This window comes from Oryza sativa, chromosome 8, assembly GCF_034140825.1.
Source record: "Oryza sativa Japonica Group chromosome 8, ASM3414082v1".
Classification (NCBI taxonomy): Eukaryota; Viridiplantae; Streptophyta; class Magnoliopsida; order Poales; family Poaceae; genus Oryza; species Oryza sativa.
In genome coordinates, this window is record NC_089042.1 from 20,431,417 (window position 1) to 20,575,595 (window position 144,179).

Below are 144,179 nucleotides of genomic sequence, written 5' to 3' on the forward strand. Positions count from 1 at the left end.
AGCGTACTACTCGAATTTCTTTGGGTAGCCAAATAGGACGTAATGTTGAGGCGTATGTCGATGACTTGGTTGTAAAAACGTGCAACCAAGAAACTTTACTTTCAGATCTAGCGGAAACTTTTGAGAATCTCCGCTCCGCCCGCATAAAACTGAACCCCGATAAGTGTGTGTTTGGTGTACCTGCGGGCAAGCTTCTCGGGTTCTTGGTCTCTGCCCGAGGCATTGAGGCCAACCCCGAGAAGATTCGAGCTATCGAGCGGATGCGCCCCCCCAGCAAACTTAGGGACGTGCAATGCGTCACCGGTTGCATGGCCGCCCTAAGTCGTTTCATATCAAGGCTGGGAGAGAAGGCGCTACCCTTGTTTAAGCTCCTCAAGCGCTCGGGGCCGTTCACTTGGACGGAGGAAGCTGAACATGCCCTTACTCAGTTAAAGGCATATCTCAGCTCTCCCCCGGTTCTAGTCGCCCCGGAGCCAAATGAGCCCCTGCTACTTTATTTAGCAGCGACCCCCCAAGTAGTTAGTGCAGCGTTGGTTGTGGAGCGCGATGAGGACAATCCTCATTCTGCGCACCCCCACTCTGTGCCGACTTGGCCCGGGAGCAGGCAGGGAGGAGAGGCCCCCGAGTCGAACGGTGGCCTAAGGCCCCCGACGACCGGAGTCGGCCCTCCGCCCGCTTGTCAGACGGTGTCGGGTGCCCCCGACCCTCAGGAAGGCCCCGAGGCCACTGCGGGGAGGCCGCACCTATCACCCTCTGACCCCGAGGCTAACCCTGTACCGATTCGACCCGGGAGAGAGCAGGGAGAAGAGGCCCCCGAGCCGAACGGTGGCCTAAGGCCCCTGACGACCGGAGTTGGCCCTTTGCCCGCTTGTCCGATGACACCAGGAGCCCCCAACCCCCAGGACGGTCCCGAGGCCACTGTGGGAAGGCCGCTCCTGTCGTCTTCCGACCCCGAGGTCATCGGCACAGAAGACGGGTGCGCCCCGAGGGGCCACTCGGACGAAGAACGCCCCGGGGGTGCGGCCCCTAGCGAAGAAGATCGGCCTCGCCGAAAGGTGCAGCGGCCTGTCTACTTTGTTAGTGAGGCCCTCCGGGACGCCAAGACCCGATACCCACAGGCCCAGAAGATGCTTTACGCTATTCTGATGGCCTCGAGGAAACTGCGCCATTATTTCCAGGCGCATCGGGTCGCTGTGGTTACGTCTTACCCCCTCGGTCAAATCTTGCATAATCGAGAGGGTACAGGACGAGTGGTAAAATGGGCAATCGAGCTTTCCGAGTTCGATCTGCACTTTGAACCACGCCACGCTATCAAGAGCCAGGCCCTCGCCGATTTTGTGGCAGAGTGGACCCCGGCTCCAGAGACCGTCTCAATACCCGAGGCCAGCACGAACCCCTCACAGCTGCCTCAAACCGCCCACTGGGTGATGCAGTTTGACGGTTCTCTGTCTCTTCAGGGCGCCGGTGCAGGGGTCACGTTGACCTCTCCGAACGGAGACGTCCTCAGATATTTGGTCCGTCTCGACTTCCGAGCGACTAACAATATGGCAGAGTACGAGGGACTCCTTGCCGGACTCAGAGTGGCGGCTGGACTGGGGATCCGCCGCCTCTTGGTATTAGGCGACTCCCAGCTAGTCGTTAACCAGGTCTGTAAGGAGTACCGGTGCTCTGACCCACAGATGGACGCCTACGTACGCCAAGTGCGGCGTATGGAGCGCCATTTCGACGGGATAGAGCTTCGGCATGTACCCAGAAGGGACAACATGATAGCCGACGAACTCTCAAGGCTCGCGTCCTCGCGAGCCCAGACCCCACCGGGCGCCTTTGAAGAAAGGCTTACCCAGCCGTCGGCGCGACCCGACCCCTCAGGGGAGACGGATGCGCCTGACCGGCACCCGAGGCCCGTCGGAGTCCAGGCCTCGGGACCCGAAGAGAGCGTTCCAAGCTCCCTTAGATTGATTGCTTGGATCTCTGAGATCCAAACATACCTCACAGATAAGACTCTACCTGAGGACCGCGAAGGGAGTGAACGCGTACAACGCATTTCCAAACGCTATGTGCTGATAGAAGGGACCCTCTATCGGCGCGCGGCTAACGGAATCCTCCTGAAGTGCATTCCTCAGGAACAAGGCGTTGAGCTTCTTGTTGACATCCATGAGGGCGAGTGCGGAGCCCATTCCGCCTCGCGCACCCTGGTTGGCAAGGCCTTTCGTCAAGGATTTTATTGGCCGACAGCTCTCAATGACGCAGTCGATCTGGTCCGGCGATGCAGAGCGTGTCAGTTCCACGCCAAGCAAATCCATCAGCCGGCCCAGGCCCTGCAGATCATACCACTGTCGTGGCCATTTGCTGTCTGGGGGCTTGATATCCTGGGACCGTTCAAACGGGCCCCAGGCGGGTTTGAGTATCTGTATGTTGCGATCGACAAGTTCACTAAGTGGCCCGAGGCTTATCCGGTTGTCAAGATCGATAAGCACTCTGCTCTTAAATTCATTAAGGGTATCACGGCCCGTTTTGGAGTACCTAACCGTATTATTACGGATAATGGCACCCAATTCACTAGTGAACTCTTCGGCGACTACTGTGAAGACATGGGCATCAAGCTCTGCTTCGCCTCACCTGCCCACCCCAGAAGCAATGGCCAAGTGGAGCGCGCCAATGCAGAAATCCTCAAAGGCCTTAAAACCAAGACCTTCAATATTCTCAAGAAGCACGGCGATTCATGGATCGAGGAGTTGCCAGCGGTGCTCTGGGCGAACCGAACCACACCAAGCCGAGCGACCGGGGAAACGCCTTTCTTCCTCGTCTACGGCGCAGAAGCGGTTCTCCCATCTGAGCTCACCCTGAGGTCTCCTCGGGCCACCATGTACTGCGAGGCTGATCAAGATCAGCTTCGTAGAGATGACCTCGACTACTTGGAAGAGCGAAGGCGGCGCGCGGCCCTCCGAGCTGCGCGCTACCAGCAGAGCCTGCGGCGCTACCATCAGCGCCACGTCCGGGCCCGATCACTCTGCGTCGACGACCTCGTCCTACGCCGCGTCCAAACGCGTGCTGGATTGAGCAAACTCTCACCAATGTGGGAGGGTCCGTATCGAGTGATCGGTGTCCCCCGGCCGGGCTCGGTACGGCTGGCCACGGGCGACGGCACGGAGCTGCCAAACCCGTGGAACATCGAACACCTTCGTCGCTTCTACCCCTGAAGGGGGGGGGTCGGGTGTCAGGTTTCGGCTCGGGCTAACCCCGCACCCCCCCTCGGGTGTGCAGGGTTAGCCGGGGGCTACCACACATGCACATATATTCCTTTCAGCATTTCAATAAAAGCAGTTTCAATTTCCTAAAGGTTGTGTCTGTGCCGTTTTTTTTTCCTTTTGAAGAATCTTGACTTGAAATAATGTCACTCGTACTCAACCTTGCCCTCGGGGGCTCGGTTCGGTCGGCTAAAATCGCCAAACGGGGCCCAGAACCGAGCCGTGCCCCGGGGCGTGGTGAACTCCGGGGGGGAATCGGCAAAAACCCACAATCGGGTCACCCATACCCCTCGGTCACCACGTTCCCGGCCTGGCCAGTCTCGACATGTGGATCTCCCCAGGCACTAGCCCCGACCCGAGCCATTCGAGGACCGGGACTTGGGCGCGAGCCCTTATTTCAAGCTAAGGCGCAAAAGGACCATGGCACAGATCATCCTCAACTCATATATATAGCAAAATAAAACTAACACAAAAATTTTTCATCATTTCTCATTGCAGATTAAGTTAGATTGTACAAAAAAGAGGCATGAAGGCCTTAGAAGAAAGAACAAGAAAAAAGTTAAGAGTGGCGGGGGCCTGGGGGCTCATTCATATGCGCCCGGGTCGCCGGCCTCGTCGCCACCGCCGTCCTCGCTGCTGGTGTCGCCTTCCTCGTCGGAGCTGGGGGCGAACGCGAGCCGAGGGGCCGAGCCCTCGAAGCCATTGACGATGTGGTCAGCAGCATCCCCGACCCGCACGCGCGCCTCGTCCTCGGTCCCGGGAGGGAACTCCTCCAGCGCCATCCATGGGGAGAAGTTGGGATCCCGGGCCTGGTAACTTGCCAGCACGAGTTCGACCGCCCCCCGGGCGAGGTCCCTCGAGGATGCCTTAATGGTCTTCTCAAGCTCCTCGGGGAGTCGTTCGAGAACCCAGGCCATCCTGTTGAGGTGCGGAGCGAGGCCTTCCAGATTGGTGGGGGGCACCGTCGTCTGGCCTCCCCAGAGGCCTGCTTGCCGACCGGCGCGCTTCATGCGGGAGACCGCGTCCCAAAGCATGCCGGGCCCAATCTCGCCCGCCAAGCGAAGGGCCTCGGCCTCCCCAGTGGAGGAGTCCAGCGCGCGCTGCATGTCAGCGACGGTGTGTTCGGCAGCCGCGAGGCGAGCGGCTAAGTCGCTTTCGCCCGCAGCCGCCCCACCGATGCGCGCCCCCGCGGCCAGCTCTTTCTCCCGTGCCTCGAGGTTGGCAGCCCGCTGCTCCAGCGCGGCTCTCTCGGCACGGACGCTTTCAAGGTTGCGGCGCGCCTGCTCCTCTTGCGCCGCCTCGCGGAGGGAGAGGCTGTCCGCCAGCCGTCGCGTCGTGGCCTCGGCCTCCTCGAGAGCCCGCTCCCGCTCGGCGAGTGCATCCTCGCGAAGGCGGAGCGCGGACTCCTCCTCGGCGCAGGCGGCCTCGTGCGCCACCAGCGTCGCCTCCCGGAGAGCAGTGGCGGCCTCGCGGTCCATCAAGCCCCTCTCCACGGCGCCGGCATGTTCTTCCAGCGCCATGGCACGGGCCTCAAGGGCCTCCTCGCGCCGCCGGGACGCCGCTTCGGCTTCCGTTGCCCGCCGCTCTCGGGCGGCGGCGGAGTCGAGAACCCCTTGGGCGGCGTCGAGCTTGCTCTTCAGCTCCGCCTCCCAGCTTGCGTGCTGAAGACGGAGGGTGTCTTGCGCCTCGACCATCGCGGTGGTGGCGACGAGGGCGGCCTCTCGCTCCTCCTCCACCTCTCGGGCGATCTCCGCCAGCGCCGCCTTGCGGGCTTCGAGCTCCGAGATGTGGCGGCGATGGGCCTTACGGCCCACCTCCACCATGGCGTCCACCGAGCGCCGCCCCTCCTCGACGCGCGCCCATGCGGCCTCGAGCTCCGCTCGTTCTGCACGCAGGGCCTCCACCTGGGTGTTGAACCCATCCAGCACCGCGGTGTTTGCGGCGGCCAAGGCCTGCATAATGGGCTCGGCGCTCACCGGGGCGACGGAAGATGAGGAAAAAAGCCGCCTTGGAGAAAAGGCGACGCGGCTTGGCCCCCCGGAGGATACGCTGAGCTCGGGGATGTCCCCCGGGCCCGTTCGGTCCTGGGCGTCGCCCGGTGAGGTAGGCCCAGGCGATGCGCCCGCGGCCTCGTCGCGAGCCGCCTCGGAGGATGTCGCCTGAGGGCCGCCCGAGGGAGTGGGCCCAAGTGACGCTGTCGCCTCAGCCTGGCGAGCCCGGGCGGCCTCCTCCCGAGCAGCTTCCTCCGCTTGGCGAACCCGGGCGGCCTCCCGGGCGGCCTCTTCAGCTTCCCGAAGGCGGGCTGCGGCTTCACGCCGGTCAGACTCCCGCCTTCGCTCCTCTGCGGCCGCTGGATCTTCGGCCTCGGACTGGCCGGACTTGGGGTGGCGGGAGGAATGCGACGGGACATCGCTGAAGCAGAAGAAAAAACCAGAAGGCGAACAAAATGAGCAAGAAAAAACTTCTTTTTGGAGAAAGATGGTTGCAATGAGAGTGAGACGAACCTGCGAGGGGGTCGGTTGAATGACCACCTTGGAGGGGAAATTAAGTTTCCCCGGGCTGGTTCCGTCTCCCCCATCTTGCGGAGGCGCTTCTTCTTGCGCTCCCCCTCGGGCTGTGACGTCGGCGCGGCCCCCTCCGGGCGCCGACCGCTGGTACGCACCGCCCCGCCCCCTCGGGGAGGAGATGGGGGAGGTGTTCCTCCCAGCTTCCTCTTCCCCGGGGCGTCGGCAGGACGGCTGCTCCCCGAGCCCCCGACGCGGGGCCCAGAAGCACGACCCCCTCCTGGGGCAGATCGTTTCCCCCGGCGGCTCTCGCCCGCGCCATCGTGGCCCTTAGGGGCTCTCTCCTCTGAGGCCCCAACCCCCAGCATAATGGATAGAATGGAGACGCGGTCGGGATCGATGCAGAGGGGGAGGATCTCCTGAGGAAGGCGAGACGCCTCCGCGGAGCTAAGATTAAGCACCCTTTGGACTACGATCTTGAAGTCCTCAGGAGCCCAATCCCATCTGGTTCCCTGATGGGTCCGCATGTAATCTTCAGGCCCAGTGTACTCCCAGGCGCTCCGGGCGCGCCGTTGGAGCGGCGCAATCCGGCGACGGAGGTAATCGCCGTACACCATGGCCCCGGTGAGCCCCTGGGATCGCAGGCCCGCCAGGCGGTCGAGGACGGCGTCGTACTCCTCCCCCAGATCTGCCGGCGCCCGCCAGCTGGAGACCTGCGCCGGGGGCTGGCTTGGAAGGCGGAGGCGCGCTTCGTCGGCGAGGGGGGTGTAGAACCAGTCGCTCTTCCAGTCGTCCCACTTCTTGCGGAGGACGCAGGGGATGTAGCGGTTCAACACCGGCCCCCGCGGCTGGAAGTAGCAGCCGCCAACCACCGATGGCGGTGACACCGACTGCACGGTGAAGAACCACCGGAACAGCTGAAGAGAGGGGCGCACCCCAATGAACATCTCGCACAGGTGTGCGAAGATGGCCAATGTCATCACCGCATTGGGGGTGAGGTGCGCCATCTGGAGATCGTAGAACTCCAGGACATCCATGAAGAAATGAGAAAATGGCGGGACCAGCCCAGCCATTGCGAAGGGGAGGAAGAAGATGGACCGCCCCGGGTAGTCTGGTGCCGGGCGCCCCTCGCCCAGCATCACTATCTCCCGACCGGTGGTGGACTCCGGCATGAAGCGGCGCGGCAGTCCGGCGTGCCTCTCATTCACGATGCGGGAAGGCGGCAGTACACTGCCGTCGAGCAGAGCAGAGCCCCGTGCCATGGCGGTGGAGGAAGAGATGATTGGGAACGAGCGCGTGTGGCGAAAGTAGGGCGTGGCAGAGAAAGAGTTAGAGCTCAGGCAGCGAAGGCAAGAGGAACAATGGCGAAAGGAAGGGAGCAAATCCTTTTCTCGATGCTTTTATACCCTTGCCATCGCTGGGCCTGGCTCCTCGTTTCTCGCGCCCACTACCTCGCTCCCTCGTATCTCGCTATCTCGCTCCCTCGTTTCCCGTGCCCACGCTTCCACTAATCCCATTCGCCCGCTTACGGCGCTTGAAGTGGATGTGCAGTTGTGGCAATCGAAACGGATTGTATCGTGCGCGCGTTAATTACGCTCGCCAACCGAAGCGGCGTTACCGTATCTCCGGGCGAGACAAATCTGCTCACCCAGATTCGCGCGCTGCTCAAGTGGTGTGGCAGTCTTGAATAGACCGCCCATTATGGACAACCAAAGTTACCAATACCAATGTGCGTGAATTGAGACCGTTGGGTATTTTGCCCAACTACGGAAACCGGTCCCACCTGTCACAGGGTGGCGTCACACCTGACCGCTTCCCTTGGGAAGGGAAATTGCTCTGGCATAACGCCGGGGGCTACTGTCGGTGATATGGGACCGGGAGTATCATGACCAGAGGCTTGAGGCAGACGCAACCGCCCACGTGGCCTGGCACCTTCGGGGACGTCGGGCCCGAGGGTGAGGTGTCCGCCCTCCTCCTGATTTCCCCCGAGGGGGGGTCGGGTTGCGCTTGCCCCGGCCCCGAGGGCCGAGGCACCCCGACCCCTTAAGGAAGTCTGCGCGACATATATGGGATAAGTGAGCACAGCTGTGCTCACCTAACAGCATTTATTGCAGTCTGGTCAAGCGTGTCACGCTGCATGCAGCGCAGTATGGCGCGTTCCTTTATCCGGTCTGTGACCAGTCACAGACCGGTCAGATCACGGGTTAGGTGGCGACTGGCGGTCTGACGCACGCCTTGCCCCGTCCCGTCAAGACGAAAGCCTCTAGGCACTCGTCTCAAGCCGGAGTTAAGCGCGTTATCTATTAGAGATGACACGTTAGCCCCGGACGATATATGCCAGGCTTCATCCTAACCATTACAGGCGAGATGTTGAGTGAAGAAGGGCAAACATGCACGTTGCCAAGATTACACGCGGTGGACAAGAATGACCGATTTGTGACCGGTCTGACACTGATCATATCGTCAGCGCACAGCCATGCTCCCACGACGCGCTCACCCCCGGCGGAAGTGGAGGTAGGCGTGGGCTGTCCCATCGGAGCGTCATTCGGACAGCAACCGTGCTGATCTCCGCCCGTTCAAGAGAAAAAGAACAGTCCAGTTTGGAAAGAGAAGGGTGCATGTGGTATCCCCTTGAAGTATAAAAGGAGGACCTTGCCCATAGAGAAGGGGCTTTTTGATTCTTTTCCAGATTGTGAGCTTAGAACGGGGGAGAAGTCAGCTCACACTTGTAGCCCATTCATACACAGATCCACCAAAACACAGGAGTAGGGTATTACGCTTCTCAGCGGCCCGAACCTGTATAGATCGCCGGTGTCTCGTGTTTCTGGCTGGCAGACGATCTTTCCACATACAGAGAGAGAGCGAGAGCTTGAGATTTCACCCTAAGCCCCCGGCCGAACTGGCAAAGGGGGGCCTGCGCGGTCTCCCGGTGAGGAGCCACCAGCTCCGTCACCATTCAAGATGGGCATTCGAATGTGCCATAGTACAGCATGAATGGATGGAATCAATTTCTGATACTTCTTCCGTTCCAATATAAGTATGCAACCTAGTACGGATGAAACATACTACCTCCATATTTTAATGTATGACGCCGTTTGTCGGTGACACAGGGCCGGGGGTATCGTGACTAGAGGATTGGGTTGCCGCGGTCGCCCACGTGGCCTGACCCCCTCGGGGGGGTCGGGCCCGAGGGTAACGTGGCCACCCCTCCCTCTGTCTCCCCGAGGGGTCGGGCCGCTCCCGTTTCGGCCCCGAGGGCTGGGGCGCCCCGACCCCCTCTGGTGTTGGCGCCACGTGTGTGGGTTAGGTGAGCACAGCGGCGCTCACCTAACCGCATTTATAGCGGGATAGACGAACGCGCCACGCCGCATTTAATGCGGCGCAGCGCATGCTTATCCGGTCCGTGACCAGTCGCGGTATGTGACTGGTCACAGACCGGTCAGATCGCGGGTTAGGTGGCAACAGGCGGCCTGTCGCACGCCTCGCCCCGTCCCGTCGGAATGATGAGAGCTTCCTGGCTCTCGTCCCTAGCCGGAGCCGGCGTGCTAACTCCTGGAGTTGGTATGTCAGTCCCGGTCAGATCCATTCCAGACTTCGGCGCAAGCATGGCAAGGAAGTCGCTGGCCATTGAATGAAAGTTGAAACGGGCGTCCACCGAGAGAGCTGATGAGCGGAGCAGAAGATGTGCGCTGTGCTTGTCAGAGGTCACTTCCGGCTGTAGACTAGCCCTCTTTGTAAAAAGTGTGTTTCCTTTCTTAGGCAGCTAGAGGCCCATGTGGTGACCCCTGACTAGATAAAAAGGAGGCCCAGGCCTAAGAGAGAGGGGGTTTTTTGGGGGGACTCTGGGAGATTGCAGAGCCTGAACTCTCTCTCGTTCTCGAGCTCTGTATTCCTTCACACACAGATCCACCAGAACACAGGAGTAGGGTGTTACGCTTCTCAGCGGCCCGAACCTGTCTACGTCGCCCGTGTCTTGCGCGCTTCCTCTCTCGCTGACATTCCTCAGATCGAGGGCGAAGAATCTCACTTAGCGCCCCCGGCCGAACTGGCAAAGGGGGGCCTGCGCGGTCTCCCGGTGAGGAGCCCCACGCTCCGTCACCATTGATTTTTTGTCCAACGTTTGACCATTCATTTTATTAAAACAAATTTATGTAATTATCATTTATTTTATTATGACTTGATTCGTCATCAATTATTCTTTAAGCATGACATAAATATTTTCATATTTGCTCAAAAATTTTGAATAAAACGAATGGTCAAACATTGGTCGAAAAGTCAACGGCGTAATACATTAAAATATTAAAATATGGAGGGATTATTATGCAACTATATTGGAACAGGGGTGCAAACCATATTGGGATGAAGGGAGTATATATCATTCTGTGTGAAAATGCATGAAATCTGCAAACCATTTTTCTTTCAATCAACAAGATTCTTATCGATCGAGTACTACGTGCGTAAGGTACGTACATTTTGCTGAAGTACTCTCGTGGAAGAGCTAGCTAGCTCACTTTTCATGCAACAATTCATTAACGGCCATATTACAGTGGTCAACAATTCATTAACATGCCTTGCAGAGGCTTACTCCAAGTTGCTCTGCATAGGAAGGCCAATAATTTCTTTGGTACCTAAAGTGGTGGCGTGAGGTACATTACATTGTCGACAAATCGTAAATACGTACGTAACCCACTATCTTAAATAAGTAAATTTTGTCCTAAATAGTACTATGAGTTCCAGGCAATGGTGCCGTCTTATGTGATGGTCATACAGGACACACTAACTATCTCGATCTTATCTTATCCTATATGGCTAGATAACGTCGCACATTTCAATTTTGGAACAATAACTGATAAATCTTAAAAAATATTTGCAATTTAATTAGGTGGTCGAACCAAATATATATATACACGGTCGTACCTCACAAACTAGACACAAGTCGAGTGTTTCTTTCGCAAAATACATTTGCATATACTGTATATATGCGACTCAAACTAGGGATGATAATTTTGGGCATGGGTCCGGGTATCCGTGGATACCTGACCCAATGGGCACGGATGTGAGTGTGATTTTTACCTATGGGTAACCCATGCCCAACCCACCGATACATATGTATTAGTTAATTTCGACTTATCTCTTAATTCTTATACCCCTTTCTCTTGGTTCTTTTTTTATATAAGTTGTGATGTAATTCAAATTATAGTTGATAACTGATAATTTGGTAAATTATTAATTTTACTTCTCTTTGTTAAATTATCTATCTTTCGAGTTATTATTCATGTGAGATCCATTGGATACCCACCGAGCATTCCCGTGCCCGTCGGGTATGGGTACGTGCACAAAGTTTTGACAGCTAACCCTAGTGGGTAGGGTTCAGGAGGGCGACGACAGGCATGCGGTCGGGCATTGTTTTGCTCTACCCGTGTCCGACCCGACCTGTTGCTATCCCTGACTCAAACCTGGAACTCCCTCATCACACGTCATCTTGCCATCTTATGTATACGTCATCTTGCCATCTTATGTATAGAGCAATGTTAGCATGAAATAATTTATTTTGCTTCCGCGATCTTTTTGTCCGAAACTCTTTTTGTCCGAAACTTGTGACAATAGGGAGGCATCTAAATGACTTTAAAAAAAATGGTAAATATAATAATTATAAATTTTATCTCCATCAAAATTAAGATAAATACTTGAAGGCAAATTCTACTACATGATAGAGTGACTTCACGGTTTAGTTGTAGGACACCATACGAAGTGACTTCTTGTGGGAATCCGGAAGACACTACGTAAGTGTGAAAATTAGCTAATGGATAGCATGCTGATTAAGATATTCATTTCTGGTTAAATAAGGGAAAGAAAGCTGCACGAAAGTTTGGAGATACCCTTGGGCCACTTGTCAATTCTCCCATCATCACATATCTAGTTTAATTATAGTTTGGCATTAGTAGAGAAATAACTTTTGCATATGGTCAAAAGGCATTTTCACAGGTGGACGCTTGACTCCCTTGCCCCAGATGTATATGAAATTTAAAATTTTTCCAGGCAGGCAGCCACGCACCACATGCGAAAACAGGATTTTCATATATGAAGCATTAACCCACCCATATGCAATATCTAAATTAGGAAAAAAAAACCAAAATCCAAAAAACCCAAAACCCTAGCTCCCATTCCCATCCCTCTTAGCTCACTGCCGCCCACCGTCGCCATCGCCCCTTCCGGGGCCGAGGGCAGCGCTGCCGGATTATGTAGCCACACTGTACCACCACAATTACTGAGGATTTTTCCGAAAGAAAAAAAATGAATAGAAGATGCTCTCTAAGGGGTTAAAAAAATGAATAACCGATTTAATTAATTACCATCGATATATCAGCAATAATAGTCGCAGCTTTGACCAGTAACTGGAGCTCATTCATATGGAAACCCACGAATGCTAAATTAAGTTACATAGACATGACTTAATTCCCACTAAATCAAGGATGTTTCCTTGCTAATGGAAATGATCGAGTAGCTGACTTTGCTATACATTGACCAATAATCACAGCTCCAACTTGAAAAGGCTAATGCATGGTACAGTGTTTCTTGAGGAGAAATGAACAGTTGCCGACTTGCCATCAATTGATCAATAACCACGACATTCAACTGAGTTGAAAAGACTAAATTAAGTTATATATACCAATAATCAAAATTGAATTGAATGCATTATTCTAGGAGAAATGGATGATTGTATATTTACACAAATTATTGTATGGAAATTGTTAGTTTTCTAGTGACCGTGATGATGAGCTGGATTTCCTCAAATCTTAGCCACCTGAATCTAATGCCCAGGGAGTCATCTTTAAGCTTCGGATGGGAAGGAGACGAAATGGAGGAGAGTAATACAAGTCACCAGCGACGACTTCCTAGTAGCAACAACAGTGCCGGAAGTATATATATGGTAGAGAACTTACAGTTTAGGGTTTCGGGGTGTTTTTGCCGCCCAAGGGGAGGGGACACTAGAATGGATACCCTCATCTCAATCAGACGGTAAGCCCCATCTCAATCGGGCATGGCGTCCGTCACAGGTTAGAAATCACTGATGTGAAGAGCTATCTCAATCGGACAAACGGCCGTCACGGATGATTCTATCTCAATCGGGCCCTAAGTAAAGCCCGTCACCGATAGCTTTGACCCAGACGACCAGTCAAACTATAGCCCGTCACAGATGACCTATCTTAATCGGGCCACAGACGACCAGTCAAACTATAGCCCGTCACAGATGACCTATCTCAATCGGACCACAACTAGCGCCCGTCAGTCATCTGTGACGGGCATAAATTTTGTTTTTTTGGCTAGCCCTCACTCGTGTGCACCCACTTCCCAGTCGGTCACCCATCCCGAAATTGCTCCAGACCAAGCACACTTAACATCAAAGTTCTTTGGAGATTGGCTTCTGGAAGTGTAGTTGTAACATGTTAGTATGAGTATTCTATTAATCCTATTATGCCCTAGGCCAGGATGTCAAATTGGGGTTATTAAATGATTTCAAATGGAAAAGTCACCAAAACCAAAGTTGTAGAACTCATCGAGGTGCAAAATTTTTATTTTTGTCATTTCTCCATCTGACTCTATTTAAACAATTTGAAATTTGAAATTCAAAGTTTGAAAAGTTCAAATAGAATTTTAGATCAGTGAACGACTCCAACTGAAAAAGTCATCAACAACAAAATTGTATAACTCATCAAAATCTATAACTTTTATTTTGGCCATTTTTCTATATAACATTTTTTGAACCGTTTGAATTTGAATTTGAAAATATGACAACTTCAAACAACATTTTCAAATACTAAATGATATCAACTGAAAAAGTCATCAACAACAAAGTTGAATAACTCATCAAGATCTAAAACTTTTATTTTGGTCATTTCTTCATACGACAAAGTGATAGTAACATTGTTCACAAAATTGACATATCTCTTATCTGGTTTTATAAACTATAACACATATATGTAAAATTTGTGAATAATATTAATAACGTTTCGTCGGATGAAGAAATAACAAAAATAAAAGTTTTAGACCTTGATGAGTTATTCAACTTTGTTGTTGATGACTTTTTCAGTTGATATCATTTAGTATTTAAAAATGTTGTTTGAAGTTGTCATATTTTTAAATTCAAATTGAAACTGTTCAAAAAAAAGTTATATTGAAAAATGACCAAACTAAAATTTGTAAATATTGATAAGTTATACAACTTTGTTGTTGACATTTTTTCCATTTGAAATCATTTACTACCCGTAAAATTATTTTGACTTATAAAATGAATTATTATACGGCACTAAATTATTTTGCTATAGTCAACTTACAAATATAAACATTTCATATGAAAATAGAAAATAGTCATCGGTGACGGGTTTTAGTTAATGCCCGATAGAGATTAAGTATATAGCCCATCACTGATGAGTCATCTGTGACGGGCCTAGTTGTTATCTCAAACGGGCCTCAAGTTGGTGCACGTCACAGATGATGGTCATTGTGACGGGCCACAACTTGAGGCCCGTTTGAGATATGGAATGTTATCTCAATCGGGTCTAAAGTTGTGGTCCGTCACTGATAGGTGTCATCCGTGATGGGCTTAAGTTTTATGCCCATCTAACATGTCTATGCGACCATATCTCAATCGGACACTTTTCGGCCCGATTGAGATGACTTCCTTGTGACGGCCCGCTATTTCTAAGCATATTAGAGCCCGTCACAGATAGAAGGATCTGTACTAGTGGGAGGAGAATTTCTCTAGGCTTAGATCGATGTCCGTTAGTCGTATTCCTTATGTATCTATTATGTTATAAAGATAACTAGCTCTTCAATGATATGAGCCACAAATTAAGTTCACCCGAGAGACTAGAAAATCTCATATTAATTAACTTAAGAATGATTTTTTTTACCATTAAATCATAGTGGGCCTAAATTATTGAGGTGTAGATTGGTCGATAATTGTATACCATCCAACAATTTTATTTTTAAATATATCGTAGACACAAATTACCACTGTACGCATAGAAACATAAAGAGCCTTCTATTTTTAAAATATATAATATTGTGTACAAATTAAATTGTATGCATGGACAAAAAATTAAGACTCCAACACTATTCAGTTTCATATAAAAACCATAATTGTATTTATAGAAAAAAAGGATTATGAATAAAATCCAATTTCTACCTTTTATCAAGCTCTGCTAATCCTATCTTCCTATATAGTTGGCACCCACTAAAAGGCATTTACTCCTATAAAACAAACCATGCAAGAAGCCACATCATCAATAATTCTAAGCCATCGGATCGTATCCTATCTTATTATAAAATTATCCTACACTAACTCCTTAAACTTAACATGCAAAGATGCCACATCATCATCGCCACATCACCATCCACTAATTAACAAGATGCCACATATCATCCACTAACAATCATCACATTTAAACATCATGCAAGCATACTATATCTTTATAGTTTTTATAATTTAAGAGCTTTTCAAATACAAACATATGAAATTATCATCCAACATAATTCACATAATGTTTCAATGTATATTTTTATTATGTTTTATGATATCCTATATACTTATATAGTTCATCCTCACTTAGTTAGTGCTTAAATGATTAATCTATAGTCCAAATTATCTTTCTCCTTTTTTCCTCTAATTAAGTCATATCACATCAATTGTTTTTAGCCTTTAGATGATTAATCTACGGTCCAAACTATCTCCCTACTTTTCTTCTTCCATAAAGTCATACCACCTTACTTTTTACGTTTGAATCATCATTCTACATACTATTTATATTTAAATTATCATAAACCACATTAATTTACTTAATCTGATGTTATCTAGCTATCTTACACGTTATTTTTTTTATTGTTATCGTACTAAATTCCCGCAGCAATGCACGGGGTTTCACCTAGTTAGTACATAGTTATCAGCCGTTGGATAAAGAAGCTACTCATCCATCTAATTTAATCATTGATTACTTATCCAGTCACCTCCCTTTAGCTCATAATCGCGCGTGACATTGTTATCCATTTTGCGCATAATACTATGTTTTCCCCTCCCAAGTCCTCCGAGATAATGCAAATTAACTTATCTTTTTTTAATACAACTCAAATTATTGTATAAGATGTGAGTTTTGTTTTGTTATAAATAATTGGATAACATAAGGTAATTAGACATCATTAACCTAAACCTATTTTTGAAACAACCTTGAGATAAAGCAAAGAGGTGCAGACTACTCTAATTATGACGATATCCAAATTGTGCATGAAAATAACTTTCGTGCATCATAAAAAAACACAATGACATTTAAAAAAATAAAACATGAATTGCATTGTAATAGCAGAGGCGGCTATATATGAAGCCATATTATCATTTATTTTGTATATATACAGAGTTACATCTAATCATTTAAAACATTGATTTTATTTGACGATAAAACTAGCAAATCCCACGGCAAGGCGCGGGGTGCCAACTAGTTATTGTATATAATTAAACAATTAATGGTTGCGGCTTTCGGCAGGCACACAACAGGCCAACTGGGGAGGGCTACTTGAGGTGATGAATGATCTTAGCTACAAATGCACTTACCATCATTCCTATTTGGTTTAGGACTGCAAGCATCAATCATTTATGTATTTTTATTCGAAACAAAAACCATTTCATAATCTTCAAGAGAGATGTAATGGATTAATACGATTGATGCAAAACAAACTGATTTCAAAGATTGCTACCTTAAGAAATAGCCTGTGAAAAACGTATTTTAATGTGCATCCAGCTTCTTAATCCGCATGTGTAAAAAATTTTCACGGGCATTTTGTTTGGTCGTTCTGTAAAAATATCTGAACTCTCAACTAGAATTGAAGCAGATCAGAAAGCGCTCATACAAACAGGTTAATTATCAGCCGTCTGTAAAAAATAATTACCAGCAGATAAGAAAGCGCTCATCCACGGCAGATTGATCCACTGCCTCGCAAACTTCGGTCGTCGGGATCGAAGAAGACGAGGGAGAGAGGGAGGAGAAGCGGCGGGATCCGCGAGTAGACCGCAGCCACCAACGTCCCCATCGCTGCAGTCACGCCACGCCATCACCGTAGCCGTAGCCATAGCCGTTACCGAGGGCGGCGGATCCAGCACTCCCGAGGGCGGCGCCACCGGATCCGCTGCCCGCCGTCGCCGCTCAGTCCCACCGCCACCACCTGCCGCTTCCGAGGTCGAGGGCGGCGGATCCGCAAGCTGCCGCCACTAGCTCCAGAGGTCGGTGGCGGGTGCATCCGCCCGCTGCCCGCCACCGCCCACTGCCGCCCGCCGCCGCCGCTCCCGAGGTTGGGGTCGGTGGATCCGCGCGTCGATGTCGCCACCGAGGACGGAGGCGGCGCAGTGGGGGGAGAGAGGCGGCGCGGTGGGGGGGGGGGAGAGAGAAGGTACGGATGATTGGAAAGCGGAGGCAGCGCGGTGGGGAGAGAGGCGGCGGCAGCGCAGTGAATGGGAGCGAGGCGACGTGCCTGGTCTAGGGTTAGGGTCTAGGCGCGGTGAATTGAAGTGCGAGGCGAGGCTTTTTTCCGTGGATATTTTCCAGCATTTTTCTTTTCGTTTGTAGGTACAAAACATTGCTGACAGATAATCAATCACTAAGTTTTGCTGACATATAATTGGTTTCTACTTATAATATTGCTGACAGATATTTTGATCAAAAAATATTTAGATTTGCTGACATATAACATGTCATATTACATAGTATTGCCAACATATAATTTACCAAAAACCTTTACTACCAAATAGTCTAACAATAATTTTTTATTTTTACCGGCAATATAATTTACCAAAAACCTTTACTACCAAATAGTCTAACAATAATTGTTTATTTTTACCGACAGATGTCCGTTGGCAATCTTGTGTCATGGTGTAGTGTAGCTAGTTGTATACATACAATGCTTTACTTTGCTATATATCGATCGATCAACAGTTGCGGCTTAACACATTCAAGCATCCAGGCACACGCACGTACGTACTATACACACGGACACACCTCTGTCTAGCACTGGGCACACATATCTGAAGATAACTGAGAAAAACCAATTAAATTAAGTACACCTAGTTCTGTCTATCTTAACGCCGTGTACGTACGTATCTGCTTAATTATAATAAGAGATTAAGAGTGATCAGAGACGCAACCAGTAAGTACGTTGTGCCGCTTGTGCTCCATCCATGCTGTACGTACGCATAGCACGTACAATAATAGTTCCAACTTGACATGCATGAACGAACACGTAGCTAGCTACCTTGCTGGCCCCTGTATAAATACCCCTATATACCCTAGCTCTACCAGCCAGCCAAACAGTAGCAACATGAGTTCAGCTCGCCGCCTCCTCCTCCTCGCCGGCGCCGCTGCCGCCATCGCACTCCTGCTCTCGGCCACTGCCCCGGTGGCCGGAGCCGAGGACGACGGCTACAGCTACATCCCTGGCTCGCCCAGGGGGCCGCAGAACTGGGGCAGCCTGAAACCGGAATGGGCCACCTGCAGCAGCGGTAAGATGCAGTCGCCAATCAACCTCGGCCTCCTCGACCTCACCTTGGCTCCCGGCCTCGGCAACCTCAACTACACCTACAAGAACGCCAACGCCTCCGTCGTCAACCGTGGCCACGACATCATGGTTAGGTTTGACGGCGACGCTGGTAGCCTAAAGATAAATGGCACGGCGTACCAGCTCCGGCAAATGCACTGGCATACGCCGTCGGAGCACACCATCGATGGCCGGAGGTATGACATGGAGCTACATATGGTGCACCTCAATGCCCAGAACCAGGCCGCCGTCATTGGCATCCTCTACACCATCGGCACCACCCCGGACGAGTTTCTGCAAAAGGTCTGTTAAATACATAATTCACATAGTTTGCACACATGGCTAATGCTTCTAAGAAAAATCAAAATCTGTAACTTTTTACAGTAACAACTAAACTAGCAATATATATTTTTATTGTCAAGCTAGTATTTGTTGTTATTAGGTTCATATTTGAAGAACTACACATGATGTTGAATAATTCACCGTTATTGATGATATACTAATTGTTTTAACTTATTAGAGACGACATAGAAAACTAATATGTCTTATATTGTAGAACAAAGGAAGCACTGATAATATCATCAATGGTTTGTCATGTCTATTTTAATGTGATAGTTTGGAGCAACTGATGACCAAGATAGATATATTGTTTCTTTAACCATCACAAACAGATTATTACACATGTATATTCTTGCTATGCTGAACTTCTTGTTGCATGCAGATGGAGCCTTATATAATTGCGATATCAAACCAAGAAGGTAAAGAGAAGATGGTCGTTGGTGGGGCGGATCCAAATGTAGCCAAGGGAAAGGATACCGTGTACTATCGCTACATGGGCTCCTTTACCACACCACCTTGCACGGAGGGGGTCATCTGGACCGTTGTCAGGAAGGTACGTATGTATATCATAAGTAGGTTAATTTCACATTTTAAAACTATTTTGTTGTTTCTTTTTGTCAAGAATTAATCTTTAAACAGGATACTATAAGTTACCATATTTAGTTTCTTAGTGACGACTTACTAAAATCTTAAATATAGGAGAAATACTAAATATCTAATAGTATTCTAAATAAATAGTGTTTATGGTAAGGTCTACGAGCACAAATAAGTAATAAATTGGTATCCAAGGAACAACCTACTCAACGGTAGCTTCTACCTGTCTAGCTCTCAGCGAGTACAACTTTCAAGCTCTCAGCAAGGAACAACCTACACAAGTTTTTTGGTTTCATCTGCCAAGGCCTAGCTTGTATAAATTTAACCCAGTTTCAATCTCTTGCCACCTTTAATCCTACATATCACCCTATTAAAGCTGTAAACAATCTATAACATGAAGCACTAGGAATGTGCTAAGGCGACCACATTCAGTTTTAGTTGGTGAGGGAAGTTCTTTTAGTTATGTACTTATGTTCCTATGCTATCTGTCTCTTTTCTTCTTCAGGTGCACACCGTGTCACTGTCCCAAATCACACTTCTCAAGGCAGCTGTGCTCATGGTAAGTGAAAAAGTCGTTCATGTTTAATACTCTCTTCGTCTCTAAATATTTGACGCCGTTGATTTTTTAAAACATGTTTGATTGTTCGTCCTATTCAAAAACTTTTGTAAAATATGTAAAATTATATGTATACATAAAAGTATATTTAACAATGAATCAAATGATAGGAAAATAATTATTAATTACTTAAATTTATTGAATAAGACGAACGGTCAAACATATTTAAAAAAGTCAATAACGTCAAATATTTAGGGACGGAGGGAGTATCTATTAATAGATGACAATGAACAATTATTTCGTTTGTTCTTACTTGATGATCTGCCTATGTGCATACATGCAGGGTAATGAGAACAACGCGAGACCCCTCCAGGATGTGAACAACAGGGAGATTGACCTGTTCTTTCCTCTTCCTCTGATCAATAACTGAACGACATGCTTGACCTACACAGTTGATTTACAACGTATCGCCTGACACACGCGCATGGAGAATCATCAAACATATATGTACTTATAAATATATAGTATTACTCATGTTTGTGTAAATCTCATCATCATGGTGTCACTTATATATATATATATATATATATATATATATATATATATATATGTATATATATATATATATATATATATATGTATATATATATATATATATATGTATGTATATATATATATATATATATATATATGTATATATATATATATATATATATATATATATGTATATATATATATATATATATATATATATATATATATATATATATATATATATCTGTGTGTGTAAGTCCATTGTTAGTCTTGATCACCTAGCTTCATAAAGAGAGGAGCATATATATGTCGTTCAATCATATTTGCATAGCATAATAATGCATGCATAGTTTTTATATGTATCTCTTTCCGGTGCTGCTATGTATCTCTATACGATTAAATAAAAATACCAATGTTTTATAATTATGTAAATCATCATATTCATCTTCATAGCATAAAAAGTATGTTGATAAGGATTTGGCCATGGCCCATGGAGTAGGCCAACTTAATATATAGTACTATCCAGCTGGAATTGTGCTATGGTAAACTTAAAATTAGAAAAATTATTTGTGTATACCTGATCGTATTGGCCATATCTTTTTTTTCAGGGAATGTCATATCCCTTTTTTATACATGATAACCTTATCTTTAATGAGTGGTTAAATTAACCATACTTCATGGTGTTTGGAGGAATGAGCTGTTAGAGATGTATAAACCCTGCCCCGTCAGTCATGTGTTTCCATAGCATAACATCTGGAATGATTTGTTATTGCGAGATATGGTGAATGGCATATGTAATGTGTCATTTATTATGAACCGTTTATAGATGAGTCTTCATCTATAATAGCTTATAAATATGACATGTTAGAGATGAGTTCTTCTCTCTAATTGGCCTGGTTTTTAACCGTTACATCGATGATTAATACCTGATCCGTTCAAATGTTAATGTCCAGCCCACATGGCCTTCTCTCTCTCTCTCTCTCTCTCTGGACTAGCTACATCTCAGCTAGCTATGGCCGCCGCCTTGCGTTGTGCTTAGTTACATTTCTAAGTGCACAATTGACTCCAATATTGTCCTCACTTTTTGTTGACTTTGTTCATGCCTACAACTTAACCCTTTTACCATGTGCGTGCTCTCTTATTGGTCTCACCCTTTGAATGTCCTATACGTGCCTTCCTAAAAGGTAAGCTTGTATGTAGGCCACCTTGTCCACAAGATCACTTAATTGATCCTAGTACAATTGTCTAGTATTTCTTATTACCTCTTATCTCTTTTGTCAATATCGTTGATCTTTCTAAATATTATGTTGCCATTCTTTCTAATGATCTTGATTTAGTTTATGAAAACACATAATTAGATTTTTCACTCAAAAATCTGGTTTCATAAAACTACAAGCTTATATAAAAAATGTCAATGTTATGGATTAGGTATATATCCTATACTTAGATTCGTAGCTACCATAAATACCGCATACCGAATATCAAACAGAAAAGTATATTTAAATATGGTATAAGAATGAAAACTCCTTCCATAGGAATAGAGGTTGTCGGAGTCTGATACGGAAAAGGCAAGGTCTTATCTACCTGCATTCTACAAGGGCTATCCGACTTTTACTTGGAGAGGAAGTTGCCTACATGCATAAATACAATGTTCCCTAGAAGAGGAGGGCATGGAATCACAAGCCATAGCTACAAGCCACAAAGCAGATCCGTCCAGAGAAAGTCAATAGCTAGCCCCTGACTATAAGTCATCGGATAGTTCTCGGCAAAGATCAATTGGTAGGCTAGATTAGCTAACTTACTCCACTATTGTTATATGTGAGAGACATTTCATAACTATACATATAAATTAGATTAGTGCTATTACCCATGTCGGGGGCCTGAACCAGTATAAAAATCTATTATCTTCCATCTTCTTTACCGCAATCTCGCGTATATCTACGTACCAACGATCCCCATACTCTATATTTAAATACCGCAGGCGGCTATAGCCCATCGACAAAAAAGTCAACCTCAAAGTCACATCTCAAACCATGAAAAGTCAAAACATTGCAAATTTTTTGGTATATTAGTCACATAGCCTAATTAATGTATTTTTGGAGTGAGTAATGATTACTTGCCACTGTTAGCAACTTAGCACCTTAATTATCTCCATGTACAATGATCAAATGGTTCGTGTATTTTCATGGTTAGCCTTACTATAACTTTTTCCTTCTGCCATCTAATTTTGACCGACACCGACGTATCCATATATGTGCATCCTATCTCTACTATTAGAAAAATTGAAGTTGTTTTTGCCGATATTTTGGTACGTCATCCGTGTATGAGTCGGTTTCTAAGTTCGTTTGCTTTTGGAAATACACATTCGTATTTGGGTCGGTTTTTAAGATCCTTCAATTTTTAGTAATACAGAAGGAATTATATAATATATCTGTCAAAAAAAACTCGCATGCTAACTAGATGATCGGACTTCTAACTATAGCTCATGATTTTTCTATATATATATATATATATATATATATATATATATATATATATATATATATATATATATATATATATATATATATATACACACATATACATATACACATATACATATACACATATACATAGATATACACATATACATATACACATATACATAGATATACACATATACATATACGTATATATGTATATGTATATATGTATATGTATATGTGTATATGTATATATGTATATGTATATGTGTATATGTATATGTATATGTATATATGTATATATATATATATATATCTATATGTGTATGTGTATATGTATATGTATGTGTATATGTATATATATATATGTATATATGTATGTATATGTATATGTATGTGTATATGTATATATATATATATATATATATATATATATATATATATATATATATATATATATATATATATATATCCAAGCGAACCCCCACAATGAATTTCATCTTAACAAGACTTCACCCGTTGCAACGCACGGGCATTTTTTCAGTATATTTAAATATATTAAATGTTGTATTGAAAACTAAAGTATATGGTTTGATATATGTTGTCTGGCCGCCAAGTGACAGGTAGCGAAGAATCCAACTAAGTTGAGTATTATCCTTGCATGTTACCGCTTCCTAACCTTTTTTTACATCCAAACATAACCTTTTTTTTGCTTGTTGTTATCAATACCCGTTACTTATATATTTTGTTAGATTTTTCTTCTTATATGTTTAGGAGAACTAGTAAAACTATATATGGTTCAATACCATTTCTTCATATGAAAAAAATATTAATATCATTTTCACATGATAGATCATAATATTTTTATTATTTACACCATTATACGCTCATTCTAGAGTTATGTCTAGTAAGAACCGTTTTTTTTGACAAATTGACCCTTTTCAAAAACTTATTTCGAAACTAACCCCTGCCAAAAACTTCAACCAAAACTAGGCCGTCGGCTCAGCGCCAAGCGCATTGGCGCTGAGGTTGGCCGTGTCAGCGCCAACGGGACTGGCGCTGACATTGTGCCACCGTGGCGGCCGGGCCGATTGTCACGCCCAGAAATTCCCGAATAGAATTCCAAGCAGAATGTGCATTAAAATCCCCGTCCAGGACCAGCCGGGGTACACAAACGACAATGTTGACATTCAGATCCACGTCTTACAAACGTCATAAAAGTCTTACAAAAATGCAGCGGAAAACAAAAGGTAACTGGAGCTAAGCCCTGACTAAACTGCAGCGGGAACACCACTCCACAGGCATCCTCGACGGCACGGACGAAGCCTACTCCTCGGGGAAACCTTCATCTGACACATACCCGTCCTCTGGGGTTGGGAAAAGTAGAGCAAGACTGAGTACTACCCACTGTACTCAGCAAGTCATACCGGAATAGGGGTATGATGCAGGGAATTAACAAAGAAGAGCTAGAGTGGTTCATTTGCATAAATACTGGCATTTATAAACAGGAATTGAATGCGAAAACGGTTGTAATAATTAAGCAGTATTAAACATCCGCTGTCCAACGCTAACCCACGTTGCGACAGGCCCAACCATCCACCTAAACTATCCAAATTCATCAGATTACACTAGGGTGAGACTAATCACGGTGAATCTGGTTGACCGCCCATAACCGCGGGCGCGGCTATTCGAATAGTTTTACTCTGATCAGAGGTGTACAACTGTACCCACAAGACACAGCCCCACGACACGTTTCCGTGCGCCGACATGCCACCACGACATACCGGAAAGAGGCCGTGACAGGACCATTCGCATAACCCCCTCTAACCAAGCACACCACACCTCAGGTTTCACCCCCACTCCTCGCAAGGCAGCGGGCAGTCCCCTCTCGTGCCTAGGTGAATCCGGAAGCCGCATAGGCCGTCGCAGGGCCCATCCAAACTCCATCACGCCCACCCTTGCCTGGATGCGTCGGCTAGAGGAAAGCTACACTACAAGCCCAGCCGTTGCCCACGCTGGCTTGTGGTAAGTACGATAAGTTCTTCCAGGGCATCCCGCGAACCGGTCCTTAACTGCCATGGGTGCGACCAGCAAAACCATGCACCCACAGCCCACCATGTGATTCATTTTAATTAACCAACACCAGAGCGGTGGTACTAATCCAACATTATCATATAAACCTATAGTCTAGGTTTTAAATGAGATCTCCCCATTGTGTGCTAGTTGAACTAAGCATGGCTAAGCAAACCCTAGTCCTAACTCTAATCATGTTATGACCCAAGCTAACAAAGGAGCATGGTATCAAAATAGCATGGCTGTAACAATAGGTAACCATCCCATAGTAATATTGCAAAACAAATGCGGTATTTGAAAGAAAACATTAGGACATTTGCAATATAGGATCAATATGATCAAGTGACAAGCATGACTTGCCTTGCTCTGCTGCTGGAGGGACCTCGGCGACTATCTCGAAGTACACCGGAGCGTCGGAGGGATCGGAATCTAACGACATACAAAGCAAACATTGCAAACAGGCTATAAGACTACTGAAACAGAGAACAAAACTATTTTTAATGGATTCTACACATTTTCCTTGATTTACTGAGACTTGAATGGGATTAAACGGAGCTCGGATGAATTAGTTATGAATTTTAGAAGATTCACTGTGTTTATTACTATAACCAAAAATCCTTAAATAATTTATTGCGCAATATTAACCAGGGCTGACGTCAGCACAGGTGGCGCGGCGCCGACATGCGGGGCCCACCGGTCAGCGACACGGGGAGGAGAGAGGAGGCGTCGGCACGCGGGACCCACAGGTCAGTGGCGCGGGAGAGGGAAAGGAAGGGGCGGCGGCACTCGGCGCGACCCGGCTCAAGACCGGCCGACCGGCCGCGGCGACGGCGACGGCGCGCGCGCGAACGGGTTGCCGGCGACGGCACCCGGCGGCGGAGGCGACGCAAAAGCGGCGGCAGCGGACGGCGGCAACGACCCAAAGCGACGGCGAGCGCGGGTGGCGGCGACGCACGGGGAAACGGGGAAGGAGAGGAGAGGAGATGCCTCACCGAGGGTGGCCGGCGCGGAGGAAGACGATGGCGAACGGCGACGGCAGGCCACGGGAGGCGACGGCGACCGGCGGACGAGCTTCGGCGTGCCCTAAGGAAGGAGAAGAGAGGGATTAGAGAGAGGGAGATGGACAACGGCGACCGGCATCCGAGGCCGAAAGCGGCGGTAGAGATGGTGCTCACCCGTGCGCGTGGGGATGAGGGCTCCGGCGACGAACCTCGACGGAGGAGGGGTGGACGAGGTGGACCTCGGCCGCGCGAAGCTAACGGCGACGACGGCGCAAGACGGCGGCGAGCCTAGCGGCGGCTAGCGGCGGCCGAAGTAGCAAAAACGGCGGCGGCGGGTGTTTGCACGGCGCGGGAGCGATGGGGAGCTCGGGAGAGGTCGGCGAAATGGGGAAAAAGCGAGAGGGGGTGCCGGCGATGCTTAAATAGGGGGAGAGGGAACCGGACGTGGCCGGGAGCGGCGGGAATCGCCGCCGACGCGGGGGAGTGGGGAGGAGAGAGAGGCGGGATTCGGTTTTCGAATCCCGGTCATCTCGGGCGCGGGCGCGAGCGGGAGAGAGAGGGGAATGGGCGCGGAGAGCGCGGCGCACGCGCGGACGTGGCCGACGTGGCCCGGGGAAGGCGGAGGCGTGGGCGCGGCGACGGTTGCGGGCGCGGCGGCGCGCCGGGATCGGCGGGAGGTGGGAAACGGGTCTGACAGGTGGGTCCCACCTGTCGGCGACCCCGGGAGGGAGGGAGGCGGGCGGCCGGCTGCCGGGCTGGGCCTCGGCCTGCGGCCGGCCCAACAGAGAGGGGGGGGAAGAAAAGGAGAAATGGGCCGACGGCCCATTTGACAAAAAGGAGGAAAAAGAGAGGAAAAAGAAAAAGAAAAAGGAAAAAGGATTTTCCCTGGAATAAAATATTGCTTGCTCAATTTTAATTGGTTAAAATTATTTCTAGAGCTCTGAAAATTCCACTAAAAATCCTGTTAATGAATTTTGACATGTAGAACTCAAGAAAAATTCTACATGTCAAGTCCGATTATTATTTGCATTACTTTCTTAGGGTTTTCTCCTGATTTTACCTGCATTTTCTTGGGGTCATTTGAAAATTACAATTTTGGCTTGGGAGGAAAACTTCGGGGTGTGACAAACCTACCCCCCTTAAACGGAATCTCGGCCCCGAGATTCAGAGGAGCTGGTGAAGAGGTGCGGATGGGCGGCTTTCAACTCATCTTCCCTTTCCCAGGTTGCTTCCTCTTCCGAATGATGACTCCACTGAACTCGGCAAAACCGGGTAACCTTGTTTCTGGTTCTCCTTTCGCTGGTATCAAGTATGCGAACCGGCTTCTCCACATAAGTTAGGTCCTCCTGGATATCAATGTGTTCCGAATCAGCCTGTTCTTCAGGTACCCTTAAACACTTCTTTAATTGAGACACGTGGAACACGTCATGGATGCCGATCATGTTGGATGGAAGTTCTAGCTGATAAGCAACTTCTCCCCTTCGTTCCAAGATTTTGTATGGTCCCACGAAGCGTGGTGCCAACTTGCCTTTCGTCTGAAAACGGTGTACTCCCCGGAGCGGAGTGACACGAAGATACACGTAATCTCCTGCCTCAAAAGTGAGCTCCCTTCGACGGTTATCCGCGTAGCTCTTCTGTCGAGACTGAGCAATCCTCAACCTTTCCCTGATGATTTGACTTTCTCTTCTGCTTCCGCTAATACTTCTGTTCCGAACAGTTGACGTTCGCCTGTCTGATCCCAGAAGAGAGGTGTGCGGCACTTCCGGCCGTATAAAGCTTCAAACGGTGCCATCTGTAGACTGGCCTGGTAGCTGTTGTTGTACGAGAATTCCGCATATGGCAAGCTTTTGTCCCAAGCTCCACCAAAATCAAGAGCGCAAGCTCTCAACATATCTTCCAAGATTTGATTGACTCGCTCGGTCTGACCATCAGTTTGCGGGTGATAAGCCGTGCTGAAGTTTAAACGGGTCCCCAATTCTTCCTGCAGTTTCTGCCAAAACTTTGAGGTGAACTGACTACCTCGGTCGGATACTATCTTCCTGGGTACCCCATGCAAACACATGATCTTTGCGAGGTACAATTCTGCCAATCTCTTTCCCGTATAGGTGGTATGTACTGGTATAAAGTGAGCCACCTTGGTGAGTCGATCCACGACTACCCAGATTGAATCGTGACCCGATGATGTCCGGGGCAGTCCTGTTATAAAGTCCATTCCAATCTCCTCCCATTTCCATTCCGGGATTTGAAGAGGTTGGAGTAAACCTGCTGGTCTTTGGTGCTCTGCCTTCACTCGTTGGCAAACATCGCAGAGTGCGACGAATTCAGCTATTTCTCTCCTCATGCTGACCCACCAAAATTTTTCTTTGAGGTCTTGATACATTTTAGTGCTGCCTGGATGAATGGAGTACTGGGTCTGATGAGCCTCGGTGAGTATCAGATCCTTCAGTTCCTTGTCGTCAGGTACACACAATCTTTCTCCCATCCAGATTGTGCCATGCTCATCTTCGTGGAAATCCCGGGCTTTTCCGACTCTCATATTCTTTTTCAGCTCTGCTATCTCAGAATCATTTACTTGAGCTGCTCTGACTTGATCCACGAGAGTGGGCCGTGCCTCCAGAGCGGCTACAAACCCGTGTTCAACAATTCCCATGTTGAGATGTTCAAACTCCTGCCGCAATTCCTCACACATGCCCTCGATGCATAGGGCAGTGCAGTAACTTTTCCGGCTTAAAGCGTCTGCCACCACATTGGCTTTACCCGGGTGGTAGTGAATACTCATGTCATAGTCTTTGATTAGTTCCAACCATCTTCGTTGTCGGAGATTTAGGTCCGGTTGGGTGAAGATGTATTTCAGACTCTTATGGTCCGTATATACTTCGCAGCGGTTGCCAATCAGATAGTGCCTCCAGATCTTCAAAGCATGAACCACTGCTGCCAATTCCAAGTCATGAGTTGGATAATTTCCTTCGTGTGGACGCAACTGCCGCGAGGCATATGCAACCACTCTGCCCTCTTGCATTAGGACACATCCAAGTCCGTGACGGGATGCATCACAATAGACTTGGAAGTCTTTCATCTGGTCGGGCAGGATCAAAACCGGTGCGGATACTAATTTCTTCTTGAGCTCCTCAAAGCTCTTATCGCACTCAGCTGTCCATTTAAACTTCTCATCCTTCTTAAGCAACTGAGTCATGGGTCGGGCGATCCTGGAGAAATTTTCGATGAATCGGCGGTAATAACCCGCAAGTCCAAGAAAACTCCGAATCTGCGACACGGTCTTAGGTGGGGTCCATTTGGTAACTGACTCCACGTTCGATGGGTCGACTGCCACACCCTGAGCTGTAATGACATGACCCAGAAATTTGACTTCCGTCAACCAGAAGTCACACTTGCTGAACTTGGCGTATAGCTGGTGCTCCTTCAACTTTTCGAGTACCAGACGGAGATGTTGCTCATGTTCTTCCTCGGATTTTGAGTAGATAAGTATGTCGTCGATGAATACCACAACAAACTTGTCCAGAAATTCCATGAACACTTTGTTCATCAGATTCATGAAGAATGCGGGTGCGTTGGTAAGTCCGAAAGACATAACCGTGCACTCATATAGCCCGTACCGAGTGGTGAAGGCCGTCTTCGGAATATCCTCTTCCCGGATTCTCAGCTGGTGGTAGCCTGATCGCAGGTCTATCTTAGAAAATACTTTAGCTCCTTTCAGTTGATCAAATAAATCGTCGATTCGCGGCAAAGGATATTTATTCTTGATTGTGACCTCGTTGAGTGCGCGATAATCAACGCACATCCTCTTCGTCTTATCCTTTTTCTCCACAAAAATGACCGGAGCGCCCCAAGGTGAAGTGCTTGGTCGTATGTACCCTTTCTGCAGCTGCTCATCAACTTGCTTCTTGACCTCTGCTAATTCGTTGGCCGCCATTCTGTATGGTCTCTTATAGATTGGAGCGGTTCCCGGTGCCAAGTCAATCCGGAATTCAATCTCTCTCTTGGGTGGCATGGTAGTGAGGTCTTCGGGGAACACTTCTGGATACTCGCAGACTATGGGTATATCTTCCAATTTCCTCAAGTTCTTCTCTACGGTGTCCACTGGAACTTCCATCTCGACCTGGTTCAAGGAGACCCCTTGCTTTGGTGAGACTAGAGATTTGTACACCACTGTTTCTCCCTTCTCGTTGGTCAAGGTGACTGTGCGATTCGCACAATCAATGACTCCCTTGAACTTAGTCAGCCAATCCATCCCAAGAATGACATCTAGGTCTTTGGATTCAAGAAGAATGAGGTTGGCTAGAAATGGTGATCTTTGGATTTCTATTAGCACTGAGGGGCTAAAACTGACTGAGGTTGAACTATTTCCCGGGGTATGAACCCTCATTGGTGTGCTAAGCTCTTCTTTCCTTAACCCATACCTCCCCACAAATTTCTTTGAAATGAAAGAATGCGTTGCACCAGAATCGAAAAGTACTGTTGCAGGGATTAAGTTAACAGGGAACGTACCCAGTACGACCTCCGGTGCTGTTTGTGCCTCCTCTGCAGACGCGTGGTTGACACGAGCCTGGATAAACCTTGGCCCGGCACGCCTGGGCTTCGGGCATTTGTCAGCGAAGTGACCAAGCTCGCCACAGTTGAAGCAGGACCCTGGTTTTGCTCCAGTCTCCTTCTTGGCTTGCGCGGGCTGGCCTGACTGTGCCGGTGCCATTGGTGGGCGTGGAGCTGTACCGCGGTTGGGCTGACTTCCATGGTGGTTCTGACTGCCACTAGTGCCCTGGTGGAAGTTGCTAGGGTTGAACGGGCGGTGCTGACGGACGATCATGGTGGTAGGTCCACCCTGCTGCCCGGGAGTGAAGCGCGGCCTCTGGTGACTTCCCTGAGGTGCCCTGAACTGAGCGGCCTTCCTCTTCCTGTCCATCTTGTTGCGTTGATCCTCCTGGCGGATTGCCTTGTCGACCAGCCTCTCAAAGTCAGCGTAGTCCCCAGATATCAGTTGGTTGGTCAGCTCATCATCCAAACCCGCCATGAACTTCTCCTGCTTCTCGGCGTCGGTGCGGACATCCTCTGGTGCATATCGCGCGAGGCGATTGAACTCGTGGAGGTACTCTGTCACAGTCCGGTTGCCCTGATGGAGCGCCCGGAATTCCCTCTTCTTTTGTGCCACGACCCCATCTGGCACCTGTGCCTTCCTGAAGCTACGGCAGAACTCTGCCCATGTGACTTCAGTACCCGGTGGGCGGGTGGCCATGTGGTTGTCCCACCAAGCTGACGCGGGACCCTGAAGCTGGTGTGTGGCGAAAGCGACCTTCTCCTGATCATTGCACTGCAGGAGATTCAGCTTCTTCTCTATGGCATGGAGCCAGTCGTTCGCCTCCATGGGGTTGGTGGTGCTGGAGAAGGTGGGTGGCCTGACGCGTAGAAACTCTGGCAACTTGGACTGAGGGGGAGGGGGACCAAACTGCTGGTGCTGCTGTTCGGCGTGCTGCATCATCCTTTGGTGCATCTGCTGGTGCTGCTGCTGCATCTGCTGCATCATGGCTGCCATCATCTGAGTCTGATGTGCCATAACTTGGGCAAGCGTCGGATTCTCGGGAAGTGGTGGCGGACCATTGCCAGAATCACTGTTGGGGTGCACACCATCCACGCGTTCTTCGCCGTTGCTGCCCTCGCCTGTCGTGCGGTTGCCAGTCCTGGTGTAGACCATCTGGAGGGAAAAGCAGATGGGGGAAAAGAAGAAAAACAGATGCTCAAGAACTAAGCTTTATTACAAAGGAATTAAAACTGCAATTGTTCTGATCTGAATTAAAAACACTTAAAAGAGCAAGCAAACATCCTTATTAAGACAGCCATATCATAGGCACATGATATCAACCGTCAACTGACCCCAAACAAGCAGCCTAAACACGCAAACTAACAACCAGAAGCTAGACCATCGATAAACTAGTGGGAAAAACGAGCCTAATGCTCGGAACGGCTCCTGCGGTCGGTGGAGTCGAAAGCGTCCTCCTGCTCGTCACCCGGTCCCTCTGAGCGACTCCTGGAGCCTGACAGATCAGTCTCGCCGCTGCCACTGGGAGTAGCAGACAGCCAACCTCCGGTACCACTGGCTGAACCTCTGGCGGCTGATGCTGGAGCGAAGGAGAGAGTGAACGCGGGAGCTGGAACTGGAGCTGCAGGAACTGCGGGCGGAACTGAAGGTGCTGCGGGAGCTGCTGGTGGAGGTGGGTTCCTGGGCGCAAGCTGGATGCGCACAGGTGCAGTCGTCGTCTTGCGGGGCGTGGTGCGGATCCGGACTCCTCCTGGCGCTGGAAGACCCTTTAGCTGAGCGTTCTCCTTCTTCAGGCGCGCTATCTCGTCCTTCAGAGCGACGATCCTCATGAGCTTCCCATCGTTCAAGGCCTTGGTCGCCTTGTGCAGGTCCGAGTGCATCCTGTCCAATCCCCTCATCACAGCACACATGTGACCAAAGGTGGTGTCGTTCTCGCCAGCTGTCGGACGGAAGGAGCTGACGCCATCACCATGGGCTCGACGGGGGTGGTAGCGGTACGCCGTGTCGTGGAAGATGTAGTCGTGGCGCTCCCGTAGTCTGGCCATCATCAAGTAGGCTGCCTCCTGACAAGCGTGATCTGCTGTGCCCCCTGACGCCTCAACCGCCATGTTAGCAAGGCAAGTCCCCACGTAGCCATGGACCTCCAAGCGGACACGGTGAGGAAGCTCGCCACTGAGCGGCGGAATGGTCGTGTACTCCGGCGCGTTGGGGTAGCCCACCACCAGTGTCATGCGTGCCAGCTCTGCCACAAAGTCGATCATGCCTTCTCCGCGGTGGTTGGGTGGGTGACCGGCCATCTAGAGAAGACAAAGGAGTAGGATCAATGCATGCTCAAATCCAAATTTAAATAAAGCAATTAAAGACTCAAATAAGAGAATCGAATAAGAGCGGAATTTTATGCATAGATCATTTTGCATGAGAGCGAATAAATAAGACATACTCACATAACGACAAAATAATGGGAAATTAGATACATATTTAATAATAACAAACAAAGCATAAATACCTTGCAACCCATGTTATAGAGCTAGGACCTAATGCATTTCACCCATCAAACCCCAACTGACTGACGAATAAATCCCAATAATTTTACTAAAACCCTAAACTGACTTGTTTTGAAAAAATCTCACTTAAACAAGCGACAAGATTTTTCCCTCGAACCACAAGAACAGATCCCAATTTTCCCGGAACAAATCCAATTGCAAAGAACATATGCAATGAAAAGGATTCAGAGGGCTCTTAGGTTTTTCCATTTGGCTTGTCCTACGGTCAAGGTCGGCTCTGATACCAACTTGTCACGCCCAGAAATTCCCGAATAGAATTCCAAGCAGAATGTGCATTAAAATCCCCGTCCAGGACCAGCCGGGGTACACAAACGACAATGTTGACATTCAGATCCACGTCTTACAAACGTCATAAAAGTCTTACAAAAATGCAGCGGAAAACAAAAGGTAACTGGAGCTAAGCCCTGACTAAACTGCAGCGGGAACACCACTCCACAGGCATCCTCGACGGCACGGACGAAGCCTACTCCTCGAGGAAACCTTCATCTGACACATACCCGTCCTCTGGGGTTGGGAAAAGTAGAGCAAGACTGAGTACTACCCACTGTACTCAGCAAGTCATACCGGAATAGGGGTATGATGCAGGGAATTAACAAAGAAGAGCTAGAGTGGTTCATTTGCATAAATACTGGCATTTATAAACAGGAATTGAATGCGAAAACGGTTGTAATAATTAAGCAGTATTAAACATCCGCTGTCCAACGCTAACCCACGTTGCGACAGGCCCAACCATCCACCTAAACTATCCAAATTCATCAGATTACACTAGGGTGAGACTAATCACGGTGAATCTGGTTGACCGCCCATAACCGCGGGCGCGGCTATTCGAATAGTTTTACTCTGATCAGAGGTGTACAACTGTACCCACAAGACACAGCCCCACGACACGTTTCCGTGCGCCGACATGCCACCACGACATACCGGAAAGAGGCCGTGACAGGACCATTCGCATAACCCCCTCTAACCAAGCACACCACACCTCAGGTTTCACCCCCACTCCTCGCAAGGCAGCGGGCAGTCCCCTCTCGTGCCTAGGTGAATCCGGAAGCCGCATAGGCCGTCGCAGGGCCCATCCAAACTCCATCACGCCCACCCTTGCCTGGATGCGTCGGCTAGAGGAAAGCTACACTACAAGCCCAGCCGTTGCCCACGCTGGCTTGTGGTAAGTACGATAAGTTCTTCCAGGGCATCCCGCGAACCGGTCCTTAACTGTCATGGGTGCGACCAGCAAAACCATGCACCCACAGCCCACCATGTGATTCATTTTAATTAACCAACACCAGAGCGGTGGTACTAATCCAACATTATCATATAAACCTATAGTCTAGGTTTTAAATGAGATCTCCCCATTGTGTGCTAGTTGAACTAAGCATGGCTAAGCAAACCCTAGTCCTAACTCTAATCATGTTATGACCCAAGCTAACAAAGGAGCATGGTATCAAAATAGCATGGCTGTAACAATAGGTAACCATCCCATAGTAATATTGCAAAACAAATGCGGTATTTGAAAGAAAACATTAGGACATTTGCAATATAGGATCAATATGATCAAGTGACAAGCATGACTTGCCTTGCTCTGCTGCTGGAGGGACCTCGGCGACTATCTCGAAGTACACCGGAGCGTCGGAGGGATCGGAATCTAACGACATACAAAGCAAACATTGCAAACAGGCTATAAGACTACTGAAACAGAGAACAAAACCATTTTTAATGGATTCTACACATTTTCCTTGATTTACTGAGACTTGAATGGGATTAAACGGAGCTCGGATGAATTAGTTATGAATTTTAGAAGATTCACTGTGTTTATTACTATAACCAAAAATCCTTAAATAATTTATTGCGCAATATTAACCAGGGCTGACGTCAGCACAGGTGGCGCGGCGCCGACATGCGGGGCCCACCGGTCAGCGACACGGGGAGGAGAGAGGAGGCGTTGGCACGCGGGACCCACAGGTCAGTGGCGCGGGAGAGGGAAAGGAAGGGGCGGCGGCACTCGGCGCGACCCGGCTCAAGACCGGCCGACCGGCCGCGGCGACGGCGACGGCGCGCGCGCGAACGGGTTGCCGGCGACGGCACCCGGCGGCGGAGGCGACGCAAAAGCGGCGGCAGCGGACGGCGGCAACGACCCAAAGCGACGGCGAGCGCGGGTGGCGGCGACGCACGGGGAAACGGGGAAGGAGAGGAGAGGAGATGCCTCACCGAGGGTGGCCGGCGCGGAGGAAGACGATGGCGAACGGCGACGGCAGGCCACGGGAGGCGACGGCGACCGGCGGACGAGCTTCGGCGTGCCCTAAGGAAGGAGAAGAGAGGGATTAGAGAGAGGGAGATGGACAACGGCGACCGGCATCCGAGGCCGAAAGCGGCGGTAGAGATGGTGCTCACCCGTGCGCGTGGGGATGAGGGCTCCGGCGACGAACCTCGACGGAGGAGGGGTGGACGAGGTGGACCTCGGCCGCGCGAAGCTAACGGCGACGACGGCGCAAGACGGCGGCGAGCCTAGCGGCGGCTAGCGGCGGCCGAAGTAGCAAAAACGGCGGCGGCGGGTGTTTGCACGGCGCGGGAGCGATGGGGAGCTCGGGAGAGGTCGGCGAAATGGGGAAAAAGCGAGAGGGGGTGCCGGCGATGCTTAAATAGGGGGAGAGGGAACCGGACGTGGCCGGGAGCGGCGGGAATCGCCGCCGACGCGGGGGAGTGGGGAGGAGAGAGAGGCGGGATTCGGTTTTCGAATCCCGGCCATCTCGGGAGCGGGCGCGAGCGGGAGAGAGAGGGGAATGGGCGCGGAGAGCGCGGCGCACGCGCGGACGTGGCCGACGTGGCCCGGGGAAGGCGGAGGCGTGGGCGCGGCGACGGTTGCGGGCGCGGCGGCGCGCCGGGATCGGCGGGAGGTGGGAGACGGGTCTGACAGGTGGGTCCCACCTGTCGGCGACCCCGGGAGGGAGGGAGGCGGGCGGCCGGCTGCCGGGCTGGGCCTCGGCCTGCGGCCGGCCCAACAGAGAGGGGGGGGGAAGAAAAGGAGAAATGGGCCGACGGCCCATTTGACAAAAAGGAGGAAAAAGAGAGGAAAAAGAAAAAGAAAAAGGAAAAAGGATTTTCCCTGGAATAAAATATTGCTTGCTCAATTTTAATTGGTTAAAATTATTTCTAGAGCTCTGAAAATTCCACTAAAAATCCTGTTAATGAATTTTGACATGTAGAACTCAAGAAAAATTCCACATGTCAAGTCCGATTATTATTTGCATTACTTTCTTAGGGTTTTCTCCTGATTTTACCTGCATTTTCTTGGGGTCATTTGAAAATTACAATTTTGGCTTGGGAGGAAAACTTCGGGGTGTGACACCGATCCCCTAGCTGACGTGGCAGCTACCTCAGCGCCAACTGCTTCGGCGCTGAGGTGCCCAACCTCAGAGCCAAGTAAGTTGGCGCTGACCTTGGCTACTTAGAGCCCGGCCGAGGCCGCCCCAGCTAGTTCTTCCTCCATTTTTTCCCCAGCCGCCCGCCTAGGGTTCGGTCGCCACCGCGTTCTCCTCGCCCAATCTCCCCCAAAAACCTCTCTAATCGAAGGTGATTTGTGCGGCATTGAGTTTGGGATCGGAAGAGAAGGTAAACCCCTCTATAAACCCTAAGTTCCCCAAAGTTTTATTGGATATTTTGCATTGTTTTGGTTGTAGACGTGGTTTGATAATAGTTGGCTAAGGATGGATTATTAGATGGATAATATGGGTGGGGATGAAGTGTGGAGGTGGCATATCTTTATCCATTTGGTTGTTATTGATACATTTCACAAAATATATTTGGGATGGATGTTTGGTGATGCACTAGGGTTTGATGGGAGATGGATGTGTGGTGATGGCCTAGGATGTGGGATGGATTTGTGGTGATTGAGAGGGTTTGAAAGGGGTTGATGTGTGGTGAAGGGTAGGTAATTTGTAGGAGTAGAGTTTTTTTTTATCAATAATGTGTAGTATTTGAGTAATGTACTTATTTATTGGAAAAATTAGACATGTTGTTAGCTTTTGAAGTATTGGTATTGCAATGGTAATTACATATTATTTTCAAGTAATTAATGTTTATGCATGGGTTAAAAATTGTAGATGGATAGATTGGTCCGGCTTCATTATGGTGGTTGTGTGGTAGATGAAAGTACACATGGAAGCCAATTTGAGGGAATGACAGTTAGACAATTAGTGTTTTTTGCGAAGCCTACCTTTGAGGAGTTAATGTCTCGCATCAAGCATGAATTGGATTGGAATGATGAGTCGGTTGGTATGCAAGGGAGATACGATGTGGGCGGCGGTGTCATGTCACATAAATTTATGTTAGACTTGAATGGAGAGATCGAATGGCAAACATATATAGATATAGTATTGGGGTCACATTTCAAATCTCTTGAGGTGTTTGCATGGAAGAAAGATGGTAGGATAGGGAAGAAAGAACTTATAGACCTTAATGAAAGTCCACTCATAGAATCATCCATTAGCTGTCACGAACTGTCGGAGAGGTGTAGTAGGAAGGAAGAATTGATTGAGGAAGACGTGGAGGGGGGCGAGGGAGTAAATGATATGGCGGATGTGGAGGTCAGGGAAGAGAATGACCCGGTAAAGGAGGAAGTACATGCAGAGGAGAATGTGCCGTTAAGGGAAGAAGTACATGCAGAGGACAATGTGCCGTTAAGGGAGGAAGTTAATGTGGAGGAGAATGTGCCGGTAAGAGAGGAAGGAGATGTTAAGGATGGTCGGGAGGTAGGAGATGATGTGGAGTTGCCTGAGGAAGAAGCGAATGCTAAGAATGTAAGTATGGGCCTAAGGGAGTTGGCTAGGCTGAAATTCTATACCCGAGAGGAGTGTGAGGAGGCTATGATACGCAGTGGATTGAACCCAGGCTGGTTGGAGTATGATACAGAGGATGAATTGGATGAGTCCGCTTCCGACTCCGATGATGATCGTCCAGTGCGTAAGATGTCAGAGCATGAAAGGACTGTGTTTGCGAAACTGGTGGGTAGAAACCCGGAAATAACATAATTCGAGGATCTTACCAGATCTGGGCTAGCAATTGCTGATGGGGATCCACAATATGACGGTGCCTTCGAACCAATGTGTGATGAACCAAGGAAGGGGTTGGAGTTTCGATCGATGGATGATCTGAAAATATGGCTACAGAGTTATTCTATCCGTGTCCACCGGCCGTACCATGTGAAGGAATCTAACGCGTCAGTAAAGTATACTGTGGCTTGTCTCGATCGCCATTGCAAATGGCAGATTAATGCAAGGAAGAGTGGAGGAGATAGGTGGCGGGTGACTAGGGTGGGCGAAGACCACACATGCTGTAGTGCGGAAGTAACCGGCAAGCATTTGCAACTTACTTCAAGGTTTATTGGAAACAGGTTACAGGCATTTGTGCGAGCTGAACCAACTTTATCTCCAGCAGCGATTGTCGAGGCAGTTGAGCAAATATGGCACTATCGGCCTACGTATGGCAAAGCATGGCGTGCTAAGCAAGTTGCTATGAAGGTCATTTGGGGAGATTGGGACGAGGCGTATGTTCGCTTGCCTACACTGATGCGTGCCATCAAAGCAAAGAACCCTACCATGCATTTCCGTGTTGAGGCTCATCCCGAGAAGTCCAGGATGGTGGATGGAGTACAGAGGCGAGTATTTGGACGTGCATATTGGATATTTGGCCAGTCCATAGAAGCATTCAAGCACTTGAGGCCGGTGCTAGCAATTGATGGCACTTTCTTAACCGGTAAATACCAAGGTACATTGCTCACGGCAATAGGGGTCGACGCCGGGTTACATCTTGTTCCCTTGGCGTTTGCTCTGGTAGAGAAGGAGAATACATCCAACTGGGAGTGGTTCATCAACATGTTGAGAAACAAGTTGATCGGTCCTAATAGAGAAGTGTGTATAATTTCTGATAGACACCCTGGCATTTTGAACTCCATCATCCACATCATGCCTCATCACCTAACCATTCACCACAGGTGGTGCATGAGGCACTTCTGTGCTAACTTCTACACAGCTGGAGCTACGACTGATCAGATGAAAGATCTTGAGCGCATATGTCAAATAAATGAGAAAGCATTGTTCCTAGATGAGATCAAACGCCTCATGGGTGTGGTCGGAGAGAGGCCAAAGAAGTGGCTAGAAGACCATATGCCACTTAAGGTCAAATGGGCAAGAGCATTTGATACCAACGGGCGTCGTCATAGCATCATGACTAGTAATATGGCCGAGAGTTTCAATAATGTATTGAGAGGCATTCGGAAACTGCCGGTTACAGCTATTGTGGCATACACATTTTCGAAGTGCAATAGTTGGTTTGTCGATAGACACAAAGAGGCAACTGTAGATATCCTGTGTGGAAAGAAGTGGCCCACAAAAGTTAAGGACATGTTGGAGGAGCAGCAAAGACGAACCTTGGGGCAAAGGGCAGCATGTTTTGATTTCCCTTCGATGAAGTATGAGGTCAGCGAGCAAGGCGGAGTCACGGCGGCTGGGGTTCAATGGGGTGGACGTCACTACGTCGTGGTTGCGAGAGATAACACATGTAGTTGTCAGTTCCCTCAGCTCCATCACTTGCCATGCTCCCACATGATAACCGTTTGTAAGTTGCGAGGTTTGGATGTGGAGGTGGCCCCCCGAATGTGTTATGAAGCTTCCAATAAGGCTGTGCAGGACTCGTACTCCCCTAGGTTTGAACCTTACCTAGATCCATCGCAGTGGCCAAGTTATGATGGAGAGTTCTTCGTGCCCGACTTGTCGTTACAGAACAACACACGAGGAAGAAGAAGGACAAGAAGGTTGAAGAACGATATGGACAAAGCATACAAAGGCTCAGCCAACCGACGGTCCCACATGATACTCGTACCCGTCTAGGTACCACGGTCGAGACGGGACCTGTTCGCGACAGAGTGGTTAGTTTCTAGCATTAATGTTGTATATTATTTCATTTCAATGCCATATATGTTGTGACTTACTTCATTTCAATCCTACAGGCTCGAGAGCTCTTGCGGACCGTCAACGACGCGGGAATGGCGCTAGGCACGGCTCCTGGCTCCGAAGGAGAGGGCGGCACCCTCCGCAACGCCCTACAGGTAATCGTTGGAAAGAGATGAAACTACGGTGTTTTCTTCCAAAAGCGATAACTTAACATGGATTATTTTTTATGCAGAGACTACGGCAGCGATGTCGGAAGTTGGCAGCAAGGCTCGGCTGCAGGTCGACTGATGTGGTCGAACATGCTCATGCCCACCAAGAGGGGGATGAAGAAGGGGAGGTGGGTGACGAGGAGGGCGAGCAAGACAAAGAGGCGGAGGAAGGAGATGAGGAGGAAGAAGGGGATGAGGACAGAGAAGAGGAGGCGGTTGAGCTCGGTCCCTCGCAGCTAGAGGACGCACCAGAGTCGTCACAGCCGGATATCTCGCAGCCCGGCCCGTCTCGACCACGACGCCGGCGGGCTCCTTCGCAGGACTGGAGGTACACCCCCGACATGCCTCATCCTCGCACTAGAGGTAGGAGGAGGTGAGTGCATGGTTCAATGGATGGATGGATAGATGGATGGACTTGATGCATGGTTCGATGGATGTATGGACTGGATGTATGGACTCGACTGGATGTATAGACGAGGATCGATGGGATGTTTTTATTTCTTATATGTATGGACTTCATATATGGATGTATTGATGGATTCTATGGATGTATGGAATGATGTTGGGATTGATGGATGGATGTATGTATTGTATGGTTCTCTGGATATATTACTGCCTGTAAATTTTTGTGATTTGATGTTTGCCTGTGTTGTGTGCAAAGTTTTGCTAAAGTTTAGCAGGGCTGGGACGTCAGCGCCATGCTAAATGGCGCTGACATGTCCAAACTCAGCGCCAGTGCACCTGGCGCTGAGGTCCCAGCCCAGCCATCCAGAAGGCTTGCTGGGCTGGGCCAAGGCCGAAACGGCCAAGTCCCACCTCAGCGCCAGGTGGGCTGGCGCTGAGTGTCCCACGGTCAGCGCCATTATGGCTGGCGCTGAGGTCCCAGCCCGCAAGCCATCCAGAAGGCTTGCTGGTCTGGGCCTTGGGGTTGCGGCCAAGTCCCACCTCAGCGCCAGTCCGGTTGGCGCTGAGGCAGCTGCCACGTCAGCTGGGGATCGGCCCGGCCGCCACGGTGGCACAATGTCAGAGCCAGTCCCGTTGGCGCTGACACGGCCAACGTCAGCGCCAATGTGTTTGGCGCTGAGGCGACGGCCTATTTTTGGTTGAAGTTTTTGGCAGGGGTTAGTTTCGAAATAAGTTTTCCAAAAGGGTCAATTTGTCAAAAAAAAGGGTAGTAAGAAGACCGACATACGAATGTACCAAGCATGTATGCATGGTCTGATCTCTCGTCTCTTCCTGTGTGCATTAGCATGCATGATCCATAACCTTTTTTCTATCAATAGGATGCATGCGGCTAAAAACCGCTAAGTACTCTTGTTGAATAGCTAGCTCACGTTTATGCAACTTCATTAACGATCGTGCAATAATGATCAGTTAAAACTTATTGTATTGCAAAGTACATGGCTTAGTCCAAATTGCTCGCGATGGATAGGCCAATATTTTCTATATATATATGGTACTTTTGAAGTGGTGGTGTGAGGTAAGTCGTCGCCTTTTTTTGAAAGTAAAGACTATGTACATTATTGAAAAGTCGTAAATATGTCATTTTTTAAAGCTATCATAATAAATAAATATAATTTATCGTAAATGCAGATGTTTAAGAATAGTGCCAATACATATTACCTTCGTATAACACTGTATTAGTGTATGGTTATAACTACCTCACTACACTGGTCAAGGTCACCTGTGACGGGCCCAAACCCTCACCTTTGACGGTTTTGGGCTTGGTCAATGATCAGTGGTCACTGGTAAGTCCAGTCACCTTTGACGGGTGGCCGGCCGTCAGTGGTGACATCCACCTCTGACGGGCAAGTTAATAGAAGGCCGTCAGAGGTGTTGGTCTAAGCTAGACTAGGGCTTGTTAGGACCCGTCACAGGTGTCTCATCTCTGACGAGCCCCTAAATAAAGGCCCGTCAGAGGTGATGATCTCCGGTATATAGTAGCCGTCACAGGGTGACCCACCTGTGACGGGCCCGAAAGTAAAAGCCCGTCACAGGTGGGTCACCTGTGACGGTCCGACGTTTGCGAGTCCGTCACAGGTGAGGTTACCTGTGACGGATGTTTCTTCCGAACCGTCACTGATGAGTTAATTCCAGAAAAAAAATAAATGCTAAATATTGGCTAGCCTCAGGAATTGCTAGCCATGCCCTCTGAAAAACAGAAACATCACAGGTGCCAGTCACCCCCCCTCCATATCACATATTCCCCAACTGCCCAACATCACAGATGCATCACATATCACAGATCCATCACAAAGCAACAATTTACAACATCACATATGCAACAATTTAATTTATTATAGCACACAATTCATACCCCATGAAAGTCCTCAAATGATTACCAAAATTTCTTTTATTCTGTTCGTTGTGAACCTCCACAACCTGTCAATAAGGGAAAAAAAAGGAGAAAACAGATGAATAGTACAATATAAATCGTAGTTGATCAAATGTGATGACAATTTAGTAAAGTACCATAAATATTGCACATATGAAAGTAAATTACATTGCACTCTATAAAAACATAATTTTTTACATCGCCAGAAATTATAAAAACATCTTTTTTACATCACAATAAATTATCTAGCCAAGTTCATGAGTCTATTTGGCATGAAAACGTCCTTTCTTGTTCATTATTTCTGCAAGAATAAAGGCACACAATTCGCCTCTGATAGCGGGGGGGTTGATGGGTGAGATCTTGAAGCCAGCTCTACCTTTCTGTTTAATAAATAAGAGGTTAATTAGCACGTTTTGAATAGCAATGTAGATATTGAAATGAGCTTATTCGCCATTAGCAACAACCTCAGGGTCGAAATCTTTCACCTCTCTTAGAAGTGTTGACATGTTGTGGCACACGTGGAAACCACATTGGTCTCCGATCTGTTGTGCGCATGCAAACTTGGTGTCATGATAAAGTTCGTTCTTGCCCTCCTTGTGCCTACCACCCTTTTCCACATATGGGCCCCAAGCCATATTTAAGGCCTTGGTGATTTCACTGAAATCATAATCTTTGGACTTATTGGAGTTAAGGTAGGTAACCCTACTCCACTTAGGTACGATGACTAGGAGAATCCAATGTCGCCTGCGCAGTGGTTATGTAGCGTTAGTACTAAGAACCTTAACTTCAAAAACAATATACACGAAGGGTATTGTCCTCTTACTCTTGGTTGTGTGCGCACATGATGTACTCCTTGTCTTGATGGGCCCATAAACACCGGTTGACATAGTCAACCACCTCAGTGGAGCTCTGTTGTAAATTAACCTCATTCACCATGGATGGATCAAGGAACCCAACCTGATTACCATGGCGACGACTCTCGATCCAACACAACCTTAAAATATTTACGTATTAGAACTAATTTAATTAGGAGATATAGTCCAGTCATATCACAAGTATAGAAGGTATGCACTTACAAGGAGTAGCATTTTAGAAGACCAGTGTCCAACTTCCGGATCCTGAAAAGGTCGAAGAGGTCATCAAAGCCTATAGTTATATAGGCAGGCGACGATAGGAACGGCTGGTGGTCGTGATGTCCAACTATGGATGACTCTCTCATTTTCCGCTTGGCATTGCTTAGCTCCATGTATTGCTTATGTAGCTCTCGGCAAGCAATACCCATCACAGCTAACACATTGTCCTCCACCAATGGCATGCCTAGCTCAAATTGGGATGGCGCCCTCACGACCTTCCCCGATTTGCTCACCGGCATCGACGTCGCAGCCTTGCCCCTTTTTGGCTCCGGCGCCAACTCCCCGACCTTCCCCTTGCCTCGTTCACGCTTCTGGCCCTTGACAAGTGGTGGGGAGCTATCGGCCTTTCTTGTGGTCTTTATTGGAGCCAAGCTTTGAGCTATATCTGCCAAGTCCATATCAGCTCCACCGGGAGAATGAGGTACTGACAATGCCGGTCCACGGGGAGCCTCAATTGATAGCTTAGACTTGGGAGGTGTAAGCTCCGTCGGTCGACTTGGACGAGGAGTCATCTTCACAACTATGTCTTCTTTAGGCCATTGTATGAACGTCTTGCGCGCATCGCCCAAAGTCATGATTTCATCATTTGGGGGCACGGGCAGCGGATAGCCTGACCAGGTGTCCTTTACTGTATCGATGGACACCTTGGCATACCCAGCTAGCAGGTCTGCGCCGTGGACCTTGTCAGTAACCGAGGGCTTGAAAGCCATGCCCTCAGCGACTTCAGGAGCGAAAGTTGGGTGGACTCTCGCTAGTAGGACACACTGTGCTGCGCCCTGCATAAGGTGAAAGTTTGAATTTAATATTGGAATGTGTAAATGTCTTTTATTAGATATGGATCGGATAACAACAATTACCTCGATGTGGTCCACTGCAGCTAGTGGTGCGATCGGGAGACCAGGGGCCGGCACCTCTGTGGATGCACAACTACTCCTATGCTGTGACGGACTCGCGTCGTGTTGTACACGAGGAGTTGGTTGCACAGCAGGTGTTGTGACTCGGGGTATATTCATGTCGGCGAGCACCTTGTTAACCCTTTCTTCCACCCTTGCATTCATGCTAGCTTCTAGTTCTTGAATGACCTCAACCTTAAGTTCGGCCTTCAAACGAGCGTCCCTCTCTTCCTTGGAGACTTTCCGTTTCCTGTATTGGGAGCTGTACTGAGGGAGTCCATGCTTCCAGGGCACATCGCTACCAATTCCCCGAGTTCGGCCAGGATGTTCTTTGGTTCCGAGCGCCTTTGTGAGGATGTCATCTTCGCGCCTCTTCGGCGCGGACTCAACCTCGCTTTGTGAAGCTTGTTCAGCAACCAAGCCCAACTAGAAAAGAAGATAGTCGTTTATACGAACTTGTACTTTATACGAACGGAAATTAGTTAGGTTAAGTAGTGAACTCACCAGTTCCTGATAGACGACGGCATCACTTTTGTTCTCAAATGTGACAGAGCCGTCCGGGTTGACCTTACCCCTTGCCCGCGCCCAGTTGCGAGCTCTTTGTTCAGGGATGTCTGAAAACGGGGCAGGGACATTCGCTGCTGCAGCGGCTGCATCTTCTTGGGCCCATATTGCCTCCTTGCCGATGTACCCTGCGGTGCCCAGCCGATGCGGGTGCTCATTCCGCTGTTGCAGTACGCGATGTGCCTCGCTGGATTCCCTAAACTCTTGGGTGGTCTTGAGAGAGCAGAATTCCTCCCACACCGCTTCGGTTATTTGAGGGTATTCATCGAACGGCGTATGATTGCCGGGCGGGTTGACATACTCGGTGAAGAGCTTCGACTTCCAATTCTTCCAAGCTTTGCCCATCTTTTGGAATGCCTTCCGCTTGAGCCTATCCTTTGCTTCGGCTGGAAATGTGAACCATTTCTCCATTGCCGTCCAAGCTCGCTCTTTCTCGGCTTCTGTGACCTTCCCGATATCTTTATGGAGGATCCCGAAGTTCTCACGTGCCGCTATCCCGCAGCAGTTAGACCATCTGCCAATGACAGTCCTGGGCGCCGTGGGCCTACCACTAGCGTCAACCTCTCTTATAACTTGCACTGTGGTCGGCCATATATTTTGTGACCGCGGATTTCTACTAGACCTACTTGCACTTGTCTCGCCCGACATCGACGTATGTTGTTCCTGCGGCAATTCTGCAGCACAAACAGAAGGCAATATTTGCTAAGGGGTGCTAGCTAAAATTTATGTGGTCATGTGGTGAAAATTTATCCTATAAATTACCATGAATTTCGGGTTGTTGGACCGCCGTTGTCGCGGGATGACCTTCGGCAACTGCCTCTGTGGCTGGGTTTGCTTCTTCCTGGATCCTCGCAGGTGTTGGGGAGGGCGGGTTTGCGCCGGGCGTTGACATGGTTTAACTTTCGCGAAAAAGATTATAAATTTCCTACCATTAGACTAAATAGCATTAGATCCAATGTAATACGGGGTATACTATAAAAGATATGGCCTCAGTTTTGCTGAGAAATATGCATCAATTACAATCATTTGCATGAAGGGATAAAAAGAGGAAATCAGCTACTAGGAGAAAAAAGCAACCCAAAGAAAATAGAACAAGTGTAGTTCATCTGTTCTTATCAATAAAATAGAACAAGTGTAGTTCATCTGTTCTTATCCATAAGGAAAAGAGCAAGTGCAGGAAATTAGAGTAGTAGCAACAGCATGGCCATATAATAGCAGCAATAAGAGCAGTAGCAGGGCCATATAACAGCAGTAGGGGTATATATGCCACAGGGGCAGCAACAGCAAGGGGAGATTCACATAAACAGCAACAGTAGGGTGGAAATTCACATAAACAGCAACAGCAGGGTGGAAATTCACATAAACAGCAACAGCAGAGGGAAATTCACATAGACAGCAAGGGTATATAAATCAACAAGTGTAGATAATCTGTTCTTATCCATAAAGAAAAGAACAGGTATAGATAGAATGTTATTAAGCAATTCATCCTTGGCCATTTAACAAGAAGTACAGGGGCAACAACAGCAGTGGTATATAAATCATGCATATATTATTGTAGATAAAAAAATGAACAAGTGCAGAAAATCTGTTCTTATGCATAAAAAAAGAGAGAGTGCACAAAATCTGTTCTTATGCATAAAAAAAGAACAAGTGTAGAGGTATATAACCACTGAATCAATCATGAAAATTTAAAAAACAGCAGCAGCAAGGGTACAGAATTTGCATGATTGACATAAAACAGCAGCAGGAGGAGTATAAATGCAAGTCCACAAAATTCAATAGGTCTAGCAACATATATAGCAGTACACACTCCATGAATGGTTATATGTCCAAATGGCACTTAAAACCACATTCAAGTTGCACTTAACTAACAGTTGCAACCATAGGCAGCAGCATGGGCAAACATAGACAGCAAGGGCAAACATAGACAGCAGCAGTTGCACTTAAATCCACATTCAAGATTCACTGCACCAAAATCATGTAATACGGGGTATACTATGAAAGATATGGCCTCAGTTTTGCTCAGAAATATGCATCAATTATATTCATTTGCATGAAGGGATAAAAAGAGGAAATCATAACATCAAAAGAGCAAATCTGTTCTTATGCATAAAAAAAGAACAAGTGTAGATACTCTGTTCTTATCCATAAAGAACAAGTGTAGAGGTATATAACCACTGAGTCAATCATGCAAATTTAAAAAACAGCCCACAATAAGGGTACAGATAAACTATTCTTATTGAGCAATTCATTACTTATTGAGCCACAACAGGGGCAAAAAGAAGAATAGATAAAAAAATGAACAAGTGTAGATAATCTGTTCTTATTGAGCAATTCATCACTGGCCATTTATCAATCCAGAAGAAAAGAGCAAGTGCAGAAAATCTGTTCTTATGCATAAAAAAAGAGCAAGTGCACAAAATCTGTTCTTATGCATAAAAAAAGAACAAGTGTAGAGGTATATAACCACTCTACACTGGCCATTTAATAAGGAACAAGTGAACAAGTGTAGGGGCAGTAGCAGGGGTGTAGATAAAAAAGGAGACAGTACTACTAACTTCATGTAAACAGCAATTCATCCATTCAATTCAAGCAAGTCTAGATAATAAAACAGCCCACAATCATTGTGGCAGCAGCAGCAAGGGTATATAAATCATGTATATAAACAACAATTCATACAATTGACCTATTCATAGACAAAAAGGGTATATAAATCAACAAGTTTAGATAATCTGCAAAGCCTCCTTAATCATCAAATTATGACAGAAAACAAAATGCATGGAGAATTTTGGTGTCTAGGTCGGTTCCGTCCATGGACTACACTGGCCTATCCACCAAAATTCCCCATGCATTTTGTATTCTGTGATGGTTTGATAACCTCGGAACTACATTAAATCTGCGGCCAATCTATCAATTCTTCCCTTGTAACTAGATTTCAAACCCTACACCTAATAAAGGTCCTTAATTATCAAAGAATTATAGAAAACAAAATGCATTAAAAATTCATGCTAAGATCCTCTATTGATGCTAAGATTCACTGCACCAAAATCATGTATATAAAATCTAGCCCCTACATTCATCCAAAACATCCACAGACAACAAATCACATTTAATTCATCTATACAGCAGCACCAATAATCGAAACAACAAATCACATTTCATTCATCTAAACAATGCAATTCATCCATCGGAAAAAAGGAGGAATGGGGGAGGGTGGCGGCATACTTGGAGAAGCGGCGTACTTGGAGACGGCGGCGCAGGCCGTAGTCGTCCTGGATCCTGGTGGCGGCGGCGGAGAGGCAGTGGCGAAGAGGTCGAGGCGGTCGGCGGTGGTCGGGGATCCCGGCGTCGGGGAGGTCAGGGTCGGGGAGGTCGGGGAAGTCGATGGACGGACGGCGGAGAGGACGACCGGCGGCGAGGGCGGCGGTGGAGGCGGCGGCGGAGATGGCGGTGGAGAGGACGGCAGAGATGGCGGCGGAGAGGGCGGAGGAGAGGTTGAGGCGGCGACGGTGGAGATGGCGGTGGAGAGGACGGCGGCGGTCGAGAGAGTGAGTGAGGAGGCGGCGGTGGAGAAGGAGGCGGCGAGGGCGGCGGAGAGGGCGGAGATGGCGGCAGAGAGGGCGGCGGCGAGGAGGGTCTGGATGGCGGCGGAGATGGCGGTGGATATGGATGGCGGCGGTCGAGAGAGTGAGTGCGGCGGCGGTGGTGCAGGCCGGCGTCGGTGGAGAGGTCGAGGCGGCGGTGGAGAGGAGGGCGTAGAGGGCGGCAGAGAGGTCGAGAGAGGCGAGGCGGCGGTCGAGAGAGTGAGTGAGTGAGAGTGGGCGCCGGATCTGGATCGATCTAGAAGATGTCCAACCCTAGGTCAACCCTAGTCAAACTCACCTGTGACGGGCTCCAACTATGTGGCCGTCACAGGTGGCCTCACCTGTGACGGGCGCCAACCGTGGAGCCGTCACAGGTAAGACCACCTGTGACGGGCCCAGCACTCTGGGCCGTCACAGGTGAGGTCACCTGTGACGGCCCTACAGATAGAGCCCGTCACAGGTGAGTTTGCCTAGAGCAATTTTATTTTATTTTATTTCACTTAGTTCTTTTATTTTCCTTAACATATTTTCACATACACTACATATTTTTTTATACTTAATTATTTTATTTCATTAACAGTAGTAATTGCACTTCATTATTATACTACTTTAATTATATTATTTCCAATGCTAATACTTGCTTAATTATTTTATTTCACTTCTAGTGGGTGTTTCACTTAATTATTTTATTTGACTATTTCATAAGCAATATACTATTGATCATTCCGAACATATTAGAGTCATACAGATAACAGACATGTAGACATAAACTACGTACATAAATTACAAAAATAATCCTTCCTCATGGTCGACACGTGCATATTGAACTTCATCTTCTTCCTCCTCCTCTTCTAGAGGTATTTCTTGACCTATGCCATGGACGTGCTGGTTGTAATCATCCTCGTCTGCAATATTGTCCAATCCAACAATTCTCCTTTTCCCTTCACGAACAACATGTAGTTTCTTGTTACACGGGTCAACTATGTAGAACACTTGAACAACTTGTTTGGCGAGAACGAACGGTTCATCCTTGTACGCGTTGTTAGCCAAGTTGACAGTGGTGAAAGCTTCATTGTCAACTTTTACATTGCGAAGATCGACCCATCGACAACGAAACAACGGGACTTTGAACTTCAAGTAATCTAGCTCCAATATTTGCTCAACTCTACCATAGTATTGATCACGACGACCACCGTCACTAGCAGCCTCGATGCGTAACCCACTGTTCTGCACTGTGCATTTGCTGTCTTGCTTGACCGTGTGAAAGGTGTATCCATTTATGTCATATCCTTGCCAGGTGGTGGCACTCCATTCAGGACCCTGTGACAACCACTGAAGTGTTTCACTAGGCAAGTTCTGCAACCTGGCAATTCGGTTCTTCAGCCACTCGTTGAAAGAAGACATGTGCTTATTCCTGACCCAACTCTCTGATCGGCCTGGGTTCTCTTGTCGGATAACTGCAAGGTGTTCGTCAACGTACGGCACCACCTCAGTCATATGCTGTAGTACCGTGAAATGAGCTTTATCGTACACCTTACGATCCAACCTAATAGTCTTTCTTCCAACAGTACCAACACCGTCAAGCCTCCCTTCGTGATGAGATCGTGGTAATCCAATTGAAGATGTTTCTGACATGTAGTCCACGCAAAATTCGATGGCCTCTTCGGTGGTGTAACTCTCGATGATACTCCCCTCGGGGTGTGAACGGTTCCGTACATAACCCTTAAGGATCCCCAGGTACCTTTCGCAAGGATACATCTGCGTCATGAATGCTGGACCACAGCACTTTGTTTGCCTCACAAGGTGCACCGGAAGATGTTCCATTATGTCAAAGAAAGTTGGAGGAAAGTACATCTCAAGATGACATAGGGTTCTCACAAGTTCTGCCTGTAGTTCATCTAGTCCCTCGGGATCAATGATCTTCTGGCCGATTGCATGGAAGAAGGAACACAACCGCTGGATCGTGTGTCGCACCTTAGGAGGCAAAATATTCCTTATTGCAACGGGCAACAGCTGTGTGATAAGAACGTGGCAATCATGCGACTTCATTCCAACCAACTTAAGATCTTGCAGTGAAACGAGCCTACTGATTCTTGATGAGTAACCAGATGGAACCTTTATACCACTCAAACATGTTAGCAAATCAATCTTCTCTTCTTTCGAGAGAGTGTAGCAGGCTGGAGGAAGGTAAACCCTGCCGGATTCCGTGGTTATGGGATGTAGCTCCGACCGAACACCCATATCTTCCAGATCTCGTCGGGCGTTGAGACCATCCTTTGTAGTACCTGGGTTAAGTAGTAATCCCATTAAACTCTCGCATACATTCTTCTCGACATGCATCAAATCTATGCAGTGGCGAACTTCAAGATCCTTCCAGTATGGTAGTCTCCAGAATATTGACTTCTTTTTCCACATGCTCCTCTCTTTTGTCTTTTGTTTTTCCACATGCTCCTCTGTTTTTTCCTTCGATGTGCTCTTCTCTTTTCGCTTTCCAACTTTCCTCTTTTTTCCAAACTCGTTGGTTATTCCCATCACTAAGTTGTGCACCTCTGTCCCTGTTAGCTCTGTCGGGGGTCCGGCTGTATCTCTGTGTCCATTGAAATTCTTTCTCATATTCCTATACGGGTGATACCTTGGGAGAAATCTCCTGTGACCCATGTAGACCGTCTTGTGTGAATGCTTCAACCATTTGCTTCTTGTTTCCTCCATACACTCCGAACACGCCCATTTCCCTTTCACAGTTTGGCCAGAAAGGTTGCCAAGGGCCGGATAATCGTTGATGGTACAAAACAGCATCGCATGGAGGTTGAAATACTCTTGTGCATATGCGTCCCATGTTCGTGTGCCCTCATTCCATAGCCTTTCGAAGTCATCGATTATCGGTTCAAGGAACACATCGATATCGTTGCCAGGTTGTCTCGGTCCTTGAATGAGCATGGCAAGCATAATGTACTTTCTTTTGAAACACAACCAGGGAGGAAGGTTATAGTTAACAAGCAGAACTGGCCATGTACTGTGACGACTGCTCAAATCACCAAAAGGATTAATGCCGTCCGTACACATTGCGAAACGCATGTTTCTTGGGTCATTTGAGAATTCCTGGTAAATCCTATCGATTGTCCTCCACTGTACTGAATCTGCTGGGTGCCTCAGCATAGTATCGACTTTCCGTTCTTCGGCATGCCAGCGCACAAGCTTAGCTTGTTCCTTGTTCGCAAACATTCTCTTCATGCGCTCCGCAATTGGGAGATACCACACCACCTTTGCTGGGCCTCCCCTCTTTGACTTACTTCCTTCACCTTCACTCTTTGCTCGTTTGTATCTTGATGCCCCACAGATAGGGCAGACATCCAAGTCAGCGTATTCCTTGTAATACAAAATGCAGTCGTTCGGACATGCATGAATTCTTCTGACCTCCAGGCCCAACGGACATAATACTTGCTTCGCTTCATATGTCGTCTGAGGTAAATTGTTCCCCTCTGGCAACAGATCCTTTAACAACTCAAGGAGTTCTGTAAAACTCTTGTCCGACCAGCCATTACTAGCCTTAAGCTTCATGAGTTCCAACACGCATAACAACTTGCTGTGCTTCGACTTGCATCCATCATACAACGGCATCTGGCAATCTTCCACCAACTTACTAAACTTCTCATAATCTCTGTCGTTGTCCTCTGCGTCTTCAATGTCATGCAACATTGTAGATAGACATTGAGTGTCCAAATCTATGGTCTCTCCACCTAAAGGAGAAGGTACGAACATGCCTTCTCGAGCTGCGGCGGTGTTCTCTACATCCTGATCCAACACTTCTTCAGCTGCGACATCAGGCGCCTCTTGCTCTCCATGCTTGGTCCAGCAGGTATATTTCTTCATGAATCCATTCATTATCAAATGAGCATGCACTTCATCCTTGTCTTCGATCATCTGTTCATTCTTACAGTCCCTACATGGGCACAACATGTGCATGCTCATCCTACTTTTTCTGTCATTATCCGCAAATGTGACAAATTCAGTGACCCCCTCTCTATACTCGGTAGACGAACGATGCGCATAGTACATCCATCTACGATCCATCTGAAATCAACAACATACGAAGAAAAATAAATGATGATCGATATGTTGAGAATGAATGGAGAATAATGTGTTTTTTACCTTGAATTTTAGCAAAAAATCGCCCCCCTTGCCCTCCCAACCGATTTGTGAACAGTACAATGGTCGGGATGGAAAGCAGTTGGCAGTTTGGGGGTATTTATAGACCCAACACACCTCAAACGGGTTAGATAAAAAAAGCCCGTCAAAGGTATTGCTCATACCTTTGACGGGCTTCTATTCAACGGCCCGTCACTGGTATCCTCTCACCTGTGACGGGCCAGAAATGAAAGCCGTCACAGGTGGCGGCCCATCACCTCTGACGGCTTCTAATGTATCGGCCCGTCACAGGTGAGGGGATACCAGTGACGGGTTGGAAGAAAAACTCGTCACTGGTATACCTCTGACGGGTTTTCCTTTCGGCCCGTCACAGGTGAGGGGATACCTGTGACGGGCCGCGGCCAGATGCCTCACCGGTGACGGCATCCCGTATAACCCGTCAAAGGTAATGGTCACTACTGACCAATTCGTTTGCCCGTCACAGGTATCCCGTCAGAGGTGTGAGGATCTGGCGTAGTGCCTGTTCATAACATGAACCAACACTGATATACAAATTATCATTAAATTGTAGCTGGTTTATAATGTGAACCAACTATACCTTTGTTTGTTTTTTTTTTACAAATTTGGGTCTGTGCTCTCGACTACTTGACAGGCACTTTAAAATGATGCCGCTGTGCCCGCAGTCCAATGATCCACCTATGTTTGTCTCGGATCTTACCCATGTTGCAACCAGGCTATGGAATATGGAGGTGGTCAGAGATCATATGTATGAGATGAACGCAGAAGCAGTAGCTACTCTAAATAAAAAAAAAATCATGTAAGCAGTAGTACCCTTAAAATTCTAGGCCGAGTTTAGTTCCAAACTTTTTTTTTCAAACTTTCAACTTTTCCATCACATCAAAATTTTCTTACACACACAAACTTTCAACTTTTCCGTCATATCGTTTTAATTTCAACCAAACTTTCAATTTTAACGTGAACTAAACACACCCTAGTTGAATGACCCTTACAAAATTGTTTTTTTTTAGACTCGTACAAAATTCTTACTGAAAGTCAACCATGTGAACACGATAGATATTCATATTTGAACCTTGGGAGTGAAATTATACTTAGCTATGTATAACCACAATTGTACCACCACAATGGGGATATTTTCTAAGGGGAAATTAATGCATAATTGATTACTTGCCATGGATCGTTGAAAAAATTGTGGCTTTAACCGATGGCTGGAGCTCATCATGGTTATAGGACAACTCGAGAATGTTAAATTAGGTTGTGTATGTAGCCACAACTCTATCACTATATTAATGATATATTTTGTGAGGATAGATGAATAGCCGACTTGGCGACTTGCCATCGCGATATTTATAGACCGATAAGTCTATAAATAATCACGGCTTCAACTCGAAAATGATAAACACACTGAGAATAAATCCTAAGATCAGAAATGAATGATTATATACAAGCCAACTTGGTATTGATCACCAATAGTTGCGGCTTTCCACCGGTGACTGAAAAACACATCCATGCAAACAACTGGAGAAGGCTAGCACGTACCATGCAAACTACGTACTGTTGTACGTAAGTACCCACACCTCTATCGTGTTATATATGTCCATATATCTGAACTAGGGAATAGACGTGACCAGATAGGTACACATGATGAATAAAGTTGGCCAAAAGGCCCAAGGCCCGCTGGCCCGGTCTATAGCACGAGATTTTGGCCCGGCCTAGGCACAGCACAGCACGACCGTGGGCCCGTGCCTAGGACTCTGCCTCGGCACGGTCCAAAGATTAGGGAGCCAAATAGCTGAAGGAGCCAAACTAGACTTATTCCATCCATATAAAGGTATGACCCAAAGAGATGAATGATGCAAAATAGACTTATTACAGCCATTTCGAGACGGCCCAAAGATGAGGGAGGCAAAATAGACTTTTTCCAAGAAGGAGCACAATAGGCTTTTGTTCCTCGAGCCAGCTCGGCACAGCCCAAGTCTTATTAGGCCGTGCCTGGACCATTGGTCCAGCAAGTGGGTGAGCTCGGCCCGGCCCGGCATGTAGGTTGGGCCAAGCCCAGTCATGCCTGAGCCGTGCGTGGCCAAACGACCCGTTTTGCCATCTATAATCATGGATCATCTTACTTTTGATATCAGAAAGTCATCAATAATGGTACACATTTACCCAAGGCATATGTGCGGTCACGGGTCATCAGGGGCAGAGCTAGAGTATTGAGGGGTGCCCAGGAACCCAGTAAAGAAAAAATTGTAGCTATACCTGACATATTTTCACCATGTGTGCATCCCCCACAATACAAATTTAGACACCCGCATTAGCTTAAATTTGATATAAATCAGAGTAAATTAAGCAAGTGGCACCCTCCCTCCATCTCGCTCCAGCTCCGATCCGCCTTGAGTCGTAGTTCCGTACCAGTGCTTTGGAGTGACATGCATGTCATTGCCACATGACTTGCCAGCGTTCGATCAGTACGTAGTTGCCGGAACGTACGCATCCATGCACTGATGCACACAACTGGAGAAGGCTAGCTGTATCGTACCTTTGCACCACTGTCACTACTAGAGAAACAATTTTTTCATTTATACGGTCAAAACCGATTTTCACGAGCACTTGGATGGTCTGTCTGTACCCAAGTGTCTTCTAAAATCAGTACTTCTACATGTGGGTAGAACAAACGCATGCGAAACTTCATGTGGGTGCTTAAGCCGTCTGACTGCAAAAAAAAATTCCCACAAAAAATAATCCAAAATCCTAGCAGCTCCCGTGCCGGTGGCTGTCACCGCTCTCGTGCTCAGGGTTTGTCCTCGCTGTCGCAAATGCCCTCCCCCACTCCCATCGCCGCCTCTGATCCATGCGTATGGGAGGGGGAGAGCCCATCGGATCCACCTCCACTGAGCTCCGCATCACCGGATCCACTGCTGATGTGCTTCCCATCGGGGCTCGTTGGTGGTGAGCTCTGGTTTGATGTGTTGGATGTATACTCCAGGCCTCAGCTCATTTTGCACGTGAGCCAGCTTAAGCTAGCTTGTTATTTCGAACAAGCTAAAACACCAGCTCGGCTTGTTAGAAAAACGCAACGAGCCAAGTCGAGCCTAGTCGAGTTGGTCACGAGTCAAGCCAAGTCAAGTTGGTCACGAGTCGAGTGAGCTAACAAGCCACGAGTTTTTCGTCCACCCCTACCCACCGTTGGATCCACCGCGGCAGCCGCCGCTCCCTACTGCCGGATCCGTTGCCGCTGTGCTCCCCACCACTGGATCCCCCATCTCCGAGCAACCTTTTGTCAGATCCTCCGCCACCAAGCTCATGCCCCTTCCTGTTCCTGCCTACTGTCAGATGAAGTGGTCATCGGCTGCTCCCGTCCACTGCCGGATCCCTCCAGCATTGATCGCACTCGCGTGCCACCGGCGGAGAGGAGGAGGAGAGGAGAGGTGGAGAGTAAGTGGAGGATGGAGAGAATGAGGAGAGAGAGGGGAGACTTGATAATTTAAGGATGGGCTTGATCTTGTGGGCCGGTGGCATATGGACCTCTTACTAAGAAGTCATCTTAAGAGACCTACAATGCAATTCTTGAACCGCGTTCGGGAAAGTGATTTTTCAAGTGAGAGCAATTTTGGCTTGCCTACACCTTAAAGGGGTCTTGTCTGAGAATTTTGATTTTGTAGTAGTGTGCTATAAGTACATGTGTCTAGCTTTTTCGTTCCAAAATAAATAAACTTAGTATGGATATATCACATCTTAATTTTTTTAAAAACGGATGAAGTAGTCTGTACTCTGTACTCTGTACACCTACTTCTATCAGCTGATCAGAGTCGATCAGAGAGACAACGCAACCAAAATTCCAACTTGTCATCCATGCATGCATCCTCCACGTAGCTAGCCCTATACTCTACCTTAAACTCTCCACTGGATAAATACCCCTACAAGCCTAAGCTGCCATGGCCAACCCCAGAGAGATCAGCTAGCTAGCTAGCCAGCACTCTGCACAGCACACAACGAAACGCAAACATGCATCGCGCACGCCTCCTCGTCGTCGTCGTCACCGCCGTCGTCACCCTCCTGCTCCTGGCGCCGGCCGCCGGAGCCGAGGAAGACGATCAGTTCGGCTACATCCCCGGCACACCGAGGGGGCCGGAGAACTGGGGCAGCCTGAAGCCGGAATGGGCCACCTGCAGCAGCGGCGAGATGCAGTCGCCGATCAACCTCGGCCTCCTCGACCTCACCCTGGCCCCCGGCCTCGGCGACCTCAACTACACCTACCGAAACGCCAACGCCACCGTCGTCAACCGTGGCCACGACATCATGGTCAGGTTCGACGGCGGCGATGACGCCGCCGCCGCCGGCGGGCTGGTGATTAACGGCACGGCGTACCGGCTCCGGCAGGTGCACTGGCACGCGCCGTCGGAGCACGCCGTCGATGGCCGGAGGTACGACATGGAGCTGCACATGGTGCATCTCAACACCCAGAACCAGACCGCCGTCGTCGGCATCCTCTACGCCATCGGCGCCCAGGATGAGTTCCTGCACAAGGTTAATTATCTCTGTTTGATGGATCGATTTAATTTCTTTGGGAAAAAAAGATGTTTAATTAGTGATTCGCTTGATTAGTTGCATGCATGACCAAGCTTTTTAGTTATCGTTAACTACAACATCATTCTTGCTTCTTGACGCCATGTGTTAGCTGTGATGGTTAGCAGGTCAGGGGGTGGTTTTCATTAAATCGTCACCGATAAATTTCCACATATGTATATTTTTATGCGTAGTGTCCAACTCATCATATTAGTATACTCCATCCATTCCGAAATACAAGAATAATCACTTTTAATCCAAAAACCAAGAAACAATTATTATCGTCTAATTGTTTAAATTATTCTAATAAATATAATACATGCACCCAATAGAATTAGAAACTTTAAAAGTGAAAGTTAAAAAATTAATTTAGTAGAGAAGAGACACTAGTTAATTGATTGTATGCATGCACATTTTATATTATTAAATATATAAGAAAAATAGATGTACCTTTTTTTTTGGAATAGAGGAAGTATAAACTTATGAACTAATGTTGTATGCAGTTGGAGCCATATATTATTGAAGTTGCAGACCAAAAAGATAAGGAGAAGATTGTCAATGGTGGGGTGGATCCAAACGTGGCCAAAGAGCATGATATCGTGTATTACCGCTACATGGGCTCCTTAACCACACCACCTTGCACCGAGGGAGTTATCTGGACCATTGTCAGGAAGGTATACATAGATATATATGTAGTTGGCTTAAAATTTCGCAATTTGTTCATATACCTTGCAATCTCAATCTCTGAGATTCCTTGTGAAAATTTTTCTTTTTTGTATTTTCTTTAATTTGGTTAAGATGAAGAGGTTCTAAAAATTTTAACGTTGGCATGTATATACCACAAAGGTATGATACTACCTCCGTACTAAAATAACTTCATCTTTTGATCTTGGTTGTGAAAAACAAGGTGAAAGAAGAAAGACCAAAGTGCTTCTTACTGATAAAAATTTAGTATTGGCGGGTGATTAAATAAGGGGTATTAAAAGAATAAAAGCTCATCGATTTACGAACCGAGGATAGGTAAGAGAATAGAAATAAAGTTATTTAGGGACAAATGGAAGAGGCTAAAAGTGAAGTTTGGAACGGGATACTTTTTAATTTTAATTCATGGAAGGTGCTAGACACCATAAATCAACGTTAAAATGTCGCTCTATCCGGTCATAAATATTTAACGATTACAACAACAAAGATTTGTTAAGTTTTTAAAACTTTAGCATCAATAAATTTCTTAAATGCTTAGTTAAAAAAAGGAAAAAGAGGGTATACCTAGACTTGCCTATAAAAAGTATTATCAGGAGATTTTATAAACTTATCCTATAAAATACAAGTATTATCAGATAAACTTATCCTAATATACATTGATGGTCAAACTTTTAAAAATTTAATTAAATCTTATCCAAAGCATCAAATATAGAAATGTATATATATCTGCCTTGTGTTCAGTTTTGATACGTGAGCTAGCGAGGGATGTTCTCTGAAATATATGTTCTTTTTATCTATTTTTTCAGGTGCATACTGTGTCGCTGTCTCAGCTTGCACTTCTCAAGGCAGCTGTGGTTAATGTAAGTTCACGAAAACTTCTCAGTTCTCCACATTTCTCCCCCCAAGAAACAGAGCTCATATAATTTGATTTCCGATGCAACAATTGTCAAGAGCAAAATGCAATATATATATATATATATATATATATATATATATATATAAACGTCCATTAATATGCCCAGTTCAACTACAGGTTCAACCTCACTCTTCAAGGCTAACCGAATCAATTCGGATATATCAATCTTTTATATATATATTTTTTGAAAATGGAAGAGATATATATAAATGATGATTGGCTCTTAATTAATTATGCCTTAATTACTCGATATGCAGGGTAATGAGAAGAATGCGAGGCCCCTCCAGGACGTGAACAATAGGAACATCGGCTTGTTCATTCCTCTCCCTCTGATCAACGTATAAATTAAACACGCATGCATGACGAACGTTACAGATGATTCCTGAAGTCAGATACTCATACATCACTCGTTTGTGTGTTGCTGTTGTCGTCATTGTCTTACTAAATAAATATATATCCACTGTCAATTTAGATTTAGCTAGCTTAATTCGAAAGAGATGTATATATATGGTTTAATCACACATTTGCATACATAGCATAATGCATATTGAATGCACATGCTCAATCATACATCGAGATATATATATATATATATATATATATGTATATATATATATATATATGTATGTATATATATATATATATATGTATGTATATATATATATATATATATATGTATATATATATAATATATATATATATATATAGGACACTCATATGGGGCACCATGGTGCCCGGGCACCATGGTATCAAATGCAAAAAATCACTCAAATTTTTCAAAATTTTCAAATTATGAGTATATACCTAGTTATAATAATTCGATTCATACCTATACCTATCAACAAAACAACTCAAATTTAACTTTATTTCACAATCCATGATTACATACCTAACTAAATATATGTATGGATGCTATATACCTAGAATCAAAATCTAACAAAAACAAGTTCAAATTCAGTTCAAACTTGCTTTGAACTAGTTAGTAAAGTGGTTAATGCTAATACCTAAGTAATTGAAAAAGATTCATACTCATTTGAATTGGGTATATACTCAATTTCAACAATGGTGCCCGGGCACCATGGAGCACCAAACAAATTTACTATATATATATATATAAGTATGCATCTCTTTCGGTTACTAACTATATATATGTATGTCAGTATGATTATACTATGGACTAAATATAATACTATCTCTGTTAAACGTCGTTGCTTTTTTAATAACGTTTGATCGTTCATTTTATTAAAAATTATAAATATGCTAAAGTAAAGCCATACTTAAAACTTCTAATAAACGATATATCTATTATTATATACTAAAAGTCCACTAAACATCCTATAAACGCTCTCAAGCCGCCACGTGGCACTCCTACAAACGCTCCTAAGTCGCTACATGGCACTATCTAATCTCACCGTTGATTTTCACTTAAATTGGTGGACCCGTTATTTTACACCATTAGATTAGATCTATTATTAGAAAATAATAACTTTCTCATGTTTATAACATACAAGCGCTATAGTCCGTACGTATGAGTTTGTACGTTACAAATGCCACTGCTGTACTTTCCGTACGTACAAACGTATATGATTGAAAACAAAACTTTCCTAATCTTCGCTAGAAGAAAAACAAATACACATATACATAAAAAAGACAGAAAAAACGTACATTCATAAAAATCAACGGTATTTAAAATATGACTTTCTGCAATATAAAGATAAAATATATTACTTCACAAATATAAATATATTTAGTTAAATTAAGATCTATAATAAATATCCAATCAATGTTCTTTCAAAGCATCTTCTAAATCTATCTATTATATACTAAAAGTACATTAAACTTTCTACAAATGCTTTTACACCGCTACGTGGCTCTCCAATAATTTAGAGAAATCATAGAAATCTATTATATACTAAAAGTCTACTAAATGTCCTGCAAACACTCCTACATTATCACGTGACGCTCTAATAAAATTAGAGAAATCCTAGAAATTTAGAGTAAAAAAAGAAAACCATCCAACCTTCAATTTTCACTTAAATTAGTGGACCAGTTATTTTAAACATTGGATTAGAGCTTAAAAAAACGGATTTCTCAAAAAAAGGATTATGCTACTAATCTCTATCCCGGTAAAAAAAAAGTGATGTGCTTAAGTCATACGATCGTCTCCTTCCCAAGAAAAAAACAAAATTTAAATACCTACACCATATATGATCGAAAAAAGATAAAGCCAAAAAAATAAAAAGAAAGCACGCACACATACATAGTAGTATCGGAAAGAAATACTGATCAAGAAAAGTCATCAGTTCAGCACTAATTTGTTGTCAACAACCTTTAATCTACGATTTTATTAAAAATAATACTACACAGATATGCACAGTTAAACTTAATCGTAAACTTATTGTAGTGATAAATATATCATGGCAAATGATGCCAACATGTAATAGTTAATGCGATAATAATGTTTCAAATAATTTCATATGATATTTTATGGTTTCAAATATCACTTGACAAATATATAATGTTAATTTGAATCTACATATGTAAAAAATTAAAATAACAAAACCTAGCACTGTTTTTTAAGTACATCTATTTAGGTTTATTTAATTTTGGGAGAAATTGAGATTCTCAAAGTATTTGGAATTTTTCAAAACTTTTCTTATTTGAGGTGTCAGAAGCACAATTAATAGATTGATGAGAAAATTAAATTAAATTTTAGCAAGTGGTAATAAAACAACAGAATTTAGCTTTGGTTTTTAAGTGGATCTTTTTAGGTTTATTTTGGGTGAGATTGAGATTCTAAAACTATCTGAAATTTTTCAAAACTTTTTTATTGCTATTTGAGGAGTGAGAAGCATACATGATAGATAGATGTGAAAATAAATAAATAAATAAATAAGATTTTAGACAATCGTTTTGCTAGAATACAACCCTTAATTCATCACGAGAATTATGTATTTTATTTGCCAAGCAGCATTGGCAAAACATGAATAATCCAATAAAATACGCATCAAACTACTTATGATATATTTTTTATAGTTGATAGAAATTCTAATATACCAGGTATAATTGATGGACAAATGTTATACACCACTGAACCCATCTATAAGTGCACTCTAGCAAATTAGTTAGTGTAAATAAGTTTCTGAAAATAAGTACATTCTTAGAATTAGTAAATGAGTCTCGTATAGTTATAAACAACATATGGTGGAAACAAATTTGTCGCTAAAGTATAAATCTTTATCAAAATATAAATAATGATATGGTGTTTTGCAGATTTTCGTGGTGGTACGTCTCTTTAGTTATAGTATTTTTTAGAGAGAATCCATTATATACCACTGACTTTATCACACGTCTACGATTTGCCACTGACTTTATCATGTTCTATAATATGCCATTGACTTTTGCTAAACTTCTACAATTTACCATCGCCGTCCGGTTAGTCTCCGTGAGTACTATACAAATTTGTCGAAATGACCAAAATACCCCTGGGAGAAAAGGTTTCAAAATTTGGATAAAAACTATGTAATATCATATTTCAAGTTTTTGGTCAAATTTTGGATGTTTACAATCTTATGTGTATAATATAATATTTTGATAATTTTATCCAAGTTTTGGAAGTTTTTGTCATAGGGGTATTTTGGTCATTTCGACAAATTTGTACAGTACTAACGGTGGCTAACCGGACGGCGATGGTAAATCGTAGAAGTTAAGCAAAAGTCGATGGCATGTTGTAGAACGTGACAAAGTCAGTGGCAAATCGTAGACATGCGACAAAGTCAGTGGCATATAATGGATTATCTCTTTTTTTTAAGTAGTGTCGAATGATTAACCCCACTCATTTGAAAAACATAATATTGTATGTATTCCATTAAAATTTGAGAAGTACTTATTACTAACTTGATATACATATTTTGTCTATTCTCTACCAGAAATCGATTCAAAACTTAAAAAAAAATATTTTCATCACCTCCTTCTTTCTGTCCCTCTTTGTCCTTCAATATAGGGTGCAATACTTGCTATGCCATCATAAATTTGCATGGGCATGTAAATGGTTGAGTTAAGGTGGTGTCCATAAAAGGCCATCATAGGCAATGTAACTAAAGTGACGTACTTACCAATATAATCAATTGTGAGTGTACCAATAGTAAACTAAGTGTTAAAATTGTACTCTACGATGGATTTTAGGGGCATGGCTATATCGATGCGAGACCTGTATGTTTTAAGGCATTACATACGGAAGCCTTGGTTGGCAGATACAACCGACTTCATACATTAGAAAGGCATTCATGTTTATTTTTAACGGTGTTATCGTATTATTCGGTAGATATGGTATATTTAGCCTATTTATACATAGACGTAAAAATAAGTGATGAACGACGGGTTATGTAGTGTAGATGAATTTTTTTAGTGTATTAATAATGTATTGTTTGCTTTAGTGGTACTAATACAATTTCATTTATTAAAAGTGCACCTAACTCTTAAAACAATGATAGTAAGTAGTGATGACAAACAACCAGTTTATATATGACCAGAATAAAGGGATTTTTATTTAAATCTAAGAGACACTCTTATCACATTAGTAGTATATTAAAATCTACCATCTATTTTAGGGTAAATATATTTCTTTTTTATTGTAGGATAATCTAAATTCTTTTACAGTATATATATATACACACACAGTGATGAATGATTCCTTTTAGCACTCCTTTTTTTAATAAAAAATAAGATGCATGTGTATTTTTATGAAATTTCTTTCTGATTTATATTCCGGAATGTTGTACAGTGTTTGAAACACAAACTATAATATATGCCCGCGCGAATGCGCGGGTTATCTTCCTAGTTTTTAATATAACGAATTGTCATCAGCTTGTCATCTTTCAAAAGACGGTGGAGTATTATATTGTTACTATTGATCACGTCGTACATCTCCATGTTTATGTTTTGATGAGATCACGGATGACATTACCGTCGAGCTGGTAGCAAGAAATCAAACTCAAATAGGACCCTGCATCTGGAATTATTAATTTGTATTACTACTTGTAGATAAAACCATGTTCCTGATGATGTTGGCCATGGGTGACTGCTGAACGTAACGTTACCAACCCAGTACGTAAGACAAGTATCTAAAGTCTTAATAAGCATAGCAGGCAATTCACGTTTTTTACTAAGTATTTTTTTTTAATTTACTCTTACTTAAAGCTTTATAAGTATGACAAAAAAAAACTAAAAAATCATATAATCCACTGAAACTTATGTGCTCTTGGATTATGCGTGCCACAGTTCAGTTCTCGAATATTTATAATTTCTCAAAATGATTTCTACATCAGCATTGTTTAGATTACATGTTGTGAGCTATTTTTAGGTTCATACTGACTGTGATTTACTATTGATTTCCAAGTCGACACAAGATTATATTTCTTTCCCTCTACACTGTACTTATCTCCATTAATTTCGTATGAGTTAGTTATTGGCTGGCAGCCTGTGCTACAATGCTCTTGCTAGTGTGCTTCAGCGTTGCTATCCATCTTGTACAAGGGTATGAAGCCCGACCAGAAGGCCCGAGCTACCCTGTCAATTGTACAACGTAGTTGAGCCGTGTCTCGGAGGGGCGAAAAAAGTGACAGTCACTTATCCGGCTACAAATTGAAAGGCGTCGGTACATCAGCTGTGGATATAGACTAGGCTATATAATATATAGTATTTCATTCATCCCGATAAAAAGTTATTCACAATATATCTAATCATCCACAAATAATATTAGTCTAAGCCGTGAAAGAACTCACGGTGTGCGCCATGACCCGACTGGCACGGTCAGGAAGACGCCAACAAGTCAAGAAGTTTAGCCTGCGTAGCCCAACGTGAAGAAGTCCAACCACAAGCCCAAAGTTAGTACATCCAGCATTAAGATCAAGTTTTAACTTTTAAAAATAATACTTATGAGCTATATAAGTCACACACGTCTACACATCACTACGCTCACACCTGCGAGTGCAACCTTTTAAGGCACGCTCAGAGATAAAAATACCAACAATGAATCCCTGATGTTTATGGGCATCGGGATTTAAACCCCTAGTGAATGAAATCCAATACCCACAACTTCACGAAAGAGGTTCCTTTAACGTGAATTGCCAAGTGATGTGGTCACTGACAGGTGGGCCCGTAAGCGGTGGGACCCACATGTCAGTTACCATGCCCCTCTGACTTCACGTCTGAGGATCACAATCCCTTCACCACTACATTACCAATGTTGGAATGGTTTAGAAAATAAAATTTCTCGATGAGAGCAAACATTAGTATGCTCATTTTGTAAGCTTTAAGAGAAAAAATATACATTGACGGATTGTGGACTCAGAACAATAGTCTATCAATGTATTTTAGCTACAGTAACAACTTAAACAGTTTATTCGCCACTAAAACACTGGTAAACATAACTTTGTTATACACATCAGGGCGAAATTATACTTGCGAAATAAGCCTTGGAATGGCATTTTATTTTGCCTTATTTCAATGCGCATGAAAGCGGATTTTACTATACAGTATACAGGGATTTGTACACAATTATAATGCATGATTTACATTCGAAATACTCCATATTTTGTGTCTTCTGGAACCGGCTTTGCCGCAGCAGATAAGCAGAGGCTTAAAACCCGTCTGGTGTCCGCAGGATCTATAATCCCATCGTCCCAAAGTCTAGCGGTGGAGTAGTATGGGCTTCCTTCTTTGTCATAAGCCTCCACAACTTTTGCTTTGAAGGCTTCTTCCTCATCTTTGGTCCACTGCGTAAGAGCAAAAGTGATCATTTTGCTGAGCACCTAACGTTGATCGAGTTACAAATAACGAATGCAGTGTAGTTCTCTCAAAAAAAAGAAAGAATGCATTATATACCTCCACTCCTTGTCTTTTTCTGTTGTTCTTCTCTATTTGAGCAAGGACACCAGCTGCCTGAAAAGGTTTAAGGGAGCAAACATTGAGAACTGCAAAAAATATATCACCTAGCTCTGCTTTGACATTTTCACAAGAGGAAAATATGTGCAAATATTTCAACTGAATAGTAATGGCGACATATAGGAAGATGATGTTTACAATGTAGAAGGATGTGATATATGTATCATAAAGCTCCAGGATAAAATCCCCGGCTTTCATCTTTCAATGCACAAATAAAAAAATACTAAAATATTATACTTCCTGTGAATCACCAGAAGAATGGGAAGACCTGTCAACATTTTATTTTCCTTATAAACCAAAATGGACTTAGGCCGGCTTCCACCAGCCCGGCGATCGGTGATATAACCAAAATGGCAAACTTAATTATAATAGTACAAGATTAAAACTAAGCTGGATACCAGTACCAATGTCAACATGACATGGGATGCTAGTGGTAAACTGGTAATCGCCTCCTTCCATTTAGGAATACAAAACGAGCTATATCTCAGTGCTACTGTAGCATTTCCATTGTGGTATACACAACAGCTAAACATAAAGCGTCAATGAATAAAAGGGAAGATTAAATAAACACACTTTGAAGAAGACATGGAAAAAAGAGAACTATCCAGGACAGGAAACCATCAAGCTTCCAGTACTTATGCAACAAGTGATTTTTGTACCTTCGCTCATGTTTCCCTCCTGATTTTGTTGGTTTTAGTTTTGTATATATTACCGAATTATTATTTGGACTATTCTTTCACCCAAGTATTCCCTTCAAAGATATAGGCTAAGTTACTGCAATTGGACAGTATGATCTCCATACATTGTTTTAATTTCCAAATAGTTTGCATAATATATATTTTTGAATCTTTATTCAATTGCATACCTGCACTAATTGAATAATAAAGGAGGCTGATCTGGTTTCAATAAATGGCTATGATTTGTGCTTTGATTTTGCAAGTTATACCCCAGAAAAGGTTTCTGACATCGAACATTTGTGCAGAAACTGTTAGTTGACAATGCACTAACGGTTTTTATCACCGGTTAGCAACATAAAGGTTTTTCAAATCGAAAAGTCCAAGCACAAATGCACGATGCTAGATAGCAATATCCCATCCTTAAGGTGTAAAATTATTAGCAATAAATGGAATGCCAATAATTACAATCATGAAATTCTTGACTAGGAAATTGTACAAGTAAAAGTTATATGACAAGCTGAATCAACAAAAAGATAAGTTTTTACCTGGATGCCACCCATGACAGATATCCTAGCAGTTGGCCACATAAACAAAAAATTTGGACTGTATGCACGTCCACACATTCCATAGTTTCCAGCACCAAAACTTCCACCAACAATTATGGTAATTTTCGGTACCTGTGTGTAGAGATACAAGATATCTATTACTGCTAAGATTCATTGCTGCAAGTTCTGGTATTTTAAATCCTAAAACCACAAAGGACATTTATGCCAGTAAGGTTATAATTTACTACCTCCGTCCCAAAATATAAGAGATTTTGGCAATGCAAATGCATAGCTATATTGGAAAGGTGTTTTTTAAGTGAATCTCATATTTAGAATAAAATAGAAGGGATATGTGTATATTCCACTTTCAAGGGTAATGGGAGCCTGAAACTGGAACTCTGAAAGTACTAAAGCTCAATGTTCAAGTGAATCTTTTTTACTGTCTTATTAAAGTATGAAAGTACAAGAGGCGGCTAGATACTGAATAGAGTGAAAACTACAGAAAAAATGAGAGTAATAAGGGAAAAGGTCCCATGAAATTTTTACCTTGGAACAGGAAACTGCCATAACCATTTTTGCTCCCGCTTTTGCAATTCCACTTGCTTCAGATTTTGACCCAACCTATAGTGGACGGGCCATCAAATAACAATTCAAATTATCATTCAAAAGGGCTAAAGAAGTTATTTCAAAATCAAACCAATATGTACGTTAAGTTGTAGTGTTCCCAACTACAATGTCAAAACTATGCTGTCCACACAGGTTGCTCTCTTGCAGTCTGCACATTAACCCCCCACACCCTCATTTTATTTTAGAGCAAATTACACTTTGAGCCACCTTTCTTTACCATTGTGTCAATTTGGGCCAGGGATAGAACAATCTTTTCACTTTGGACCACCTAAATTTACATGTTTGTTTCATTTTGGGCCTCTTCTTCCACATCAGCTCCCTCTCTCTCTCTTATCTCAGTTTCTTCTCTCTATCTTGACTGCAAAGGGCTAGAGGAACCACCATGAGCAGGCCAACAAGTGATCACCAGCGTTGTGCTCGTGCCAAAGCTTTGTCGGCATCACCTCCGCACGCTTGGAAAGGAGATCGACCTCCCTAGCTGTTGGGAGGTCAAGCTCCAGCTTGAGGTAGAGTATGGCAAACAGCGGGACTCGAGATAGTGTGGCATCAGCAGAGCTTGAGGATGAAGTGCGGTGTACAATTCAGGGAGGGCGGAGAGAAGATCGATGGAGTTGAAGGTGGAAGAAGAGCCCCAAAATGAAACAACATGTAAATATAGGTGGTCCAAAGTGAAAAGGTTACCCTAACCCTAGTCCAAGTTGAAACAATGGTAAAGAAAGGTGGCCCAATTTGCAGGGAGTCTGCCCATTAACTAAAATATTGCCCAGAACCATAAAAATGATCACTGAGCTGGGAAATATTATCCAATGTGTATGGCATGTGGGTATGCAGTGACAATAATGAATCTATTATCTAGTAAAAAAATGTCACAAAGATCACTGAGCTGAGTGTGTACAAAATGTGTATTGAAATGAAGGATTTCAAAAGTAAATAACATAACATACCATGAATCCAGTAATATTTTGAAGGAATATCAAAGGAATATTGCGCTGGGCACACAATTCTATGAAGTGGGAACCCTTTAGGGCTGATTCTGTAAACAAAATGCCATTGTTTCCAATAATTCCAACTGGCTGTCCACAAATCCTTGCAAAACCAGTCACCAGTGTCTGCATAAATGTAAAGTTAAAGAAAACGACTTACACGATGCACAAGATACAGACTACAAGCTTAGTCAAGAATAAGAAAATACTTACTGTTCCATACAATTTTTTGAATTCATCAAATTCACTTCCATCAACTATGCGAGCTATTACTTGGCGAATGTCAAAAGACTGCTTCATATCAGCCGGGGCAATTGAGCGAAGTTCCTGTACATCATACAATGGCTCTTGGTAATCGCAAGCAGAATTTTGTACATTTGGAACTTTAGCTGCCAAGTGGAGGTTCTTCACAATGTTTCTTCCCAATGTTAGCCCATGAAGCTCATCTACATCAATTTTCAGTACAGAATTTGTCTAAAACATTTTAGTAACATTCAGCTTACATGTACAGAAACAAAATGATATACAGAGGGGAGCCTATGGCTTAAAATATGGAGAATCAAAATGCCAATGATGATGTACAAAAGAGAGGAAGTAAAATTGAAATGTTATCTATATAGGAAAGTAATCAAGTCATATTATACTGTGGATGATGTTAAATCTTACCTTGTGCAAAGTGATCAGAGACTCCTGATATCTTACAATGCACTGATGCTCCACCAAGGTCCTCAGCAGATATCTCTTCTCCTGTAGCAGCCTGCAAAATTGGTGTTGTGGACTTCAATATACTATGTTCAGATAGTCTGTAGTATATACTATCATAGTATATCAGTTCTATCGATTAGCCTCGATTAATTGGCCTGATCGACCTTATTGGTGCATAGGCGATTTGAAAACATTGGATAGTTCTCAAGATCTCACCATGCAAAACATAAAATGAATAATCAAAATGGCAGGCAGAGAACACTCACCTTTACAAGTGGTGGACCAGCTAGAAATATTGTTCCATTTCCCTTTACTATTACACTCTCATCAGCCATTGCCGGAATATAAGCACCACCAGCGGTACAAGAGCCTAGAACTAATGCAATCTGAGGAATGCTATCCGATGACATCTTAGCTTGATTGTAGAATATTCGACCAAAATTATCACGGTCAGGGAAAACTTCAGCCTGCCTGGGGAGATTAGCACCTCCACTGTCAACAAGATATATGCAAGGCAGTTTACATTCAGAAGCTATTTCCTGTGCCCGCAGATGCTTTTTGACAGTGATAGGATAGTATGTGCCCCCTTTTGTAGTTGGATCATTGGCCACAAACATACATAATCGTCCATGGACAGGTCCTATGCCAGTTATTATGCCCCCTGATGGTAATGCTTCCTCATAAACACCAGATCCTGCAAGCTTTATTGAAATAAAAAAGGTACCATCAACAGCTGATATTCTAGAACAAGACAGACAACTGTAAGTCTAATGTGGGCCATCTTATCAGATATTGAAACAACTGAATACTTAGGAGTATCCCTACCAAAAAAAAGAAACCTAAGGAGTAAATGGCTGCAGAACCAAAAAAAAAAAAAGCTTGGAAAAACACTAGTGCAGATTTTAGAGTCCAATGCTCATCAAGAGTATCATGTGTTTTCCAGCCTCAATTGTTAGACTCAGGCTTACATCCAATGTCTTCCAAAAATATGCATGTTTTGCATTTAATTTGCTACCACTACCAATCCCTTCAGAACTCATCTGATGCTTCTCAATGTATGAAACAATTGGGAATATTTAAATTAGCACACTGTGACTATTTTTTTCTCCCCGAATTGTCATAAACAGATTATATGCAGAGCAGACAACACTTGTATCCTATGATATATGCATGCAGCACATATCCATTTTGGTTAATACTTTTTTTTATTTGAATGTATCCGAATGTATGTGTAACGCATAAATAGTGATGAAGAGAAAGGAGGCAAGAGCCACACCAATCATGGAAATCCACACTTCAATTGTAATGAAAATGATAAGGTTTTTACAGTCCAATCGCCATCCAGAATGCGTTTGGAACCTTTAAGGGACATTCCAAAAGCAGAGTACTTTTGTAGTTAAACCGGGTATGAAATGCTCATAAAGCTGTAATTGATCAGTGGGCCGTGATACCATCTAAGAAAAGCATACAACATATAGTTCAGATGTTCAGTTCATACAATCCCCTGATGCATGGAAATCTCGCTCCCATTTTGAACAAATGAAAATGATTCTGATTTTGCTATTCATTTGTCAAATATAAATACAGTATAATTGCAGTGTAATCACATTGTAACTTGCACAAATGAAAATGATTCTACAATCCAGAATCCACAATATCCCTTAAGCCATAGGGACTTCATACATCATAAAGCTTCCGTTGGTCAATGGGAATGTGATGCTCATTAAGGGGGTGTTTAGATCCATGGGTGTAAAATTTTGGCGTGTCACATCGGATATACGGACACACATTTGAAGTACTAAACGTAGACTAATAACAAAACAAATTACAGATTCCGCCTGTAAACCGCGAGACGAATTTATTAAGCCTAATTAACTCGTCATTAGCAAATGTTTACTGTAGCACCACATTGTCAAATCATGAAGCAATTAGGCTTAAAAGATTCGTCTCGCAATTTATACACAATCTGTGTAATTAGTTATTTTTTTCGTTTATATTTAATACTCTATACATGTGTCCAAATATTCGATGTGACAGGGTGAAAAATTTTGCGATGGATCTAAACATGCCCTAAACAAAGCATACAACATAGAGTCCAGTTCGCACAGTGCCCCTGATGAATGAATGCGAGGAAGGGGAGACAGCGGGTAAGGTACGAGACCGACCTGGGAGAGCTCGAGGAAGGAGGCGCCGGGGTCGAGCAGGCGGTCGATGCGCTCCCGCGGGAGCAGCTTCCCCCGCGCCTTGTTCCGCCTCACCGCCTCCGCGCCTCCCCCGGCCAGCACCTACATATGAAACCAGGAGTGCGCGGCGCCGCCACTCCAATCCAGTGAGAGACGAGAAGCGAGGAGCAAACGAGAGGGGATGGCCGGCCCGGCGGGCGCGCGCGCACCTGGGAGACGCGGGCGCGGAGGTCGGAGAGGAGGCCGCCCACCGCGGCGGCGTTGCGGGCGTGCGCGTCGGAGGCCCGGTCGAGGCCGTCGGGGAGCACCGAGGCGCCGCCCCCGTGGGCGTACGCCGCGGCCGCCGCAGCGGCCGACGAGGGGTACCCCGCGGTCGCCGGCGGCCGGAGACGCCGCGCGGCGAACCGGCGGAGCATGTCGGAGTCACTCCTCCTACGGCGGCGGGGGCGGGGCTCGTCGGAGTAGAGGAGTGTACGGACGGACTTGCTTTGGGTGGGTGTGCCTGTGACCAGAGACTGTGAGCCTGTGTGTCACGTTGTTTATTTATTTGATTTTTTAAATTTTATTTTTTTTCGGGGCCCTCGAGTTCTGGAGATGGGAGATAGTAACGTCCGTTCTTTTCTCAGACTAATATTTTCGTGTCACGTTTTTAAAACTGCTAAATGGTGTGTTTTATGTAAAAACTTTGTATATAAAAGTTACTCTAAAATATCATATTAATTTATTTTTTAAGTTTATAATAATTAAAATCAATCAATCATATGTTAATACCACATCGTTTTACATAATAAACTTAATCTTAAAAAAAAAAAACACCACCTAAGCTGCTCGTGCACGGAAGGTTGGAGAGAAGATAGGGGAGGGGCTGATCCGATGGATCGATGATGAGAATGCTGCGTTGGGTCGGACGTGGATAAGAGAGACCGGAGGAACAGTTTGCCACGGGCAGAACCCAGGCCATTGACACACATTAACAAACGCAATAAAGACTAGTATTATTTATTTTATTAGTATCACTTTTTACTTTATTAAATTTTTGCATTCGATGACGATGAGATCAAGCTCGGATATGACCATATCGTATTCATCAACTAAAGTGCATCCTTTTTTTATGCGTTATATATTAAAAAAATATCTAAATTACCTCTAAACTATTGCGATAGTATAAATTACCCATCGAACCATGAAACTGAACTTTTGATACCTCAAACTATTGATTCCGAACGAATTACCCCCTAGCTCAATCCAGAGCGGTTTGATCCTTCGTGACATACACATGGCGCCAACGTAGCAATCTAATCAGAAAAAAAGAATAAAAAAAAAACTATGGCCACATTTGTCATACTCCCTCTGTTCCTAAATATAAGGGATGACGTCCAACCAAAATCTCTTATATTTAGGAACGGAGGGAGTACCTCACCTTTCTTTCTTCTCTCTCTGAGCTAATGCGTCGGGGCGAGGTAGAGAAGGCGGGCGCGACGGGCGGCAAGCAACGATGAGTAAGCGTTGAGGGGCGTCGAGTGCGGCGGTCGGCGGACTTCGTGGGTGACGAGCACAGATGAGGAGGATGTTGGAGATGGCGGATTGCGATACGGTGGGGAGAAGGGGAGCGGCCACCGATACAGGAGCTCGGCAACGGCAGCGGGAGAAGGACTAGAAAGGGCGGTGAGGGAGAGGGCAAGTTGATTGGAAGAGAAGATGCGGCGGAAATCGAGAGAAGGACGTGAGAAGGACGGCAGGCGAGAAGGGCGGCAAGCGGCGGGCTTCTGCTGTGGACTACACGATGACGAACGGCGGCTTGTCGACGCAGGGAGCAGCGCACCCGCGCCACCGTGTCTCTCTTCCTTGCCTCCTCCCTCGCTGCGACGCGCACCGACACTGCCACCCACCTCGCCGAGCTCCATGACCAGATCCACTTCGGCTGCATCATCTCCACCATCACACGCACCAACGCCGTCGCGCGTGAAGATGCTCACAGCCGCCACCGCTCCTCCTCTGCCGTTTGTCAGCTCGTGCTTCTCCTCCTCGACCTCCGCCGATATGTGCGAGGAGCCCCGTAGCCACCGCCGATCCTACTTGGCCTCCGCCACCACGGCTCCTCGGCTAGGGAGAGAGAGAGAGGTGAGAGGGGAAGAAGAGTAGATAGAATCTGATAGGTGGGTCGCACCATTTTTAAAAAGAAAATGACTAACTAGACTGCCACGTAGGACCAAAACCGCCCGCAAAACTACTCTAGGAGGTTCTTCATATGATATTAGTAGTTAAGGGTGAAAGATGTCTGATTTTTGGGTCTAGGGGTAATTCGTACCCACCCAAAGTTCAGGGTGGTAATTTGGACTTTTTCTTATATATTTGATCAAACATTATTGGTAATATGAGTTTTGTATGTTCTTATTTACATAGGTATTTGCTTGGGCAAAGAGAAAGAAACTGAGTGAAAGAAATGCATGGATGATCAAAGACGAAGTTGATTGAGAACCAAATCAAAATATTCCAAAAGTTTACTCCTATAAACTACGACACTTTTGATTCATAGAATGCAGGAGATTAAGTTTTACATTTTTTGGATTAAGATTTAGACCTCCGTGCGGAATCATGGGGCCATGAATACTTGTTGGAAAACTTATGGAGTCATTTATGAGATATCTACACTATTTAATATTATAAATGCAAATTTAATAAAAATCACAACTACTTCCATAGATATAAAATGCGAACGGTTTGAGTCTAAGTATGAAATTCAGTCACATCCCTGTCGATCCAAATCAATCTCTATGACCTCATTTGGATTATAGGTTAAGAAAGACGGGATGGTGATATAGAAGTAAGTGGGTTGGGATAAAATGAGATAGAGAAAGGATGAATGTCTAGAACTAAAATTGTATATTAGAGTAGGGTAGTAGGGTGTCGAGCGGAATTGGACCTGCACCATTGCGTCAATTTTTTTTGTTGGGCATCTTCGGCCTTTTTGGCACCATTTGAACAAGCCCAACTCAATTCCCGTCTCCAAGCCCATTGGCGCATGCGATTCTCTCCGGTCTCATCTATAAGGAATAAGTTCGGATCGAATCTAATTCGTATCCCAAACCGATCTCGACGCCAGCCAACTGTAGCAGTCCAGCATAGGATCTCCTTTAATTTACACCCTCCATCCCAAAATGAGTTCGTTTGTATGTTTTAGTGCCTAATGTTTGATGGTCTATCTTATTTAAACCTTTTTATGATTAGTATTTTTTTTATTGTTATTAGATGATAAAACATAAATATTACTATATATCTAACTTATTTTTTAAAAAAAATAAATAGAATTGACAGTTTATTAAATAAACGTTAGAAATAGAAACCCAAGTATATGAGTTTATTTTTGGACGGAGGGGGTAGGGCACGTTGTGTGACTTGGGATGACAAGATGACGCGTGGCGTGGGGCCGTGGCCACTGTTCTAAACGAGATTTGATAAGACCATAACTTGCAACGTTTGACCACTCGTCTTATTTAAATTATTTTTGTAAATATAAAAAACGAAAAGTTGTGTTTAAAATGCTGTAGATAATAAAGTAAGTCACAAATAAAATAAATAATAATTTCAAAAAAAATTAAATTAGACGAGTGGTCAAACGTAAAAACTCAAAATCCCTTATATTATAGGGCGGACGGAGTAGTATAATGCTCGATCATGGAGAAGATATTCTTGAGGACTTTTTTTTGATTTGATGGATATATAATCTCACCAACCACGTGCAATAATCCCCTACTTTGAGGACTTTCTGCATTTTTTTATCACTGTCCTTCAATTTATTTTTCAATAGTGTGCCGTGCACTTTCTGCTGGCGACTAGCGAGCAAACGACGCATTACGGCGAACGGCGATATACTATTGGCCCTGTCTATTAGTCTAACGAACCATAGCAAAAACTAAAATTTAAATTTTTTAATTCAATTTAGAGTTAATTTTAAGATAATTTTAACGTAGTTTTTTTCAGCATTAATTTTAAAATTGCTAAAAACAAATATATAAAAATTTATTTATAAATTAATTTTTATTTTTCTAGTAAACTATTTTGGTAATATGGGCCACCAATGATGCCATATATATATCTCCATGGTTATCATTATTCTTGAGTCAGCATTGTCGTCGAGAGGATGGAATAAATGGATCGGAGAATTGTCAGGGTTATATATACCACATATCTAATAGTAGTTGACTAAATCTCGGTAGGACCCACCACATACCATGTCCTATACGGAAACAACCTGCGGATATAGGAGGAGTTCCGGATAAGGAAAGACAACCAGAGTTCTACATGGAAACGACAATGACTACTCGGATTGTATCCATATTGGTTTCCCTAGTTCTACTTGGACAAGGGGAAGCCCCCCTAGGAGGACAGGGGGACACCCACCATGAGGCGATCAACACAGACAATCAACGACCTCAATCAACACCCAACACAATACACGGGACAACATACAAGCCTACATACACCAAGACAAGCCGCTGGATATCGACTTCAGGGATAGACACGGCTAGTCTCCTACGGTGTCTCCGGATACAGTCAGGAGAGACGAAAGCGCTATCTCTGATCTCGCCGGGCACGGATTCGAGGAGGAAAGCTACCCTATTGTCGACTACGAGTCAGACCTTCAGACCGACATGTCGACAACAGTTAGATAGGCTACCCACATATTGTACTAGTGTGATTATGGTGAATAAAAAGCAACATCGGCTCCGGCCAACAGGATGTAGAGCTATTACCTGACCGCTCAGGGACCCGAACCTGTATAAAAATCCTCGTCTCCATCTCTTTTACCTCAGTCTCGCGTATATCCTAGCACCAACGAACCCCATAATGTCCAAATACCGTAGTCATGACATCAAACGTCGACAGTGGCGCGCCAGGTAGGGGGATTTTGGTGCTCTAGGATTTTGATGAGATGGGTTCAAAGGATGGATTCTCCAACAACAAGCTACTCGATGATTTCGGCTGTGAGGAGATCTAACCCGACTGAAATACATCTTCCGATCAGATCGGAACCATCAACGTCAACAATTTTGATCTGTTGAGATCATCCAACCTTCAAAGATGACGCCGCCGCTGCGGAGGGCATCTGTACGGTATTTCCGACCATTGACGATCTTGAGGATGATGCCGGAAGGATACAAGACGCCGACACCTCTAGAGACCGAAACCGACTACTACACTCATCGGGTTTAAGTGCGGTTTTGGTCAGACTCGGAGTAACAGGCCGGACGTCCGACATCACCACGTACTGATCGCTTCTGACATGTGCACATGCATATGCACACAGACTCAATACGTGCCCAGGCATGCATTGGTTTGCCGTCATATACATGCACCGAAGACAATTCAACGGCTACTAAGGCTAGTTAAGGTAATTAGTAGGTTAATTAATTTAATTAATCTACTAATTTCGTAGATATATCCGGCATATATTTACACAGGTACGCAATATTTTATATGTAATTTATCGTACCTATTTAGATCATACAGCATTGTCAGATCTATAATTTATTGCGTTTACCTAGAGCATGTCCTTTATACAAATATCTGATGCGTGAGTGTCCCCGATGTTAAATCGACTACGGTCTAACGCTGGGGGCTCGCTCCGTTTTCTTCTGTATAAATCATGTTTGTTTACGGTTTACATAATGTATGATATTTACATCTGCTCGTTATGTCCTGATAATACTAGAAGATTCATGCAGTTTTTTAAGTACATACTCAATATTATCTGCTACATGTCTTGTCTTCTAGAAAATATTTTTCAGGAACAATTGAGCACTCGAGTAGGTGATGGTCGAGTACACTCCATTATCGAGAACATTCTCGACAAATGCGGAGTTATCGCACCCAACCTACCAACGAAGACCGACAACCTATCTCATAGCACCGGCCATGGCTGGACTACTCGAGAAAAGGTTGTTAATGGATAATTCCTCATGAACGTCGTCATGATTGCGAACGGACATCCGGATATGCTATAAGTTGGGTACGTGAGTCATGCTGGCCACATGAGATACACTTGCAATAAACCAACTCTAGCACTTCCATTGGTGTTCGAGAGATAATTCCGCTCGCTCACTGGTTCTCGCACCAGTACGCAGCAATCTCTCACACCGCAATGTCCATTGGTGTTCGAGAGATAATTCCACTCGCTCACTGGTTCTCGCACCAGTACGCAGCAATCTCTCACACCGCAACTTCCATTGGTGTTCGAGAGATAATTTTGCTCACTCACTGGTTCTCGCACCAGTACGTAGCAATTTCTCGCACCTTAACTTCAGATGGTCAAGGTATGACTACGGCAGCGTAGCGGTCCTCGTACCACGACTCCAAGTGATCGAGGGACACCTACTCACCGGTTCTCAACCAGTTGATCGTAGTGATCTCTCGTACATTTGCTTCAAGTGGTCGAGTTACGACTACTGCCTAGTTCTCGACCAGCGATGTAGCGTCATTCCGGCTACTTCCACTTTAAGTAGTCGAGTTACGACTACTGCCTGATCCTCGACCAGCGATGTAGCATTTCTCCCACTATTTCCACTTTAAGTGGTCGAGTTACGACTACTGCCTGGTCCTCGACTAGCGATGTAGCGTTTCTCCGGCTACTTCCACTTTCAGTGGTCGAGTTACGACTACTGCCTGGTTCTCCACCAGCGATGTAACGTCTCTCCGGCTACTTCCACTTTAAGTGGTCGAGTTATGACTACTGCTTGGTTGTCGACCAGCGGTGTAGCGTTTCTCTCACTATTTTCACTTTAAGTGGTCGAGTTACGACTACTGGCTGGTCCTCGACCAGCGAGGTAGCGTTTCTCCCACTACTTCCACTTTAAGTGGTCGAGTTACGACTACTGCCTGGTCCTCGACTAGCGACGTAGCGTTTCTCCCACCACTTCCACTTCAAGTGGTCGAGTTACAACTACTGCCTGGTCCTCGACCAGCGACGTAGCGTTTCTCCCACTACTTTCACTTTAAGTGGTCGAGTTACGACTACTGCCTGGTCCTCGACTAGCGACGTAGTGTTTCTCCCACTATTTTCCACTTTACGCGGTCGAGTTACGACTACTACCTAGTCCTCGACCAGCGGTGTAGCGATTTCTCCTACTACCTCTACTTCAACAAAGTTGATAGCAGGTACACAATATCGCCAAGTGTTTTACCCAGAGATCCCTTACCACGATGACACCTAGCGTTGAAACCTATCCTACTGTCCCTTTACGCCGTCTTGACAAGGCCTCCGAGTAACCTAAGGGATCTTCGGCTGGGGACGCCCAGAGCCAATAAGGCCTTGTCGGATCCTTCAGAGACGAAAGACCATGTAAGATCTGGTCGTGTAAGAGTTCTTGCCGTGCGTATTAACCAAGCCGTGTAATCGAAAATTAACTTTCCAACTTCACGGCTGGGGGCTAGGATCAGTGCTTGTTCAACCAAGGCGGGTCAAGGGTCTAAGAGCCTTATCCTCCGAGAACGATTCTCCGACGACAAGGCTGGGGGCTAGGGAGAGTGTATGACTCTACAAACTGACTGATCGAAGTCGGTAAGAGAGAAGACGCTCATACACAAAACATTGGTCGGTAAAATTAATTCATTTTTAGTTATCCATACATATTATAACATGTCACCCTTTGAGTGTTCGCTCGGGGGCTATTTCTATTTGATATTCTTTTCTGAGTATTGATTTTAGGAAAATTCTATTCGACATTATCGAAGACTCCACGTCTCTATGGTTCTACACCAAGATCAACTAAGGCGAGTACGACAAATGTTAACAAAGCTTCGTCGCAGACTCTATACCTTCTCGATCACTCGAGAATGGTTGCTGGATCTCGACAAAGAATACGGAATGAAGAAATGGTGTACCCGCCGAGATAAAATTTCTTGACTTCAATCCAAATTCTCGATTACAGCAAGACGGGAGACTTAGTCGTACGCTATGTACTTTCTCGGTCGACATCAGAGATTGACTTAGACAAACCCTTTCGGTGCCCACACGAGGCTGATAAAGGAAGTCTAACGTTATCTCTAAACTCACCGAGAATGATCACATGAGCTCGATAACAGTTACTTCAATGTCTGCGCGCGGTTGAGAATATGATTTCGTTCATTTGCATCGAAGTCGGGGGCTACTGTCAGGGTTATGTATACCACATACCTAATAGTAGTTGACTAAATCTCGGCAGGACCCACCACATACCATGTCCTATACGGAAACAACCTGCGGATATAGGAGGAGTTCCGGATAAGAAAAGACAACCAGAGTTCTACATGGAAACGACAAGGACTACTCGGATTGTATCCATATTGGTTTCCCTAGTTCTACTTGGACAAGGGGACACCTATGGGTATAAATACAAGCCCCCTAGGAGGACAGGGAGACACCCACCATGGGGCGATCAACACAGACAATCAACGACCTCAATCAACACCCAACACAATACACGGGACAACATACAAGCCTACATACGCCAAGACAAGCCGCCGGATATCGACTTCAGGGATAGGCACGGCTAGTCTCCTACGGTATCTCCGGATACAGTCAGGAGAGTCGAAAGCGCTATCTCTGATCTCGCCGGGCACGGATTCGAGGAAGAAAGCTACCCTATTGTCGACTACGAGTCAGACTTCAGACCGACATGTCAACAACAGTTAGATAGGCTACCCACATATTGTACTGGTGTGATTATGGTGAATAAAAAGCAACATCGGCTCCGACCAACAGAATGTAGGGCTATTACCTAACCGCTCAGGGACCCGAACCTGTATAAAAATCCTCGTCTCCATCTCTTTTACCTCAGTCTCGCGTATATCCTAGCACCAACGATCCCCATACTGTCCAAATATCGTAGTCGTGACATCAAACGTCGACAAGAATGGCCACGTGCAAAAGAATATATGATTGGTCTTAGCATATCCTGACACATGATTTGGTTTGATGTACTTGTATATACTTGCAGCCATGAATGTTCCCGTTGAAAATTATTTTGTACGTGCCTATTTAGATTGCTACCAAAAACATACCATACCAATATTTTGGTAATTTAAATAGTACTTGTGTTTGATTTGAATTGAAGCCCATTCATTGGTTCTAGATTTGGCATCATCTAGAACATTCATCACTATAATTTCATATTTTGGCTCTATGTTGGTAGCAAACCAAATATGATCAAATACAAGCACTAAAAAAAATTGATAGATACCAATCCAAATAGGCCCTACATGTTGCAAATCAGCAAATGGCACCCAACGCCATCGAATCATGGACGATTGGACGTGCGTGTATCATATGTGAACCAGAACCTACCTGGGAATAGCAACTCAGCAAATTGGCACGTAAAATTAAGTTGACAGTAACAACAAATTTAAATTTTATATCAAATCTATACTTCTTTAGAAGCTACTAGTAGTGGACTGCCACCTGCAATACTATCTTTCTAATTTTTATAAATTAACTCCTATTTTCTGATATTATGGAATAGTGTAGTCTTTATTTTAATTAAGTAAATACCATATATTTAATTAAGCAAACAAGTGATAATATATATAATTTTTCTATGATATATTATAATATATTTTCTTTTACTCATAATAAAACATAGAACATATGTATTTTGCTAGTTCTTTTAAAAAACTTTAAGTGTTACTCCCTCCTATCACGATTACTAGACGTTTCCGATAACCAGTTTTCATCATCTGACGCGTCAGATGATTCCGTTCCGGAGCGGGGCATGTGTTTGGCGTAAATTAGAAATGAGAACAAATGCATTGCAGCTAATTAAAACTGCGTAAAATCTAAACCGAGAGCGCTCTCGGTCTAGTACTAAGCAGCGACGGTCCAGTAGCTAAGTGTGAGAGAAATCTAAGCCAGAGTTTAAGGCTAGGTTGGCATGGATTTGTACCAGCCTATTATGTCAACGTGCATGCTTTTTATAGTACCAATCCATTAAATAAGTAGAGAAAATATTCCTATCAACTATGCTTCAAATAAAATTTTCTCTTAAATTGCTTATCCGATTTACAATGTGATTACACTGTTGTGTTTGTAACAATTAAATCTTTATAACGAGATCTCACATGATTATATTTTAATGAAAAATCACAAATTACTTTTATGATATGTCTAAATTACTTTTAGATTTTACTAAGTTACTTAAACATATAAAAGTTAATTCAGTAAAGTATAAAAGTAATTTACATATATTATAGAAGTAACTTTGAACAAAACAAAGGTAACTTTGGCATGTCATTTGAAGTAAGTCTGTTGTAGAGATAAAAACATGACTCTATCTAGAAATTAAATTAATCAGCACAAATTATGGAACTAACTAAAAACAATAATAAAAGTAATCACCTAAGAGCGAATGTATAGGAAGTATTTTAATCAAATCTAAAAGTAACTTTTATATATATATATATATATATATATATATATATATATATATATATATATATGATAATTTGTTCAATGAAAAAAGGCATTAATTAAAGTTACCTTCGTTTTATTGTAAGTTACTTCTATAATATATGTAAATTACTTTTAGGCTTTATATATGTCTAAGAAGTAACTTAGTGAAATCTAAAAGTAATTTAGATATATTATAAAAGTAATTTATGATTTTTCATCAAAATATAATTATGTGAGATCTTGTTATAAAGATTTAATTGTTACGAATACAACGGTGTAATCAGATCGTAGATCGGATGAGTAGTTTAAGAGAAAATTGTATTTGAAGTATAGATGGATAGTGTCTCTCATAGATGGAGTGGTAGCTAGTTTAGACAAATCAGCTACTACTAGCTATATAGTCGCGTCCTTACAAACTGGAATAATCCTCTGTTCCAAACATCGAGATAGGCAGGCACAAGTTGCTTACAAATGGAAACTTTTGCAACCTTTGAAACAAATGATTTATTATAGAGCAAATTAGCAAACATTAAACTGATCCATATGTGAATTTTCTAAAACATCTATCGCCCTCAAAATTGCTTTTGAAACTATGTATATAACATTCGGTAGGTAGATTTTAGACGAAAAATATTTAAATTATAATATAGCATAATTAGAATGTAGTTGCCTACAGCTTTGTAAGATCAACGTGTGTTTTAATTCTTATTCTATGATGAACAATTAGCATCTGTGATTATTGGTTTTGATATTTGGAATTTATTCACGAAGTGGTTTTTGGAGATGATTGGATTTACTGTTATTTTATGTGACCGGTCAGACCGGGCGAAGGTTGCCGGTCAGACCGGCTGACGCTGTGTCGGTTTCGGTTTCGGATTGTTTCTTTGGATATTCGTGATCGTTTCATGATTATGGCTTCTAGATGGATTCTATACGTATGTAATAATGTTGTTTGCTACTAATGAGTTAAGCTGGAGATAGCTTGGTCTCTGAATATGGATTCTTTGTTTGTTTCATGTGTAGGTGACTCGATGCCTCGGGAGAGTATTTGCGGTGATGGACCGGGAGTCGGCTTGGTGGTAAGTCGATGTCCGTGGTGGTAAGATATCATGCGGGATACTAAGGCTAGAGTTGATGCACGTGGTTGATGGAGATTCCATATGGCATACAATGGAGGTATTGTGTGCGTATGGGATGCGGAGTCGAATTTGGAAGGAGTCTAAATTTGGTACGATTGGTTATGTAAAGTTTGTGTCTTGTACTAGAGGGTTTCCTAAGGTGTTTAGGACTCTTAGTATGAGTTTGGTTCGTGGCTTTAGGCTGCCTACCTCATGTATAAATAGAGGGGGAGCGTGAGGCTTCCCAGTATCGCCTTTTGTGTCGCTTTTGAGAGCAATTGAGTTGCTAGCTTAGTTAGGGTTTCGAGTTTAGTCGAGATTTTTGTAAGGAGTGTTGTTAATGCACTTTGTAAACACAGAGAGAAGCAATAAAGTTGTCATCTACTTTGAGAGTACTTCGATTTGTGTTTCACCGGGTTTCGGCGGTCCAACCGGCATCCAACTGGCGGTCAGACCGGCCACAAGCGGCGGTCAGACTGACGGCGCAGACAGGCGGAGACAAGTGATCTTGGCGGTTCGACCGGTGTTACAACCTCGGTTAGACCGACGATATCCAGACGGTCAGACCGGCGCATCTACTTCGGTCAGACCGCGATCCATCGATTTCGAGGGTAACTTTTATTTCCGTTAAAAGTTTTCAGTTTTTGGGTATATCAACCATTCACCCCCCTCTAGTTGGCTTAATTCTTGTGATTCGATCCTACAAGCTTCATTGCAGAGACAATTTAACTTATATATACATAGAAAGGCCTATGCGTTGCAACGAGTGAAGGCTATTTTAATTTTATTATTGTTAGATTTTTTTTGCCTAAAACTATATGGGATTTTTTTTTCATAGTATTGATATCTAGTTTGGTACCCTTATTGCAATGATGGTCATATCATGCACGGTGCTTTATTATGGCCTGACAAGAATTCTGTAGTAATTAGGAGTACGACTCTCGTCCCAAGTTAGTATGCAAGTTTTTTAAAAAGATTTCCTATATGACTCCTTACGTATTTTTAAAAGCAGACAAACTTAAAAACCGACTTAAATACGAACGATGTATAATATCGGTCGAAACATTTTTATTTTTTATAATAATAAAGATATAAGTTATACTCTTTCAGTCTTATAAAAAAATCAACATATTATCGGATGCGATACATACTAGTACTATAAATCTATTATTAAGACATGCCATAGTATTAAGTAATTAATTTTTTGTTTACAATTTGATGTGCATAAAGTGTAAAAGCTTCTCTAGATACGTTTCCATCAAACGAAGCCCACGGTCAATTGGTTAACCCAGCAAGCCTCCATATATGACGTCGGGAGTTTGACTGCGATATAACGGTAAAAGAATTTAAAGGTTTTTACCGTTCAATAGTCAAAATCCCTACCGTCTCTCCTCCAACATGCTCTTTCGTTTCATAAAAATCACCACAGCAACTGAATATTGATATGTATATTCTAATATTCCCTCCATCCTAAAATATAGCAACCTTATATCTTATACTGGATAGGATATATCTATATCCAGATTAATTGAATTATGATTTGTCTCATCTAGTAAAATGTTGCTAGTATATTTTATGACGAAGGGAGTACTATAAATTTAAATATATTAATATTTAGTATTAAATTGATTTTTTATGAGGAGGATACAGTAGGCTATAAGCCAGCTGCAAACATATTTTAAGAAGATAAATGAGGAGAGAGAAGAGCAGCGGGCTATAGATTTGTAGCCACCTGTAGCACGGACTTCAAGACGCAGTGCGTATGATAAGTGGGACCATGTATTGATAGTGTAGTATGTAACTATTACTTCCTCCGTTTTACAATGTAAGTCATTCTAGCATTTCTCATATTCATATTAATGTTAATGAATCTAGACTTATATTGTGAAACGGAGGAAGTATATGAATGAGCTATTAGATTGGCTCTAGATGGATTAGAGCTATTAGTTGGCTATACTACTCCCTCCTTTCCTAAATATTTGACGCCGTTGACTTTTTTAAACATGTTTGACTGTTCGTCTTATTTAAAAAACTTTTGTGAAATGTGTAAAACTATATGTATACATAAAAGTATATTTAACAATAAATCAAATGATAAAAAAAGAATTAATAATTACTTAAAATTTTTTAAATAAGATGAACGGCCAAATATTTTTTAAAAAAATCAACGGCGTAAACTTCTCTGGAAAACTACTCCGAAGTCCGTACCAACTGCCCGCGACTCCCGCTGCAACGTGCGCTCCGTGGGAAGAGGAAAAGATAGAAAGATACCTATCGCTTTCCACCTCAACGCTCCACTCCACCACCACCGCGCCCGCGCCGCAAGGCAGCACAGAACAGAGCACTCCCTCTCCCACCACCACTCCACACCTGACACCACGCGGGCTGCCTCCATCGTCATCGATCCATCTCCGTATCTCTCACCGACCCCAAATCGCACAGCTCCAGCTCCTCCTCGATCCCCGTCGCGATCGGCGAGATGGCCACGGCGATCCCGCAGCGGCAGCTCTTCGTCGCCGGCGAGTGGCGCGCCCCCGCGCTCGGCCGCCGCCTCCCCGTCGTCAACCCCGCCACCGAGTCCCCCATCGGTACCCTCCTCTTCACCCTCTCCACCCTCTGCTTCTGCCTCTGATTAGCCTTTTTGTTGTTGTTGTTGTTGCTGCTGTTTTTTGCGTGTCGGTGCGCAGGCGAGATCCCGGCGGGCACGGCGGAGGACGTGGACGCGGCGGTGGCGGCGGCGCGGGAGGCGCTGAAGAGGAACCGGGGCCGCGACTGGGCGCGCGCGCCGGGCGCCGTCCGGGCCAAGTACCTCCGCGCAATCGCGGCCAAGGTAGGGTGGTGACTACCCCCACCCCCCCCCCCCCCCCAACGCGACCCGCGTGCGTGTGTTCCGTACAGGGGGAGGAGCTCCGCGTGGCTCTCCAGTAGGTTTTTGAGCCCCAAATCGATCGATATGCTCTAGTTTTAAGTTTGCTGCTTAAATTCCTCAAGGGTTTAGTTTGCAACCAAATCCTTATTTTAGCTTCGGTATAAGCCCCCCATATGATGTGCGTGCGTCGGCATCGGAAGTGCGTATCCTCTGTTCTGGACTAGGAATTGGCCATAGGTTGATCGACAGTTCGAGTATTCTGCTTCTGTTTGGAATAAGTTGGAAGCATGGCTGATTGTGTATCTGGATGCTGTTTTTGTGGTGATTCGTTTCAAGCTCTTGTTAATTGATGGGTTCAAGCGGAGAGGGTGCGCAACAACAAGTGTATATGGCTCACGGCCATGGGTGTGCACATTTGATTGGTGCGCAACAACAAGTGTATATTGTTTGTGTGCTTCGTTAGTTGGCAGGTCCTAGTCACTAAATCACTATTGGATTGGTACTAGTTACTTTTGTGCCTTGACGATGGGACTGGATTACTAGCCTTTTGGTTGCCTTTGTGGTATTCCGTTGTTATGGGCCTGTTGATGGATGGATCCCTTTAATTTCTAGTGCCAAATGCATGCTAGATTTCTCACAGTTTTTCTCTTCAGGTTATATTTCTCGTATTTCCTTTTCCTAAAGGATTGCTTTTTCATGTATTTTCTGGCATATATAGGTTATTATTATTATTATTCTCCAGAACAAGATTACCCATATTATGGATCACTAGTGTACACTTTTTTGGATGAAAAACCTACTTACTGAAAGTAAAACAGTGACCAGTGCACACTTTACTTGAACTGTCAAACCATCAATTTTCTAGCAAAGCAGGGGATGCTAGCCTTCCAGTCTAAATGACAGTAAACTACTATACTTTTGTCCGTAGGTTTGGAAATATGCTAATTTCTATCATAAAAATTTTCATGGCATATGCGAGCATTTTATGATCACCTTTTCCCTTTTTCTTCAGATAATCGAGAGGAAATCTGAGCTGGCTAGACTAGAGACGCTTGATTGTGGGAAGCCTCTTGATGAAGCAGCATGGGACATGGTATGTGGCCAGTTATCCACTGTATGAATATGTAGTTGCCTACACAGCAATCTTTCCTGAACATGAATCCTGATGTATGATATTCCATTTGTCAGGACGATGTTGCTGGATGCTTTGAGTACTTTGCAGATCTTGCAGAATCCTTGGACAAAAGGCAAAATGCACCTGTCTCTCTTCCAATGGAAAACTTTAAATGCTATCTTCGGAAAGAGCCTATCGGTGTAGTTGGGTTGATCACACCTTGGTATTTCACATTTTTCTCTCATCCTGCGCTTATATTTATTTATGACCCAAGCATGGTACTAAATAGTACTAGTAACATGCATATACTGAATGAGTTTACAACTTTACATGATTTTTTTGAACTATGAAAGTTGAAGACATTTGAGATTTTATTCCTCTTCTCTTGTGCAAACATATTATTGTCTCACAAATTGTACCTAGCAGCTACTCTCTCCGTTTCATATTATAAGTCGTTTGACTTTTTTCCTAGTCAAAATGTGTTAAGTTTGACCAAGTTTATAGAAAAATTTAGCAACATCTAAAATATCAAAGTCATGTTTTAGTGTTTTTTCAGGCTCTCATGTAAGCAATTTTGATGTGCCCTCTCCTTTCTTCTTAATATAATGATACACAGCTCTTGTGTATTCAAAGGAAAATATATATATATATAATGATACACACCTCTCCTCCGTGTTAATGCAGCTCATTTGTTCTGTCCCGGTTCAAATATCTATTTTTCTCATATGTTGTCAGCATGATTCACTTAATTTAGTATATAGAAGATGCCATTATTTATGTCTGGAATCTTACTGCAGAAGGGAAAACAATTGATAACGGAATTGATTGCATTCTAATTTGTTGTTTCTTTGTTATGTTCTTATCGACAATTACAAATTTGATTCTGAGAATCATGTTCGGGATGTGTATTTCTACTGCAGGAACTATCCTCTCCTGATGGCAACATGGAAGGTAGCTCCTGCCCTGGCTGCTGGCTGTACAGCTGTACTAAAACCATCTGAATTGGCTTCCGTGTAAGTTTAACATGTTAACTTGTTAATGTCATACCCATGCTAGTTGCAATGACATTTGATTTTAAAATGTTGTGGCATGTCCATGCTGCAAGCAATGTAATTTGAAATCTCTCTCTATCATTAATTACCAGGACTTGTTTGGAGCTTGCTGATGTGTGTAAAGAGGTTGGTCTTCCTTCAGGTGTGCTAAACATAGTGACTGGATTAGGTTCTGAAGCCGGTGCTCCTTTGTCATCACACCCTGGTGTAGACAAGGTACAGCTATTCCTCCTGTAATCATGTATACCCCATCAATGGAAATGATATTCCTCTCAATACATGGTTTATGTTTTCTGTTAGGTTGCATTTACTGGGAGTTATGAAACTGGTAAAAAGATTATGGCTTCAGCTGCTCCTATGGTTAAGGTTTGTTTCCAAATTTCTGTGGATATTTTTTGTTCTCTTTCTACTAACTCTCTATTATCAATTCTCAATGTTGTCCTTTTCTTTTAACTCCTTTACTTTTTAGAATTGTGATCAAGACACTTTGAGCATCATTCTAGTAGCCAGTTCTATCCTGTTTCTTACCTTTTTATGGTTCGTCTTTTCTTGACAGCCTGTTTCACTGGAACTTGGTGGAAAAAGTCCTATAGTGGTGTTTGATGATGTTGATGTTGAAAAAGGTACATGCCACTTGCTATGATTAACTAATTCTGAAGTGCGGGACTTTGTAAAGCACTTAACTGAGCTGGATGCTAGACCCCCAAAAGCCCTTTTTGGTGTCTTGGGCTTGTTGCAGAAATACTGGTCCCAGACGAGCAGGATGCAAGAAAATTAACTACTTTTGCCACTGATTAGTATTTCTTAGAAGTTACACCTCAAGGATTAGCAATACTTTCTTAAAATGTGCTATTGATTAAAAAGATGTCCTGTATTATTTTGAGCAGATCTTGTACTGGTTGATCGGCTTGCATGAAAATATTGTTGAGGATTATAATGCCATGCCAACTGAGTAAAGAAAAGAGTTGTAAAATATGTTATGCAACATGAATATATATGTGATTTCATTTTTCCTTTTTCTTTTCGTGGCAAGGAAGGCAGTTAGGAAGGACTGATGTGAAAAGCACAAGTACTATTCTTAGTTCTGGAAAACTGTGTTCTTTATTTTCCTAACTACAATTCACCTTGATTAGTCAGTAACTTGATATTGGCAATTCTAGCTGATTATGAATTCTGTTTATATTTCACTAATTTTGAATCTTTAATTACATTTTATGGTTGAAATTTAACGTTTTGTCTGGTTATGGACTCTGTTTGTATTCACTCAATTTGGATCTTCCATTAGATTTCATTGTTGGTCCTTCTTCTTGTACAGCTGTTGAGTGGACTCTCTTTGGTTGCTTTTGGACCAATGGCCAGATTTGCAGTGCAACATCGCGTCTTATTCTTCATGTAAGCATTGAATATATCCGTCAATCATAATCTATTGTTGTACTTGATTTTTTTTCTGATCAACTCCTGAGTTCAGATTATTATATGATGCCATTACTATTGCACAGAGCGAATAAAATTGTATTTATGCACAGCATGTATTTTGAGTAATATATGCATTGCCTATTATTTAATATATAGATTGTAGCACTTAATTTTGTGTCCATGTCTCTATGATGTTTATTACTTTATTATTGCCGGCATGAAGCAACTTTGAACTCTATGTTGATCTTGAACTAAAATTGAAATTAATTGGCTTATTGCTATTAATGATATAGCTTTCAGCTTCTTGCTCCTGACCATGAAAGTTTTGCAGAAAAAAATCGCTAAAGAATTTCAAGAAAGGATGGTTGCATGGGCCAAAAATATTAAGGTGTCAGATCCACTTGAAGAGGGTTGCAGGCTTGGGCCCGTTGTTAGTGAAGGACAGGTACCACATGTAAACTTTTTCTAAATTCAAAAAAGAAATGCCACTGATCAATGGTAGGTCCTTCCAAGCCTTATTGCTGGATTGTTGCACTGTTTTGTCAATTTTGTGTAATATAGTTCTGAATGAATTAGTCGGTGTATGCTCTTGCTAGTTGCTAGTATGTGGTACAGGGTCTTCCTACTTTGAGCAAATTCGTGTTAAAATGCATTGATGAAAAGGCCACCTTTCCGTAGGTTTATCTTGTCATAATTTAAACCCCAATAAAATTTTAATTTTTTGTTTTGACCCCATGGCACTTTAATGAAATCACTTAGCCATGAGCTTTTGTATATATTTTCAAAGCACCAGAATGTTTAGATGGTTTGTTGGAAATCTTACACATCCTATTGCCTTGTGTCAGTATGAGAAGATTAAGCAATTTGTATCTACCGCCAAAAGCCAAGGTGCTACCATTCTGACTGGTGGGGTTAGACCCAAGGTAATAATCTACTACACGGTTGTATATATAGGTACCCACATATCATTATGAAGTAGAAATAATCTTGTATGTTTTTGTCAGCATCTGGAGAAAGGTTTCTATATTGAACCCACAATCATTACTGATGTCGATACATCAATGCAAATTTGGAGGGAAGAAGTTTTTGGTCCAGTGCTCTGTGTGAAAGAATTTAGCACTGAAGAAGAAGCCATTGAATTGGCCAACGATACTCAGTGAGTTTTTTTTTTAATACAGTTCATTGTCCTGTTCAATCTTGCAGCATATGTATATACTCTGTGGCATATGAACTTATTCTGCTACTACTACTTTTGATAGTTATGGTCTGGCTGGTGCTGTGCTTTCCGGTGACCGCGAGCGATGCCAGAGATTAACTGAGGTATATCCAAGTGAAGGGGGTTGGCATTGTTTGATTCATATGACATGGTTGCATCAAGCTGATATTCAAGAATCTCATTTATTACTTGCATTCTATGCATCTCCAGTTCTTCCCTGGACTCCGGTCAATGTTAATATAGTTTGTTTGCTAGTAGTATGCTACTCCAATTAAGTTGCTCTTCACTTCCACATCATCTGATCCATGACTTTATATTTGACCCCTTTTTTTTGCAAAAGAAAGGGAAATACTTAACGAAAATTTCCTACTGCAGGAGATCGATGCCGGAATTATCTGGGTGAACTGCTCGCAACCCTGCTTCTGCCAAGCTCCATGGGGCGGGAACAAGCGCAGCGGCTTTGGACGCGAGCTCGGAGAAGGGTGGGTAGCACACAACAATCTCACTTTAAAACACCATTTCGATCGTCTGATGATCTCGACCTGACATCATGCCTTTGGTATTTTCATTCACTTTTCAGGGGCATTGACAACTACCTAAGCGTCAAGCAAGTGACGGAGTACGCCTCCGATGAGCCGTGGGGATGGTACAAATCCCCTTCCAAGCTGTAATGTAATATGCGCATACGCATGACACGCCCATCTGTTCTGATCGTTTGGAATAAGAGGCCATAGTATGACGGGATGGACTTTGTGCATATCGATGTTTGATTTGCCATGTGCTGAGCCTGGAAATAAAAAAGGTTATAGTTGGAGACTTGTGAGAGTTGTACGACTTGTACTGATGGTTACGCGACAATTTGTGCATGGATAGTTTGTGTGCTTGTACCGGGGTTCTCTCCGTATCGGCTTGTGGTGTTTCAACCTTAAGACCCCTGCAGTGCAGGAGCCTGCAGGTCATCTGTTCTGCAGCGAAGGTTTTGCGTGAGCGGAAGTTAGCTGATGACCGGTTCGGTTTAGCTAAAACCGGATGATGGATGATGGATTATTTATCAAGAGGATTACGTGCCACGCTTCTAAAAATATAACTTAAATTTTTCTCATCACCAAACGACTTCTTCAAAAACTTTTTCCATCGGCATTGGTTAGCTTTATATTATATGCTATTTTATTTATTTTATAGGGAGATATTATATTCAATTAAACCTGAACTGATAGATTATCCATCATCCTTCAAGTCACCTGTTTCAAGCGGGACCAAGGTCAGTCAGACCTGGTTAATTCGAGTCCCAAACTTGAATCTTGACAAGGTCCTATATATAAATGACTATTGATATGAGCATGAGAAGTTTTAAGGGTTTATTTCAAATAACTAGAAAGAAACAAAAAGGACGGAATTTCTCAACCGATAAGAAATGCTCTCTTTGGCAAGCAGGCTGGACCTCGGGACTCAGCTGTCAGCAGACTGGGTTAGCAATGGACGGAGCAAATAGCAGAATATACGGAGGAAACCATTAACATAGTGGAAACACTTCATAAAAGTAAATAGAATTGCTGAAAATATTCTCATAGTAGAGGAGGTGATATTATATAACCATACAAAATTCAAGATCAAACTCATTTTCTCTGGCGAGGCAAGGAATTTTTTTTATCTTACAGATGAAATCAAATCCGCGTTTCAAATTTTACATAATTGTGCAATATCACCTTCCCCACTTCTCATAACTTCTTGAGAATCTTCAAAAGTTTCTACAGACTGTTTTATTGCCAGAGGCCAGAGCCCGTGTTTTCAAGTCCAACTATAGCCAGAGTTTGGGGGAGCTTAAGATTCTGAGAAGCAGCTGGTTGGTAGCCAGCTTCTCAGAATCTGGAAAAGCTGGGTTTTCCAGCTTCTGGCTTCTAGTTCATTTCCTGGATTTTACAACTACAGCTTCTCAGAATCTGGACCAAAAGCTGGACTGTTTGGGGGAGCTTCTGATTATGGGAGAAGCTGCAGCAGCTAGAAGCTCCCCAAACAGGCCCTTTGTTTCCTTGTATCAACAACCATGGTAGTTGGAAAATTTTGTATCTTTTTTCTTCTCCAATTTCAATATTTCGCCGGCGTTCCCGCCCATTGGGACAAAAAAAAAGCACAATAGCGACAGGAAGAGTAGTAAGAAAACAATTTACAGATATATCAATTAAGACAAAACAGTTGGTATCAACCAATTCTAAAGAAAAAGGCAGGTTACCGGACGGGCGGCAATATCACAGCTGATACTCCATTATTTTGGGGGCAAGTAGCTTATAGCTTGCATCAGCGATAGTGATTCAACGGCAGCATAGGCGCTGAATGCCGGCAAATCAGACAGTAAACAAACCTGTGTTAGGCATAAGACATAGGAATAAGCATTTACAAGAAAGAGACCACGGAAGTTACCTCGTTGGTTCGTCTGATGGAGACACATTGAACCCAATGGTTAATATATTGATGCTTGATTAGTATCTTGTAGCTAGGAAAGGTTAGCTAACCAAACATCACAGCAAACTACTACCAAATGCCTTGAGCCTTTGTCAATGAATGAGTTGAACATTAGTCAGTACCTTGATGAGTTGTTTAATTTAACTACTAGAAGCTCTTAATTGGTTGGAGAATTCAATCATTCATCATAGACCCAAATTTGGTGAGCTATAGTCAGCAAGAAGAATCTGGAGAACACGTTTGTCTTTGAGGCCTTTAAGCAATGGCATGGATCAAGAAGATTCTATGGTGGCTTGCCTACTGCAGTCGTCATGGGATATATGGGAATCTGGCAATAAGTATGAACATTTCAGCTTCAAGCTCCTTTCTTTTAAAAATGAACATCTAATGTCTCCTATTCTTTGGATTCAGCCTACCAAGCTATGTTCCATGGATCACTCTCTTTTCCTTCTCATAACCATATTTAGCATTCTTGGCCCCCTTTAAAGAACTCGTCAGTAGTAAATAGGAAAATAGCAATTGTGCATAGTTTTAGCAAATGCTCGCTAGATGTCGATGAACAAAACTTGTATATCATGCAATAAACAAGAAAAGTATAAAATAACGATTATACAATGAAATTAAGTGTGGGAAAAAAATGAAATATTGGATTCTAGTTGAGCTGCTTACTAATTGAATATACAGCAACCTTTTGTTCTTACAAAATGAAAAGAACAATGGGAAGATTCAGAGCCATATGGACTACAATATTGTTCTGTCAATTTTCACTATGAAATCATCTTTAAGGAGTCAGTCTTATTGGAGTAGGCAAGTAGCATATGTGGTATCGTCACGCAACTTGCAATGTAAGGATGTTAACTAAAACAACTTGAGTATTTCTTTTTTGCTTTGTTTCTCTCTCGTTACTTTAATATAACATGCTTAGACTGCAGCTACTGGTGGGTGATTGAGCAGGACAAACGACGGAGTAAATGGTTCTGGAACATGTATAGGTCAGTACTTCTTTTCTAGTGCAATATACTTGTCTCATCAGCAATGACAAACTATAGTTACAGTGCTTCTATACACCCTCCTTCCACTTATGGAAGGAGGGAGTACTTTCTAACACGAGATTACCATTCAATGGAGCAAGCTATGTCAAAAGTTATGATAGCCAGGAAACAAAAAAAAATTAAGAAATATGAATGCATGCCTTTCTTGAAATGTTCTTATTCCTGGCTCGATATGATCCTATGACCACTGATTTACCTGCTGCATTTGTGTACTTGATCTTTCACTGGTATCACTTCTTGTAATAATCAAGCATGGGTTATTGACTTGGTAATTCTGACAGCAGTTCCAAATGGCAACTACCACCATGCTTTGTGGATGATAATCTGTTTAGCATGTAAATAAAGATTGAAACAAAACAATTTAACCCAAAATAAACTATCGGAAAGACTAACAGCATAAGCAAATAAACTATATGAAAAATATTTGACTAGCGCATTTTGTATTAAATGAATATTTGCAACATATGCAATTTTTTTATGTATTGCCGCCAAAAGTCAGCTAGGCATTTCACATGCCACCTAAGCAATAATGCATTCATTGAGAGCAAGTACTGACCATTTCATAAAAAAGAAACGCCAGCTTTCCTGTTAAATATTTCGATTGATCTCACAAGTAATGTTTCACCATCAGCTAGCTTCCAAGACCATAGCTGCCCCACGTTTTCCTCCAAGCTAACAGCTGGTTTCTTCAGCTCTTCCTTTCACACCACGATTTGCAATGGCAACCTTGGCTTGCACCCTTTGATTCTCACATCAAAGCATACTAAGTGTATGAATTACCAACTCCAACTTCTCAGATAACTCCTTATACACCAAAACACTGCAGGCAGCAAGAGCAAAGGTCTTCCCAATTCCTTTTGTCTTGAGAGAAAGAACCATAGACAGTGCGGAGACATGGCTGCCCCTGCTGTTCCCTCACCTCAGAAGAAGCTCATAGAAGTGCTCCAGAGGGAGCAGGACATCCTCTGGAGAATCCTGTGGGAAAACATTGACAAGGTGAAAGAGCTTACTGATTCCACCAGCGCCACCCTGCGAGGCCCTGAGATCGAGAGCATGCCAAAGACAGCCAAGATTTGGTTGCATCAGGTACGAGAGATCAACCGCGACATCGAAGACATCCTCGAGAAGTCCCCCTCGAAGACCTGCAGCTCAAAAGGATCCAACATCCTGTCATGCATCACTCAGCCGATCAATTTTGTTGCGCGGCAGAGGATATACAAGCAGGTGCAATCTCTCAGTGCCCGCATAGATACCATCAAATTGAGGCTGTCACTGCTGACCAACTTTGATGACAAGGAGGCACCAGCAAATCCAACACGGTACCAGCTGGATGACCGGCAGCTTGACATGCTCTCACTAGATGAGGCTAAAGTGATAGGCATTGGTTATCCAAAGGCAAAGGTAACTCAACTGTTGCTGGACGAAGAAAAGCAGCTGAGGGTGATCTCCATAATTGGAAGTGCCGGTGTTGGCAAGACAACTCTTGCAAGGAGCGTTTACAACGACAAAAAAGTGCAAGGGAGGTTCCGGTGCCATGCATGGATCACAATTGGTGCCCCGATCCCGATGGTGGATCGACTGAAGAGTATCATGGTGCAAATATTTGTGGAGAAGTTGGAGGAAATACCAGCAAGACTTGACTTCATGGATGAGATTCAGATTGCTGAGGTTATTGGACGGTATCTTGCTGACAAAAGTTTCTTGGTTGTCCTGGATGACATATGGAATTCTGATACGTGGGATTACTTGAAACTTGCTCTTCCCAACAATGGCCAAGGGAGTCGGATCATCGTGTCTACACGAGCTCAAGAGATTGGCAGAGACTGTCGCTTAGCTTCTGATATTCAGATCTTTGAGAAGAGACCACTCAATGAAGATGATGCTTGGTTGCTCTTCTGCAACAAGGCTTTCCCAGCAATTCAGGCAAGATGTCCAGCTGAACTGGAGGAGACGGGAAGAAAGATTGTCAGGGAGTGCCATGGCGTGCCCCTGCTCGTTGTCACCATCGGTGGACTAATGTCGATGAAGGAACAAACAGTCCAGGTTTGGAAGAATGTGCTTGACAACTTGCACAAGAAGTACCTCCCTGAGTTTACCCTCCCTAGCATCCTGTGGTTTGCTTACAGTGACCTACCTCACCACCTCAAATGTTGCCTTTTGTACTTCATCATGTTCCCAAGGAAGTACTCTATTAAGCGCATGACGCTCATTCGGCTATGGATGGCTGAAGGGTTCATCAAGAATGACCAGGAAAGCACACTTGAGGACACTGCAGGCCGTTATCTGACAGAGCTCATAGACAGGGGCATGGTCCAAGTGGCAGATTTTTATGATTATGGGAGGGTGAAGAGCTGCAGCGTCCATGATATGCTGCGAGAGATCATCATCTTGAAGTCAACCGAGGACAACTTTGGCATTCCTGTGACCCGAGGAGTTAACAAGGTCAGAGGAAATGTGCGACGTCTGTCCATCATCAATACAAATGATGATTTCCTAGAAGACAACAGCTGCACCAACCTCCGCACTTTGTTTGTCTTCGGTGCTAGCTCAATAAGCACCACGTCGCTGCACGCATTTCTGGTCGGATTTCGGTTGCTGAGGATCCTAGATTTGGAGGGTGCACCTGTCGAGAGCTTACCAGATGAACTGCCTGACCTTTTCTACCTGCGTTATTTGAGTCTGAGGAATACAAGGATTGACAAGCTCCCAAAGTCTTTGAAGAAGATGATGAACTTGCAGACATTGGACCTGAAAGGTACATATGTCTCTCAGCTGCCTTCAGGAATCACCAAGCTTGAAAGCCTTCGACACCTACTTGCTTACCGATATTACTCCGGTCGGCATCCGCCATATTACTATACGCTCGGAGTCACACTTCCCCGAGGAATAGGGAATTTAAAGGAGCTGCAGAAGCTGACTTATGTTGAAGCAAACCAAGGAAATGGGACCATCGAGGAGCTAGGTAGCCTGACACAGCTCAGAAGATTGGGCATTGTCAAGCTGCGTGAAAGGGATTGCATGCACCTCTGCTCATCGGTTGCCAAGATGACGGAACTTCTTTCCCTTTCAGCGTCATCGCTTGATGATGAAATTCTTGATCTCGGATCCCTGAATCCTGCTCCTCAGTGCCTCAGGCGCCTCTATCTGAGGGGGCCATTGCCGGGAATACCTTCTTGGCTGCACTCCCTCAAGAATCTTGTGAGGATACGGCTTAGGTGGTCACGCCTGAACGAGGACTCACTTAAAGAGCTCCAAAGTCTCCCTCTTGTTGAACTTGCACTGATTCAAGCTTATGATGGGACAAAGCTAGAATTTACCCAAGGATTTGCCAGGCTGGAGATACTGGAGTTGGACCATTTAACTAACCTAGAGCATATCAACCTTGAGAAATCAATGCCTGGCCTTCAGAAGATATCCATCAGGTCATGCGACAAATTGCTTACCATCCCTCATGGTATAGAAGGGTTAGAGAACCTCAAAGAGCTTTACTTATTTGCCATGCCCAAGAACTTCGTGGAGAGCTTGATGACTGGTGGTGTTAAGCATCGGAGAGTTGAGCATATTCCAGTTATTCGACACTTCAATGAACATCGGGACATTTCTTTGACAAATCTTTGAAGGTTGAAGGTACAGTATTATGGCTTGGTGCATTCTCTTGATTGATACGCATACACATCTGGCAAATTGGTGTACATGCTGGATCAGTGTTTCTCCACATGCATCTGCAGAGATGCATGGCTATTTTGAAAAGAACAGAGCTGCCATTGTCCAGAAGGACAGAAGAGCTTTTCAGTGGTTATTTTTGGAAGAAATATGCAGATATAATGTTGCTCATATAGTACATGCTTGCTACAGGGATTTTTGCATTGGTTGGAAAGGTTATTCCAAAACAGCCAAGATAAATGACATTCTCAAGGAAGTACAGCACTCCCATGCTAAAAGGATGTGTTTACATGCCAAAAAAAGGTGGTAGCTAATTGCCAGAAAAGTAGTAAAGCACTTGGCCAATTTAGCAAACTATCTGAAATTACAAGTTGTGTTATGGCTGACAAACGTGTTAGTCAATTCATGACTAGCATTATGTATGCATTAGTGAATATGTAGTACTCATCAATCTGTACCATGTGAAAATTAGTCAAGTGTGTTCCTATAACATGGCTGCTACACAAAGACAAAGACTGTTGAACACTTCTACTCATATAAAGCTAAGTTAGAAATTGCATCTGTGCTGTGAGTGCTTACTTACAATTGCTCTCTGGAAACATCATGGATGACACAGGAACTTATTTGTCTGGAAGACCATACTTCTTTGTAGAGATCACAATAGAACTTGATTAACTAATAGTGTATCTGCATAAAAAATAACCAGCACAATCAGAGTTTACATTTAGCAGCAATTTAATACATTGGAGTTTTTTTTACTCATTTCCATAATTGAATGCTAAAAACATTATCCTGCAAGATACAGTTGATACTACCAGTGCCTAGAAATTGAGCTCAGATCACTCCATGAACATGAATGGTCAAATAAAAAAAACAAACAATGTAGTTGCTGATAAGTTTGTGGATAGAAAACAATGATGACCAGTTCAAATAGTTGTGAGCAAGGAATCTTTTGATTCTTATTGCAGGTAGTAGACTAACAACCATATCCCAATCTGGAATCCTGGATAGGACAAAACAGAAGTTGAGAAACTCTAACAAGTTTGAGACAGGAATGTTTGGTTATTAGACATCACCAAGAATCATCAACATGACATATTTCAAATTGAAATACCAACTTTCACAAGATATCGATAATTTACGGTCTTATGTCGCTTATACCTTCATGATCATGTTTATGATTGCTTCCAATACTCCCTCCATTATTTCTTATTTGGCATTCCAGAATATGTAGCATCCTAAAGTTTGACCATCAATGGTTTTAAAATAATCTAGACTGGGTTAAGAACTGTTCTAAATAGGCTAGATTTGTCACTGAAAATATGTTCACAATATTTTTCATTTTACTATAATAATACAATAAAGTTATAAAAAAGATACAGTCAAAGTTACATCTCAGAGGCTTAAAAAAAGTTAATAATATCAAATAAAAATGAACAGAGTGAGTAGTTAGTTTTCCAACCAAGGGAGCAACTGTATCTGCTTGAACTGATCATCAAATGCACCAAACTCTAACAAAGCAACAGCTTTGCTGGAACTGTTGACTACCTCTCCTTCATTCTTCATATCAGCACCAGTTGCTCTTTTCAGTCAAGATCACACAAAGTTTTTCTCATAAAAATCATATTCGTTGGATAAACATGGGAAACTTTGAAATAATGATCTGGTCTGAAGTTCTGTTGTTTGTGGCAAAACATCTTGCTTATTAGCATAATCTACTATGCAGAAGAAGTTGCTAGCTCGAACTCCATATTCATACTGAAAATTATGCTGCTTCTGAGTATTTCTTAAGTCAGCAACCTCTGTGTATACCTAATCTGAAAAAGAAAAACTCATTTAGTATGTTGCTGCCCTTATTGTGGATATAATAACAACAAAGATTCACAGTTCAAACAAGTTAAGCAATAGTTTTGATTCTTTGGGGAAGTTCTAGATTGGAGTCACGAATACTCGTTGACAAACCATAGAAAGTTGGTAGTTTGGGACTTGGGAGGAGATAACCAATGGTTCCATCAAACAAAGTATCAAAAAGTTACACTCAAGTATCAAAACAAGTTTCATAGTGTTTCAAGCAAGTTTCAACATAGTCTTCTCTGAGTTTCAACTAAGTTTCAAGTGTAAAACCTACTTTTTAAGTTAGAATTACGGCATCTTGTCAGATCGATAACAATCCTCTTTAGTCTTGACAGTGTTATGTTAAATCCTGAAAAGTTATCATGCAAGTCTCTATATGCTTCAATGGACATTCCTTTATGCAATCCATGGCATCAAATTTAAACAAAATTACTGATAAAAGCTTAATGTTGTGTCAATACTACCATAAAATTATTGTGCTGCAAGATGACAAAATCAATTACTACTGTCAATTTTTAAGCTGCTAAATACTGTTAATTTGCACAAGAAAGATTTTTAAAGCTCAAATGCAACAAGGTACATATTTAGCAGGTCATCCACGGCTGCATCTCATTAAAACAATCCTGTGTGCTCTTTGAAGCAAGAAAGTAGTTTGTATTCATACAAGACATCATGCTATGCCAAGGAATTTAATTTCGTGTGAATTAGGGCAAGTATATATGAGTAAAGGTCGAATCGTGTAAATTAAAATTCTTACAACATAAACATAAATAGTTGAAAATGATGTGAACAGAAACTGATGCCACATAAGAGACAAAATAAAGATGGCTTTGTTAACAGAGACAACTAGAATAATTGTCAGCAGACGTGTACTCATCAAAGAATAATCATGGGACAACTTGGTGAGTATAACAAAATTTTTATATAGCCTTTTGATGTATGACAACAGGAGTTGTTCCTAAAGTAAACTCAGCAGTTAGCAGACCAGCTATTTCGTCTGAATACAAAAAAGGTGGTCCAATTATTCACTTTTGCTTGGGAGTTTTATATCACTTATTTTATTAGATGATAAAAGAAAGGAACTGAAAAGAGAAACTAGCGACTACTGGTCTCTTCACCTTTTAATTTAAGCACTAAACCACCCATCACTCATTCAACCTTAATTATGCATCCACCTCTTTTGGGCATATTGACCACTCCCTTAGAAGATATATCTTGTTCTGCTACATGCAGTAGCCTACTTGAAAGTTGCAATTTCCTCATAACTGCAGGCTTGCAACTTTGCAAGAATTTGTCCATCATGGAGATAGGTCTTACACTGGGAAGAGGTGCAGCAGAAACTGTTGTGAGGCCTGCATTTGACAAAGTGCAGTACTGGATTGAGCTGCTACAAGGAAAACACACAAGTACTGAAGAAATGGTGAATGAATTGGATATCTTGGAAGGCTTGATCAAAGATACAGATAGCAGCAGCGCAATCCACACACTCAAGGCAGCCAGAGGCCAAGCAGAAGACTTGTGTGCAAGTATTAGAGATGTTATTGATGACGCCAAGAGATTTGCAAGGTATAATCACCAACATGTTCCACTCAGATGCATCCGGAAATATACCCATAACTTAGTTGGCAAGCCTTCCATTTGTGAGACTGCTGAGAGGATAGTGAAGCTCCGCAGCCAAGTAAGGCGGCTCCAAGAGATACTAACACCGTTTGTAGGCCAAGGTATGGTACCCACAAGTGCACAAGCAGGAAGGCTGCAGCATCGCCATGTTGCACATGCCGAGGGTCATTGGGAGGGCATGGAAGAGCCGAAAACATCATTGTTCCAGTATGTATTAGGCAGGGAGAGTCACCGACAAATGGTTGCGCTGGTAGGGATGCCAGGCGTAGGAAAGACTTCACTTGCTCGATATGTTTATGAGGACAACAAAGTAAAGGGGCATTTTAACTGCCATGCTTGGATGACAGTGGAAGAGTCTTGTGCAACAAAACAACTTTTGCTGGGAATGATTAGCAGACTGTATGAAGAGGCGAATGTCAGGCTACCCGATGCAATCAATATAATGGATGAAGATGAGCTCAGTGGCATGATACAGCGGTTTCTGAAGCAAGAAGAAAGAAGGTATGTTATTGTTTTTGATGATATATCCAGAAGAGGGCAGCTCAAGTTACTTTCAGATCTGGCCCTCCCTGACAAGAATCATCCAAACTATGGAAGAGTAATAGTAACATCAAGAAACAGGGAAGTAATTGAATCCTGTGATCATACCATTACGATAACACAGTTGACTTCCCCAGATGATTGGAATCTCTTCTGCTACAAAGCTTTTGGATCTTCGAGCTTTTCCCCTGGTGAGGAGATCTGCCAACACCGTGAACGAATCTCCAATCTATGTGCTGGCTTACCACTTGCAATCGATGTGCTCAGTGCCCTTCTGGCAAAAAAAGACCATAGTCAATGGAGCAGCATCATTTCCGAACTAGAAAGCCATGGTGACCTTGGAGCAGCCACCGAAATATTAGAAACAAGCATAAATGAGTTGCCCAAAAATATGGGCCACAAAAATTGTTTGTTGTATTTCAGCATGTTTCCAAAGAGCTCAACAGTTAGTCACAATACATTGGTCAGATTATGGATTGCTGAAGGGTTCATAAAACGTCAACCAAGACAGACGCGGCAAGCAGTAGCGGAGAAATACCTCAGTGATCTTGTTGATCTTCATGTTCTAATGGTGGAAGACAGTTATAAGTATGGCAGGCCCAAAAATTATAAGGTTCATGATTTGATGCATCAAGTGATACAGAAGAAGGCAGAGAATGAGGATTTCTGCACAAGTTGTTCTGATGGCAACCAACAAGCGCCAGAAAGGGTCCGGCGCATGTCAATTCAGATAGAGGAGGACGATTTCAGACAAAATGTAAGTCTATCCAAGCTGCAGACCTTGTTTATTTCTAACAAGATACCACATGTTCCAAAGCTCTTATCTAGCACTACAGCATTGAAAGTCCTGAGCATGCAAGGGTCACTAATAGAGGAGTTTCCAAAAGAAATTGGCAACCTAACTCATCTAAGGTACCTTAATTTGCGTGATACCAAAATATCCAACCTGCCAATGTCCTTGGGTAATCTAACTAACCTAGAGACTTTAAATCTCAAAGGCACTTTTGTATCAGAACTACCAAAATCAATCCTGAAGATCCAAAGTCTTCGCCACCTTTTAGCATACCGATATGATGCACCAAAAAAACCGGAACGACAACCAGAGGCTATATTTGGAGTCAGAGTCCCTAAAGGGATTGGTCAATTGAAGCAGATGAGGACTTTCTCAGTTGTAGTGGCAGATAAAGAAAGCAAGATAGTTAAGGAGCTTATCAATCTTAAAAAGTTGAGGAGATTGGGAGTTCTGAACCTGAGAAGAGAAGATGGCTCTGATCTATGTGAGTCCATTGCAAAAATGGACCAACTTTCCTCTATTTCAATAACTGCAATGGATGATGAATACCTGGACATACACAATCTGTCAGTTGTGCCACCTCAGCTTCAGCGTTTATATTTGCGAGGGCAGTTGCAGGTGGTGCCACAATGGTTTACATCTCTTCACCGCCTTGTGAGATTACTCTTAAGTGGATCAAGTTTGAATGAGGACTCCATAAATATACTTCAAAGCCTGCCACAACTTGCTGAGCTTTCATTGATTCGTGCACTTAATGTGGACCGGATAGAGTGCCAGATTGGTGGGTTTAGAAATCTAAAGATTTTGGACCTGGATCAGCTTAATGGCTTAGTCAATGTAACACTGCATGGATCAATGGTAAACTTACGTAAAATGATCATAAGGAATTGCAGGAGCCTCGAAATGGTGCCATTGGGCACTGAACAGTTAATCCAGCTCGAAGAGCTCCACTTTTTTGACATGCCAAATAATTTTCTTGAGAGACTGAGAAATGGAAATGAAGATCATGCAAGGGTGCAGCACATTAGAAACATATTATACTACAGTAAAGGGTTTCCGCACAGATCAATAGAAGCAACAATGAGGTAACACTGAAGACATTCTAGCTTTCATGCTCACATATTGATTATAAACATTATATTTTCCACAAAAGAAATATCTTGATCTTTGAGATAAAATTGACCTAAAGCATTCTATGAAATATAATGGAATTTTGACATGCAAATCTTTGTGTTTCTTTTTTCTGTTTTTGGTTCACAGAGGTGGAGCCTGACTCCTGAGACTGTCGCGGAAATGTCCAAGGTGACTTTCTTAACTGGTTGCAAGTATCTAGCTCAAAATGGTACCATGGAATTTGCATTGTGAAACATGTCTGAGCAGGGACATATGAAGAAATACCACTAAACGCGTGATATTTCAGTGGCACAGAACCAAATTTTCCAGGTTATATTATTTGCGGTAAGTGGCTGCAAACTTTGGATAAGGCCCAGCAGAATGTCAACCTATGAATCTGATGTCATCTGTGATCACCAGAACACACATTCTTCAGGACTAACAGAGAAAATAGAAAACACTATTAGTGTGGAATAGATAGCGACAATATCAAGTCCTGCAAATTCTTGTGTTTAAGCATTATCTTTTCATTGTCTGCCTGTGCGAGTGTTTATTAGTTTTTTTTTTGTTTTGGGGGCATTTGAAAGATAGCTCATGCAACTTAGTTTTATCCGGTTCAAGATATATCCTAAGCAGCGCAAAATCCCAAAACACCTTTCCATATCTCTATCAACAATCCAAATATCTGTAATCTGACTGGTTAAACAACAGAACGATACATGGAGATTTAGTCACAAAAACTCCATAACCCCTATATTATCTACATGAATCCACAATCCACCATGCTGTTCCATGCCGAGTTAGTAGTAACTGGAGACCTACAGGTGCGAGCCTAGATGAATTGCCCAAATCAGGCGCTCTACAACGAATCTGGTGGCGCGCGGCATTGCGGAATCCGGAAGCGGTAGCATCACGATTCGGGGGAAAATAATAAATGCAGAGGCGGAGCGGAAGAAAACCCCACGTACCGCGTCCGTCTCCGCCGCCGAGGCTGCGCGGCGGCGATCTCTGGGCGTGAGATGGGGTGTGGGGTTTTGGGCGGGGAGGAGAGGCCGGTGACGGTGAGCCGGCCGGAGTGGCCGGCGGCGACTAGCCGGCGCCGGCGTCGGAAGAGAAGGGGATTTGGAGTTCCAACTCTTGTTTGTTGGGCCGCCTCCGCAAGCCCGTTTTATTGCCTCGCCTTCTTCGGATTGGAATGGGCCTTAAAATGGCGGAAAGGATGAGACCCGAGCCCATAATCTATTTAGGATGGAAAAGTACACCGAAGGTCCCTCAACTTGTCATCGAATTACAAAATCGTCCCCTAACCACAAAACCAGATATATGACATCCCTTAACCTACAAAACTGTTCTCTTTACTTTATCCGACATGGCGTGTGAGTCAGCATGGGACCCATGTGGGCCCCACATGTCAGGACGCCACGTCATCAGGGTCTCTCTTTCCCCTACTCTCCCTTCCTCCTCTCTCTCTCTCACACACTCATCTCCCTGGGCAGGCCAGCCGCCGGCGATGCGGCAGTGGTGACGCGGCGGCGGCGACACGGGAGAAGAGGAGGGAGGTGGCAGCGGGAGCACGGGGGAGATCAAAGACAACGAGCTCGAGCACTACGGCAAGTGGAGTGGGGCAACAGCGAGGCGGAGCGGCGGCGTGCGAAGCCAGCGAGGCGGCGGCAGGTGGAGAAGGCCGGCGAGGCGGTGGCGCGCGAAGCCGGCGACACGGTGGCGGACAACAACGACGATGGCGACGGGTTCGAGGAGGAGGAGGAGGACGCGCGCTGCTCCTCCCCCGTCGTACGCCGGCCCGCGTGCAGCTCTTCCACCCCCCCCCCTCCCCCCCGGCCACCCGCACACACCGGAAAGAAGAACATGACACGAGGAACTCACCGAGGGGCAGCACGACGATGGATGGCGAAGGGAGATGACCGGCGGTGAGCTCCAAACAGCGACGAGGTCGGGCCCAAGGTGACGGCGTCGAATCCAATGGAGGCGACGATGAATCTTGGCATCAACGGGAATGCTGGTGAGGCTCGGGCGGATGCGGCTGGAGTAGCAACGGTGGCGAAGAGGATGTTGGTGAGCACGCGGGGAGAGGAAGGAGGCGACACGATTGCAGGCCAGGGCTTCAAGTCTGCCAAGTCCACATCCGCGCCCACCGAGTCTACTGTAGCCGCGTGGCCCCTTCTCCCGTGCCGCAGCGCCACCGTGTCGCCCCTTCTCCCGTGCCACAGCGCCACCGTGTCGCCCCTTCTCTCGCATCCCATGTCACCTGTTGCCGGTGCCGCTCAGCTCATTCCCCACCGCCGCCGCCCAGTTCTTCCGCGCTAGCCGTCCGTCGCGCCCAGCTACTCCCCCGCCGCTCGCGCCCGCCGCACAGTACACAGCTCTCTCTCGTCGCCCGTGGAAAGGGGAGGAGAGAGAGGAAGCGAGGTGGAGAGGAGAGGGGAAGTAGAGGCTGACATGTGGGACCCACGTGGGTCCCATGCTGAGTCAGCTGCCACGTTGGTCAAAACCGGAGTCAAAACCATCGAGGGATTTAGTTTGCACTGGTTTTGTAAGTTAGGGGATGCGTTGTATCCGGTTTTGTAGTTGGGGGACGATTTTGTAATTTGATGACAAGTTGAGAGACCTTCGGTGTACTTGTTGTATTTAGGATTGGGTACATCGAAAATTTTCCCCCTTTTTTTTCCCATTTCAATGTATTCACATATGTACCGACTCCTAAAACATATAACTACTGGCTTGAATTTATAGATAATATTTATATCGTAGATTAGAAGACGATATTAAGTTGTATATTTGTTCCATTATTACGAAGGGAGTAGCTATATTTACAACGCCACGTTTCTCAAATCCATTTTTACACTACACTTTATCTACACTTGCATTGTCATTATAATTACAATATAAAATTGAAATTTTAACTATAATTTTTAATAATTACATTATAATTTTTCTAACACACATAACATAAAAAAGATAATATGATTAAAATATATTTATATATTGGAAGAGAAAATAGAGGATATAGAAGCATACCCACATATAAGAGAGATAGCTAATTACATAGGGAAAGAGTGGAAGCAATGTGGAGTTATATGTTTAGCAAAACTAATCACGAATATATCATATGTGATGGAATATTTCACACTCTAAAAGTACCACATCATTATCATCATCATCATCATTATTAAAGTAAATTTCAGAAAACTACACCTTACAACTGTAGCAGCATATAACGCAAAAGTTACAGTTTTGTGATAATTTTCCACGCTATTGTTACAGCCAGGGTTTCCCAAACCGCTGGGAAAAATGTACGAAACCGTGCAAAATTTATCAAAAATTCAAATTATTTTTTTAATTTATTTGAATTTAAGGAGGTTACCGCGGTTACCGACGATAAGTCAAACCCTGGTTACAGCAAACTGAAAGTTTTGTGCTTTTTAAAATTCATCATCATCATCATCGTCGTTGTCGTCATCATCACTATTATTATTTATTATTTGCTGCTGTACACCTAAATAAACGAATTAAAAAGGTCGAGCCACGCCGCCGCTGGAATCCACCGCCGGGCCGTCCAAATTGGCCGTATCCGGCCTCTTGCCTCCGCTCCGCGCTCTCATCACACATCTCATGGCGGGAGCACGAGCGGGGGACCCTGGCTCTGGCTGCACCTGCTGTTCTGCCACACAAGCAAGCAACCGCCGCGGGTTGCTCGTCTCGACGCGGCCCCTCACGAGCCGAAACAAACCCAGCAGCAGCAACCAACCCCGTCCAAACACAACAAAACCCACACTGTCAAGCGTCAACCAGCCACCCGCCTCGCGGAGTCACGGGCTCGAGCTCCACCACCAAAGCTCGAGCTCTCGCGCCCGCGTGCCGTGCGCCAATGGCGCCGCCCCCGCCGCGGCGCCCCGTCGTGCAGAGGAGCCTGATCTCCCTCCTCCTTCTCCCGGTGGTCCTCCTCGCGCTCCCGACGGCGGCGGCGGCGGGGGCGGGGTGGGCGCCGTTCAGGGCGAGGGACCTGCTCCCGCTGCTGCCGCGCGGGCTGACGTGGCCGGCCGTGGGCTCCGTCCACAGCGCCGTCGACCTCCTCCCACGGTTCGTCGCCCACGTCGCGCCGGAGGCCTCCTCCGCGGTCGCCTGGCGCGCCACGTGCTTCGCGGACAACGAGGCCGTCCTCACCCTCACCCATTCCTCCTCCGCCGCCGCCGCCGGCCGCAACGCCACCACCGCCGGCGCTGCTGCCCTTGGCGGCGCCCTCCTCCGCCTCAAGGTGCCCCCCGCATTGCCCTTAGCAATAGCCGTTTTCATTTGAATTCACCATATCTTGGTTTCTGGATTGCTCATAGAATTCACACGGCAGCAAATCTAAATCTCTTATCACCACTCGTAAGAGCAGCAAATAATTAATTATTTCTATTTTGCCTGCTATGTTTCTCTCACTAACAAGCACATTAGTTACCTACTTTGCTCGTCCCAAAATAAACCACACACATTTTAGCACAATGAATCTGGACATATGGTTGTCTAGATTTATTATACTAGGATGTGTCACATCTTTCCCGAGGTTTGTTTGTTTTGGAAAAGGAGTACTTGTGTTCATGTAATCCAAATGGCATGTGAAGTGGAATAGAGGAAAAAATAATTGAAAACTAGAGCATATGACTATAATACAGGGACAGATGAACATATTTTCGGAATGCGAATAGAATACTCACCACCTTACCATTCATTCCAAGCAACCATTAAAAACTATTCCCCCACCTAGTGGCAAGCGATAACAATGCCAAATTCCCAGTGGATGTACATGTACTCGTAAGAATAGTGTAAATCTGTCCTGTTGTGAACAGTGTGTAGGCATGATCCCTAGGTTTGTTCTCATTTGTGTTGTTTGCCCAGATCTTGGATAACAGAAATCTCTACAATTTTTTTTAAGGCCATGTGTTAATAACTGTACTGTATGAAAGTGCGTTCTTTGTACTGAATCATATATAGTCCTTCATACTTAGTTTTGTCTCAGCAGCAAAATGTTTGTTGTGGGGTTATGTAGACTGCTTCAGCTCAGAGCTGGACATGCATGGATCTGTATGTGTTTGCAACGCCGTACAGGATAGGATGGGATTACTACATTACAGCACAGGAGCACACCTTTGAGATCAAGGCATGGGAGGAACCAGGAGAAATGGAATATGTACGTCCCTTCTGAAGGTTATTTTCTTGTTTTGTTTTTCTTTTACAATTGGCTATTGGTGTTTTTTCACACTGATTCTAATGCTCCATATATGTGATCAGGTGAAGCAGCATGGCATTGCCATATTTCTCATGCCATCTGGAATGCTGGGGACGTTGTTGTCTCTGATTGATGTCATACCTCTGTTCTCAAACACTATTTGGGGGCAGGATGCCAACTTGGCCTTTCTTCAGAAGCACATGGGAGCTTCGTTTGAGAAGCGTACCCAACCTTGGTCTGCTAACATCAGAAAAGAGGACGTACATTCTGGTGACTTTTTGGCTCTTTCGAAGATTCGAGGGCGATGGGGTGGATTTCAGACATTGGAGAAATGGGTGACTGGTGCATTTGCTGGTCACACTGCTGTTTGCTTGAAAGATGAGAACGGCACTCTCTGGGTTGCAGAATCAGGCTATGAAAACAAAAAGGTACATTTATGTTTCTTATTTCATTGTATAACATAATTCCACTACCTACATTCTTGAATCTTCATCTTATGGATACATAAGCAATGCAAGATTAACAGTTATAAGGTGAAATGGTATTAGTAACATTTTTCCACCATTGCATATTCTTTATTCCGAGGTTTAATTTTCTAGTCAAGTCTATGCATAAGAAAATTGCCAATTGTACAAAATACATCATTTTCTCCTATCCTGTGATGTACCAGGCTCAACCAAGTGAACTAGGTTCCTACAGGATTGAGAAAGCCTTGTGCTAGATATAAATTGACTTCTGATGGAGATTTTGGATATGGATTAGGTTCTAACTGATATTAGCTTCTGTATATAAGTTCAGCCAGAGACTCAAACTATGATTTTCTTGTAATTTACTCTGTTAAAATTTATAAGTTCTTTGCAATCCTAGTAACTGTTATATTTTGGGTGTCTGCTAATAATGATAGGGTGAAGAGGTCATTGCTATAGTTCCATGGGATGAATGGTGGGGAATGGCACTTAAAGATGACTCAAATCCTCAGGTAGCATTTCTGCCATTGCACCCTGATGTTCGGGCCAGGTTCAATGAAACTGCTGCATGGGAATTTGCACGAAGCATGTATGGCAAACCCTATGGATATCATAACATGATATTTAGTTGGATTGATACGATGTCAGACAATTATCCACCACCACTGGATGCTAACCTGGTATTACTCCATTGCTCTTTGCACTTCGGTTAACATGTTAGACTTTCAGTTTCTTTGTTCAGTCCAACTTATATTATGTTTCCAGGTAATGGCTGTTATGTCAATGTGGACCAGATTACAACCACTTTATGCTTCTAACATGTGGAATGAGGCCCTTAATAAACGACTTGGGACTGAGGTATGTACAGACTTATAACATTCTTGTAGATACTAGTATGTTACACTTACTATTGATTCAAGCTTATGCAGAGATCATTATAAAAATAAAAAGACTACAGTTTGTTTCTTATGTCTGCATCACAACTGGCATGATGTGGTTATTCTAGTTTAAAGCATGATTATATTGTTTGAACCAGGACGATTTTTCTTCAGACTGGAAGCTAGTACTTCAGTTCATTTTTCTTCCACTCTTTACCTATTGCTAATTTGCAGTTATGCAAGTATTAATAGTCATAATTTTTTCAATTACATGAGAAATTAACAGTTACTCTGCTTCCATGCAGAAATTGGACCTTCATGGGATCATCACCGAGACCGGAAAACGGGGCATGTCTTTCAACCAGTTGCTCACTATACCCGAGCAGGACGACTGGGAATACAGCGATGGCAAATCAACCACTTGCGTCGCCTTCATTCTCTCAATGTACAAGAAGGCCGGGGTCTTTGCTCCTTTCACGGAATCGATCCAGGTCACAGAATTCACGGCAAGTACTTCTCACCTCATTCCCTACCCTTTTCTGCAATTGATAACTTGAGAATTCAGTCCTTAATGACATGGCATGCGTACCTTGTGCAACTTTCTGAAGAAAATGGGAATTGACAAAGGTTACCTGACTCATCAATTGACTGTCCGATTTGCTGTGGGTTTAGATTCGAGACGCGTATATGCTCAAGATCTTCGAGGACAACCAGACGAGGCTGCCAAGCTGGTGCAACAGCGGGGCGGACAGGCTCCCGTTCTGCCAGATCCTGGGCGAGTACAAGATGGAGCTGCCGGAGTACAACACGATCGAGCCGTACGCCAACATGAACGAGAACTGCCCCTCCTCGCCGCCCACCTACACCAGGCCGCTGGGATGCTAGCTGAGCTGACCACCAACATATGCCAGTTGTTCAGACTCTAGAAGATATATACAGATCGTGTTTCAGATGGAATTGTTCTGATCGATCTAGCTAGGCCGGAGTGTCCGTGTAAATAAACCGATTTTTATCGTGCTCAGATGGTAGTGCTGATGTGAATGTTGATTTTCCTGTGGTAAACTACAGGGGTGTGCTACGGAATTCGATGAAATATGAACAGGATGTCGATTACTTGCAAAAGTTGCAATCCTAGCTTGAGTGACCAAATTATTTGCCACCATATGCATGCCATGAGTTTTGATTCTTTTGTGGACACTCATGTGGATGTGGTGGGGTATGTGTTTGGAATTTGGATAGTTTCTGCCCACTTCAAAGACACGAAGCCATACCTCACAGCTTCCTAAGGTCCCGTTCTTTTCTCCAACTTGAGTTGGATGAAGATTAATATTTTCGTGGCACGTTTTTCAAACCGCTAAATGGTGCGTTTCGTGCGAAAACTTTCTATATGAAAGTTACTCTAAAATATCATATTAGTCTATTTTTTAAGTTTGTAATAATTTAAACTCAATTAATCATACATTAATACCACCTCATTTTGCGTAAAAAAACTTAATCTTCATCTTCAGAAGAAAGAACACCACCTTAACTCTTACCTCTTCAGATTTTTATCGTCCTGCAGCCCACTAGCAGTGCTCAATGCTATTAATATTTATTTAAAGGGATAAGTCCATTTTTAATCCTTGAACTATTTGTTTTGTCTAAAATACACCCCCGAAGTTTAAAACAAGGGTTTTAACACTACCCCCCTCCAACTTTCAATACCATTTTATCCCCTTGAGCGGTTTTCAATCTGGTTTCACCCACACGGCAGCACCACCAGAGGAAGAGCATCTCTTCCCTGGGGTCCTGCTCCCTGCCACTACTGCAAGCCATCCCTACATCGATCAATGCGTAGTCGTTGACGCCCTCACCGTGGCGCTCACGGAGACGAAGGTGATGCGCCTTTATTCTGCCTAAGCCCATTGACTTGCCAAAGATAGAACGAAGAGATAGGAAGAAACAAGAGAGAGGGGGAAGATGGCCATGGCATATAGGGCCCACTGTTTTTTTTACACATGTCGTTTTAATGTACCAAAACCAACTCAAGCCGTTCAGGGATGTAAAAGTGTCCGATATTGGTAGTTGGAGGTAGGATTTACCTTATCGGGGGTAACCGCGCTTACCGCTGGGGTACATTAGGGGTTATCGGCGATAGGGTTTGGTAAATTTTGCCCAAATTCAAAACTCCGAAAATAAATTGAAAATTATTCATGGATGTAGTTCTTGATTTGTAGTGGCCGATGGTGAAGAATTTTTTTGTGGAGAAAATATCTCCTAGGTCCTCTCATCTCTCTATTGGCTCTATATCGCTCTATTTTCAGCATGTCCTTGTTTATATCATTCATTCCGAACTATAACTTTCTATATTCGTGCTGCTTGTCATATGAACTACCGTATTTGTAGTTGTGGACTTTATTATTTCAGCTTCATTTGGACATCATAATACTTTCAAATGCGAGGTTGTAAATTATTATGCTATAAAATGTTCAATTGCTTTAGAGTCCATAGTATAGAAAGGTCATGCTGAATTTTTGTATTTTACACCCAAAAGTTAGGTTTGCAAGTATCCTAATCCTACATTCTTCTAATTATCCTCATTTTTTACACACATCTAAGTGTTTTTTCAATTTTTAGAACGTTTCTGTTCTGCTACAGAAAATTGGCGGTAACCACACGAAATCGTATTGTAACTGTGAAACTGTCGATTTTTTAATTCAAATATTTAGGGACGAATTTCATGCACCCTGCCTCCCCCCTCAAACTGTAAGGGAAATCCTTGTCGGAGGATGTCAAATGTCCAGTTTTAAAGTTGGAGAGTGTATTTTAGACAAAGTGAAGAGTTGAGGGATGTATAATGGGCTTATCCCTTATTTAAACTTGTAAAATATCTTTATATATTATACAATATGATGTATGTTATTATATCAATTAGATTTATGCTAGCACTGTCGTACATATTGAACTCAAATGGACACTGTTTAGTCCATGATCAAACTATTTATATAAATTATATGTAATAACCTGCTGATTATGTATGTTGATATTCCGATTTAACTGGCGTGTCAGTATTATCTTGCCACGTTACCCTAGCTGACATGACATGATAAAATTATTAGGCTTGCTGCAAGTGGCACGTCAGTGTTATTTTGTCACGTCAAGCGGGCTGGCGTGATAAAAAGTTCAGATTTTGGAAAATAAGTTAAAAATAATAATTCTGAAACGAACTCATCCAGACGGATGTCAGCTGTTGGCACGCGCTACTCCCAAAGTCCATCGCCACCATCCGATGGACGTAGAACGGCGAAGATGAACTCTCCACGTGTCCTGCTCCACGTCCCCCACTCTTCCCTCCCGACCCCGCCGCGGCCGTGCTCTCGCTATTGGTCGCGGAAGTAAAGACGCGAAGCCCGCGCGCGCGCACAAAAATACTCCCAGCCCCCCACCTCCCCCACTCACTCGGATCCCACCACCATTTCGAACGGCAGCGCCCTCCCCTCTCCTCTCTCCTCGACACACAACCGCCGCCGCCGCCGCCGCCGCTGCGTCCGGTTTCCCCGCGTCGATCGATCGCCGTCGCCGTCGCCGGCCGGGAGAGCCCGCCCCCCCTAGATCGATCCCCAAGGCCGGGCTGGGTCGGGGCCCCGAGCGATGGAGGCGATCGAGGAGCTCTCGGAGCTCGCCGACGCCACGCGGCAGGCCTCCGCGCTGCTCGCCGACGACGACCCGTCGGAGCAGCCCGCGCAGCGGCGCGGGGGTTCCTCCTTCCTCACCGTCGTCGCGCTCGGCAACATCGTGCGTATAGTAACCTACCTACCTAACCCGGCCGGCCCCGCCCTCGAGGGTCGAGACCTCGTGTTTTGGCTTTTGATCTGATGGGGGATTGGGATTGTGATTCCGTGTGTTTGTGCAGGGAGCGGGGAAATCCGCGGTGCTCAATGGATTGATCGGCCACCCCGTTCTCGTCAGTACAGTTTTTTTTCCTTCGTTTGATGCCCTAATTACGTGGCCTGAATCCTTCACTTGCAAATTTTTTTTGCCTATATTCCTCTCTCTACATTGTCGATGCAAGCAAGGTTTGGTGATTGATCCGATGGGAATGGTGTGTTGTCTATGAATGTAGCCTACCGGGGAGAATGGTGCGACGAGGGCCCCAATATGCGTAGATCTTCAGAGAGATGCATCACTCAGCAGCAAATCCATCATGCTGCAAATTGACAGCAAGTCGCAGCAGGTTTCTGCCAGTGAGTTATCTTCCAGCTATTTTCCTTTTCCAAATCAGTACAGGAATTCTGTGTGTATTTTTTGACATAAGGAATTCTGATATTTTGAGAGCAGTTGAGATGGATGTCTGCATGTGTGAGTGACTGTTGAGTCTTAACTATTACAAATTTATAATGCAGGTTCCCTCAGGCATTCGCTGCAGGACCGGTTAACCAAGGCCGGTAGTTTTGGGAAGGGGCGATCGGAGGAGATAAATGTGAAATTATGCACGAGCACTGGTTGGTTTCCCCTCTTCTAGTTGTAGTTTGTGGAGCTGTGTTGAATCGCTGATTAGCTTCTGCGGAGAATACATTTTCTTAGATATGCAAATAGACTTACAGGATTGTATTCCTGAATAGATGCATATGGTTGAATTACAACTTCTCAAATTTGCTTTGTTTGTGCCAGTAGTTTATTGCCATTGTGAAAGTGTTCTCCAACTGTTTAAAACTAAAAGGGTTAGCCACATATGTCCTTTCATTTTGGATATCCTTGTTACCGCGAAATAGAACCACAAGGTCACATATAAACTCAACAGAATATTGCTAGACTATACTTTGGATGCAGTTCATTTATAATTAAGCTTAGCTGCATCCTGTCACATAATTGTGTTGCCTCATTGTTCCCATCCGCATTATATGAAAGCGTTATTGTAGATAAAGTGCTAGAACTTTTCAACGTTATCTCGTAAATTGTGATGAAATATATATACCTAAGTGCATGTTTTCCCCATCAAGCAATAATTCCTTACATGACACTGGATATATGTGTAACTCTGAAAGTTTTTCTCGCATTGACAATTTGCACCTAGACCCACATGTATATGAGGAATAAATTGCCTATAAGAAATATCTCACCAAAACGAAAGAATCTCATGTTTCAACTTTCAAGATTACAACAACCATCTTATGTACATCTAATTGTGTATCCACTTAGTCTAAATACTATAATTTTGTTTCAGCCCCTCCATTAAAACTAATTGATTTACCGGGGATTGATCAGCGGAGCATGGATGAATCAATGGTCAGCACTATTGATGTCCTATTTTATGATTATTCTCTCAGTTATTTACACAGTTATATTGCAGTTATGTTAAGTTTCTTTTATCTGCTAATTATACAAATGGGTCTGTTCTTTTAAAATAATTTTTTATGATAGTTTTCTGAAAGGGGTTTTGTACAACAGTTTGGTACACTACTAGAAATGAAATCATTTTTTGACATGGATTTGGTAAAAACTAAAAACAATGACATAGGGCTTGTACATGGATAGCTTCTGACTATTGTTAGATGTAATGCACACAGTACATTTACGAGGATATTGATTCACAGGAGCAAAGTTTTTGTTCTATCCTATCTACTTGGATATTGTCTTAAGGATATGGAATGGTCTATTTTATCTAGAATGTTTTTTTTTTTCAGATGAAAATCTCTCCGCATACTTCTGTTGATATATAGATCCAATTAAATGTGATTCTCGGCATTAGTCAAGTAAAAAAAAATAACAGACCACTATCATGTGGGAATTGTTGTGCATTTTGTTCACAACATCAATTTTTTATCATGACGTGAAAGAACCACTCAGCTATAAAAATATATTCTCATTTCCTCCAATATAGTGGAAATTGATGTGATTAGCATTCAGCACTTCATATATACCAGGCTTCTGGCTGAATTGTTATGCAGGAAAATTTATAGTAAATCAAACTTGTTTTTATCAATTTTCTTAGATTTAGTTAGTTGACGTGCTACTTGCGATATTGTCCTTGACTATAACTGTAATTGCGAAGCTAATGAGTATCTTGTGTCATTCTCTATGTATGGTTTGCTTCAACAATCTACTCATCTCCAGATTGGGAACTATGCTGCACGCAATGATGCAATTTTGCTAGTTATCGTTCCAGCTCTACAAGCACCTGATGTAGCATCTTCTCGAGCTCTAAGGATTGCCAGAGAACTAGATTCAGAAGGTTTGTTTGATAGCATCAAGTTTTAATATCTCTAACAAACTTCCATTCTCAGTGTAATTGGATCTTTTTTACAGAAGCAGTGATTAGTCCAGTGTCCTTTCCAGAAACTAGATCTCTGTTACATTACAATATCTTCAATGCTTAATTCCAATTATTTACTGAATGTTGGATGTAGTTATTTACTAATTTATTTGTTGATTTACTAGGTAGTAGAACTATTGGTGTCGTAAGTAAAGTTGATCAAGTAGCCGAAGACCAGAGAGCTCTTCTTGCTGTTCAGGCCCTGCTTGTAAACCAAGGCCCTAGAACTGCAGCTGACATTCAGTGGATAGCTACGATTGGGAACTCTGTTCCTATTGCCTCTGTTCAGTCTGGAGTAGGTTCTGAATCCTCACCAGAAACTATTTGGAAAGTTGAAGTTGAAAGCCTTAAATCTATACTTCTTGGATCTCCGCAAAGTAAACTTGGTAGGGAGGCTTTAGTTGATTCACTTGCTAAGCAGATAAGAACACGGATAAAAGTTAGACTCCCAAATCTCCTGAATGGGTATGAATTCATCCTAGCGCATACCATTGATTTCTGTAATTTTATATCAGAATCTCCAACAATCTGCTATTTTATTTTCATAAAATTGCAGTCTTCAAGGCAAGTCTCAAATAATCCAGGAGGAATTAGCAAAACTTGGAGAACAGATGGTCCAAAGTTCGGAAGGAACTCGGGTCATTGCTTTAGGACTTTGCCGGGAATTTGAGGACAAATTTCTTCAACATATTACTGGTGTTGAGGTTACTGATTCTATTGCACAACTTTTTGGTCCTTCTGCTCTCTAATTAATTCATATTCTCATGTACCTTGAACTATTGTGCTTCTCATCATTGAAGGACATTGAAAACTTTGATCGTCTAGTCTCCATAAAAGAAAAAAAATACTGAACAGCAGTATATTTGTCCTCATAGAATTTGGCTGCTAGTTCTGATTATCGTTATCTTGGTTTCTCCACCTTTCAATAAAGCACCAAATGTTTTGCATCCCATCAATATTTTTTTTTCATATATCAAGCTATATACTCCATTGTTCTTTTCACTAAGCGTGTTTGTTTGAAATTGAGTCCATCTAGAAAGCTGTAGTTGGAATATTAACTGAAAGTCTAGTTTTTTTTTGTCACCTTTTGACTTCTGAAAGCTATCCATTTTTAAGACATGGTATAATTTCAATCATATATGAGATGCTATCCTAATTGTACAGGGTGGAGGTTGGAAAGTTGTTGCAAGCTTTGAGGGGAAGTTCCCAACCAGGATCAAACAACTCCCTCTGGACAAGCATTTTGATATGAAAAATGTGAAAAGGGTAATTCGGTTATTCTTGAAGCTTCTGTTACTTGACTCATCAATTGTATGGTTATAATCAATAGATATTCCTTTTGCCTTTTTCTTTTGTGCCAGATTGTTCTTGAGGCTGATGGTTACCAACCATACCTGATATCACCTGAAAAAGGTTTAAGATCTCTTATAAAAGGTCTTCTAGAATTAGCAAAGGAACCATCGATACTCCTTGTGGATGAGGTAACATAGTTGAGGATCTGTTTCCTTATTCTGAACTAGATAGCTTCCTGTTGTAGTATATTGCAGTATTATTTCTTATTACTCTTCAAACTCTCTTCTACATGAACCTTTGAAAGACCCTTGACTTACAGTCTATTAGTACTCTTGTCTGGCACTCTGATCTTGAAACAAATTTGAGTTGCATGCTTCATATCTATATATTCCACTGATATCCGAGTGCACTTGCATAATGCATATTTAGTTCACATCATTACATCAAAACCTGCAACCAACATTTGTGTTATTCTCAATTCATATTTGTTCTGTGCCTTCTTCTACAAGCATGTTTGCAAATTAACACACCATATGCTAGTTCCAAGATTGTACTCTCGAAACAACCCCCCCCCCCCCAACTCTCAACTTACAACTGTCATCACTACTCATGTACTTTCTGTTTGAATTATAATTGCCAGGTTCACCGTGTATTGCTAGATATAGTATCAGCCACAGCAAATGCCACCCCAGGACTTGGCAGATATCCTCTATTTAAGCGTGAGGTATCTTCTTAGGATTCATAAAGAGGGAAGCTTTCATGATTCACCATTAGTAACATTTTTTATCTCCATTTCCGCAAGGTAATTGCAATTGGATCTGCTGCTTTAGATGGCTTTAAAGATGAGGCTAAAAAGATGGTAATTGCACTAGTGGATATGGAACGAGCATTCGTGCCTCCCCAGCATTTTATCCGCTTGTTGCAGAGAAGGTTAGTCTTATTACTACGTAGTAACCTTGGTTAAAATTTCAATGTAACTTAATGAAACACTGATGATACTTGACAAAACATTTGTGGAACACTGATGGTACTAGGTAATACTCAGTGTCTCAGAGAGATTCCTAATGCCTCCCACCATCTCTCTTTTTTCATCATCTATAGGCTCAATGCCTGCATTATCTTTCCCTCTTAAGCTTACTAATCTCTATTTAGATGTGTTTTTCAATCTTTATGTGTTCACAGAATAAGTACTCGAAACTTGGTCTTATATTGCAACAAACTGCATAACCTATATAATTTGAAATTCTAAAATTACAATTACTTAACAAATATTTTGTGTTTCCTTATTTATCCTCAGAGTCGTACCCAGCATGAAAAATACTCAGATGATTAACACATAGGAGACAATGCCTTAATTAGAGTTGTAAACAATCTGCTGATCTTGTCAACAGCTTGGTCTATTGAAAAAAACGAGAACACCAAGAAGGGAACATGCGCAACCACAATTATAGATGGCCATATGGCCCGTGGCCTGGCCCAAGGCACCCCATTTTGGCCCGGCCCAAGCACGGCATGGCCTGATTGGGGTCGTTCTCGTGCCGGCCCGGCCCGACAGCTGGGCCGTGCTTGGGCTACGACCTCGGCATGGTGGGCCGGCCTGGCACGGCACGATCGAACAAAAATATTATAGGGATGCAAAATATACTTAAATAGCCATATAATGCAAGGCCCAAAGAGAAGAGGAATACAAAATAGACTTATTTTCCAGTCATATGAACACAGCCCACAGAGTTGATGGATGAAAAATACACTTATTCTGTGGAGAAGCACGATGGGCTGTCGTGCCTTCGGGCTGGCCCAGCATGGCCCGAGTTGTATTGGGCCATTCCTGGGCCGTGTATGCAGCCCGTGGGCATGGCACGACTAACCTCGGGCCTGGGCCGTGCTGTGCCGGGCGGCCCATTTGGCCAACTATAACCACAAACACTTTGTCTATTCTTAGGCTTATGCCCCGGTCTAAAGTGGCAGGTTAATGTGCTACTACCATCCAATGCACTATTCAGACAGCTACCAACTCAACTAAAGTGGCAAGTTAATGTGCTGCTACCTACTCCCTCCGTTTCAGGTTATAAAACGTTTTGACTTTGGTCAAAGTCAAATTACTCTAAGTTTGACTAACTCTGTAAAAAAAGTAGTTATATTTACAACACCAGCATAGTTTTATTAATCTATAATTGAATAAATTTTTATAATATATTTGTCTTGGGTTAAAAATATTACTACTTTTTTTTTTACAAAATTAGTCAAACTTAGAGTAGTTTGACTTTGACCAAAGTCAAAACGTCTTATAACCTAAAACGGAGGGAGTACTATTCAAACTGCTACCAATTCAGCTCAGCCCAGCCAAGTCTGCAGTTTAGAACTGAACATTAGTTGGCATACTACAAGGTTGGGTTACTAAGAGAAAGCTGTCTGCATGTCTAACACTCGTTTTTTTTCAACTTTTAACATTTTTCCCCTAACCAACATAAGCCACATTTCTCTAACCATCAGAGTAGTGGACAGTCTCTAACAATGCAGAATTACCATGTCTGGGGGTATGTGTGTGACATGAAAGTTCCTTGGACATGCGCATGATAAGTGCCTGCTGTTCATAATAATAAAATAATATATTACTCCCTTAGTTTTTTAAGTAGATGATTCGTTGACCTTACGTTTGACACTTTATTTTATTCAATTTTTCTGTGTAAATATGAAAAAAATGTAACTCATCAAACCAAGTCACAACAAAATAAATGATGGTTACATAATTTTTTTAATAAGACGAATGGTCAAATACATATCCAAAAGTCAGCAGCGTTATCTGTTAAAACCGGAGAGAGTATGTAGTCATACTTAGGCAGCATGGGCAACCACAATTAAATGCATTTTTTTTTGCCAAATGTACATTTTCAGCCAGTTTGGATGTTTTGCTCAACCATCTGTGCTAAATTTATGCTGTACGGATGGATATAAACCATATCTGTGTTGAAATTTTTAAGAAATTTTGTTTGATTGTTGTATATGTTGGTGCATGGTCTTTCCTGTTTCTTTCAATCTACAAAGTTTTGCATATGTTGTCTTGCACCGTCTAGTTTTGCTTCCTATTGCTTTGAAGGCTTTGTTTCTATCTTGATGTATACGTGTTAGGTTTTACATGCAGAATGGAAAGGCAACGTCACGAAGATGAGCTGAAAAGTCGCTCAACAAAGAAGGTTTCAGATGCAGAACCTAGCAAAGTACGCTTCTGTATATTGTATATTGTGTCTACCTTTACATTGAACTTTTTTTTCGTACAGATATTTTTTCCTTGGCCATATGTTTTAATCATTACTTCTGTGTGTGTAATATTCTACATCATGCTATTTCCCCAGTTAACGTGTGGCTTTCGTTATATGTTGTCAGGCCACAAGTCCACAAACCCAAACAAAAGAAGGATCAAATTTACAAGTCTTAGGACCTGCAGGAGAAATTACTGCTGGTATAGTCTTAGGACATATGGCAGTTTGTTTAAAGCTTATTTATTGGACGTAGAAATAGTCAAAAGTATATGCCTATTAGCATAATTTACTCTAATTTAAATCTATGTTTTTTAAAGTTTCCAACAGGTTTATTTTCTTATTTAATAGTTTTTTTTCCTATATCAAAGGTTTCCTTTTCAAAAAACGTGCAAAAGCAAATGACTGGAGTAACCGCTGGTTTGTTCTAAATGAGAGAAGTGGAAAGGTTGGCTTTCTGTTTAAGCATCTTACATCCCGTAACGTCATTTCAAATTTTCACTGGGTTTTTACTACTTTGATCATGGGACAATGAATTTTATCCAGCTTGGTTACACCAAGAAACAAGAGGAGAGGCATTTTCGAGGCGTCATCAATTTGGAGGTACATATCTTCAGTGCTCTTTGCTTGTGATTCTTCTCATCGCTCGAGTAACTTTCTCGAGATGAATGTGATGATGTCATGCACGTAGATGGATTCTCGGTTGTGCCAGTAAATCTATAAAGGCAGAAGAAACCTACCATTTTGCATTTCTCCAAAGCACCAGTTTATTTCTATTTTTGGATCTAAGCATTAGTTGAAAACATTTTGATTGGTGAAGTAAAAGAAAAATAATTAGCTCTAACTCAATTCCATAGCACTAGAGCAAACTGACCGTCAGTAGATTATTTTTCCTTTGGTGTGAATCCCATGATAAGTCATCGCTACATTAGATTTGTACTGGCTTTTGCTTGTTAAAGTTTTTAATGTTTTCAAATTACAGGAGTGCAATCTTGAGGAAGTTTTAGATGAGGAAGATCCTACGAGAAGCCTTAAAGATCCTAAAAAGCCAAATGTGCCAGATATTGGAACTCCTGGTCTCATTTTCAAGATTACCCATAAGGTTGCTTATAAAAATGTTTTAAAAGGTACATTTAAATCAGTTCTCATTTATACCAGGTTGTTTCATTTCTTAGTCTTCACCTGTTCATTAATTACCGTGGCAGCTCACAAGGCTATTATACTGAAGGCTGAAAGTATGGCGGAAAAAACTGAATGGGTTACTAAGATTAGGAGCATTGTTGACCAAAAAGGAGCTTCTGCAACGAGTGGTTTACCAATGAAGCAAAGCCATTCGGATGGTTCTCTAATGTCCACTTCTAAAAAGGATGGTTCTCTAGTAAGTCAGAATCCTTCTTTTATTCTTCAAAAAGTTCATCGTGAAAAGATTTTGAAAATCATCTTCTAGAGTAGAAAGGATTAATTAGTATATCGTTTTTGTAATCCTTTCCTATTTTCAGGACACGATGCTTAGAAAGCCAGTAGATCCTGAGGAAGAGCTTAAATGGATATCTCAAGAAGTCCGTGGGTATGTGGAAGCTGTTCTCAGCAGTCTTGCGGCAAATGTCCCCAAGTTAAGCATGTCTGGTGTCTTGCTTAAGCTTTCCTGGTCTCCTTTCTAGCTTCTTGCATTAATATCATTGATCCTGTTGAGCAGGCTGTGGTTCTTTGCCAAGTTGAGAAGGCAAAGGAAGGCATGCTTAATCAGCTCTATACTTCGATAAGGTTGGAGCTAATTGATACACAGATTGAACTCAGTATAACACTTTGTTTTTAGTGGCCCAATTCATAGTTCTTGCTCCTTTTGTAACCATTATGTGGCATTATTGATCTGACAGCAAAAATGCACCTATCTTACTCTGCCCTTGTTTAGTTCCCAACTTTTTCTTCAAACTTCCAACTTTTCCATCACATCAAAACTTTCCTACACACATAAACTTTTAACTTTTTTCTTCAAACTTTCAATTTTAGCGTGGAACTAAACACACCCTCTGTTTCATTAACAATGTGTTAACTATGTCTAGTTCACAATTGTCATTTGTGGTTAGCATGCGAAGCGTAGAAAGGATTGAAGAGCTAATCCAGGAGGACCACAGTGTGAAGCACAGGCGTGAAAAAATCAAAAAGCAATCATCACTTCTTTCCAAGGTTACTCGTCTGCTCCGTATCCATGATAATCGCTCAGCTACTTCTAATTGGTCGAATGATTCTGCTGGATCAGGTAACCATATCCTTGTTCCTCATTAGTTGACATAGACTAGGGAACCACTTGCAAGATGCATGAAAACTGCCCCAAGGAATAGCCCTGGACATTTCTTACGAAATAGTAATCAATACGAATCTTACAGTTAGTATATTCGACTGTAATGTTCTGTGACTCATTATTCTCTTCTATCTTTATTTCTTCTCAGCGTAAAATCAGATCACATGATTGGCTTTCGTTACCAACTCACTGAATTTCCAACTTACCTCTTTCAGATAGTAATCCAGGGAGCAGTGGCCAGTCTGGAGACGAATGGAAATCTGCATTTGATCCATCACAAGATGTTGATCCATCTGCTGCTGGAACAAACACGGGGAGCCGCCGCATTCCGAGCCGAATGCCGCCGCCACCTCCACAGGGTGGTTGATCAGTTCGTAGTTTTCTGGTCCTGGGGCTTCTGTTTTCTCAGCTGCAGGGAGTACATTCCATTATACTATTGCTCTAGGTGCTCTTGATCAATGGCTAATTTGGGTTTCAAGAAGAAAACAGTTAACGGGAATTGACCGGTGAAGCGTTCATAGGCCTTTGAATAACTTGTTAGTTGAAGATAGAATGTCAGTAGGACCTCGAATATTGTTAGGCACATAACCGCAGTACGTTTATCTCTGTGTTTTTTTTTCTCATGGAACTCTGGCAAAATCTTGTATTTCATGATAATTATGTTGTTTTTGAGTATTCTACCGATTTGCTATCCATCTACCTATTTGTTGTATTGTTTGGGCATTGGTTAATGTTGAGTATAATATGAAAAACTCCAACAGGCATGCTTCTAAAAAGGAATATAAAGGTTTAAAATAGCATTTACATTGTGTTTCATGCAATACTCCCTCCATTCGTGTATGATCATTGTATATATCTTTTCAGTGATACCAAGGAGAGCTTAAACCTTCATAATGCATTTAATTTCTGTACTAATCTTATCTTAGGGAAACATAACATCGTCTGATTTTCACGCAAGCATGGCTAAGGGCACGTACAACGGTTTTTATTAGTAGACTTTCTCTATTGTCATGCAAATAAATTTGGTGATGTGAAAGAAAGAAAGAGGAGAAAAGAGAAATACGGTGAAAAGCGGTAAGACTTGCCGAATATATTAAAAGGAATAAACAAACGTGCAAAAACAGCATAGGGAGAGACAGAAATTAGGGTACAACTCGAGAAAGAGCATATTACATAATCTCGAGAAAAGGATTGGCAACTAGGGATAACCACATTCCTTTAAAGGGTCTGGGAAGCTAGATTGATCTGCCCTATATTTTCCTTTACAGCGAAAGCAACTTGTTCTTCGTTTCGATGGATTTGCTGGAAGATCCGGCGATTACGTTCTAGCCAAACATTCCACCAGGTTATGAGATCTCCAATTATTTTCTTCCTCTTGGCTATCGGGGAAAGGTTACAGAGTGTCTCCCACCAGTTCGACAAATTGTTTGTCGAGGAAATCTGTGATGCTAAATCGTGTCCTTGCCATTGACAAACTTTGTCCCAAACTGTTGCTGTAAGTGAGTCGTATTTTTGAAAGCATTTCTACAAAGGCTACAGATCCAATCACAGGGCCAGTGTCTCTTTAGCAGAATTTTAGCAGTGAGGATTCTTTGATGGAGTAAAAAAATAAGAAGAGTAAAAAAAATATTTTGGTACATTAATAATTAGAGACCATATTGTTTCAGCTGTTGTAAGACGTTAGTTCTTAGATGCTCTAGAGTTTATACATGTCCTAACGATTGAATTAAGGCTGTGTGCACACGAAACAAAGGGACAAAATGCAACGATCAATCAGAAAGTGACTTGTATACTGTGGAATCGATAAAAACGAATAGGGGAAGTACTATCTGTTCTAATAAGGATTATATTTTTTGCACGGTCTTTAATAACTAGTATTTTATTATATTCTATGTTCCTAACAAATATGAAATTAGCATCACATAAAAGTACTTCAAAATACGAATCCAGTGATATAACATGTATAATGCTTAGTATAATGCTTAGTATAATGCTTAGTATAGATATAATTAGTATGATTATTAGTCAAAAGCTACCAAATTTATTTTTTTTAAAAAAAAATGAGACGTCCTATAATTTAGGACGGAGGTAGTACTAACTATGGCATGTTCAGGGTTTGATTTTAGACTGCGCAAAACGAGATGAGTTATTAATGTATGATTAGTTAAATATTAAAGCACTATAAAGACTTAAAAATAAATTTATTTAATTTTAGAAAACATTTATATGGAAATTATTTACATTGAAACGCACCGACGAAAAACATGCTCATTGATCTTCCATTGGACACAACTTTTAATTCACATATTTGAATTTTAACACTAAAATCCGTGCTCTATTTTAACCTTTCAAACTAAAGACTTGGAGTTTGGTCATTGCCATTTCAACTCGAGAACTCGATTCAGTAACACCATTTCAACTCTTGCTGAAAAGCTGGATACTCAATCTCTCTATCTATTATAAACTAAAAGTCTATTAAACTTTCTACAAACGCTCCCAAGCCACCACGTGGTGCTCCTACAAACGTTCCTAGGCCGCCACTTGGCAGAGTCTAATCTTACCGTCGATTTTCATTTAAATTGATGGGCCCGTTATTCTGTACCGTTAGATTAGATCTATACCTGCCATCAGCGGTGGAGCCAAACAAAAAAGGATGTGGGGTCATCACTGTGAACCAATATTACCGATAAATAAAACCATAAAAACTGCTTGGTTTTCATACGTCAATCCAGTAGTTTGAGAACGTTTTTTTTATTACGGAGTTGTGACAAAAAAAACATCGATATTTTTTTTTCTTCTACACTGTTGCTTGAAAATCATCCAATGAGCTTGCAAACCAGCCGGCTAATCACAAAGATTTTAATTAGTAGCTGTGCTCATACAAGATGACCAGGTGGACTGGGGTTAAATCAATAATTTTACTGGGAGCACATTCAACTACAACATAGGTAACAAGAAACCCTTTTACATGCCGGTTTTTCTAAAAGACACCCAGATAATGACACGTATGACTTCAGTCATCGGTGTTAGATTATAAAATCGGCACCTATAATATGTATAGGTGCCGGTTTTGTACCAATAATCGGCACCTATACCGACTTATAGGTGCCAATTATGGACCATCATGCCACGTGGCTGCCCTTATATGTGTCGATTATTTACAACAACCGCCACTCAATAAATCAGATAAATCGAAGAAATTATAAGAAAAAAAGAAATACATCTAGCCATCGATTTTCAGTTAATACGGTGGACCCAATATTTTATATCGTCAGATCTATCTTTTAAAAAAAATCCCAAAACCCATAAAAAATCATCTCCACCGCCCTTTCCTCCTGGACCTCCTCCCCCTCACGGTGACTACGTACATACATCCCTCCCACTTTCCTTCCTTCTTTCTCTAATTTAACTATTCAACTTTAATTGATGAATCCATTTACATATAAATAGCTCAGGCTTCTAATATAAATGTTTTAAGAGCAGATTTTTAAGCACCATATTACACAAATATTAAATTTAGATTCTATAAACGCTCCTAAATCACCACGTGGCAATTCGACAAACGCTCCTAAACCACCATATGGTACTCTAATAAATTATGAAAAAAAAACACAGAAATTATAAGAAAAAAAAAGAAAAACATCTAACCATTGATTTTTTTCTTTAAATTGGTAGGGCCAATATTTTCAATCACTAGATCTAATCTTAATCTTAACCTATTTAAAAAATTCAAGATGACACCGTGCTCTGTCACTTGATGACGCTATCCATGAGTCAACCACACATACTCCGCGCGTGTGTTCCGTTAATGAGGGAGAGAGAAAGAGATCATTCTTATGATAAAATCTTCCAGCCTAATCGTAATGCAGTGTTGCAGTCCATCGAAATCAATTTTTGTATATGTTCACTGCATATAAATTAAGATATGAAACATCAATGAATAAGCACAAACAAAGTTTGACGTGACCAATGAACAGAACAAGGAAATTTGATCGTATCATGCATGGAGGAAGTATGGCTTAACATAGCATGAGATGATAATCAAGAAAAATAAGTCACAACTAACCTAATTAGATAAAACCCTGTATAAGGCAACGTTACCGCATAAATGATGTATGATAATGACAGAAACATAGTACAAAATAAATTTATTTCGTAGCTAAATAACGTAATCTTATATGTTACTTTGTACAGTTTGCATCTTTAGTTAATCATCCACAAAAGCTATAAACACAGTTAAGATTATGTGCTTTGAAAATTTAGATCAAATATAGATTCAACATCATAAGACAAAACTAAGGTGGTATGGCTTTGTGAAAGAAGAAACAAGAGAGAGAGCTTTCGACCAGACTAATCATCGAGGTGCTAGAAATTGAGAGATGAGAAAAATAACATTAACTATACTTAGTGAGGGTTAAGTGTATAATTATATATATGATTGTAGCAGACATAATAAATTGGCACGAACATAAAAAATGCCTAACTATGTAACACAAATTTAGAAGTGGAAAGATGATAAGCACTAATTTATGCCCACTACAAGCTAGCTAAAATTATTAAAAAAAAGGTCAGTTTGGAGCAAATAAATTATAACTCTAATATAATTTTATAGAAAAATATTCAATCTATGATATCAACAAAAATTTTACATTTTAAAAGCAATGACACGTGAGCAGTTATGTTTAGACATCAAATCATATTTCCATCGAACTACGTGGAGCCTCGCACAATCTTTATGAAATGGCATATGGGTTGTATTCCACATCGCACAATTAAATTGGACCTCACGAAACTTTTTATTTTAGCAATGGAAAAAATGCAATACTTTGAGAAAAGAAATAGAAAGTTAGCAGCATCAGAGCAGGACACAATGAATGAGTTATAATATCTAGCATGCATTGCTAATGTTATTTCACATACGGACTATCACATATTAGCACAAATAATTTTAAGTCTCTTATCCAACTTTTTTAATCGTTTGAACAATTATATTCATCACAATGCTTTTACTCATACTATTATATAGATCAGTTACACCGAGCTTAAATCAGTGTACTCCCTTAACTATACAAAATATCTCATTTTATGTCCTAACAATATTTTTTTATTTAATTTTTTATATATGTTTTAAATGAGTCATATTTACCTTCACATATATAAAGAGACAAGAGCCAATGATAATTATGTGATATCCTAAATTCCAATGTGTCATGGGTTTTTACTCTTGCGTGTATATAAGCCACTAATAGCATTGCATAATTGATGGCCTTTCATATTTAAAAGTTATATTTTTCATATTAAATTTACATTTTATTACTCCTGTTGAATAGGTATTTTTAGAAAAATATCATATGGGTGCCACGTATCATAGATAGATTGATGTTGTGCAAGAATTAATATACTTACATGCATATGGACTAGAGGTAAGGATAGCTTGATACACATAAAATATATTCATTAATTAATAAATTCTTAATATTTCATAAGAAAAGAGCAAGACGGTGAACATTCAATTAAAAAGAATGAAAAAAACATATCAATTTAACTTGTCAAGCATGTTTTTAACGAACTAACGCGCGGGCTACATTCCTAGTTAATATAAAATGAAACATGCTCTGTTTCCAAACCCACATGCAGATACTAATTTTTCAGGAAATTAATGAAATCCCACTGAAAAATAAAACAAATATCTACTGCCTAAAATATCCTCCGATGGCCGCAACGAATGGCTCAGATTTAGCCGCCGTCGGAAAATATCAACCAATCTCCTTCGCTGCCGGCGCTCAGCATTTTGGCTGCCGCGACTGCGCGGGGAGGGAGCATCGTTACGCGACTGCCCGCCATGGCGTCTCCTCGCTGCGCCGCCGTCGCCCTCCTCCATCCCGCCGGAGTCGCCGCCGGCGGCGGAGCTCGCCGGCGTGTCCTCCTCCTCGACCAAGAGCGGCCGTTGTGGGGGACTGAGGTGCGCCGGCGCCGGCGCCGGCGTTTCTCGAGCCTCGAGACGCCGCCGCGGTGCAGCAAGATGTACGTACCCGGTAATTATTTGTCTGCCCTCCTCTTAATTACGCCACTACTCCCTCCATTTCATACTGTTAGCTTCAACTTTTTTTAACTTATTTAAATTTAGTTAAGTTTATAAAAAATATAGTAATATTTTTAAGTTAAGTTTATAAGAAATATAGTAATATTCCTATCCCAAAACAAACATAATATCTAAAAATATCTAATGTTATATATATAATCAAACTAATTTAATGTTATAGATGTTACTAATTTCTTCTATTAACTTAAGACAAATCTAAAGAAATTTAGCTAAGAAAAAAAGTCCAAACGACTTATAATATTGAATGAAGAGAAGTTAAAATGATTTATAATATGAAACGGAGAGAGAGTATTAACAATTTAATTTTTTTAGTCGCAATGTTTGAAACAGAATCATATAATTTACTTGCTTTGCGTCAGTTTTGCATAACCATTTCGAACCACCAGCCAGTTTTGGCAATTTGACATGAAACAGTTTTATTGAGTTTTCTTGTCAAAACTAAAGGAACAGTTTGCCTCAAATATGCTAATCACATTAGTCATCTGTCATCCTGAAAAAAAATAATTTCAAATTTAATCCACACAATAAGAAAAAAAACAAATTACTACACCCTAAGTAGTACTAGTACTATTCATAGTCATAGCCAGATTTGTTATTTTTCTTCAACTTGTTACGTATTTACATGTTGGTGTAGTGATACACCACACAATTATCTGTATTATTATTATTATTGTAATTTTTCATAACCATTTAAAACACATGTGAAGAATAACTGTACATCCACTTAGGTGACAAAAATGAGTTTTCCTGTTTATAAAAAGGAGAGACACGTTTAACCTCGAAAATGAAGATGAGAGAGACGTAAGCTGGGCCAGCGTTTGATGTTTTGGGCCTCTTGGGTTTGGATTTGTGCCATTGTGTGGGCTTACTTACATGTGGTGTGGGTTTGGGTTTGTCGGTCCAGGCTTCGGAGAGGGATCGCCGGAGAAGAAGGCAGCAAGAAACCTGCAGCACTTCTTCAACTACATTGCTGTCAGGGTTGTGCTCACACAGCTTGAGGTACCTACTCTTCATTCCATCTATTTTATCTTCTCATTGCTTCCTTCCAAAGTTTCATCCTAAAATTCAACCGGCATAAAAAGGAATAACAAATGTTGTTAAGTTGTATCTAATGTTACTCCCTCCGTTCTAAAATAAACAAACTAGCACAGAATATGACACAACTACGGTTCTGAGCATCTTATTATACTATATTTGTTTGTTTTGGGATGGAGAGAATAGCTCTAAACTTTGTACATAATGCTTTGTGACACTCTGATACACAAGTTATCTTCGTTCCTTTTTTTTCTTTAGAGAGAGATATTATGTCTTGCTGGAGATCTGATTAGATAGCTCTTTGTTTATCGTGTTTGTATCATCAATAAAGAGTTACAACCGGGAAGCATATGGTGAGCTGATGGATTTCGTGAACCGAAACTCCCTCAACGACGCTGATACTTTCTGCAAGAAGTTGATCCGCGAGTCTCCAAGGCACAAGCAGCTAGGTAATGATGATAAAACACTTATTTGAACTCCTGAAATAGTTTTGAACTTAATTTGCATCCTGCCATGTTTCGTTCCTGAGTTTTTCTAATCTTATCAATTCCCACCTTACGTGAATGATCAACTCTGCCATAAAGATTACTGACGTCTTAATATCTTGTTTTCACCCTGGGGACAGCAATGAGGATCTTGGAGGTGGGCACTGTCACCAACTACCAATGTCATCTTCTGAACTTAAACCTTTTGATTACCTTTCTCCCGCCGGATTAACTAATACAATTGCAGGTCCGATCTGCTTATGTCAAGCATGATTTCGAGTGGGATAATCTGAAAAGGTTATCTTTCAAGGTCAGATTAATATTCCATTTTAGTTATCTGTATTTTGCAGACAGAAAAAAAACTACCATATATTTCTTCCCTTTCTGGTTAACTTAACTAATATCCTATTTGATTGATTTATTTTTTTGAACGAATTAGCGAGCCACCAATTTTATTTAATAGAGGAGTAAACTGTACAGTATAAATGGAAAAACAGGACCAAAGGTCCTAACAAACTATGTTATAAGCCAATTTCCCAGATGTTATGCTCCTGCTAAGATCCATTCTCTGGCCTCCTCTTTGATTTTCGTCAGCAAGCCATTCGACGAGAGTTCCTTTTGCTGAAAGGTTCTACGGTTTCTTTCATTCCAAATCTCCCAGATGACCAAAAGTGTCAACGAACGGAGGGCCTTCTTGGGGGCTTCTTTGGTGCTTGTGATTATTTCCCACCATTCTAGGATTGACGAAGCTTGCTGCCTCGGGTTAGGGTGCAAGTTACTACATGCCACCCAGTTCGCCATAGCCTCCCAAATTCACCTTGTGTAGCGGCAATTCACCAAGAGGTGGAGGGCCGTTTCCTGGGCCTAGCGACACAGAGGACAGACGGAGCCATTCGACCACCCCCTAGTAGTTAGTCTTTCTGAAGTCCAAACTATGTTCTGAATGACCAGCCAGACGAAGGTTTTACATTTTCGTGGGGCCCAAGGTTTCCAAATTAGGGTGTTGAAGTTGGTGGCCGTTGTGCCGAGAAGTTGCGCATTGTATGCCGACGCTGTCGTGTATTCATCGTGATTGTTGAGTTTCCATGTTATTTTGTCCTCCTCATGCTCGGACAACTCAACTGTCTAGGTAGTGCTCCATATCACTACAAGTTGGTCGATCAGTTCCGTTGTCTATCCTGTATCCGTTGGAAGGGTCACGTCGAGTAGCCACTGATTTGACCGCAGTGCTTGTTGGAGCGATAGGTTCTTTTTCTTTGAGGCTGAGTAGACTAGCGGCGCCACGTCTTTCAACCTCCCTTCCCACCAGGCCAACTCCCATAAGCTAGTAGTTGCCCCGTCTCCAATTTTTATGGTGGTTGTTGCAGCAAAGAGGAGCTTGTCGATGTCGTCATATGGTGTACTAGATCCCACCCATGCTTTATCAGACAACTTCCAATCATGCCATGGCCATATGAGGCGCAAGGCACTTATGAATATTATTAAGTGGATTATTGTGTGGATTATCTACTTGATTATAAGGAATAAATTAGATATTTAAGAAAATAAATTTAATAAATAGCTTAAAATTGTGGTCTAATCAATATAAGTAGAAGAAAGTTTTTTTTTGAGAAAACATATTTCAAAGCGTGAAGCAAATAATCTGTTTCAATAACTCGGTGAATGAGCTGAAAAGAACAGGACCTCGTGAAGTCTCCTAAGTAGGAAGTTGAGAACAGTCCTGCCTAATGCACCTAGCTGCTAGTGTTTATTCCATTGTTTACCTAATTTTTGTTCTTCCATTGTCTGCAGATGGTTGATGAGGCCAACACAAAGCTCATGAGGGACTATGTCTTGGAGACCAGCCACATCGAAGACGATAACTGATGAATTTTGCAGAGTCCCATCAGGAGATCTATCCATTCATGACACTAAATCAATGCCCTTCCACGGATACACAGCTACACGCGCGCATATCTGACAATGTTCTGTCAATCTTACATAGTTTGCATACAAGGTGTATATAAATAACACAAGCTCAAGCCGAAGCTGAGGAATCTACAAAGCTCTGTACTGAAAGTCTGAAGCATGATCCCTTAGAACACCACAAAGTGCAGACAGCTGCTACAGATCTGAAAGATGGCATGTACATGGAACATGGTATATGTAGATAGTCAAACATAACTTCAATAAAAACCCTGGAGATAATTCTGCGTGCATGTGCAGATGGTTGAAAACTTGAACAGTCCATAATAGTGCTGATCATTAGCCTTCAGTAATAATTTGCATCATGTTATCTTCTCCCAATCATACATGGACCCTTCATACAAACATACCACATGTGAGGAACCACTGCACCATTAGGCAGCTGACGATTTGCTGAAACTTCATGAGCATTTCTCAGTGGCATCTTGATCAGTTTCAGAAAGACTTGCTATGATCTGTCATGTCTTTTACTTTGACCTTAGAATTAGTAGGTTCAATGTTTCAGAAGTAGCGCTTGTGGCCTTGGAAATGCACTGTAGAATATCCTGTTGAGTTAAAGCCTTGACTGCAAAGTACTCCCTTCGTTTCTAAATATTTGACGCCGTTGACTATTTAGCACATATTTGACCGTTCGTCTTATTCAAAAATTTTTGTGAAATATGTAAAACTATATGTATACATATAAGTATATTTAACAATGAATCAAATGATAGGAAAATAGTTAATAATTACTTAAATTTTTTAAATAAGACGAACGGTCAAACAGATTTAAAAAGGTCAACGGCGTCAAATATTTAGAAATGGAGGGAGTAAGTAGTTCAGAATTTGAAGAAAAATTGCAGGGTGCTCAGTTTCAGAAAAGAAAAATGGCCAATGGCTGTCATTCACTTGAGGAGACGGGCCAAAACCACAGTTATTAAGACCGGTCCGGTCCAGTCAAAAGATCGGCCATGCATTCAAACCGGAGGAAATCCGGTTGAACCGCCGGTTTTAGGTATGATACGGAGAAAAACCGGACATTAGACGGGAGAATAAACCGGTAACATGCAGCTGGAACGTGGGATGGGAGAGAGGAGAAAATTAAGGGAAAAAGAGACGCGCGGTGTACTCGAACTACCGACCTGTGCTTTCAGCAATCTTCAACCACTGAGCTATGCACTCGTTGACGATTTTAATAAATATGTGAATCTATTTGACCCGTGTTGAGCCGGTGGTCCAACCGGTCGGACCATGCAAACCGTGAACCGACGGCTTCACCGGTTTAACGTCCGGTCCGGTCCTGAAAACCGTCCGGTTCACCCGGTCCAAAACGGTTCAAATGCACGTCCAGATCCGGTTTTGTTTTGTTTTAGTCGATCTGGGTTTTTATCCAACTATGCATGCAGATGCAGGCTGCAGCATGTTAGGACTCAAATCCGGAGAGACAGAGATTTTTTTTTCTTTTCTTTCATGAACATGTTTTGTGGTCTATGTTTAAATAGGCAGCAGATTTCCAGATTGATACATCGGAATTTTGTGAGTATGTATGTCTCTGCTTTCGGAATTCAGATACCATATGCATGGTCAGTTATGACGAGCAATTGGAAGATTCTAAAATTTTTCTCTTCCATAACGGAACTGCCATTTTTATATGTTTTGAGTTTTGAAGCATACAAATCCCTTGAAAACCCCTTTTTCTTTTGTAACAAAAACTTCATCTATTTCAACATGCAATTACATACACACTACTACTAAATGCAAAAAATAGCTACACATGCAAACTTACAGTGCCGGCCTATTCAGCCATGCAACAATGCCACAAACCTACACATCCCTAATCAAAATTCTAACACTCCAAATTAAACCTTAACCCAAAAACCAACCAAAACCCCTCCTAATAATCAACTAAAATTCTTGGTGTTCAATCCACTCGTTTAATCATCGATCGATCGGCATTATTATTAGCAGTCCTCGCCGCCATCTTCTGGGCGTGCAGGTGCGCGAAGACGCCGACCATGGGCGCGGTGTTGTACGTGCACGCCTCCGTCTGCATGTAGTTGTCGCGGCTGTCCCTGAACCTGTCGCGGTCGTCCGGCCCGCCGACGATGGCTCCGGCGACCACGTTCGGGTTCGCGCCGCCGCGCCGGAACCAGCGGTCGTACCCCTGCACGCACCCCACGAACCGCCCGTCCGCGCGGTGCGACACCATGGACGCCCCGCGGTGGTGCACCCGCCGCGGGAACCGCCGCCCGTACCCGACCATGTAGCTCACCCCCGCCGGGTTGTCGCCCAGCACGTAGTCCGCCTGCGCCCTCGCCATCGCCGCCAACTCGTCGCCGGTTGCCATAGCCCCACCGGAGCACCGGATGGTGTCGCCGCCGGAGTCGCGGAGGTAGCGGGAGTAGACGGTGAGGAGGAAGGCGGCGTTGGTGACGTACTGCATGTTGTTCCAGCGGCGGACGAACAGCATGCCGCCGGCGGTGCGGTTGACGTTGTCGCCGGCGGCGGCGTTCTTGCCGAGGCAGGCGCAGAGGTAGTGCTCCGCCTTGGACCTGTACTGCTCCAGCGTTGCCGCGTGCGCCGCCGGGTGGTCGCCGCCGTCCATGAGCACCTTGGCGGCGAGGATCTGGAGGCCGGCGTACTTGACGTCCCAGCTGAACTCGGTGACGGCCCAGCCGACGCCGCCGAGCTCGTCGGCCATGGCGACGGCGTAGTCGAGGTAGCCGCGGCGGCCGGTGGCGCGGTGCAGCCACAGCGCCGCCCACAGCAGCTCGTCGCCGTAGCCGCTCACCGACGCGTAGTACGCCCTCACCTCGCCGATGCTGCTGTCGTACTTGCCCCTGTACCTGTCGCCGAAGTCGAACAGCTGCTCGGCGTGGCGGAGGAGGAGGCGGGAGTAGCGGGGCTTGGAGCGGCGGAACACGATGGACGCGGCGGCGAGCGCGGCGGCGGTCTCGCCGGCGACGTCGGAGCCGGGGTTGTCGCGGTCCACCTTGTAGGCTTGCCTCGACGTCGTCATGTCCTCCGGCCGCTGCCAGCAGTAGTGGTCGGTGTCGCCGTCGCCGACCTCGGCCCACAGCTCGTCGGCGGCGGTGTGCGCCTTCACGAGGTAGTCGGTGCCCCACTTGATGGCCTCCAGCACGTGCCGCCGCTCGCCGGCGGCGGCGATCTCGTCCCAGAACTCCGCCGCGGCCCACGACAGCATCGTCATCGTGAACGCCATGGGCAGGCCGAACTTCACGTTGTCGCCGGCGTCGTAGTAGCCGCCGACGAGGTCCACCCCTTGCTGCAGCCCGTCGGCGAGCCCCGAGTGGCCGCGCCACCGCACCCGCTGGTTGTACGGCAGGTGCCCCGACCGCTGCGCCTCGAAGTAGAGCAGCCCGCTGTGCAGCGCCTTCTTGTAGTCGAAGCCACCGCCATCGCCATCGCCATCGCCGGCGGCGGCCGCCATTGTCGACGTCAGAACGAGGAGCACCGCCACCGCGGCGCACATTGTCATCGCCGCCACCATGGCTAGCTAGCGATCTCGCGAGCTCCTTCTTCCTCTTTCTTCTTGGCTGTTTGAATTGCTTCGTCTCCTCGTCGTCATCTCGCGGGTGCTGCCCTTTTTATGGTGTTGCAAAGCGCCATGGCTGACCTCTCGTCGTTGACCACACGTTAACCTGGTCGGACCACAACTTAGTTAATTACACTGTCTTAGTTAATTACAGGTGCTAATCATTTGATTATAGGGTGTCCAACAGAAGGATCTAATGCAGAGCATGTAATGGTGGGGCCAAGGTGTCAGTGGGTCATGAGGCTGCCTCAGCTTGGGGGCAGTTTCTGTCGGTAGTGATCTAGCTGGATTAAATGGAGAATAGCTTAATTAATTAATTTAATTTGCTAGAGTAGAGGAAGAAGACTATTATATGGAGATTAAGTAGCTTAGCTTGCAAATTCAACAGTTTAGCAGCTGTGTAATACTGGGGTTGACTTGCATCACCAACCATGTGGTTTCATTGCACATTTATTTATTTAGTACCCCAGATATAATATGTTGTAGTCAAACCTTCCTATGGAACAGGGGAGCCTATATGCAGCCGGAGAATATTGGAAATCAAATGTATCCATTGATCAACACGTTGCTATGTAATGAGTATTACTTTGCCAAAAAATATTCCCAAATTAGTGTTTTAAAAAAATAAAAGGTTGAGCAGGTCTTTATCAACTTAGAATTGAATTCAACTGCCAAATGAATTCCACTTCATAATTACCACTCATTAGTTGTATCAATTAATTAACTGGATCTGTTCCAAAACCAAATTAATGTTCTAAGTGGAACAAGAGATTTTGTGTGGTTTCAATGATATACAACAGGTAATGATCATGTTTGAGTTAACAAAGCATGTGCAAAAGAAAACTCAATTTAAAATACAACTTAAGTTAAAAAAGTTGATATACAGCTTAAGTTAAAAAAGTTGAAATTTGAAGATGCAGATGTTGGTTATATCAACTATTTATGGTATTACTACCTCTACTTTTAAATGTGTAACACTGATAACTTTAATATATACATGGTGATTCATCATTCAATTCGTCTCCTCTACCCAAAATATAAGTTTTGGGACGTAAATAGTACCATCTATTTTTTTTCCTTTTTCCATATTTGCACTAATCTTGTTTTGAGTACTTATCTTGGGCTATCTTTATTTGCTGAAGTTTCACAATGGATTAGAAGTAAACCAATCTTTTCATTTAACATCACATATATTTACCATCTTTAATTTATACTTTGGACCGGGGTTAGACAGCTTGAGCTGCCATGTTGGCTTTGGCCCAAGAACGACATGGGTTATGCTGTAATTTTTGCATTTTGCTTCTTAAGTTATGAGAATGGATTCGAGGGCTGGTGTCCACCACAACCGAAGTCCTTACCACCAAATACCCAAAAAAAAGTTCTTTTTTTAACTTACTTTGTATGAAATACCAAAGAAACTTTTTTTCTCGCGTGATGAGGATACTCAATTGCTGCCATACCAATCCTTTATCTCGCATGATGCACCATCAGTTGCGGCTTCATGGCTTGGCTAAAATTAAGTCCCTCAAAATGCAACAATGGCAATTATATATGTATTATGTGGAAGGTTAGGCTTGTCCTAGTTCATTGTGAAACTTTGGTTAATAAAAATAACTTTACTCAGCTGTTTTTGGGTCTGTTTGGGGGAGTTTTAGATTCTGAGAAGCAGCTGTTTGGTAGCCAGCTTCTGAGAATCTAAAAAAGCTCTGAAACCTAGCTTCTTCAGCTTCTTGCTTTTTAGTTCATTTTTCAGAATCTGTAACTATGGATTCTCAGAAGCTGTGGATTGTTTGGGGCGGCTTCTAGCAGAAGCAGTTTTTGGGAAAAGCTACAGCTGGGACAAGCTCCCCTAAACAGGCCCTTTGTCAAGTACCCAGAGTTCTATTCCCCTTCGTTTTGTCCTAAACATCTGATGGGATAGCACCTCTACTCCAACGAATGATCGATCAACACCTGCAGTTTTGATATATTTAACAACAATCAACTTGGTATCTGCTGATCTATCTGCTGGGGGATCTAGAGCTGTACAAGTGCTGAATTGAATCCGACAGTGCAGGGGGTTGGATCCAATGTAATTAAGCAGTAATTAAATTAAACTAAGCAGGGGATAAGACAGCTACCGTTAGATTCCTTTCCCCTACTACTAGGGTGAGGAACAAAAACCGTTTAGTTGGTTGCTGATGCGTCTTTGTCGCATCGCATTCAGTCAGTCTACGCATGTCGCAGCCTACAGGAACAATCGACGACTAAGCTAGGGGCTATAGGGATTAGGGAAGTGGATGACCACAACACATTACCCATATAGTAGTATATGTAAACTAAATTAAGCATAGTTGACCAAGCTATATACAAAAGTTAACTGCTACTACTAATTAACTTCGTTTCCCCAGCAGTAATGAGAATCTTAGCTGGATTATATGTTCTGCAGCTGCAGGGGTTGCAGCATGCAATGCAGCCTGACAAAATATACTAGAGATGAAAAATTCATGTTTATTCGATCCCTAGCTAGACCGTCAGTATTCGTCATATATAGTATTTGTAAGCAAACAAATTTAACGTAATATCCCAATGCAGTATTAATATGGAGCCACTCTATCAATCAGGATTTTGAGCACAAGTGTCAGCCATTTTGTATCCTAATTTTAATTCGATGAAAAGAACTTCTAAAGAAATTTAACTATGAAGCGTGCATGTGAATTGAAGTAGGAGTACTTAATTTGGTTTTGTTTTGCATTTGCAGTCTTGGATCTCTCTGTCAAGCTTCATGTTATCGATCAAAGCTGACAAGAGTTCTGCTATATGCTAGTAAACATTTGGTTGTAATAATGTTATTGTCAGTCCGCCCCTTAAAAAACGATAATTGCCAGTATATGATCTGTTTAATTTCCTTAACTTGAATTCTTAGTTGCATAGTGCAATAATTGTTTCAGTAATTAAATTAATAAATAGCTAGTTGACAATAGCACATCTCGATCGGTTTCACAAAGAAAAAAAGCATTTCTTACCTACATGTTTCTAAACTAATATATATTGTCTGCAAAGGCCAGTTGGCGCAATGCGATGCACCGGCCGTGTGGGTTCAATTAAGAGAAAAACTTTTGATTACTGTCTGTAAACATATTTTAATATTCTGAACTTATGTATATCACATGGAATTCTGGACAAGTCACCTGATGAATGGTCGATGTGCAGAGTGTTGCAGACCGTGTGTGCAACAGAAAATTAAGCTGTATGCAATCATATATCGTACCAAGCCTGTTAATTAATTATTTTGATGCAGAGCAGCCGGATTAGGAGAAGGTATTTTGCAGGCTAAAACGTCCAGCGTGATCCCTGATTTAAGTTAAACATCATGTGACATGGAATCTAAGCATGTTGCTCCTGAAATTCTCAGTAGGTTTTTTCAGTATATTTGATCGTGCGGGTTCATTAAAAATAATCTCCGGGATCGAGCCATGATCAAATTAATCTCTGATCAGCATGATGACAAGTACTTTTGTTATTTCTCTAATTTACTTTTGTGCAGAGTTGACAATGAACTGTATGATGTTTTCTTTCTTCTTTTTGTTTTAATTCATAAATTAAAATTATCATTGCTTATGATATACGTTATTTCATGTTTTTGGTGTACTCGTAAACATTAAAAATATGTGTTCACTGGGAGAGTATGCCTTCCTATTCGTTCATAGTGGAATACGCGTGTACTTTTGGAGACTTAGTTATATATATAACTAATTAATGGTTTTATCAGTTCCATTTGTCGGCGAGAGAAGTCAAACTCGAGAGTTGAGTTTCTTCTACATGATCAGGACTGGTTTGATGTAGTTCATATATATATATGTCAACTTCCATTGTACAGAATTTGCAAATAACAAATTCCGACACTTATGGTGATCGATCGATCGATCGTCGTCTGAACACTGACGCAGCTATGCTATAAGTACTACTTCCTCCGTTTCATAATGTAAGTCATTCTAGCATTTTCCACATTAATAATAATGTTAATGAATCTAAATAGATATATATGTCTAGATTCATTAATATCAATATGAATGTGGAAAATGCTAGAATGACTTATATTGTGAAACGGAGGGAGTACTAGTATACACAAATGTATTTATTTGACATGCATAAAAATCTAATTAATTGACATATAGGAGTATGTTGTTATACACATATCCGATCACAGTTAGATACAACTGACAACAGTATTGGACACCAAGGTATATTTAGGTTGTGTTCGGTACTCTCTTTTCCCAACTCTCCTCTCCCGTTTTCGCGTGCACGCTTTTCAAACTACTAAACGGTGTATTTTTTGCAAAAAAAATTTTATATGAAAGTTGCTAAAAAAATCATATTGATCCTTTTTGAAAAAAAAATAGCTAATACTTAATTAATCACGTCCTAATAGACCGTTCCGTTTTCCATGCATGGGAGATGTGTTCCTAACACCCACCTCCGAACACAGCCTTAATTGGTATACACGAGATATATTGAGAGAACATATATTCCGAGGCCGTGTTTTTCTTCCTGAATAGTAGAATAGTTGAGTAACTAAATGATTTTGTGTTCACTATTCGAGGGTATAAATGAATGACCTAACTATTATAAAGTTGAAAAAAGTATTTGAAACAATTTTTAAGAAGTTAATATATAGAAATTAAGTATTTTTTTAATGAAAAATACACCATTTAAAAGCCCGAGAAATGTGTCGCATTAATCCATTCTTCCATTCCTTCAAAAAGAAGATGCCCATATGGTATTTAATAAATTTCAGAGACATCAAAGATAAAATAAATTATTTTTTACTTACCTAAAATTACACATTGATGTCTACACATTGATGTCTACAATTATATATAGTGCTATGCAATATGCAATTTTTTCATTATATGGTTTTAGTATATTTTTAACTATGTTAATTTGAACATTGTTACATGTCATTTTTTTTCTTTTTTGTATGAACTGTCAATTTATTTTATGTTTAGGTTATTAGAACAATTTATTGTTCAACCATTTATATCTAGGAAAAGAGGATCTTTGTTTAAATAAGTAATAGTAATATAAGTGATGAACCACCATTGAATTTCTATCCAATAGGTGAAAAGTGACTAATTTAGACATTCCCCTATTATATTCATAAAGCAATAGAAAAAGAAAGCCCCTACATTCATTTTAAAGGACTACAAATTAATTAATACTTGTGGAGAAAAATGTGGGAGAGCTGATTGTAATGTCGGTTGAACAAAACATATTAGAGTTGTTACAAAGTTTATAGGAATACACTTGTATTATCCACAAAGCAAGCACACGAGTTGTATTTTAAATATGTCAAATGCATACGTGTATTAAGAATAAGAAAATTTAAAACAACACACTGTTCATATTAAACTGCAGTTTCCTTACCTAACTTTGATAATATTTATATTCCAAATTAAATATGCTCATTGGTGTTCCAAAAGTACCCTCCTGTGCACCAAACCAGAAACCATGTATTTGGGCTCGAAAACTCAAGCTCAGCCATGGGCTATGACTCCCACTCCTTTTTTTTAAAAAAAAAAGAAGAAGAAAAGAGTGCCTTATTTAATAATTAAAGATAGTTTACTATGCAAATTCATGGATATAGGTAAATAATTTCATCCTCCATAATACGAGTACACACAACATCTCTCGTCCATTTAGCTAAATCTGCATTTCGTTATACCTACAAGCCTAACTTGATCTCTGTGCCTACTGCATGTAGTACAAGGCTACAAATGGAAAATGCTAAAAAAAATCATTAGCCTTATTCGGATAAGGCTAGCTAATGATTTTTTTTCTCCTAAACTATTTGACTGATCTGTGATAATAAATGTTTACAGTAAAAGTTTTTATGAGTATATTTGATGAGAGGAATATGTATTTTTAATTATTAAAATTTGATTTTTCATGTGTAAGAGTGAAATGTTTCAAATAGCGTTTTACTATGTTTGATATTTTCTTTCAAATACTTTAATGACTAAACCTTTTGTTTTACAACGTATAACTTGATGCTTCACCTATGTTCAACTGAAATATTTTAACCGTTTAATTTTTAAGTGAGCGATCAGACTTCCGATCCCTAACTTTGTCTTTAAGGAAGCGTATATACTTCTTTCGTCATCTTTTCGAAGATCTTCAAAAAAAAATTTAATCACAGATTTCATATTTTTCTTGTTAGCTTAAATTTCATGCCATTTTTCTGATTTGAATTCGCAATTGGTACTGGCCGGTTTGCGGTTTTCTTTCCTGAAAAAATGAGAATGCGCATGGGAGCAAAATGGGAGAGACCGCTGTTTTCTTATTTCTTTTTGAAACAGGGAGAGCACCGTTGGTTCATATGACGTGCAGCGCGTTGCGGCCGGCCCATGCATGAGATTCACCGGAGCAGAATGGGCCTTTACAAGTTTACTCTAGCTGGGGCGAGCGCTGGACAGGAGACGGCCCAGTGGGCCAGGCCAGCACAACTCGTGGGCTTCCCTCCTCCATTTTTTTTCTTTTTCTTATAGGCCCTCCTCCATACTTGATCCAACAAACTGTGGCATGCATAAAATTTGGCATGGCAACTTTGGGAGCCAACCAAACAGCCCCTAATTCCTCCCCCGTCTATGAAGAAAAAGAAGACAAAAAAATAAATGCTACTGAGAATATTCTCCCTTCTAAAAAATGAGAAAAAGGGAGAAAATTAATCTACGGTTGAGAGATTATCGTACAGATCGATAAGTTTATTTCCAAGCACATTCAGATTTTAGTACTAAAATATAGCTATCTTTGAGTAAATTTTGTTTTACATGCTCCCTCCAGGCTAGAATATAAGGATTTTTATGGTTGAACATATGTATTAATTAAGAAAGTCAATAAAATCAAATGAGAGAAGGTTATGATTGGTTGAGAAGTGAATGTGGGTGAGAAAATTGAATGGTGGAGACTTGTGATTGGTGGAGAAAAGAATGTTGGTGAAGAAGTTGTTATATTTTGGGACAAAGCTTAAGGGCTACTCCCTCCGGTTCTATAGTAATTGACGTTTTGAACAAGGTTGAGGTCAAACTTTCATAACTTTGGCTATCAATAACTTTAAAATATTTAGTTTAAAGGAACTATAACAACATATATAGATTTCTCTTTCAAAGCACTATAATAGAAGTAAACATACATTTATTTATTGAATATATTATAATAAAAAAATAAGGTCAAAGATATATTTTGTAGACCGTGTCATTGTCCAAAACGTCATGAAACCGGAGGGAGTAGAAGTTGTTATATTTTAGGATGGAGGGAGTAGCTAACTATAGAAGTAAAAGATGATTTTACCCTCATTACTTCTCATGCTATCTCTGGTGGGTC

General features: G+C 43.1%; 9 protein-coding genes and 2 long non-coding RNA genes across 11 annotated transcripts; 7 read left to right on the forward strand and 4 right to left on the reverse strand.

Annotated features, from left to right (window-relative positions):
• Positions 1-18,100: 18,100 nt before the first annotated feature.
• Positions 18,101-20,352, forward strand: LOC107276201 (dioscorin DB3S). Its single transcript, XM_015794035.2, has 4 exons — positions 18,101-18,634; positions 19,053-19,223; positions 19,770-19,823; positions 20,164-20,352. The coding sequence occupies exons 1-4, from the start codon at positions 18,116-18,118 to the stop codon at positions 20,248-20,250; spliced, it is 831 nt and encodes a 276-aa protein (XP_015649521.1). The 5' UTR covers positions 18,101-18,115; the 3' UTR covers positions 20,251-20,352.
• A 22,290-nt stretch (positions 20,353-42,642) lies between these two features.
• Positions 42,643-43,400, reverse strand: LOC136351504 (uncharacterized). Its single transcript, XR_010734712.1, has 3 exons — positions 43,312-43,400; positions 42,953-43,232; positions 42,643-42,868 (listed from the first exon to the last, which is right to left on the reverse strand). It is a non-coding gene; the product is annotated as an uncharacterized lncRNA (long non-coding RNA).
• Positions 43,401-56,616: 13,216 nt separating this feature from the next.
• Positions 56,617-59,563, forward strand: LOC9267362 (alpha carbonic anhydrase 7). The gene is made up of 4 exons (XM_015794047.3): positions 56,617-57,350; positions 57,893-58,063; positions 58,898-58,951; positions 59,265-59,563. Exons 1-4 carry the CDS (start codon positions 56,829-56,831, stop codon positions 59,349-59,351), a joined length of 834 nt encoding a protein of 277 aa, XP_015649533.1. The 5' UTR covers positions 56,617-56,828; the 3' UTR covers positions 59,352-59,563.
• Positions 59,564-65,287: 5,724 nt separating this feature from the next.
• On the reverse strand, positions 65,288-72,189 carry LOC4345605 (methylcrotonoyl-CoA carboxylase beta chain, mitochondrial). Its single transcript, XM_015795469.3, has 10 exons — positions 71,882-72,189; positions 71,655-71,774; positions 69,756-70,190; positions 69,451-69,541; positions 68,998-69,230; positions 68,746-68,910; positions 67,721-67,795; positions 67,175-67,306; positions 65,893-65,949; positions 65,288-65,783 (listed from the first exon to the last, which is right to left on the reverse strand). The coding sequence occupies exons 1-10, from the start codon at positions 72,086-72,088 to the stop codon at positions 65,580-65,582; spliced, it is 1,719 nt and encodes a 572-aa protein (XP_015650955.1). The 5' UTR covers positions 72,089-72,189; the 3' UTR covers positions 65,288-65,579.
• A 13,328-nt stretch (positions 72,190-85,517) lies between these two features.
• LOC4345606 (betaine aldehyde dehydrogenase 2-like) lies at positions 85,518-91,784 on the forward strand. The gene is made up of 15 exons (NM_001403573.1): positions 85,518-85,801; positions 85,901-86,043; positions 87,095-87,175; positions 87,271-87,419; positions 88,117-88,209; positions 88,341-88,464; positions 88,549-88,614; positions 88,805-88,871; positions 89,564-89,640; positions 89,996-90,109; positions 90,510-90,587; positions 90,669-90,820; positions 90,924-90,984; positions 91,256-91,362; positions 91,461-91,784. Exons 1-15 carry the CDS (start codon positions 85,693-85,695, stop codon positions 91,549-91,551), a joined length of 1,512 nt encoding a protein of 503 aa, NP_001390502.1. The 5' UTR covers positions 85,518-85,692; the 3' UTR covers positions 91,552-91,784.
• A 646-nt stretch (positions 91,785-92,430) lies between these two features.
• Positions 92,431-105,118, reverse strand: LOC136351444 (uncharacterized). The gene is made up of 8 exons (XR_010734549.1): positions 104,944-105,118; positions 102,178-102,343; positions 99,217-99,872; positions 98,639-98,742; positions 94,589-94,716; positions 93,299-93,427; positions 93,111-93,207; positions 92,431-92,954 (listed from the first exon to the last, which is right to left on the reverse strand). It is a non-coding gene; the product is annotated as an uncharacterized lncRNA (long non-coding RNA).
• LOC112939908 (disease resistance protein RPM1) lies at positions 94,966-98,616 on the forward strand. The gene has a single exon (XM_026027611.2). It carries the CDS (start codon positions 95,287-95,289, stop codon positions 98,008-98,010), a length of 2,724 nt encoding a protein of 907 aa, XP_025883396.1. The 5' UTR covers positions 94,966-95,286; the 3' UTR covers positions 98,011-98,616.
• Positions 105,119-107,748: 2,630 nt separating the features above from the next.
• Positions 107,749-111,672, forward strand: LOC4345609 (uncharacterized). The gene is made up of 7 exons (XM_015793201.3): positions 107,749-108,248; positions 109,026-109,166; positions 109,268-109,633; positions 110,110-110,352; positions 110,438-110,530; positions 110,856-111,056; positions 111,223-111,672. The coding sequence occupies exons 1-7, from the start codon at positions 107,862-107,864 to the stop codon at positions 111,433-111,435; spliced, it is 1,644 nt and encodes a 547-aa protein (XP_015648687.1). The 5' UTR covers positions 107,749-107,861; the 3' UTR covers positions 111,436-111,672.
• A 2,314-nt stretch (positions 111,673-113,986) lies between these two features.
• On the forward strand, positions 113,987-124,393 carry LOC4345610 (dynamin-2A). Its single transcript, XM_066303393.1, has 22 exons — positions 113,987-114,324; positions 114,443-114,493; positions 114,653-114,773; positions 114,933-115,031; positions 115,754-115,815; positions 116,644-116,761; positions 116,968-117,307; positions 117,399-117,546; positions 118,007-118,108; positions 118,204-118,323; positions 118,776-118,859; positions 118,938-119,065; positions 121,278-121,353; positions 121,520-121,595; positions 121,764-121,840; positions 121,939-121,995; positions 122,375-122,519; positions 122,598-122,770; positions 122,892-123,003; positions 123,087-123,156; positions 123,480-123,652; positions 123,910-124,393. Exons 1-22 carry the CDS (start codon positions 114,181-114,183, stop codon positions 124,059-124,061), a joined length of 2,628 nt encoding a protein of 875 aa, XP_066159490.1. The 5' UTR covers positions 113,987-114,180; the 3' UTR covers positions 124,062-124,393.
• A 5,068-nt stretch (positions 124,394-129,461) lies between these two features.
• LOC4345611 (chaperonin-like RBCX protein 1, chloroplastic) lies at positions 129,462-133,500 on the forward strand. Its single transcript, NM_001425687.1, has 6 exons — positions 129,462-129,729; positions 130,702-130,796; positions 131,164-131,281; positions 131,458-131,474; positions 131,565-131,627; positions 133,109-133,500. Exons 1-6 carry the CDS (start codon positions 129,537-129,539, stop codon positions 133,181-133,183), a joined length of 561 nt encoding a protein of 186 aa, NP_001412616.1. The 5' UTR covers positions 129,462-129,536; the 3' UTR covers positions 133,184-133,500.
• Positions 133,501-135,182: 1,682 nt separating this feature from the next.
• LOC107276216 (endoglucanase 21) lies at positions 135,183-136,763 on the reverse strand. Its single transcript, XM_015793970.3, has one exon. It carries the CDS (start codon positions 136,758-136,760, stop codon positions 135,183-135,185), a length of 1,578 nt encoding a protein of 525 aa, XP_015649456.2. The 5' UTR covers positions 136,761-136,763.
• Positions 136,764-144,179: the final 7,416 nt, after the last annotated feature.

Bases quoted from the DNA above. Each gene is read 5' to 3' on its own strand.
- LOC107276201 (XM_015794035.2), top strand. From the start codon at position 18,116: ATGAGTTCAGCTCGCCGCCTCCTCCTCCTCGCCGGCGCCGCTGCCGCC. The intron at 19,224-19,769 runs GTACGTATGTAT...TTTCTTCTTCAG, and splicing joins TCTGGACCGTTGTCAGGAAG to GTGCACACCGTGTCACTGTC. The intron at 19,824-20,163 runs GTAAGTGAAAAA...GCATACATGCAG, and splicing joins TCAAGGCAGCTGTGCTCATG to GGTAATGAGAACAACGCGAG.
- LOC9267362 (XM_015794047.3), top strand. From the start codon at position 56,829: ATGCATCGCGCACGCCTCCTCGTCGTCGTCGTCACCGCCGTCGTCACC. The intron at 58,064-58,897 runs GTATACATAGAT...CTATTTTTTCAG, and splicing joins TCTGGACCATTGTCAGGAAG to GTGCATACTGTGTCGCTGTC. The intron at 58,952-59,264 runs GTAAGTTCACGA...CTCGATATGCAG, and splicing joins TCAAGGCAGCTGTGGTTAAT to GGTAATGAGAAGAATGCGAG.
- LOC4345605 (XM_015795469.3), bottom strand. From the start codon at position 72,088: ATGCTCCGCCGGTTCGCCGCGCGGCGTCTCCGGCCGCCGGCGACCGCG. The intron at 69,231-69,450 runs GTAAGATTTAAC...AAATTGATGTAG, and splicing joins CTCTGATCACTTTGCACAAG to ATGAGCTTCATGGGCTAACA. The intron at 65,950-67,174 runs GTAAAAACTTAT...AAACCTTTTCAG, and splicing joins CTGTCATGGGTGGCATCCAG to GCAGCTGGTGTCCTTGCTCA.
- LOC4345606 (NM_001403573.1), top strand. From the start codon at position 85,693: ATGGCCACGGCGATCCCGCAGCGGCAGCTCTTCGTCGCCGGCGAGTGG. The intron at 88,465-88,548 runs GTACAGCTATTC...GTTTTCTGTTAG, and splicing joins CACACCCTGGTGTAGACAAG to GTTGCATTTACTGGGAGTTA. The intron at 88,615-88,804 runs GTTTGTTTCCAA...TTTTCTTGACAG, and splicing joins CAGCTGCTCCTATGGTTAAG to CCTGTTTCACTGGAACTTGG.
- LOC112939908 (XM_026027611.2), top strand. From the start codon at position 95,287: ATGGCTGCCCCTGCTGTTCCCTCACCTCAGAAGAAGCTCATAGAAGTG.
- LOC4345609 (XM_015793201.3), top strand. From the start codon at position 107,862: ATGGCGCCGCCCCCGCCGCGGCGCCCCGTCGTGCAGAGGAGCCTGATC. The intron at 108,249-109,025 runs GTGCCCCCCGCA...GGGGTTATGTAG, and splicing joins GCGCCCTCCTCCGCCTCAAG to ACTGCTTCAGCTCAGAGCTG. The intron at 111,057-111,222 runs GCAAGTACTTCT...CTGTGGGTTTAG, and splicing joins TCCAGGTCACAGAATTCACG to ATTCGAGACGCGTATATGCT.
- LOC4345610 (XM_066303393.1), top strand. From the start codon at position 114,181: ATGGAGGCGATCGAGGAGCTCTCGGAGCTCGCCGACGCCACGCGGCAG. The intron at 116,762-116,967 runs GTTTGTTTGATA...TTGATTTACTAG, and splicing joins CAGAGAACTAGATTCAGAAG to GTAGTAGAACTATTGGTGTC. The intron at 117,308-117,398 runs GTATGAATTCAT...ATAAAATTGCAG, and splicing joins CTCCCAAATCTCCTGAATGG to TCTTCAAGGCAAGTCTCAAA.
- LOC4345611 (NM_001425687.1), top strand. From the start codon at position 129,537: ATGGCGTCTCCTCGCTGCGCCGCCGTCGCCCTCCTCCATCCCGCCGGA. The intron at 130,797-131,163 runs GTACCTACTCTT...TCATCAATAAAG, and splicing joins TTGTGCTCACACAGCTTGAG to AGTTACAACCGGGAAGCATA. The intron at 131,628-133,108 runs GTCAGATTAATA...CATTGTCTGCAG, and splicing joins TGAAAAGGTTATCTTTCAAG to ATGGTTGATGAGGCCAACAC.
- LOC107276216 (XM_015793970.3), bottom strand. From the start codon at position 136,760: ATGACAATGTGCGCCGCGGTGGCGGTGCTCCTCGTTCTGACGTCGACA.